The sequence below is a fragment of the Pituophis catenifer genome, unplaced genomic scaffold (genome assembly GCF_029215685.1).
Source record: "Pituophis catenifer annectens isolate HBS135680 unplaced genomic scaffold, rPitCat1.0.hap2 SCAF_1, whole genome shotgun sequence".
Classification (NCBI taxonomy): Eukaryota; Metazoa; Chordata; class Lepidosauria; order Squamata; family Colubridae; genus Pituophis; species Pituophis catenifer.
Window position 1 is genome coordinate 32269631 of NW_027256881.1, and position 120525 is coordinate 32390155.

The following is a 120525-nucleotide window of genomic DNA, read 5'->3' on the forward strand; positions in this document are numbered from 1 at the left end:
AGTCTAAAACAATTCAAAAGTCCAGATTGGTGGATTCCCCTTTCCCTTCTCATCTATGATCACCTGCGAATAGGGAAAACAGTCATCAACCACTTTTATAACTTGCAAAAGGGATGGCGCCTTTAGTAGAGTTTAAATTTGTCTGAATGCGAAGCTATACTGCTGTTATGTTACACGGGTTATTTCTGAACATAAATCTAAGCGCCTTAACAGCCTTAAACTGATGTCTTTCCAAAGTTGCTTGGCTGAAGATAGCATAGACTCGGATGTGGACTGAAGCATGAAAGAGTTCTGGGAGCTTTTTCCAAATTCATCCCATGTTTGTTTGCTGCTACATGCGTGACTTGTCAGCAAGGCTGTTTTTGGACACAGATTTAGCACCGTTCTGGAAGAGCACTGAAGTCCTCCAAGATCCCTTGGAATTCTATGATTCCATGAATTGGATCTCTCATTGATTCCATCTGTTACTTCTTGTCCTGCTCCCAGATGCTTTGGAGAATAGGTCAACCCCCTCTTCTCTGTGACAGCCCCTCAGATATTGAAAGATTGCTGAGGGGGTTGACCTATTCTCCAAAGCACCTGAGGGCGGACAAGAAGTAATGGATGGAAACTTATCAAAGATAGATCCAACCTAAAATTTAAAAAAAATCCTGACAGATAAATTAATCAGAACAGCTTTTCTCCAGAAGTTGTGGATGTTCCATCATGGAAGGTTTTTGGAAAGAAATTGGACGCCCATTTGTCTAGTTTGGTATATTGTCTCCTGCTTGAGCAGGGGGTTGGACTAGAAGACCTCCAAGTTCCCTTCCAACTCTTATTCTGTTACTTTACCTTGGAGTTGGAATGTAAACCTGGCTCTGGAAAACAACAAGGAATGAGCAAACTTAAAAGAGGAAGAGGCCTAGAAAACATTACTCAATCCCGAGAAAGAAAAAATTAGCAAACCACCCAAATCTCCTCCAAACTACGAAAATAACCTCATCTTGTTTTGCTTGTTATACAATGTAGAGAGACTTCCCAACAGCCTCAAGATTCTATTATAATACCTTAACAACCATAAACAGCATTCTTAAAATACAGCATGACATTATTTTTTGTTGATATCTATAAGAGCTGACATGGTTGTATACATAATTACGGTAATTTCAAGACAAACTTTTAAAAGTGAAATAAATTATTAACATAAATGTATTCTGACAAAGAACTCTATTGTGCATTCCATGTAGTTGCCGAAGATTTGTAAATGTTTTTTTCTAGACTATTGGCATAATTTTCCATATGGTGTTTTCATCCTGAGAAGAGTTTTTGCCTTCCTGTCTAGTTTTCTCTTAATTAAGGCAATTCAACAGCAGTGGTACAACTTTTAAATGCTGTGCTTAAGCAGATTATATCATGCTTACACACATTTTCTAAACAAAAAAGTTAGATTTCAAACATACAAATATATCGATAGAAGAGAATATTTGTTGTTTGGTGTTGAACTGTGGGGTCCCTGGTGCTCTCTGAGCTTGTTGGTTTCCTTGCAGATGTTTCATTACCAAACTAGGTAACATCATCAGTGCTAAAAGGGAGTGAAGTTTGCTATTATTTTTATATATTTGTGGCAGATTATGTTATCTAATTTTTTATTTTATTATTATTTATTATTTAAATTTGTATACCGCCCTTCTCCCGAAGGACTCAGGGCGGTGCACAGCCAAAATTAAAATACATACAATACAAAATTTAAAATAATTTAAAAGCAGAATTAAATCGAATTGGCTTCCCAAAACATTAAAACCCATTACCTTTAAAATAACCCATTAAAATTTTAAGCCAGCCCAGCTTGCTGAAATAGGAAGGTCTTCAAAGCTCGACGGAAGGTCCAGAGGTCCGGGATTAGTCGTATTCCTGGGGGTAACTCGTTCCAGAGGGCGAGTGCCTCCACAGAGAAGGCTCTCCCCCTGGGGGTCATCAGTCGACATTGCTTGACCGATTGCACCCTAAGGAGGCCCTCTCTGTGGGACCGAGTTGGCCGGTGAGAGGTTATCGGTGGCAGAAGGCGGAGAAGTAATTTTGTGATGAAACTTCTGTAAGAAAACCACCAAGCTCTCAGAGCACCAAGGATCCTACAATATGGGGAAGATAATTTGCAGACCCTGTCAGCTGAAGAACAGCCCAGATGTAGGAAGAGAGTCTTCTCTGCCATTGCCCCCATTCTATGAAATATTGTTTGCCCCAGAGGTGGGAAGGGCTCTGACTTTCCTGGTCTTCTGAAAAAGGGTTAAAACATGGCTTTGCAGTCTTGCATGGGGAGCTCAAAGAAGCATGCAATTGTAGCATGAGAGCCCTCCTTTTATCTTTCTCAGCTAATTTTTAACAGGGTTTAATTATTTTTGCTTCCTTAAAAATTGTTATAACTTTTTACATTTTTAATTCTAAAATTTAACTTTTAACATTTTAATGTTTATGTACTATTTTATATTTTGATGTTTTACTATATACCACCCAGAGTTCTTCTTTAGAAATGTGATCTTACCTTGCAGAATGGAGTAAATGAACCCAATTACAGTTGGCTAGAAATCTCTAATTTCTTCAGGGAAAGAGATTAAAATTGAGAAACACAAGGAAATGGGCAAATAATTGAGAAAATACCATCTCAACATTCCCTATTGTTTTCTGTTTGTTGCATGGAGCAAAAGTAAATGTGTTTTATGTTCCCTGATGCTATTTTGAAATGGGCAATAAGGAGTTGCACAAATACAAATATACAAACACAACCTTCTTCCCTGAATATAGTAGCAGGTATAAGTTGATTTCAAAACAAGAGCATAGTAAAATAACAGATATGAAAGGAATCCAGGAAACATAATGCTAATAATGCATATCTGGTAGAAAAATAAATGTGACTATTTCCTAGGGACCAAAGGTCTCAAGACATGTGCATACCTCCACAAATTCCCAAAGACATCTAGTATGCCCACAAGAAGTTTGCCTCCAAGATGGAAATTAAGTGTTATAAATTTTGCACACCTTGACTCAATGGCAGAACATTATTAAAGGAGAAAATTAATTTTTATTCTGGTACACAAGGTGGCAACCTAAGATTGTTTCCGTTTTAGGCTGTGGATCAACTAAAACCAATGCTGTGTGGTTAAGAGAGAAGATTAGGATCACCAGGCATTATGGCAATTAAGTTAAAACCTCTGTAAAGAAAATTACTGGATTCCTGTTTTGTAATACAAACAGACACACAAAGAATTTTAATTCTGTTCTATTCTGTTTAGGTCAAGCTGCATCTAGACTTTTGTGTCCATATGTGGGCTGTTCACTTTGTTTTAGGAGGGATATTAATTCTGTTCATGGGATTGACTTTGAAATCTCCTTAGAAATTGCATTAGGTACAAAATGCAGCATCCCATTTATAGGCTGATGAGAGTATTATTTGCATGTTAGTTCAGTGCAGCAGGTACTGCTTTGGTTCTGGATATAGTTTAAAGTGTTGGTATTGACCTCGTCTTCACTTAATGGTGGCAATTGGGATTAAAATTTCCATCACTAAGTGGGTGGATTCCACATCACCATGCCACCATGCCTCTAAGTGACAGATTCCACATCACCATACCATCTTAGAAATTCCAGCACTTCCAGTTCCATATTAAATGAAACAACATGGGCTGTTAAGTAAGGTTGTCACATGGTCACATATGCAACCTCCTACCAGCTTTCCCATTAATTTTACTTACAGGAAGCCAGCAAAGGTCACAAATGGCAATCACATGACTGCAGGATGCTGGAACGTACGTATCTATTTATTTATTATTCAAACTTCTATACCGCCCTTCTCCTTTCGGACTCAGGGCGGTGAACAGCCAAAATATAAACATTTATACATAAAGTTAAAAATAAATTTAAAATAATTAAACAAATTTGGCCCATAATTTAAAACTTATCAATTTAAAATCCGTATCAAATTTTAAAACCAACCATAAAATCAGGACAGACCGGCTCTATGGGACTGGTTGTAACTATCACTTGTTCAGGGTTGTAAGTTTGAATGGTCACTGAACAAATGTTTAAGTGACTACATATATATATAATTTGCTGCCAAGTACATGCAGGATTATCTGTTTGAAACAGAATTTACTCATCAATTTTCCTAACATACTAGGAAAATATACTGAGAATTTCCCCTGTAACAGATTTGGAAGGAACAGAAATCAGTACTTTTTTGTGACTTCTAAAACATATTTCTGCCACAGATAACCTTATGCTGCCCTCCCTCCCAATAATTAGGAAAATAGTGAAATGCAAATTGTCCAAGAAAACTTATAATAATTAGATATCCTTTATTTTATAATATATGTTACATTGTATGCTTGAGGGATTTGTTGGGAATATGGCAATGCATAAATTAGAGCATGTCCAAATGAATATACATGACAAGAAAATAGATATTAAGGGGACAAAATCTCACCTGTAAGAGTCATTCAACAATGGAACAGTTGGGACTTCCAGTTTGACGCCGTGGCGATTTAGTCGGGGAAATAGCGGGGCTCTGATGAGGCACGCAAAAACCCCAACTGTCAAACCGCCGCCGACAGGTCTGCAGACCGAACCTGTCCTGTAGGGACGGGAAAGAGAGGGACACCTTGGACGGCTGAGAGGAATAGGCAAGTTCCTCGGAGGCCGGAGGAAACCCTCTGAGTCAGCAGCGGGGGTGCGGCAGCCATGGCGGCTGCCTCGAAGCTGGGGCAAACCAGAGAAGCACTGTGCAGGAGGAAGAAAGAAGAAAAAGAGCGAAGTGTTCGGAAGCCTGGTGAGTGATACCAACCCAGGCGGGAACGTTAGAACATCGACTTTTACAAGTAACCCCCTGGCCTCAAATAGCGGCTATGGATCTGTGGGGCAAGAAGATTTAGTAAAAGAATTTGCAGGAGGAAAAGACCCATTAAGGAGCTTATTTTATTACAGACTGATTTGGAATAATCTGTCTATTGAAACAAGTTAGAAAATTGAGAAACTTTTTAAAATTGGAATTGATTACTCTTGGAGAAAGAAAAAAGAGATAAATAGGAACCTGATAACTTTAAAAGCTAAAAGAACAGAGACAAACGGATGACCACATAATTAACAAAATGGAGAATTGCCGTGACTAAGTAAAAGTGTGAATTGGAGATTGCTTTTGGCTTGAAAGAGAAACAATGTGTTTTGTTACCTGGATTACTTTGAAAATAACTAAGGGTTTTTGACTTTGGGAATTCCCAATTTGATTATGGATGATTTTATTGGTGGAAAGAAATAAGAAATGTAACAGAACTATTAAAATTGAAACTAGCTGGCGCAGGAACAAAAGAAAATGGCATAGCAATAAAAGAAGGGAAGCTGATGGATACAATTGGAAACAAAGACCCATTAAAGATTTTGCTTTAGTTGGAAGAATTTATTTATTTATTTATTTATTTATTTATTTATTTATTTATTTATTTATTTATTTATTTATTTATTAAATTTTTATACCGCCCCCTCTCCCGAAGGACTCGGGGCGGTGAACAGCCAAGATTAAAAAACATATAATATAAACATTAAAATACATTTAAAAGAGCCTTGGTAGTACAAGGGTTTAAGGCACCCTGTTATTAAGCTGGTTATTAAGACCAGCTGCCTGCAATTACTGCAGGGTTCGAATCTCGCCAAGGCTCAAGGTTGACTCAGCCTTCCATCCTTTCTAAGGTAGGTGAAATGAGGACCCAGTTGTGGGGGCAATAAGCTGACTTTGTATAAATATACAAAAGGATGAAGGCTATTGCTGAGCACATTGTAAGCCGCCCTGAGTCTTCGGAGAAGGGCGGCATATAAATCAAATTTAAAAAAAAAGAAAAAAAAGAAAAATTAAATCCAAAATGGCTCCCCAATTTAAAACGCCTTACCCATAACCCTATAATTAAAACAAATTTAAAATTTCCACATTTAAAAGGGGGAAGATTTAGGCCAGGCCGGCTTGATAAAATAGAAGAGTCTTAAGCGCGCGGCGGAAGGTGCGCAGATCCGGGATCCTCCGTATCTCCGGGGGGAGCTCGTTCCAGATTGTAGGTGCCCCCACAGAGAAGGCTCTCCCTCTAGGGGCCAACAGCCGACATTGTTTGGCCGACGGCACCTGGAGGAGCCCCTCTCTATGGGAGCGTACTGGCCGGTGGGAGGCTATTGGTGGTAGCAGGCGGTCCCGTAAATAACCAGGTCCTAAGCCATGGAGCGCTTTAAAGGTGATAACCAGAACCTTGAAGCACGCCCGGAAGACCACCGGGAGCCAGTGCAGCTCGCACAGGAGAGGTGTTACATGGGAACTCCACGTCGCTCCCATAACTACCTGTGCGGCCACACTCTGCGCCAGTTGGAGCCTCCGAGTGCACCTCAAGGGGAGCCCCATGTAGAGAGAATTGCAATAGTCCAGCCGAGAGGTAATGAGGGCATGAGTGACTGTGCGTAGGGAGTCCCGATCTACGGGACGCAACTGGCGGATCAGGCGAACCTGATGAAAAATCCTCCCGGTCACGGCCGTCAAATGCTCTTCTAAAGACAGCCGTGAATCCAGAATTGACTTCTAACAAAGTAGAAAATTGGATTCTCTCTTTTTTTTTTAATTGGAATGGATTTGAGAAGCGTTATTTTGGGATTTAACACCTTTGGGAAGTTAAAGAAGAGAGACAAAAGGATGGTTACATAATAGCTATAAAATGGGGATTGCTGTGACTAAGCGGAATGTGGATTGTAGAGATCCTCCTGGTTGGAAAAGAAATACTTTGAATTGCTATCTACTTTGTTAATTACTTTGAAATTAACTATAGACTTTTGGATTTTGGAGATTCCTATTCTGTCTTTGGGTGATTTTACAAAGAAAGAAGAAATACACTGGATTTATTAAAATTGAAACTAACTGGCTTAGCAACAAAAGATGTGGCGCAGGAATAAAAGAAAGGAAGATAATGGACTTTACATGAAGCAGATGTTACAAAAGAATTAAAGTGATATATGGAGTTTCTAATATGGAAATATGGATTTTGAAGTGGAACATTTATGGACAGATAGAGAAACGAAGAAATAAAGCAGATAAAATTAAAATGTAATGTTTAAAAGCTAAATGTATAAATGATCTTTAGATAAAAACAGGAGGGCTTCTGAAGTAACAAAGGGAAATAAAAGAAGGTAATCAAAATAGAGGATTGATATATAGGTGGTTAAAAATGATATTTTTATAAAAAACATAAGAGTATATACCAATATGAGATAAATCCAATAAAATTTATTGTTTGATGTAACATGTTTTAATTATAATTGTAAACAAATTTGAGAAGGTAAATATGACTGAATAATGTATAACTGGATGAAAATATAAGATACACAGACTTAAGTAATGAATTGTGATTGAACTCAATGTATGCTGGAAATGATTAATATTATGAAATGTGTTGAGAATTAATTTGGAAGAGTATACTGGGAAATAGCTAAATAATAGACAAATATACTGCAAGGAAAAAGGTAAAGTGATAAAGTCTAAGATTTAAAGATTTGATGAAATTGGCCTAGAGATTAAGAAATCTGGATAGAATTTTGTTCTAAAAATGGAAACAAAAATAGAGTTGTACTTAATTTGAAAATAAGATTTGTGGTGATAAAATTGTAAGGTAAATAATTAGATTAAGAGGTTAGAATATTTTTTAAGACTAATGTTTTGATATTGATGCTAAAAGACGTATTGAAGGGGTCTTGGGAAAGAACTAGATATAATTTGGATTTATAAATGGCTATAAAAATGAATTAAGTTTATTTGGAAATTAATTTGTGGTGATATAATAGAATGGTTTAGATTAAGATGCTAGAATTCATGTTAAAAAAATGTTATGTTCTGATTTTTAATTTTAAAAGATGTAATGGGAAATTGTGAGTGGAGCCTGTTAAAGAAATATAAGCGATTGTACCTATCTATGACCGGATCGAGGCTTCGTTCTTGAAAGATATATTTTATGTTTATGTTTGAAAGTTTTTTTAAAAATTTTTTTTAAAAAAACCAATGGAACAGTCAGCTTCTAAAAGTCTATCTTGCAAAGATGTTCTGGGATTCTCATTTTCCCAAGGATATTCCACAGATTGACATGGTTGACACTGTCAAAGACTTTTCTAGATGCAATAAAGCTCATTTTGACCTCCTTTTCGTATTCTTTGACGTTCAATTATCCAGCACACATCAGCAGTAATTTTTTTTTATTTTTGCTAAAGCCAGCTTGAACATCTGGCACCTTTTTTCATGTAGAGCTCTAATCTGCAATGGATGATCTTTAGCATTATTTTACTAGCATGTAAAATGAAGGATTTCCTATAATCTTATAGCTTGGTAATTACCAGAGTGTTGATCTAACTTCATTTTATCTTCTTGTTGTGCAAGTTCTTATAAATAAGGTATCTTGGATGTTGTCATTTTTACTATATAGAATTTCAATATATTGCATATTTGTTTGATATTGGAATCAATTATCTGTCCTTTGGCTTCTCTTATATTTTTGGCAATTTCCACCATCTGTTCTGACATCCAGTTTGATTTCCTCAGTCTTTTCTAAAACCAGCTTCAACATCTGGCATCTCTTTTTCCATGCTACTATGGAAATCTAATCTATGATGGATGATATACTAAGCATTATGTTGGATCTAATCTATGTTGGATGATACTAAACATTATTTTGCTAGCATGCAAAATTAAGGATATTGTACAATAGTTTGCACACACTATTGCACTCCTTTCTTTGCTATTGATATGAAGAGATTTCTTCCAAACTTTCAAACTTTTAGCTACTGTGTCATTTCCAGATTTGCAGGTATACTTTCTTTATAATCTTTACTGATGTGTATTCTGTTGCTTGTCATACAGTATTTATATGGCTTTAAACCAGCCATCTCCTCCATGCTCTAACTGCACATCTGCTATATATAGATAATTCTAATGACCTGGATTACTGAGATAATGCATGCAAAGTGCTTTAAACTAAATTTGCACTATGCCAGTTTTCTCCAAACTAATGGCCTCTATTTGATTACAATTTCTGCTATCCCTGATCATTTGGTACTAATGATGATGACAGCTGTAGTACATATAAATTGACATAGGTTGAAAAAGGCTGCATTTTGTAATATTAAACCTTATAGGCATATAAATTTGGAAAACTCCAAGATATTTTCAAAGCATATTGATTTCAATTGAAAATATTTGTTTTCAATTACTGTAAAGAGAAAAATTAGATTTGTTAGGCTACATTTAGCAATAACAATAGCACTTAGACTTATATACCGCTTCATAGTGCTTTTACAGCCCTCTCTAAGCAGTTTGTAAACTGCTTAGAGAGGGCTGTAAAAGCACTATGAAGATATTGTCAGCATATTGCCCCCAACAATCTGGGTCCTCAGTATATACTGCTGTATAGTATATATAAATATATTAAATATAGTATATATATTTACAGTATATACTGCTGCTTTGGAAATAATGAATTTTAGATTAGATATATATGTATAGGATTATACTATATGTAAAAGTTCCACATGGATTTTTATTACTGAATTACAGTATATATTATTCAAAGCAAGAAAAATAAATTACAGATTAAGTGTATTCATAATCAAAATTTAAAGAACCAGATTGCATCCTTGCATAAGCAATATTTCTTCTTTCTTATAACTGTCAAAAAATCATTTCTTTTGTAATGTCTTATTATGTTATTGTGGTTGGCCTCTGAGTTTATAACCTCCAAAACCTCCAATCACTTCCAAACTGATCTCTGGAGTGCCATATTTCAGACAGAAAAAAAGCTGATTACTCTAAAATGCAGCTGTTTAATGATGAGAAGATAAATAAAAACCTCTTAACCTTTATTTAATTAGTTGAGGAAGAAGACTTTGAAGACTCTCAATAAATGCTTTCAGATACTATGTTTAACCCAAGGGACAAATAGGCATCTGGATTGCTAAAGCTTGAGGCCACAAGTGAAAAGGCAGGTTACATCTGACAGATCCAGATGAATTAAATCAAGTCAGGTACAGCAGGCTGAATCAATAAAGCACTCTAACTTAGGTCCAGCCAAATAAAAAAGAGTCTTCAAAGGAATTACACTAGTGCAATGACTGTAATAATAATAGCTGTTTCCCCTCTCCATTATGAACCATTATGATCGGTTAGGAGATCATCTTAAACAGTGAAGAGGATAATATGTGACCTAGAAAGATACAGAAAATTGTTAAATCTCCCTATTTTTCACCCAAGGAATAGTCCTTAGTGGAAAAAATCCAAAAGTGTTAATACCTACAATCTATTCTGACTTTATTATCTTAACCTGTTTTAATTCATATTGCTGTATTTTATTTCATTTATTTTGCTCTTCTTTTTAATCCATTTTGTTATGGTATACTAAATCCGTTCCAGTTGGGTTTCAGGCCTGGGTACAGCACGGAAACGGCATTGGTCGCGTTGGTTGATGATCTCTGGAGGGCTCGGGACAGGGGTTGCTCCTCTGTCTTGGTCCTGTTAGATCTCTCAGCGGCTTTTGATACCATCGACCATGGTATCATGCTGCACCGGTTGGAAGAGTTGGGGGTGGGAGGCACCGTATTACGGTGGTTCTCCTCCTTTCTCTCCGACCGGTCGCAGTCTGTGTTGACGGGGGGCAGAGATCGACCCCGAGGCCCCTCATATGTGGGGTGCCGCAGGGATCGGTCCTCTCGCCCCTTTTGTTCAACATTTATGTAAAGCCGCTGGGCGAGATCATCCAGGCTCAACCCATCCAAGACTGAGTGGCTGTGGTTTCCGACGTCCCGATATAGTCAGCTGGCGCCATCGCTGACTATTGGCGGCGAATCATTGGCCCCCACAGAAAGGGCTCGCAACTTGGGCATCCTCCTGGATTCACGGCTGTCTCTAGAAGAGCACTTGACGGCCGTGACCGGGAGGATTTTTCATCAGGTTCGCCTGATTCGCCAGTTGCGTCCCTTTCTAGATCGGGACTCCCTACACACGGTCACTCATGCCCTCGTCACCTCTCGTCTGGACTATTGTAACGCTCTCTACATGGGGCTCCCCTTGAGGTGCACTTGGAGGCTCCAACTGGCGCAGGGTGCGGCCGCGCGGGTGGTTATGGGATCAACGTGGAGCTCCCATGTAACACCTCTCCTGTGCGAGCTGCACTGGCTCCCGGTGGTGTTCCGAGTGCGCTTCAAGGTTCTGGTTATCACCTTTAAAGCGCTCCATGGCTTAGGACCTGGTTATCTACGAGACCGCCTGCTACCACCAATAGCCTCCCACCGGCCAGTACGCTCCCATAGAGAGGGGCTCCTCCGGGTGCAGTCGGCCAAACAATGGATTTGCGCACCTTCCGCCGCGCGCTTAAAACATTTTTATTTCATCAAGCTGGCCTGGCCTAAATCTTCTCCTTTTTAAAATTTTTAAACTTAAATTTTAAACACTAATTTTAATTTGTTTAATTATGGGATATTTTAAAATTGAGCCAAATTGTTTAATCTGTTTTAATCTATTTTAAATTTTGTATTTCTGTGTTTTATCTTTTGGCTGTTCACCGCCCTGAGTCCTTCGGGAGAAGGGCGGTATAGAAATCTAATAAAATAAAATAAATAAAATAAAATAAATAAAACTTATATTGTAACAACAATGGTAATGACAGCAATGATGATGAGAAAATAGAAGAAATACTGGTACCCATTTAACTTCATATTTGAACTGGATATCTTAATATATTAAATTTACAGTTTCCAGTGCAATTATTTAAATATTTATACAAAAATATTACATTAACATCAATGTCACTTATTCTCATTTCTCATCTCCTTCTGACTGTGATAACATCAAATTGGCCTCTGGCTATTGGCCATGGACTATCACCTCCCTTTGATGTTCAGATGTACTCGGTGAATGACCTTCGTGCCCTGCGAGATTCCCCCCTCTCGCAGGTCTGGCCCTCTTCGTTATCGAGGGCCTATCTTGATGACGGGCGTTGGAGCCCCGAGAGATGGCATGCGGCAAAGAAGAGTTTGAGGGGTTTTTTAAGTGGGTTTTTTAGTGGGTTTTTAACAAAAATTTTAAGGGGTTCGGGGGGATTAGGGTGGGTTCTGGGGGAAATCCACCGGGTTCAAGACCAGCCTCAGCGAAGGGCTACGACACTAGGGACGTAGAACCGGAGGTCGGGGAGGGGGTTGGAGTTCGATTTAAAGAGGGCTGTTCCATCAGTATAGTGAGTGGGAGGGGCAGATATGGCGGAAGCTGGGGACCACATCATGTTCAGGGAATGCGCACTCGCTATCTTGGAGCGATTGCACACTCCGGTCCCCAATGCTTTTCTCGTTCCCCAGGTTGTCCTCTCAGGGCCAGAGCCTTCGGCTGATGTTATGCAATGCCAGGTCCGTTGTTAATAAAGCCCCCCTCATTCACGATCTTATTCAGGAGGGGGAGGCAGACCTGGCGGGCATTACGGAGACCTGGTTGGGCCAGGAGGGGGGAGTCCCCCTCGTGGATATATGCCCACCAGGCTTCCGTGCATTTCATCAGCCGAGAGCTCAGGGCAGGGGCGGGGGGGGTGGCGGTTATTATAAAGGAAGGTCTGGATCCAAGCGAGACCACTGTTCCACAGATAGCCGGATGTGAGTCCCTCTTTGTGAAGTGGGGTCGTGGAGTACAGATGGGCTTGTTGGTCACGTACCTGGCTCCCTGCCACGTGGCAACGGCCCTTCCCGAGCTGCTTAACGTTATAGCTGAGGTGGCGGTGGACACCCCCAGACTTATCATCATGGGGGATTTCAACCTGCCATCTATCGGTGAAACATCTGAAGTGGCTCAAGAGTTCATGGCTTCCATGACGGCCATGGACCTTACTCAGTTAATTCATGACCCCACTCACACAGGGGGACACACTCTGGACTTAGTTTTTGTCTCTGGTCAGTGGTTGAGTGGCCTTGATATAGGGGATATAGCCATCGAACCCTTGTCATGGTCTGACCACTCGCTCCTTCGACTGGACTTTCTAACCGCTGCACCCCGCCGCAGGGAGGCGGGACCGACCAGGTGGTTCCGCCCCAGGCGCCTGATGGACCCTGATAGGTTCCAGATGGAGCTTGGGCCATTTCCTGAGATTCTGGCTCATGACTCGGCTGAAGACCTGGTGGCCGCCTGGGATAGTGCGGCTGCCGGGGCCTTGGACCGAGTCGTGCCTTTGTGGCCTCTGACCCGGCACCGAACTCACCTAGCTCCTTGGTTCTCTGAGGAGCTTAGGGAGATGAAGCACCGGAAAAGACGCCTGGAGAGTAGTTGGAGGACCAGCCGCTCCGAATCTGACCGAACACTGGTGAGGTCTCATATTAAGACCTACCTAGTGGCGATAAAAGTGGCGAAAACTAGCTATTTTGCCGCCCTTATTGCATCATCAGATAATCGCCCGGCCGCCCTGTTTAGGGTGACCCGCTCCCTCCTCCATCTGGAAGTGCGGGATGACCCCTTGCAGGGCCAAGCTGAGGATTTTGTGCAGTATCTCTATGACAAAATTGCTCAGATTCGGGAAGGGCTGGCCTCTGACTGGGTATGTCCGGATGGGATGACTGAGGCAGGTCTTGAGAGTGTTATCTGGGGGGAGTTCGATCCTGTGGCTCCCAAGGACATGGACAGGGTCCTGGGACGGCTGAACGCGACCACATGTTTATTGGATCCGTGTCCCTCCTGGTTGGTACTGGCTTCCCGGGAGGTGACACAAGGCTGGCTCCAGAAGATTGTTAGCGCTTCTTTGAGTGAGGGGGTCCTGCTGGCTGCTTTGAAAGAAGCGGTTGTGAGGCCCCTCCTCAAGAAGCCCTCTCTGGAAACGGCTGTTTTGGCTAACTATCATCCAGTCTCCAACCTTCGCTTCGTTGCGAAGGTTGTTGAGAGTGTGGTGGCGCAACAGCTTCCCCGGTTCCTGGATGAAGCTGTCTATCTAGACCCGCTCCAGTCCGGCTTCCGGCCTGGGCACAGCACGGAAACGGCACTGGTCGCATTGGTGGATGATCTCTGGAGGGCCCGGGATAGGGGTTGCTCCTCTATCCTGGTCCTGTTAGACCTCTCAGCGGCTTTTGATACCATCGACCATGGTATCATGTTGCACCGGTTGGCAGGGTTGGGGGTGGGAGGCACCGTTCTGCGGTTGTTCTCCTCCTACCTCTCTGACCGGTCGCAATCTGTGTTGACAGGGGGGCAGCGGTCGACCCCGAGGCACCTTGCTTGTGGGGTGCCACAAGGGTCGGTCCTCTCGCCCCTTCTGTTCAACATTTATGTAAAGCCGCTGGGTGAGATCATCCGTGGCTTCGGGGTGGAGTTCCACCAGTACGCTGATGACACCCAGCTGTACATCTCCACCCCAGGCCACCCCAATGATGCCCTTGAAGTGATGTCCCAGTGCCTGGAGGCCGTGCGGGCCTGGATGGGGAGAAACAGGCTCCGACTCAACCCCTCCAAGACCGAGTGGCTGTGGCTTCCGGCGTCCCGATATAGCCAGCTGATGCCATCGCTGGCTATTGGGGGTGAATCACTCGCCCCCACGGAGAGGGCTCGTAACTTGGGCATCCTCCTGGACGCACGGCTGTCTTTAGAAGATCATTTGACGGCCGTGGCCAGGGGGGCTTTTTATCAGGTTCGCCTGATACGCCAGTTGCACCCCTTTCTAGATCGGGACTCCCTACGCACAGTCACTCAGGCACTCGTCGCTTCCCGCCTGGACTACTGCAACGCTCTCTACATGGGGCTCCCCCTGGGGTGCACCCGGAGGCTCCAGCTGGTCCAGAACGCAGCCGCGCGGGGGATTATTGGGGCGATGAGGCGCTCCCATGTGACACCTCTCCTGCGCGAGCTGCACTGGCTCCCGGTGGTCTTTCGGGTGCACTTCAAGGTGTTGGTGACCACCTTTAAAGCGCTCCATGGCTCAGGGCCGGGGTATTTACGAGACCGCCTTCTGCCACCAATAGCCTCCCACCGGCCAGTACGCTCACACAGAGTGGGCCTCCTCCAGACAATGTCGGCTGGCGACCCCCAGGGGGAGAGCCTTTTCTGTGGCGGCGCCCACCCTCTGGAACAACCTCCCCCCAGAGATACGTACAATAACAGACCTCCGGATTTTTCGTCGGGCCCTGAAAACCTATTTATTTCAACTAGCTGGGCTGGCTTGAGTCAAATTTTAAACTGATTTTAAATTGGAATTGTTTTAATTATGGCCAAAATATTTAATTATTTTAAACAGTTTTTAGATTTTGTATGTCTTGTTTTTACTTTGGCTGTTCACCGCCCTGAGTCCTATATTGGAGAAGGGCGGTATAGAAAATTAAACAAACAAATAAATAAATAAATAAATAAAATAAATTTTAAACCACTTTCTAAGTACTGACTTATCTATGTAGTCAGAATAAGAGAAATGGAAGGGATATTAAGAGTTTATTTAGTCCAGGTGTTGGCAACTAGCGGCTCGAGCCTGGCAGCTCTTTGGGCCCGCTGCTGCGGCTCCCTGTCCCTCACTGGCTGGCCTCGCCCCTCACCCTCCCCTTCCAGTCACTCCTCGCCTGGCCTGAGAAAGTAAGGGCAACAGTGGGGGGTGGCCAGGGCTTATTCTCCAGCACCTCACTCTTGCTGGAACTTCTTCCAGCCCTTGTTGGTGCTGGCCGTGCCTCAATCGCTTGGGGAGATGTGCATCCTGTTTTCCACCCTGAGACACTGCCCCGACCCAGCCCTAACCTACGCCGGCCTCGCTAACACGAGGGCTGCAGGGTGGAAATGGGATCTGGGAGGAGGGAAAGACAGAAAGGGGTATGGCCCCAAAGCCACCCAGCCGTGGCTTTAAGAAGCTCAGGGCAGCGGGAAAAGGGGGCTGGCCCTGCTGAACCTTGCACGCCCACCCTGGGGATCAGAAAAGCCGAGGCTGGGCCTAGCTCATGAGCTCTCCTTGGGGCTCTTCACTACAGCTTTTCTTTCTTCTTTTTGGAAATCTGGCCTGGCTGAGGAACGAGCACGAAGCACAACAGAGGCTTCCCTTCGGGCAACCCTCCTCTTCCTTCTCCTCTCATGACCCCCTGGCCAGCTGTAGCAGGGCCAGGAGTGTGCACACAAGGAGACCCTCCTCAAGCGAGAGGCCACCCGCCCAGCATGCGGCTTTGCTGTGCTTTGGCCGAGCCCACTGGCTCGCTTGAGCCCACACCCTGCCATAGCCAGCCAGGGGGTCGCAAGAGGAGGAGGAGGAGGGTCACCCGAAGGGAAGCCTCCACTGCACTTCACGCTCATTCCTCAGAATGAGAAAGAAAGAAGGAAAAGCAGTAGCGAAGAGCCCCAATGAGAGCTCACTGGACTTTCTGAGAGAGTGAGAAGAGACACAGACAAAGACACAGATACAGAGAGAGAGGTACAGAGATTCACAGAGAGAGGGAGAGAGAGAGAGAGAGAGAGATGAGAGAAACACACAGAGAGAAATGCAGAGAGACTGGGAGAGGGAGACATAAATACAGAGAGAGGGGGAAGAGAGGGAGAGAGAGATACAGAGAGTGGAGAGGGGGAGAGAGAGACAGATACAGAGAGAGGGGGGAGAGAGAGAGGGGAGAAAGAGAGGGAGAGGGAGAGAGACAGAGATACAGGGAGGGGGAGAGAGGGGGAAGATAGAGCGGGTGAGGGCAAGAGAGATACAGAGAGATACAGGGAGAGGGGGAGAGGGAGACATCGAGAGATACAGAGGGAGAGGGGCAGAGGTGGGTTTCAGCAGGTTTACCAGTTCTGGAGAATCGGTAGTGGAAATTTTGAGTAGTTCGGAGAACCGGTAAATACCACCTCTGACTGGCCCTGCCCCCTCTATTCTCTGCCTGCCGAGTCCCAGCTGATCGGGAGGAAATGGGGATTTTGCAGTAACCTTCCCCTGGAGTGGGGTGGGAATGGAGATTTTATAGTATCCTTCCCCTGCCAAGCCCACCGTGCCATGCCCACCAAGCCACGCCCACCAAGCCATGCCATGCCAGCCCAAGCCACACCCACAGAACCGGTAGTAAAAAATTTTGAAACCTACCACTGGAGAGGGGGGAAGAGAGAGAGGGAGGGAGAGAAATACACAGAGAGATACAGAAAGGGGGGAGAGAGGGGGAAGAGAGGGAGGAGGAGAGATACACAGAGGGGGAAGAGTGGGAAGAGAGAGAGACAGATACAGAGAGAAGGGGAAAGAGAGATACAGAGAGAAGGGTTTTGTAGTTCCTGGTTTGTCTGGGATGGTGTAAGAACTCCTGCGTTAGGAAGGAGGTTGGATTAGAAGCAAAGTTACCTTTTGCAATTGACTGATGCTGATTTTATCAATGTCCATGATGTTCATTTGGTACCCCAATTGTTTTGGGTTTGCACCCTTTTACTATTGGTACTATCTTTGTTTTCTTTTGCCACTGACCATGATGATGATGATTACATTTAGGTAACACTACAACAGCCTATTGAAATACTCTTATCCTGCTTTTAGGAATGCTGTTTCATAATTTTTCCTGTTTTTGTATTTACTGGCTGATTGCTTTTGTTCCCCTCCCAGCATTATCCAGTTATAGCATGTTATGAGTATAGAATGCTGTACTTGTCTTTGCGGAAACAGCTGCACAGAGATTTTTTTTCCTTGTTGTCAGTTTGTTTTTATGGCACAACTCTCAAGCTTGACCTGAAGGAATGTAATAGCAGTTGATTTCATAAGCAATACATAATAGAATGTTAAATATAGCTAAAAAGTGCTACAGAATATCTTGGAAAAAGCTGCTTAGAATCCTAACCATTAGACCACAGGGAGGGAAGATTCAAGATTGGCGTATTAATTTAATTCATTTTAATATATAAATGCAGTTTAGGTGATTCAGATCTCACTCATTTCAGGCACATAACTTTATTTAGGACTCCTTTCCACCCTTCCTGTGTAGAAGGAAATTTCGCAGATTGTCTTTTCAAACACTACCCATGGATATCTCCTGCTAAACTTGTTTCCTCATTAAAAAAATATTTGCCAATTTAGAGTTTAATCAACAGAATTTGCATCCTTTGGTATTATTTGTCAGGCTATTAAATAAAACCAAATTTGATCCACATTTATACTGTTTGACCTGAGTTTCATTGTATATGCATTTATCCTAAAAATAAAAGAAGTTATTTTCTTCAGTTTGTTTTTGGTTTACTTTGATCCTCTTTTGTATTATTTATGTTTATATTTTGTTGTTCTCTTATAGATGAAAAGCAATAAAAATAAAATGAAATGGAAAAAACTCATCATGCAAATAAGTGTCAGCTATTAGATAAAAATGATCTGAAGATTTAAAAACATGTAGGGCAATTTACAGTGTGATTATTCTGAATTGTCCCAAAAAAAGGTTCAAAGATCTTGGTGGCTAGCACTTATGATTTTTTTAAAAAAGAGTTCTCCTCCTTATAGTATGTTATTTTTAGCTGAGCATTCCAATGGCAGGACAGTATATCTTTATTGCTTTGGAGATATATTTTGGGCAGTGACTGCATTTCTACCTCAAGGATGGGGAGGAACAGGCTCAGGCTCAACCCTTCCAAGACTGAGTGGCTGTGGCTCCCGGCATCCCGATATAGTCAGTTGACTCCATCACTGACTATTGGGGGCGAGTCGTTGGCCCCCACAGAGAGGGCTCGCAATCTGGGAGTCCTCCTGGATAGGCAGCTGTCCTTGGAGGAACATCTGACGGCTGTAACCAGGGGGACCTTTTGTCAGGTTTGCCTGATCCGCCAGTTGCGGCCCTTTCTTGATCGGGATTCCCTGTGCACAGTCACTCATGCCCTCGTCACCTCTCGCCTTGACTACTGCAACGCTCTCTACATGGGGCTCCCCTTGAGGAGCACCCGGAGGCTCCAACTGGTCCAGAATGCAGCAGCGCGGGTAGTGACGGGAGCAGCCTGGCGCTCCCATGTAACACCGCTCCTGCGCGAGCTGCACTGGCTCCCGGTGGTCTTCCGGGTGCGCTTCAAGGTGTTGGTTATCACCTTTAAAGCACTCCATGGCATAGGGCCTAGCTATCTTCGAGACCGCCTGCTGCCACCGACGATCTCCCATCGACCCGTGCGCTCCCACAGAGAGGGCCTCCTCGGGGTGCCATCAGCCAAACAGTGCAGGCTGGTGACCCCCAGGGGGAGGGCCTTCTCTGTGGGGGCACCTACCCTCTGGAATCAATTGCCTCCAGAGATAAGGAGAATCCAAGACCTCGGTGTCTTCCGCCGTGCCCTTAAAACCTTCCTTTTCCAGCAAGCCGGGCTGGCCTAATTTTTTAAGTGTTTTTAAGTGTTTTGTTTATTGTTTTTAATTAATGGGGCCAAATTTATATATGTATATTTTAACTGTATTTTAATATTTGTACTTGATGTTTTTACTTGGCTGTTCACCGCCCTGAGTCCTCAGGGAGAAGGGCGGTATACAAATTCAAAATAAAATAAATAAAATAAAATAAAAAGGATTCCCCCCACCACCACCCCAATACTCTGTATAAGTTTCCATTAATTTCACATAAGTTGCATTTTCTGCTAATAAATTCTAACTTCAATTGAATATTAATTGTAATAAATCAATTGCAAAAGGCAGCTTTATTCGGAACAGCTTACATCCTGCAATGATATTTTTAACACATCCACATCGGTCTATCCTAGATCTTTGGGAAGTACTCGATAGGTGGACAAAAATGTCATACACAGTCTGAATATCTGGCTGATTGTGCAAGAAACTAAAGTAGCAATAATAATAATAGTAATTTTTGCCAGGAAAACTACATGAGCAGATTCACTTCAAGCTAATATTTTTACTAGGGAAAAAGAGTGATTCCAGTTGTTAGACTTTTACTGTTTTTTTAGAAAAACAAAATCATCTAGCCAGCTATCCCTTATTTCTCCTATTTTTTCCCCATTTTAAAAAATTATTTAACATCATTTATCAACGTTGCCCCAATGAACTGAAGCTGTGGACTGATCCCTCCTTCCTTTGATTAATGTATTTTTTGGAGTTGTTACTTTCTTCAACCCCCTTACAACTAGCAGCTCTTTTTTTAGGAGTTTGATATAATGTTCCCACCTTGATATTTGTTTTAGGCTTAGTTCTAGGACCAAAGGAAGTGTTGCATATAGTTGGTAGGAGTTGGGAGAAGAACGGAAGCAAGCTTTACATATTCAGGGCGCAAATGGAAAGGGTGTTTACCAAGAACTGAGTATAGGACAGGATGTTACAGGAACTTTTACAAAGGCTGAGAAATCACCATGGAGCCACCCTTTTATCAACTGTTAAATTTACCAAAAAAAAAAAAAATCACACTTTTATAATTGTAAACATACATTGAAAATGGAGCAGAAATCTGAGCTGCTTTGTGTTCTCCTTGACAGAATCCATGATTTTACTGCTCCTATCTTCTCTACGCAAAAGTCATCCACCACACTACGTTACCCATCCATGACACTATGTTAAAATACTATAGCAACTCCAACTCTCACTGAGAAGCTATCTTTGTAGTCTGAGTGACTAAAATGAAATGGTAAAGATGTACCTTCATTTCACAATACAATTTTGAAGTTGTTGTTTAATTTAATAAATGTATGTTTAATGATATATCACTTTCTTCATTTTTAACTCACTAGAGTTTTACCTCAATTATTTAACTAGGCCACCTATGGCCTATGTAAAATAATTTGAATTTAAGGTTGTTGGAAACACTAGATTAGGGACAGCTAAATTAGGACTTTATTCATGGACATCCAGAGGAGCTTACTGCTTTTGTCAAAAAGAGGTGGGATTCACATTACAATCTTGTGGGACTGCTTTCATTATTGTGCCCCCTGGCTCCCCTCTTGTAGAGGCCCCTTGTAGAGACACCAGGACAAAATCTTTACTGAAGCTCAAATTAGATGCTTCCTTAAATGCATGTTTGTTGCCAAAAATTATACTGTAATTTTCTTTGGTCTTACTTTGATGTCTGAAAAACCTTGTCATAGAGCATCATCATATTGAACATCCCATGTCTTCCATGGTAGCCAATTATATGCAGCAAGGTAAAATAAAAAAGCAACATGAGCTACCACAGTTGCTTAAGATGGGCGACCATATAAATCTTTTAAATAACTAAAATAAACAAACATGGAGACCTCACATCACAAGTTTTCTTAATTATATAAAGAAAAAGAGGGACAAAATGTCCAAAGACTATTTTCAACAAATACATATTTAAGATACCTTCCAGTTTGAGTCTGAAGTAGAAAACCACACATGTTCTCTCATCAGGGGCTAGTAGTTTTTTTTCTTTTAACATTCAAAGCTATTTGGAAATGAAAATATATGTAATTTAATTAAAAGTAAAAAAGAATATATAAGAAAAAGCCCTTTATTGTACTACCATGTACGAATTAGCAAGTTTCATTCAGAATTAAATTTAATGCAGGTAAAATTACATTTAATCTAATCTAATTATGCTGAAATCAGCACCTTTATGCCCTTTTAAGAAATACTTTGAAAATTTTGATCACTTGATCACAGGGATGCTGTGACAGTCGTATGAAAATCAGTCATAAGTCACATTTTTCAGTGCTGTTGTAACTTCGAACAGTCATAAACAGTTACATAACAGTTACAACTGTAACTGTTACAAAACAGTTGTTAAATTGAGGACTACCTGTATTTTACAAAGAAGAAGAAACCTAAGGATATTTATTGCAATGTTGAGGTATGATATAATTTTTTGAAATATAAGCACATAAAACAAAACCAAAATGTCACAAGCCTAGAGAACTATTATTTCAGGCAGAAATTAAAATGCGGCCCTCTAAAATTTAAAACAGTTTTTAAATGCGCAGGACAAAACGAGTCTGAATAAAAATAGCTGAGAATGCAAACATTTGCAGAGTGATTAGAGTGGATTATATGTTTTATCTGGATTGCCCATCATGACCTGTATTTTTTTTTTTAAACAGCTCTAATCTGGGTTGAAAATGATGCTCTGCATTGCTTTTTCTGGGATTCTCTTCTTACTGCCTTTTCCTCTTTTACAACATTTAAAAAAATACATTGTCCTTCCAATATTTTTTCTCATACATCCCAGTAACTATGTTATCTCAGTTTCAATCTATTTATGAATATAAGTCATAATCAGGACAACTCTCCATGTTTTTAACAAGTTAGAGCTATTGAGGAAGGATAAATTCTTGACTTGGGTGCAATGCCAGGAATTCATGTAATATTTCTAAATTTTCAAATGTAATTATTCTTATTATTTCAAATGTATTTATTAATTATTTATAGAGAAATATGTAGGTCTGTATATATAGGAGTTGTGCCCTTACCTAAATCGTGAGACCCTGCACATGGTCACTTATGCCCTAGCATACCCATTTCTCAGCTGGATTACTGCAACACTCTCTACATGGGCTACTCTTGAAGAGTACAGGTAATCCTCGACTTACAACGGTTTATTTAATGACTGTTCAAAAGTTACAGTGGCACTGATAAATCTGACTGATGACCATTTTTCGCAGTTACAATCTTTGCAGCATCCCCATGGTCATGTAATCAAAATTCAGACCCTTGGCAACTGTATAAAACACAGCGGCATGCATAGCGTTGGGAGCCCTTAGGACTGCACATGTAACACCATTACTGTGCAAGCTGCATTGGTTACCAGTTTGCTTCCAGATCTAATTCAAGGTTTTGGTTGTTACCTTTAAAGCCCTACATGGCATGGGTCCAAGGTATCTGAGGAGCCTTGTCTCCCCAATGGGACTAGCCATTGGGGAGACAAGATCCTATCTACAAAGGATCCCGTCTCCTAAGGAATTCCAACAAGCGGGTTCAAGGAGAAGAGGCTTTTCCACTGTGGCCCCATCCCTTTGGAATGCTCTCCCAAGAGAAGTGAGAACTGCTTCCATTCTTTTGGCCATCTGGAAGGGTATTAAAACTTGACTGCTACTTGGCCTGGGGCTTCGAGGGGGGCGCTCACTGCTGGAGCTGATTGACAGGGTAAGAAGACCTCATTCTTGTCCCGTCCATCTCAGAGTTCTACTTTCAGTATAGTTTTTAAAATTTTAATCCATGTAGTTTTACTGTTTGAATATTTTCATTATTTTTCTGCCTGTTTTATAACTTGTAAGCTGTCCAGATTCACCTTAATGGGGAGATGGGTCACATAAAAATGTAATACATATATAATAAATTGTTAGGTTTGTTTTATATTATGCTATCATGGTTAGTAAGAAATATTTCCTGTCTGCTCAAATCTAAAGGAGTAAGGAAAAATAAAATTCCTGAAATAATTTTAGAAATATATATATTTTAAAAAATGAATAAATTAAAAATTTTAAAATATGGTAGATAGATCAGCATAGCAACCAAAGAGTAATTTGTGCTAAAATATTCCTTGAAGTTCTTGGATGACATTCAATCCAGGAAAATAAAAGTTAAATCTGACAGGAACCTTTTGGGGATGATGGGATTAGTCCAACACTTCTAGAGATCACTCAACTGTAGAAGTCTGATTTAAAGCCTAGGTAAGAGATTCCAGTCCTTTACTCAAATTACATCTTGAAAACAAAAGTAAAGAAGGTTTCACAATCTTCCTGTGGCAAACTAGAGTTACATTTAAGTAATTTCAGTTAAAATACTAATCCCTTGTTTGAATTTAGTTTCATTTCTGCTTTTCTTGTCCTCAGTGGCCTAGAAAAGTTACCTTCCCGGCAGTTTATACATCACAGTATTTTAAAATGTTGATATGAATTAAAGAGTTTGCAATCTAAAATCTGACACTGAGAACTGAGAGAGCTGACAGGACTTTGCCAGTTCCCATTCAGCATAGGATTTTATTTTATTTTACTTTTATTTATTTTATTTTGTCAAGTATACTTATATATATTATCTAATATATATATTAGATAATATATTTAAGTATAAGCATGAATTGAATACATAAAATGAATACAATTAAAGGGAACATTAGGACAGGGACGGTAGACATGCTGGTGCTCTTATGCACGCCCCTTACAGACCTCTTAGGAATGGGGTGAGGTCAACAGTAGACAGTTTTAGGTTAAAGTTTAGGGGGTTTTGGGATGAGACCACAGAGTCTGGTAATGCATTCCAAGCATTAACAACTCTGTTACTAAAGTCTTATTTTCTGCAATCAAGTTTGGACCGGTTCACTTTAAGTTTTTATCTATTGTGTGCTCATGTATTGTTGTGGTTGAAGCTGAAGTACTCATTGATAGGTAGGACATTGTAACAGATAATTTTATGAGCTATGCTTAGGTCATACCGAAGGTGGTGTAGTTCTAAATTTTCTAAACCCAGAATTTCAAGTCCAGCCTATTTCATGTATTAATACTGAAAATACCGGTAATTTAATGTTGGTTACAAAGAACAAACCATATTTAAATTTGTGTATTTGGGTTTTTTTCTAAGCCAAAGAATAATGATAATTTGATTTTAAATTTATAGAAAAAATAAGATTTTACTCAAAACTTTCAATATATATATATATGCTTTCCAGACTATAGATTGTATAGTCTTGTTATACAGTAGGTTATAGGCTATATAATCCTTTGCCAACCTGGAGCTATTTGGTTTCACCAAGCTCTATCTGTTCTGTTCTGTCAATTCTTGATCTTTAGATAAGTTCCTCATGAAGACAATGAGATGTTTTGGGATTCCTATTTTTCTGAGTATATCCCACAGTTTGGCGTCACTGACACTATCAAAGATCTTTCTACAGTCAATGAAGTACATAGTGCCTTCTTTTTGGTATTGTTTAGTTTTCTCAATTATCTACTGTGCATCCTTCAGTAATCTCTCATGCTGCTTGGCTTTGTCTAAAGCCAGTTTGAACATCTGGCATCTTTTTTTCTGTGAACAGCTCAATCTGCATTGGATAATCTTAAATATCATTTTATTAATAGGTAGAATTAAGGATTATTATATGTTAATTTGCATTTTTTGTTCTGTCTCGTTTAGGTATTGGAATATAGATTGACTTCTTCCAAGCTGCTCACCACTGAGTTCTCAAGATTTGTTGGCATAGTTTGCTTAAAATGTTTACTAATTCTTCTTCTGTTGATTGCCATAATTCATTGAGTATTTCTGTAGCCTTTTGACTTGGTAAAGACCAGAGTGGTGATCTAACTTGATCTTCAAGTACTAGAGGTTCTTGTTTGTAGAGTATCTAAAGTATTTTGGATAGTGTAATCTCTACTGTTTAGTGTTTCAGTACACTCCTACCATCTTAGTTTGATCTCTTCTGAATCTGTTACTATCTGCCTATTGGCATCCTTTAAGCATACCAATTTCAGGTTGAAACTTCCTTCTGAGTTCAGATATCTTTTGAAAGACTTGTATGAATTTATGCCTTTGGCATTATCACTAAATAATAGTCTGTCTCCAGCATCTTTCTATATCACTGCTGCCCAATATAGATGCCTGATTGTCTTAGAAGGGCAGTTTAAATGACCTTCACACCAGGGGTGAAATTCAGCAGGTTCTTACAGATTCTGTGGAACCGGTAGTGGAAATTTTGAGTAGTTCAGAAAACTGGCAAATACCACCTCTGGCTGGCCCCAGAGTGGGGTGGGAATGGAGATTTTGCAATAGCCTTCCCCCAGGAGTGGGGAGGGAATTGAGATTTTGCAAGTCACGCCCACGGAACCGGTAGTAAAAAAATTTGAATTCCACCACTGCTTCATACCTTGAGGGACTTTGTTAAGGAATATATACTCTTGGCATAAGCCCCTGCTAGTCTTCACTCATCCTTCTAGAAACAAACACTCTGCCACCCCCAGCCCCATGAGGCACCATGGCAGAATTTGGGATATATAATATTGCTATTATACTTTACATAATATTTCACTAGACACCTACTTTCACATTTGGTGTCTTCGTTTAAAAATGCCTCTGCTAGCCAATCAGCTCGGAAGGTTGGTTGAGAAAAATGTAATCTTCCTATTAGTTGTTTTAATAAAAATCTGATTTGCTGAATTTTTCTTTATTGCTATCACTTTATGGGTGGTGCTGATTAATTCTGATCTTTAATTTGGAAAATATACCTCCTCATGGGTCCTGAAATCATTATATAGATAACTATAATTGATCTATGACTATAAATATTGTTATTATTTAACATGCAGTATTTTTTTGTTTTTTTCTTCAGAAACAATATGGTAAACATAGCATTCCCACCTCCAGTTTCTTCCTACAACGTGAAATATATTAGACTGAGACCTTAGTCCTAAACTATTTTATATGAAATCTGCCCATCTAGTGAAATCCAAGAGAGAGAGAGCTTGCAGCTGGTTATGTTCACAGAATGTCCAACATAAGGCATTATAAGGTGATCTTTCTTGGTGATTGCCCGATTGCTAAAGCAACTTACTCCCGAATACAAAGATAGCTTTAGCTGTATTAGTATTTCAAGAAGCTGTGAATATCTGACTTCCAGTAGAAATGGAAGTTTGATTAGTCTGCTGAAAAAATGGTATTGTGGATTAATGAGGATGTCATACTGTGCTTCCCAGTAGTGGGTTTCAATTTTCTTTGCTACCCATTTGCTATTGGGAGTGCGCAGGCACGCACTTTGTGAGCGTGCGGTGCTTTGTGAGCGTGCGGTGCTTTGTGAGCGCGTGGTGCTTCTGCGCATGCGCAGAGCATTTTATATGACGTCTGGGTGGACGGAGCCTCCCACCACCACTGTTACCGGTTTGCCCGAACTGGGGTAAACCGGTAGCAACCCCCCATAGGTGTTTCCAAACCTAGGCACTCAGAGTGGAGCTACATAGATGACTTTGTAATAAATAAAATCAAGTAAAGTTTTTTAATAATTAATATATAAATATAACCAGTAGGCCAACCTTAACTAGGTTTGGTAAATGAGCAGGGATGGGCTTGTTAGTTTTTGGATAGAAGGCCTTCAGGAAATATCAGGTGGTAGGATAAAGTGAGAAATAAAAGAAAGTCATTCCAAAATAAGACAAAGGCAATGGCAAACCAATTATGTATTGCTGCCAGGAAAATTGTAGAGATGTGTTCATGAAATTACTAGGAATTGAATTTGACTTGAATAAGGCTTCAATTACCTTCAATCTACAGCTTTAAATAATTTCCCATGTGCCTGATGCTGCCCTGCTTATCTTGTTAAATTGATTGATTAATTTTAAGTTTCCCTCTTTTTAAGGCACACTAAAGATTCCTTAGAATAAAACATGTGTACCATATGTATCTTAATCCAATTTTTAAAATTCTTGTTATTTCATATTGTACAGAACACTACAGTTGTATATGTGCCCATACCCGTCATCTGTTCCTTTATTATCCCTGCAGGCATACTATTCCTGGCTTTGTTTGCTTCCTTTGTCCTGCTAGATCTAGGCTATATATTTTGTCTTCCAATACTGAAAATAAATGTTCTGATTTTTTTGCATACAAGAAGATAGGAAATTGTGGTTTTTCTAACTTCTTCTTTTTTGAACTTTTTAACAATTCTGCTTATGGATAGGGAGAAAATTAATTGAAAGTTTAAACAGAATTGGCCCTGTTCATGCTTGCTGTTCCTCAGTCAGTGTTGCCTTTGAAATATGAATTCATGGATCTTTTTAATTGCATTATTCTATGTTTTAAATAACAATTATAACTAGTCCAACTAAACAGCAACTTTCATATTTGCTCGGAATAGGGGTTGGAGATAATATTGTTACCAAACTTCAGTAAGGGAAAGAACAGCTCTTTTCTGTTTGCTTTGGTGAGATCAGCAGACTTTTTCCATAGTAACATCACATGTTTTTTTGTCTGCCAAAACTAATTTTTAAAAAATGGTGACAGCTGGTGTACAAAGTTTTTCAGAGCAAAATGTCAACAACATTTGATATATGGTCACTTGAAAATTAACTTTTTGTCAATTTATAGCAAATTTGAGCACAACTGAATATATCTACAATTCAGGCCAAAACAGTAAATTGTTTTATATGAAATCTTCCAGCAGATTAATACACTTAAAAAGCAGAAAATCATATATAGAAAATCTTCATTGCGGCTTCTCTGAAAATGGCACCAACTTCCTGGACAGAGCCATGCAGCCTAGCCACACCAAGGAACAGAGTAATTTGTCCTTTTCTCATAATGCAAGCTCTGGAGATGTACAATACTGAAGGTAAGTAAGTAATCAAAGGGTATGGAGGAGGGTGAAGGTGTAAGTCATTTATCTTATCTCTATAGAGCTCTGGAGCTCACGTTGGGAAAGGAGGGAGCAGGCTTCTCCACCTCTCAGCATCCCCAGGTCTCATGGCTGCTTCCTGGAGGGAATGAGACAATTTGCCACAGCCAACTTGCTATGGCCAACTCAACATGGCCATCTTGCCACAGCCAACTCATTGCAGCCAACTCATTACCGCCAACTTGCTGCAGGACAACTCCCCATGGCCAACTTGCCACGGCATAACTCGCTGTGGGACTATGTAACAATTAATTTTTTTAAATTGTTTAATTGTTTAATTGTTTTTAAATTGGCTGTACACCGCCCTGAGTCCTTCAGGAGAAGGGCGGTATAGAAATAAAATTATTATTATTATTATTATTATTATTATTATTATTATTATTATTGTTATTATTATTATTATTATTATTATTTAAAATAAATTTAAAATATTTTAATTTTTGCCATTCATATTTTATTCTGTTCTCCCTTTTGCATTCTTTCTTTAATGATTCTATTCCATCATTTCTTTGATATTAGTGTAACTCTTGTCCCGCAGTAAATTGTCCCACGGCAAGATGGCTGTAGCAAGTTGTCCTGCAGCAAGTTGGCCGTGGAGAGTTAGCTGCGTTGGCTGTGGTAAGTTGGTCATGGTGAGTTGGCTATGGCAAATTGTCATAGACCCTTCCTGGAAGTGGGCACCATTTATGGAGCAGCCACTTATCAACACAAACATATTATTAAAATTTTGCAATTATAGCTAGCAACTATATATAATTGCTAACTGTTATGGGCATAATTTCAAACCAAGTAACATGTCAAATTTATGAAATTCTGCAATATTGAGTCTAAATGAATACATATTGTATATGTTTTACTGCCATGGTTAAGGGTTAGATGATGCTTGGGAAACCATGGACAACATTTTTTTTTCAAAATGTTTGCTTCTTGAAAAACTTTTGATGATTATAGTAGATCTTTTCAAACTGAACACAAATATAATCTCAGAATCTTTGCATCACATAGGCATCTTGAGAAATATGAAATTAATATTTAATGACTATAACATACTTAATCCCATGTTTCCGACATCTGCATGAGTTCAATAGGGCTAAAAGTACTTTGCTGCTGATTTTTTTTTATACTCAATGTCTGATGCGCCTTTTTTTCCCCAGTGTCCAGCAATAGTCAGCCATCATTGATGGAATCCAGTTGCCCTGATTTCTATTTTATATTGTGGCAGTGTCCTGGTGAAAACTTTCACCATATTTGTCCCTGACTGCACCTAGATATTCGGGAAAGAAGTCAATGACTTCCAATGACAGTAAATGCAGAAAATGTATTTTCAGTGACATATTGCAGTTCACGGTCTTGTATGCTGTAATACATTCGTCAACCAGCTGAATATAGTTTGGTGCTCTGTAGTTGCCAAGAAAATATTCAATGATATACTTGAATGTTTTCCAGGTGATTTTCTCTGGCCCCACTAACAGATCTTAGAATCACTTGTCACTGATGATGTATCTGATCTGTGGACCAAACTGCAGCATCAGTTATTCTTGGAAACATCCATCTCAAATAATGAAAACCTTCACTTTCCTTGCTCACTGTTTTCACAAATTTTTTTCATCAATCTGGTTTTATGTGAAGTGGGCACAAAAATATCTTTGTCAGGTGAGCTAGTGGTTCTTGTACCACATTTTTATGTGCTGGAACCAAATTTTTTCAGAGAGGCCATTTCTCTTTAATGTAATGCAACTCTCTTGCATGACTGTCCCATTCACATAACAACAGTACTTGGTATATCCAAGATGCATTCCAAGCAGCAGAGCCACTACTTTTAGATATCCAGATATTCCAGGTGTACTTGGTGTACTGAATGTGCTTCAACCACTGTTCCATGTTTTCATGTTTCTTTCATGTGTGCAGCATAGCCAACAGATATTGAAGGAGTACATTCCCATTGTGTAAAAACGGATTTCTATAAAATGGTATGTGGTAGGTTAAATTACAGGTTATTTTCATGATTAGCAGCCCAAAATCTGTAAGATACACCCAAACATGTTCAGGATGCAAAATCTTTGTTGTCCAATGAAATCTAGGTTTTAGCTCACCCTCAGCATGGAAGGTCACTGGGTGATTTTGATCCAACCATTCTCCTTCAACCCAACAAATTCCAGAGATGCTCTGGAGGAAAAAAATGCAAAATAACACATGCTGCTCGGGAAGAAAGAATGTAAACCAAACATACAAATATGTATTGATGTACTATATTGAAACTAGAGAATAGGGATGTATTGCCTCTTCTATGAGAAAATGGGTTATGAACAATTTTGATTTTGATTTCAAGGTGGTACTCAGTGGTGATTGAATATTAGTGACTATTAATTAATGTTGTGAGGGACAGACATTATTTCTTCTAGAGGCTATCAGAATAAACTGATGAAGTTGATGATTTAAATCGCTACTGCAATCTTGGTATGGGTGTTATATAGTGTTATAGTTACTGTGAGATAGCCCAGTAGGAGAGGTCTATTGTGCTGTGGTACCAGGAGACAGATCTCAGCCTGATTATTGAGATGATCTATGATATGGATTTTGACTGCAGCTTTGGCTTAAAATTTCTATTTGCAAGAGTTGAATGAGAGGTTCAATGCCCAGATGTTTTAGGAAGTGTGGTGGAATGGGTGAAACTGCAAAGCATGATTTTTGGCTTCTAAGGCCTATTGGCTGTCCAACAGAAAATGTCCTGAAACATAGTGAGAGATGTCTGGGTAGTGGGTGCTGGGCTAGGAGAAAGGACACAGATGTTATTATTTGAATCTTGTGGCCACTAGTCATAATTTTTTGGTAACTATGACTGCGGATGAACATGTAGCTGGGTCCACGCAATGGTGACTTCCCCTCTGAGGGTGGGATTGGTTTTGCATGCCTTGAAGGTGTTGGTGTTGTGTCCCTTCCTCGTGAAACTATTGTAGGAATCAACAGTCCTGGACAACTTTTACCCAGTCCCCAACCTCCTTTTTCTGGAGAAAGTTCTGAAAAGGTAATCAGGCCACAGTCTCAGAAGATGCTGGAGTAAACAGATTACCTGGTCTATTTTCAGTTGAATTTCAGGCTGGGGCACAATATTGGGATGACACTTGATTATACTTGCTGATGACCTCTGGCCTGGATAGAAGTAGTGCAACTGTCCTGACTGTCTTTGATGTCTCAGTAGCCTTTCATACTACTGAGCATATCCTTGTAGGCAGATTATGAGGATTAAGAATTGGGGAGGTAATGGTATTTTCTTCATTGTCAATTCCATTTTGATTAAAGGAGCAGAACAGTTGCAGAAACAACATTTTTTTTTATTTAAAAAGAGGTTTGGGTTTACCAGATTTGAAATTGTACTTTGCAGCTTGTTCTTTGGTTTGGATCAGGGGTGGATCAGGGGTGAATTCTACTTACCTTTATTACCAGTTCACAACGGGAGCGGACGCAAAAGCTTCTGTGCATGCGCAGATCGTCACTTATGACGAACCAGACAGAACTGGGAACAACCGACCACTGGTTTGGATTAAAGAATGGGTGTTGCTGAAAAACGTGCAATAGCAACAGACTTAGAAGGTCACAACTGAGGCTTGGATATTTATGTTATGTTAAAGTTAAAGTGATTTTAAAATCACTTTATAGACATTTCATATTGAGAATATGGAATAGATATGACTGAGATTCATATCTCTATGAATCTCAGCACAAGAAGCATCTTTTCTTTTTATGTACACTGAGAGCATATACACCAAAGAAAAATTCCTTGTGTGTCCAATCACGCTTAGCCAATAAAGAATTCTATTCTATAAATAATTCTATTTTATTTTACAGAAGTGAAACAAAGACAAATGGCTAACTACCAGAAATTATTGAAGAATTATCATTTAATGTAATCAATTAAATATAAAATCAAATCAAAAGAGCAACCAATGGCAGTAGGATATAGGTATTTACATTCATCAGAAAAAAATTAAATGGTTAAAAAAATCTTATGATATGGAGCAAAGTAAGAATTTGAAGTGCAATTGTGTATTAATGATGAACATGTAATTGCTAAAATGTATAAACTTTTGTTGAATTTGAAATAGAAGAAAAGGTTAAAGAATATATGGTAAAGTAGTCTAGAAATTTTGGATATAAAAATTATGGATGGATCAATGGGAAAATATATAGTCAAAAAGGCAGGAATTTACATTGTTATAAACTTAAAAGAGATTTTTTTTACAAAATGACGTATTGTTACATGACACCAGACAACTTATCTAGAACACATGTGTCTTAGAAATGTGAACAAAATGAAAGGACATTCTATTAGGCTTGGTGGACATGTAAAAAAGCTTTAAAAAATGGTTTCAAATATATACATTGATATAGAGGACTTTAAAGATTAACAATTGAAGCCATAACTTTTTCTTTCAGGACTGATGGATACAGTTAGAAGAGTCATGAAAGATTGTTTTAATACATGATTAAAAGATATGCAAAAGATATGCAAAAGGTAGGAAGATTCTGTACCATGGAGGAATGATTGCTGAAATTGACAGAACTTGCTGAAATGGTGAAATTGACTTCTTTGATTAGAGAAAGATAGCTATTGATAATCATCAATGACTGGAAACCTTTTATGGATTTTTGAATTAAAAATATTTTGTGACTTTTGGCTTTGATAATTAGAGAGAATAGGTTATAAAAAGAATGAAATTAAGATGTAATATTAGAGAGTTTGATTAGAATTGTATATATAATGCCAAGAAGATTGGAAGCCATACCTTTATATTTATTCTCATGTTTTCTGTCTTTCTACATCATTTTTTCTGCTTCTTCTTTTCCATTTTTCTCTTTCAAATTTATTATATCTTTTTTTGGAATGTATTTCTTATTATGAATTTAAAATCTTTTAATAAAAACTATTTTTTTTAAAAAATGCTCTCACCTAGGTTATAATTTTTAATGTGACAGGAGTGGAAAATCCTTCAGAACATGAGGAATAACCATACCAACTATTTCATTAGTTTATGTTAATAGAATATAAGTATACAAAATACTTTAAAAAGTAAGTAATACATAGTTTTTGTCTGTGTCTTGGCCCTGGTTACTTTTAGAAGCATGACTTTTGGTGTGGGAAAGGTAAAAGGCCTTTATTTAACCCCCTGCCAAAAGTTGGTCACATTTGCTTTAAAATAACAAAATCTGCTAATCATCCCCACATCTTGTTGCACAATATCCTGAGACTGATGAATTAGAAGTTCCTTTTTTTCCTCTGTGTCTAGCTTTTCTTTTACCTAGCAGGACTAAAGCTTATACCACAAGTCAAAGGCTGCTGCTGCTAAATTTCCCTAGTTTTAAGGATTTAAATATTGCTAATGACAACACTTTAAAATAAAATCTTACTATTTAAATACGGGTATATGAACTGCTTAATTTTATTGTGTGCTTTTTAAGATGAGATTTTAATATTTTTCTGTATGCAAGTAAATAGCCTTATAAAGTGGGTTGTGTAAATCTCTGGAAAAAATATCATACTGTACAAGCAAAGTGATGGTAAATTAAGTACAGGCTAGATCTAATTATCATATTATTTTTTTTCCATTACACCTTTACCTTTACAGAGGCATATTTACGTAAATGTCTGCCCCTTCATGTACAATACATATATGTTAGCATGATGCTTCATGCATCTGATAAATTCATCTATAAATTCATGAAAACTTTTGCTATAATAAATTTGTTAGTACCTAAAGTGCCATAAAACACAGTGGCTTTTTTTCGGTCTTGAAACTAGCAGCAATTACTTTAATTGGATGACACCTTTGGTAAGACATATCTGCCAGTAGTTATCTCTGTTCTTCTGTGTCCTAGATTACAATGAGAGTTATTGATTACTCTGCCAACTCTCATCTGACTTGCCTTTTTTTCTTTTGCATATACCTTCTCAGTATGGTAGACCAAGGAATGTCCTAAGAAAGAGCTGAATGAGTCAAAGTTCTTATACTGTACTATAAGCCTTTTTGTTTTATTATTTTAAAATATTTCAGAGTGATAGAAATGTTGTGCTTGTTTTATTACATTAAATGTGAGTCTTTTCTATAATATTTTTATGTATGTTCTTCCTAGTTTGGTAAACTTTTAAACAGATATTAATCAACTCACCCAATATTGGAGAATTGCATGACACAAGGGAATGGTGACACAAAGGAATGGTGGAGTAATGGCTTCTCAGAATGACAACTCAGAGACCAGAAAAAAATGGCCCCTCTTTACAAGAGCCATCACTGGGACTTGAAAGACACCAATTGGATCATAATGGTAATATTGGAACTAAAATATTTCACTCTAGAACAGGGGTGGGTTCTACTTACCTTTACTACCGGTTCGCATTGTGCCCACGTATGCGCGCTTGCTTTGCCCGTGCGTTCTTCTGTGCATGCGCAGATCGCCTATGACGTCTGGGTCAGTGGGCGGAGCCTCCCACCGGTTTTACTACCGGTTCTTGTGAACCGGTCCGAACCGGGGGCAACCCACCACTACTCTGAAAATAGCGTAAGACACTTAAAACTGAAATGTCCTCTAACAGAAAGGCAGCCAGAGATCTGATACAGTAAACTAAGGAATAGATTGAGAGCCACAAAGTGGAATGAAAACCCTCCAACAGAATGATAGCCATGGGATATATAATCATGGAGCCCATCAACATCCATGCAATGCAGACAGGAAAAGAACTGTTACAGTGTACTAATTTTGCTTGGTGGGTATGATGGAAGTAGAATTAGTCCCTTCTAATATGGACAAAAATATATTTAATCTTTCCAGCCTTCTCCACATGAGGAATTCACACACAATTTTTTTTAATGTCATAAAGATCTACATATAACATGTTATTGATCTTCACCCATCTTTTTCTAAGGTGTAAATGAAGCAAAAACAGTCATACACTACATAATTACCCAAGCCACAGAGTTCCTGGCTGGGTGGTATGTCATGTAGGGGGAAAAAAATCGGACTACCGCTTTACCATGCTACCCTCTTTTCCCAAGCATACTAGTATTTTTCTTCTATCTCCATTATAAACTGCTCGGCGCGCGCCCTTCGCTGGGTCTGCAGCGGCGGCCGACCCGGGTGCGCTCCGCGCGCGCGCCCTGCAGCGGTTTTTCTGCCTTCCTCAACGCTCGTCCCTCCCCTTCCCTTAATTCCAACATCAGTCAGTCCAGCGGCGGAGGAATAAAGTCGAAACCTACAGATTGCAAAAAAGAAGAAAAAAGTCAAACCCCCCCTTTCCCCTGCTTTGCGGAGGGATCTCTCTCTCCTCTTCCTTACAGAAGCGAAAGGAAGGGGAGTGCGCGTGTGAGCCATGCGAATCTGTTGAAGATCGGTGGCCGTTACTTCAGGGAGACGGCAGTGGGTGTGCACCCGCAAGCGGAAAATTAGTCCCTAGAAGGGAAGGGAAGGGTGGTAGACTGGGGGGAGTGGCTGGAAGGACCGCTCCTGGAACTGATCTACGAGAAAGGGGGGGATTAAAACGGGGGTGGGGGTAGAGGAGGAGCGAATAATAAAGGCTTAAGGGGGCGACGAAGTCGGCTGTTGTGGGGTGGGAGTGAGTGAGGGGGCCGAGGTTGTGGAAGAAGCCGTGGAAGGGAGAGGCTGGAGCTGCCGGTAGCCTTGGAACCGAGCGGGAGGGAGCGATCAATTGCGAGAGCTGAGGGACTTGGCGAGGGGGTGGGGCTCTGCTTCATTTTTGATGGGTGTTGCTCAGTTACCCATAAAGTAAGGAAGGTTGCGGGAACGAGGCGAGAAATAGAGGTGGCACAGAAAGCGGCAGTGCGAGGCTCTTGGGTGGGGTGAGCGCAGGAACCGGCGGGCGTCCTATTTGCCTGGGAAGGGGGGAACGTACGTGTGTGTCTGTGTGTGTTGGGGGGGGGGAGAGATCTTGGGTAGGAAAAAGGGCGATCTCTTCTCAGCGTCAATCTAAGAGACTTCTCGAGTGGTTGGGAAGGAGAATGCGATTTCTGCCTTTCCTGTCATAGGTAGGGTTTTTTTTGTTTTTTTTGCTAGCTGGGGATTAAAATTAGCTGTCGGGGCGAGTTTCCTTGAAATTTGCTCCCGTTCGCATGCCTGCGGCTTGCCTGCTTGTGGTGGTGCAGCCTAGAGAGACGGGGGTGGGGGGGATAGTTTGTGGCTGATGTAGGATCGTCGTCGGGTTTCTCCTTTCTCCTTCCCCCTTCAGCGCGGAAAGAGGAGGAAGAAAGAGTCAATCGGAGCCGTAGGCGAAAAACCCCCAAGAACGTCCATGGCCTCCCGATCGCTCCGTTTTTGGACGAGCTGGATAATGAAATCTTTGTTGCCACAGCTCTGACTACTTTTGAATTTTATTTGGGAACTAGCCAGGGTATATTCTTCCTGAAGACGTTGGGCATTTCACGGAATTACTGCAAAGAAGAGACTTTTCTCATCTAACCTTTTATAATTCAGATATTTTGTTAAAACATGGAAAATGAGATATTCACACCTCTTTTGGAGGTCTTCATATCCAGCCCACTTGTTACCTGGGTAAGCATTTGTTGATCAGTAATGGAATTTATATAAATGATTTCTTGCCAAGTACAGGCAGAATTCATGTCATGGTGATGATAAATACGTTCTGTGTTCTAGGTTAAGACATTTGGATCCTTAGCTGGACAAAATGCAACCAACCTGGAAGAATATGTTGCACTTCTTGATGGAGTTTTCTTAAATGAAGTTATGCTGCAAATGTAAGTTGTTCTGTGTTTTCATTGCTTTTTAATGTTTTGCTTTAAGAATTCCTCCAAGAAGGTAGCTCACTCTGTGACCTTATTTTCTTTCAGATTATGTAGGAACAGAATAGTGTCTTACCATATTCTCATTTTATACCTTGTTATTTGATTTTATAATCTAGACGCATGCTGCTTTTCTCTGCTATTATATTTTTGATGTCTTACAAATCTCTGATGATTTCAGTGGGGGGAAAAGGGGGGGGCAAGAAGAGATAATCAGGCAGAAATAAAGGGTTAAGCACTGCACCTTGCCTGTGCATAATAATAACCTGCCTGTTATTTGTGGCCCATCCCTGCATCTGTAGAGAGCATATGGAATAGCAAATGCCTGATTTTAATCAGTTGTTTATTAAAATGTAGCATGATTTATCTATATCCTGATTCTAAAAGTATTTGTTTGGAACTAAATTTCATTGATTAGGCTAACTAGAGCTTTAATATATTTATTCTGGGCTATAATATATATTGAAAGACAGAACAAAAGTATGGAGGATTTAGCATGCTCCAATTAAGGACTATATATTTTCATTTTGATACATGTATTTTGCAATAAGTATTATGAAGTCTAATTAGTTCTCCAGTTGATTCACTTAGTAAAACAATCACGTTAGACTTTTTAGGTGATTTTTAAAATTTGTTTTATTATATTCACTGAAAAATAAAAGTTTGTTAGTGTACAAAACATGCTTTATGAAATAAATGGAAGAGAATGATTCCATGGGGTTGTATTTTATTCAGTAATACAGTTAAAATACATATTTGGTGGGATGAATATTACTTACCTATAATAGGATCTACTATTCAAAGGGCTTAGATTTGTGACTAAGACCCAATTTTACATAGAAGCTATACATTTAGGTTTAGATGAGATTTCCCCAACTTGGCCATATTAGTTGGATTAATGAATATTGATAAGTCAATACTTCCTTGGAATATTAGGTTGAAGAAGGCTGATTTAGATACACTAGCTCCTTGTGCTGTATGTTTGCCCAAGAGCATCGTTCAGAAACTAGTGATTCAACATGTGGGAATCATCATACATGAATCATTATTCTGGATATATATGACACAAGAATTTACTAAATCTTTTTGACCTAAATAAAGTCTTCACAAGTAAGCACAATTATAGTTAGCAATGGAAAAGTGAGAAATTTGTCAAATTTTACTGATTCAGTAAATTCAGTGCTGCAAACCAAATTGAGGAAGCTAGAATAACAGGCATTTTTTTAAAAAAATTGTAAATAGAAGTGTATTACTGTAATGTTTCTGACAATATTTTTTTAGTTGGGGTCAGCAACTTTTTTTGCCCCCTGGACATTTTGTGAATTGGTACATGATGATAAGGGGCACAAAAGAAGATATGATAGTATGTGAGACCTTGGATAACATTTCAGTGATTTCTAATGATATATTAATTTGGAGACCAAGGAGCATAGCCGGAAGTCTGATTTGAATCCAGGAGCATTTCACTGCCAATGCTTGTAAAATTTATTGGGCTCCTGGCAGAAAGACAGGTAGTACTCTAACAGATAATAATTAAATAAAGTTATCAGTCTGCTTTTAAATATGAATTATTATAATAATAAATTGGCATGGTGATACAGTGGTTAGAATGTAGTATTGGAGGCTGACTCTGCTCACTGCCAGGAGTTAGATCCTGACTGGCTCAAAGTTGACTCAGCTTTCCATCCTTCCGAGGTCAGTAAAATGAGGACCCACATTGTTGGGGGCAATATGTTGACTCTGTAAACCGCTTAGAGAGTTCTGAAAGCACTATTGCTGAATTGTTATTTTTTTCTTGTTAATGTTGAGTATATATACTCTAAGGCAGGTGGGGGAAATCTGAATCTTATAAAAAATTTTGCTTTCCTTAAACTTCCATAGAAGTATTTATAATGCAAGACATATTTCAACTGCTTTGATATCAAATCATGACTACTATGAATATTTAATGTTGAACATGCGATTGGAAGGATGATAAACGTTACATTGAGTTCATACTTGACATTTTTTTTAACCTCGTTGGCCTTAAAGGTGTTTGATTATGGTAGTGGGAAGAGAAGAAAACTTATGCTTAATTTTGGTATCAATTGATTGATGCATTGATCTGTGATTACCTGACATTTATAAGAGAATTTAGTGACCTTGGATTTCAATAAAGAAAAACAACGTCGAGTCTGGTTGGGCGTCTTTTGAGGGGTTGGGAACAAAACTAAACTTTCCAGTTTTCTGGAGAACTTTCAGGTACCATCCACTGACACAGTGACATCAACAGAAAGGGCCTGGTTGACATTTGGAAAGATTGCAAGGTTAAGAGTAAGCATATGAATCGGAGATCTCTGTCAGACAACCAATAGCAATTTAATCCTTGAGTCTTGCCCAGACTCAAAACATGACACAAGATTTTGTTGCTAAAATTCATTTGGGAGGTGCATGTCGGGTGTGGATTATCCACCATTTTGTAAATAATAACAGCAGTGATAATAGAAGCTGGCACTTCACAACATTCCAACTTCCATTAAAAAAAAGATTAAGGAACATAAAGAAAAAATGAAGTATAGAGAGACAGAAACCCTTGCATACTGGATCCTATGAATATCAGATTGTCTGCCTTCTCTAAAGCCAACTGAAACATTATGCAGAATTTGTAGTTTGGTCACTTCCACCATGTCAGTAGTGTTGGCTGCACTGTTGGACCCCTCATTTGATTTGCAGTGTCAGACTCCTGAAAGCTGGGAGGGGAGGGAATAGAGATTATGTTCTTTCTTGGTAGAGGAGGCCATTGCTATCTCTTATGGCTGAGAAGGCACATCCTCCAGCGAAGTGGAATTCAACTTCTGTTTTCTGGACTGCCATGTATCATGACAAAAAGAGGTTATCAAGAGTTGGCAGGGACTATTTACTCCATCAAATCCAATCCTAAACTGGATTCCAGATTGAAGTGTTCCTGGCACAAATTATCCTTCGTTTGCTTAAACACTTCCAATAAAGGAGAGCTCTATTTGCTGCTTCCTTGGTAATTTGATCTGAAGGACCATGTTGTTTTTTATGTTAGAGATGAAATGAAAATTAAATCAGCTCATTCAAATAGAATAGTGGCTAGAAAACATTTCTCATTGTTTACTCTTTGATTATAAATGAGGTGTAAATGTTGAACAGCAAAGGAAGGTATAAAAATAATTCTGTGTATGGCTATCCATTTGGAAACTTGCACTATAGAAATAGTACTAACAAATATTCTACTACAATTTACCGAGTTTTTTTATATAAAGCTGTTAATATCTTCTTGATTTATATTCAAAATAATAATAGAGACATATAAAATGTTCATTGACATATTTTTCAAAAATTGTTTGCTTATAGGACTATAAAATGCTCCTCAGTATTCTTACTAATTTCTGCGTTCCTATTTGTTGCTCCTGTTCTACAATTTTTAATATCCCAAGTATGTAATCTCCACTAATCAAGACCTTGATCTCTCAAAACTACAGTAAATGATAAATGAGATACGGCTGAGAAGAGGTCTGAACCAGAAAAGACAGAGAAGCCCATTCACCGAAGCCCATAGTCTTTTAAAGAGGGAATTGATTATATGTCATCAAATTGTGTCAACACTTAGTGACCACATGGATTTTCTCCATGACTATCTGTCATAGAGGCCTTATAGGTGATTACCAGTGCTTGCATTACTCTTAGAAACCTACCAGCAGCCCATGCAGCTAATAAAGTAGCGGCAGTACATGGACACGTTGTGGTATGTACATAACTATCTGAGTATTCTGCAGGGAGAATTCCAGATAGAGGGCATTGCCAGAATCCAGGCAGGAAGTGACCAAAGCATGACTAACTTTGAGTATAAATTGATGTAATTGGTGAACAAAATGGATTTGTTGAAATATCCTCCTAGGCTTGGTTGCCACCTGCTGTTTGAGTAAAAGACAGTAATCTAGGGAGATGGTGATGATGATGATGATGATGTTGTTTTTATCCCAGTTTTTAAATATATAACTCAAGGTAGCAAACATATGTAGAACTCCAACCTCTTATCCACAAAAACATTGTGAGGTGGGTTGGACTAAGACAGAGTGACTAGCTGAAAATCTCCCAGCTGACTTTCATCCCTAAAGCAGGGCTAGAACTCACAGTCTCCTGTTTTCCAGGGGCAGCGTCTTAACCAAACTGACTCTGGATAATTTTCCTCAATAAATTAATGAACAAGTACATTTTTGACTCATTTGTTTAATTGGATCTCTTTATCTAGTTTTATAATTTGTATGCAGAACTGATCGTGTTTTTTGGTCATGTTTTTTTATTGTTTGTATCCTGCATTTATTATTTTTACAAATAACTCAAGGTGGAGAACATATCCAATACACCTTCCTCCTCCTATTTACCCCATAACAACAACCCTGTGAGGTGGGGTGGAAATATTATGCAGAAATATCAACAATTTAAAAGGGTTCACAATCTTTTAAGCACTGCTGTATGTTTATCTATATCTACTTTTGAATATACTTTCAAGCAAGTGGCCTTACGTTTGTATCAATCAACACAATGTACAACGTAGTCATTTTTGCTCAATGCAGAATCTTTTTATTTATTTATTTATTTAATTTACATGCTGCCCTTCTCCGGAGACTCAGGGCGGCTTACAATGCGTTAAGCAATAGCCTTCATACTTTTGTATATTTTTATACAAAGTCAACTTATTGCCTCCACAATCTGGGTCCTCATTTTACCTACCTTAGAAAGGATGGAAGGCTGAGTCAACCTTGAGCCTGGTGAGATTTGAACTTGCAGTAATTGCAGGCAGCTGATGTTAATAACTGTTAATAACAGTGCTTTAGTCTGCCGCGCCACCAGGCTCGCTTAACAATCTTAATCTTAACAAAATAAGCTGGATAAATATTTCATTTTAATCTGATTTTAACATCCAGAGAGATCACATGAGAAATAAGTATAAATACACTGGCAAAAACTGCCCTGCTACTGAAAATTGTTCATGCACTTGGACTCTAGAACATAAATCAAACCACAGTATTAAATTACTCAGACCACTAATGCCTTTGAAAATTCCGCCTTTCAATATCTTTAGGTATGTTTAATTTAGTTTTAGTCAAAGACTCCCCTGATGATTATACTGTATGCTGCTTTTTTTCTTCTTCCAAAAGTGGTAATATTGTAATATAATTCTTTCATGATCTCAAATAATGCATGTGACCTTAAAGTATATGCATTTACATAGCTAATGAAAACAGAAAGAAGCTACTAATATATCCAATGAAATTGTTTAATTGATTTTAGTATCTTATATATGTATAAAACAATGATATTATGTTTGTAGACATTCTGTGAAGTTGTGTTCAAATATATTTAAAAACCAAAATAGAGACTACTTTGGGATCTATTTTACTTGGAATATTTGAGGAATCGGTTGTTTGTATGTAGGTCTAACAGATATGAATGATAGAACAGTTTCTGTTATTCATATAAAATAGATTTCTTTAGGTATACAAATAATTTTTCAAAAGTTCATATGGTAAAGTAGCATGTCTTATTATTAAATATCTTCAATGAACAGAATGGGGTCTGTTTAGATTTAGAAATCTGGTAGTGTAATGGCTACATACCTATTTGTGATATTTTGCTGAATGAAAATATAACTAATCCCCGATTATGTGATGGTTGAATCTATCTTATAATTCTGATAGATTTTGAGAAATGACAGACTTTCATCTATTTCCTGTACTTTTTCTTTTTTAACAAACAACATTCTGGGTGTTCTTGCCTGTTTTCTCCCCAATTGAAATTAATGTAACTTGTCATATGTAGGTTGCTTTTAAAAGTATAGTAGCTTAAGGCTAGCTTTTACAGTTGCGCTAATTACTGACTTCTAGACAAATCTGCCCTATTTTGCTATGCTATTCTCTGCTTTAAAGGATGAATTATTGAACTATGTAGGAATCATTGCCTTAAAATACTTATCTATTTTGACTATTGAATTTGCTGTTCAGAAATTATTTCATCCATATTGCTGTTTAAATACAATGCAGAAATAAGGGATTTATGTTGGTATTTAAAATATTTTCAAAGCAGTTTTATTGTTCACTTTTTTAGAATATTAGTAGTATGTTATCCAATGTTGTTTTAGTTGTGTTCTTTTAACTTTATATACTGGATATAGTAAGTCACCCAGAGTCTTCTTTGCAGTTGGAAGGCCCTGACAAATATATACCTATATACCTATACCTATACATCTATATGAGAGAGAGACGGAGAGGGAGAGAAAGAGGGAGAGGGGGAGAGAGAAGTTACATTTCATAGAAAAATATATCTGCTATCCAAAGTAAATTTTAAAGATTTTTTTTTACATTAAATCACTGACTTATTTGGTTCTGCACTGTTTAACATCCATGGAGTAGTTTTGTATGGTTTCAGATATGAGTTATCTTCTACTTTTATTACTCTAATAATTTTATTCAGTTTTTTTTACAAATAATAAATGCTGTGTTATTATGATAGATGTATACTATATACATGTGTTGATGCATTGCTAAAACTCAGGCAGCAACAAGTAAAAATTAAGTGAGATGTAGCACAATATTGCATATTTAAAAAATATTTTTCCATAATCTTGCAGAAATTAAATTAATGTCAATTTGTATTTAAATTATAATCTTGTATATTAATTATCCTTGGCATTCATTTGCTACTAATGTTGAGTAAAATTTAATGTCAATGAGTTAAATTTTGCTCATCTAGTATCTTTTCCCTCTCTCTGCTCCTCTGTTTTAAGAGATATGGGGTACAAAGGGCTGAGGATATAATAACTTTCTTTCTGCTAATGGAACTCATTCCATTGATAAGAAGGATGTCATTTTTTAAATAAATGTACAGGTAGTCCCTAACGTACAACCACAATTGGACCAGAACTTCCATTGCTAAGCAATGTGGTTGTTAAGTTTTCATGTTCGATTATATTACCTTTTTGCCATGGCCATTAAGTGAATCACCATGATCATTAAGCAAATCTGGCTTCCTCCATTTGCTTGTGGAGGTCTCCTGGAAAGGTTGTGTAGGATGGTCATGTGATCCTTGGATGCTGTTAGTTTAAGGCTTATGAATGATTTCCCAAATGACTATTTTTTAATTCATGTACATAAAATGAGACTGAAGTCTGAAGCTCAAACACAGTGAGAGAAAAACCTGTAGAGTATTAACATCTGTAGTAATTGTCACACCACGATTTTAAAACTATGCTGTTGTATTTTGAAAAAAACATCAGAATAACATTTTTCAAAACAGCTAAGTTTTGCTTATGTTATAAACAAAGCAGTTGTATTTTGATGGAAATTATGTAGTACATTAATGAAAAACATATGAAGTATACTCTTGAGCCTGCTATCATTTATATGGACAGTATACCAAAGAACTTGAAATGAAAAACTTACTACTTAATAATGATTTAAAGAACAATCTCATCCTAGGTATATTTTGGAGAAAGTAGCGGCTGCTCATCTCTAGATGCTTTTGCAGAAAATGGATCACTGAGAAGGAATATGATCATGCTCATTACACAAAGCAAAGCTTATCATTAACATAAGTAAGGGACCTACCATGTTGCAGACTGAAGATAATTTAGCAATTACCAGTTCTTTTCCTCCTAGCTGGAGCTCTGGTCACATTTGTTGTGGCTAGCTGGTATTTCCATAAATAAAAACCTCTAAATCAAAATCAGAGCCACCAGAAAAGCTAATTTTTGCAGCTATTATTCTTGAAAAGAATCCAGGAATTCTAATTTAATTTCCTATTAAATTTACTATCGAACTAGCTTTAACAATATAGAAAACTATGGTATATCAGGCAGATAATTCCAAAAGTAATTAATGTTAAGATTAAGGAAGGCATTTTTTTGGTCCAAAGATCAGATACTGCATCAGCGACACGCAATTTAAAGATCTGTTAGTGGATCCAGAGAAAATTGCCTGGAAGGCATTCAAGGATGTCATTGAGAATTTTCTTGGCAACTACAGAGCACCAAACTACATTCAGCTGGTTGACAAGCATCTTATAGCACATAAGACCATGAACTACAACATGTCCGTGAAGATACATTTTCTGCATTCATGCTTGGACTTCTTTCCTGAAAATCTATGTGCAGTCAGTGGTGAACATGGTGAAATGTTGCACCAGGACACAATGGAAAAATGGACACTAGTGAGATGTATCAGATGTTCCATAAAACAGGTCTTACAGCAGAAAAGCCCCATCTCCTGGGTCCCTCAAATAACTCACCCTTTGCCATGAAGAGCTTTAAAGTTGATAGGACATAGAATAAATGGGTTGGAAGGGACCTTGGAGGTTTTCTAGCGCAAGCCCCTGCTCAAGCAGGAAATCATTCCGGATAAATGGCTGTACAGTCTCTTTTTGAAAACTGCCAGTGATGGAGTTTTGTCGAAGCCACAACAGCCGGCGAGAAACTATGGACGAAGTGAGGGCCCGGGAAGCAAACTTCGCTGCACCAAGTGAAGCATCAGCCAAAAATTCGGCTGCAGCAATCAGTTTAGTTATGTCTTGTTGTATTCTGGCCTCCTCAGGGGACAATCTGTCTCTTAATTGGCGAAGCCAGATGAGGGATGCCCTATTAAAAAATGAGGCAGCCGTAGCAGCTCGAATTGCCCAAGCCGACGCTTGATGTCTTTTCCGACACGACATCTCCGCTCGTTTGTCCTCCATTCGTAGACCGTCTCCAACATTTCCAGCCAAAACAGATGAGAGACTAGACTAGCTACAGGTTCATCTACCGAAGGTAGTTGCAGCAAAGACTCCAGGTCTGGAGCAGCACAATACATTCGTTTACCAAGGCCAGAGGGGCCAGAAAGAGAACCTGGGCGTTCCCAAGGTCGTTGAATCACCTGAGAAAATAAATCCGGGAACGGAATAAAATCGTGCTCATGTTGAGGCATTTTAAATAAGGAATCAGACATATTAGGTTGTTCCTGTGAAGAAGAAAGTGGGTCAATAACCTTTCCCATATTAGTGGCAGCCTTAGCCTTATGTAGCAAGGAAGAAAAAAGAGCAGGTCTGAATAATCCCGGAAAAGCAGGCTTGTCAGCCAAGGTCTCATCATCCTCAGACATATCAAAGTCATCAAAATAGTCGTCCTCATGTTCAGAACCTTCCACGCCGTGGTGGGTAGTAGTAGACTTAGACGTAGAAGGATTAGCTACTGAGGCAGAATGCATTGTCTTCGCTGGTGGCACGGTTAAGGAAGGCATTGTAGAATGATGTAAAGTAGACTGCAAAAAACTGGCAAATGCTTGAGAAAGCATAGCTTGAAAGTCAATCACCTGAGCAGGGTTAGTTGTACCTATTACTTGAGGTTGCGAAGCAGAGGCAGCAGAGTTAGAATCTGATGCAGCAGATGGCATTTGCCCAAGTAGAGGTGTATGGTGAATATGATCACCTTGACTACAGAGCAGATTGTGGCCCTGAGGTACAAGAATAATGTCACCCTGTGGCCAAGCTACAAGGTTGGGCTCTTGAGGATTAGAAACAGGGGGCACAGGAGACTGGGCCACATCATCCTCAGCATTTAAAATAGTAGGCTCATCAGGTTGTAAATTAGCCTGAGCCTTGTTAAACTGCTTCTCCAGAGCATTGTGGGATCTGGCAGCGTGTTTGTCCATAATACACTCTGCTGGAGCAGGCTTAGCAATTTTTTTGGCAACACTCTGGTTTTGGCCTTTCGTTTCCCTGCAGGTTTAGGAGAAGGAGCCCTACGAGGGGAAATCTCCCGTTCAATATCCGAGGAGAGAGGGGAATCTGCCATAACTCAGATAGTAATACTGTTGCTGTTGTTGTTGTTGTTGTTGTTATTATTTTTAAATTCAACAATTAATCAATAAAAAAGAACAAACTAGAAACACTTCCCTTCACTCAATCGATAATCTGGCAATCTGAGAGATGAGACTGATAGCTGCAGCACTTTGTCAGCAGGCCACGCTTCATCAATATTAGGAGCTGTCAAGGAAAAGCCCTCATCAAAATGGCGACTGGAGCAAGACTCTGGAAAAAAGGTCAGCTATGCCACACTTCAGGAAGGGAAAAGAAACACAAACTGCAATTATAATACTGTCAGAGGCGAAATAAATATCAGGCAGGTAAGAAAAAAGCAATTATTGCCCTTAAATTCAAACTGTAACCTGAAATGGCAGTTGATTCAAAAATGGCGGGAAAAACTTCAACCGCCACGAAGCCTACGTATATCTTCAGGATATGCCTCTGACAGGCAGGGATCCTGGAGCCGCCATTAAAAAGGAGAAGCTGCGTAGGTGGGGGCAGATAAATGGCGAACCAAACCAGCTCCATCACCTGCGGCTTTTAATTGGGACAAAGGGACGCATCTCTCAGCTGGGCGAAAATAACCCATATGCCTCCAGCTGTACTCACGGTTAACAGAAAAGAATCGGCTTGGCAAGAGAAGCCTCCCCCGAAGCCGACGCTCCGCTCTCTTTTACAAGCTCCCTGTGCGCCGTCCCCTCAGCCAGGCGAAATTTGAATAGCGCCTCTCAGCTGTCTGTCGGAGTCAAATGAAGGCAGGCTGGATCGGCAGTTTAACTACTAGCCAAAATCGCCGCTCACGCCTCAAACTGACAGGCAGGGAGGAGAAAATGGCGGATCAGCACTTTAAATCTAGCGCCGAAACCGCCCCTCCGAAAGGACTCCAAATCTTTCTATTGCAGCTCTCCGAAATGAATACCAATTATAATTAGGTCACAATATAACGTAAAATCACACAAAAACCCAAAATACTCAAGAGAAAAGGCACTCAGGTGTACTCCTATCAACTGAGTGAAAAAGACTGATGAGGGGCGGAGCCAAGGCTGCAGAAAAAATTATAGGCACTCAGTTTCATCCAATCAACGTACAACATCCCAGGAGTAGGATTGGCGGCGAGCGAGTCAGGAAAAAGGAAATTTCTACCTAGAACAAAGGAAAAATTTCTTGGCAGGGAGAACGATTAATCAATGGAACACATTGTTTTCCAGAGTTGTGGGTTCTCCATCACTAGAGATTTTCAAGAATAGAACATAGACAAACATTTGTCTGGGATGTATATATGGTTTCCTGCCTTTTTTAAAAAAAAATTTGATTTATATGCCGCCCTTCTCCAGAGACTCAGGGCAGCTTACAATGCGTTAAGCAATAGCCTTCATACTTTTGTATATTTATACAAAGACATCTTATTGCCCCCACAAACTGGGTCCTCAATTTACCTACCTTAGAAAGGATGGAAGGCTGAGTCAACCTTGAGCCTGGTGAGATTCGAACTTACAGTAATTGCAGACAGCTGGTGTTAATCACAATGCTATCAGTCTGCTGAGCCACCAGGCCCTTGAGTAGGAGGTTTGAGTAGATGACTTCCAAGATCCCTTCCCACCCTATAATTCTATGAGTTTACTATGTTAGAAGGTTTTGCTTTTGTTGAATTTCCTCTGAAGACCAATAGCAAGAATCCAAGCATGTTTCCCCCAAATGGTAGTATAAAATCTTCCAGGTCTCAGTAAGAAATCTAAAGGCACAGAAACAAATATATGTCGTGACTATCTGAGAGAAAGTGGTATTAAGGTTGGATTGTACATTGTATTTGTTGAAGGCAAATAACCAGTACATTTGAGTGTCTCAGGTGTAATTACATTCCCAGATGGGCCTGTTCATCTATTTGAAGCATAATACTTTTAGTTGAGCCTAACTATCTATTTTTGCTGTTGGGTGTTCTTAATAAAGTCCAAATACCATTTTATACAAATATTCTGGTAGTAAATTGTGTCTTGACTCAGAAATTCTCTCCAAATGGACAAGATAATGGGATGAAGATGTTCTTTTGTTCTTCACTCTGTTAAAAGAAAGGAGAAAGCATTTTGCTTCTTTGGGCTTTGTGAGCTTGAGAGAAAAAAAGAAAGCAACAGCAGCAAGTCCTAAAAGAAGGCAGTCACTGCTATATTTTTGCAGGTTGTCCTAGTTGGATCAGGCAGGGCTGGTGGTAGAGAGCGCCAATAGACAGATCATTCTCACATTCTTTCTAATATTAGAGTGACATTTTATCCTGGAAGAAATAAAGGATAAACCTGAAAAGAAGACAAATCTGAGAAATTCACAAGGATAACAAATGTGTTTATATTTATAACTTTCATTTACGAAGAAAATTCAAAAGCAAACCCAAGAAAATAATTAAATAAATCTAAAGGAGAGCTTTCTGAAATAAAGGATATATATTATACTTCTACAGTATACCTATAAAACTATACTATGTGTCCCATGATAAAGGACATATGGTCACTATAGGTAACTGTAGGTACATGTGAGAGATGGAGTTTGCATCTTTGGAATAGAACCATTATATAAAAATGGGCCTGCTGTAAATAGCTAAGTACTATAGTGAGAAACAGCTGTATAGTACAAAAATGACAGGAGAAAAAAAGCTCAGGGTTTAAGCCCTGGAGCAGCACTTATAGAGATATATATAGAAGGAAATAAAACTGTAGAAACCATTCTTTATCTTACTAAGATTGGGGGTATCTGCCATAAAGAATCTGTTCTACTTGCCAAATCTCTTTAATTTTCTCTATAACCATTCAGATGTTTTCTCAAACCTTAGTTACTGTATTTGCTAATATGATTTGCTAATTATAGTTTGAATATTTTAGATTATATTATACAATCATGTGAAAAAGAAATTATACCCTATTCTATTCTATGGTTTTATATATCAGGACATAGTGAAAATCATCTGGTCCTTAGCAGTTCTTAAAAGTAGGTAAGTACAACCTCAGATGAACAACAACACATGACATATTACACCATGTCATCATTTATTTTACAAAAAGAAAGCCAAAGTGGAGAATCAATGTGTGAAAAATTAAGTAGTACATCTTATGATTCAATAGCTTGTTGAACCACATTTAGCAGCATTAACTTGAAGTAATCACTTTCTGTATGACTTTTATCAGTTTCTCACATTGTTTTGGAGGAATTTTGGCGCAGTCTTCTTCACAACATAGCTTCAGTTCATTGAGGTTTGTGGGCATTTGTTCATGCATAGCTCTCTTGAGGTCCCATCACAGCATTTCAGTCAGGTTGAGGTCTGGACTTCGACTGGACCATTGCAACACCTTGATTCTTTTCTTTTTCAGTCATTTTGTTGTAGATTTGCTGGTGTGCTTGGGATCATTGTCCTGTGCATAACCCAATGTTGGTCAAGCTTTAACTGTCAGACAGATGGTTTCACATTTGACTCTAGAATACTTTGGTATACAGAGGAGTTTATGGTTGACTCATTGACTGCAAGGTGCCCAGGTCCTGTGGCTGCAAAAGAAGCCCCAAATCATCACCCCTCCATCACTGTGCTTGACAGTTGGTATGAGATGTTTGTGCTGATACATTGTTTTTAGTTTTCATCAAATTTAACATTGTGCATTATGGCCAAACATTTTCACTTTGGTCTTATCTGTCCAAAGGACAGTGTTCCAGAAGTCTTGCGATTTGTTCAGATGCAACTTTGCAAACCTAAACTGTGCTGCCATATTCTTTTTAGAGAGAAGAGACTTTCTCCTGGCAACCCTTCCAAACAAACCATACTTATACAGTCTTTCTCTAATTATACTGTCAGGAACATTAACATTTAACATACTAACTGAGGTCCATAGAGTCTGAGATATACATAACTCTTACAGTTTTCCTGAGAATTCCATGTTCTGACCTTGGGTGAATTTGCTGGGACATCCATTCCTGGGTAGGTTGGCAACTGTCTTGAATATTTTCCACTTGTGAATAATATTCCTCACTGTAGAATGGTGGATTTTAAATTGTTTGAAAATATAACTGTCCCAGACTGATAAGCAGCAACAGTTGTTTCTTTAAGATCATTGTTGATGTCTACATTTTGACTTTCTTTTTGTAAAATAAATGATGTAATATGTCATGTGTTGTTGTTCATCTGAGATTGTATTTACCTATTTTTAAGAATTGCTACGTACCAGATGATTTTTATTATGTCCTGCTACATAAAACCATAAAACTCAAAGACAGTGTACTTTCTTTTTCACATGACTGTATACAGATAGTCCACAACTTACAACAGTTCATTTAGTGACCGTTCGAAGTTACAACAGCACTGAAAAAAGTGACTTATGACCATTTTTCACACTTATGACCGTTGTAGCATCCCCATGATCATGTGGTTCACATTTGGATGCTTGACAACTGACTCACATTTATGATGATTGCAGTGTCCCGGAATCATGTGATCCCCTTTTGCGATCTTCTGAGAAGCAAAATCAATGGGGAAACTAGATTCACTTAACCACCATGTTACTCTAATTTAACAATTACAGTGATTCACTTAACAAATGTGGCAAGAAAAGTCGTAAAAAGGGGCAAAACTTACTTAACAAATTTCTCACTTAACAAATTTTGGGCTCAATTGTGGTCGTAAGTTGAGAACTACCTGTATTTGTGGTTTCCCCAATTCTGGAAAATTGTCCTTATTTATTTATTTATTGGTTCGATTTATATGCCGCCCTTTTCCGGAGACTCAGGGTGGCTTACAATGCGTAAGTAAGTAATAGCCTTCATACTTTTGTATATACCTGCTTAGTAGGGCTTTTTGGCCCCCCCTAAACCGTGTTCTATTTTATACAAAGTCAGCTTATTGCCCCCACAAACCGGGTCCTTATTTTACCTACCTCAAAAGGATGAAAGGCTGAGTCAACCTTGAGCCTGGTGAGATTTGAACTTGCAGTAATTGCAGGCAGCTGGTGTTACTTAACAGTGCTTTAGTCTGCTGCGCCACCAAGGCTCTTATATACAAGGTCCTTACATCTGTATACATTTGTATATTTATTCACAGCAGGAAAGAGCACAAATGTAACATAGCAGTTAAATGGTCTTAGTATCAAGTTTATTTCTTTAAATTGCTTCTCTTAGCCTATGTTTTGTTTCATATATTATGGGCATTCAACTGTAGTAGAAATCATGTTAAGCTTCTTCTTCTGTAACTTACTTAAAAAAATGAAACTCAGAGCAACAAAAGACTTGATCTATGCAGTAATACATAACATCTGTACTGTAAACAATACTTAATGTGCCTGCTGTGTAGTTCCAACATTATGTAAAGTATAAATTAAGTTCCCTAAGTATTTTAGGATTTATTGTTTGCTGATCTGTACATTTTTCTTTGTGAAATTCAAATAAATTGACAGCACTTATTTATTTCAATTTTTTTCAGAAATCCTAAAGCAGCTAGTCAAAGAATAAATAAGAAGGTCAACAATGATGCATCACTTCGAATTCAAAATTTGTCTATTTTAATAAGACAAATTAAATCATATTATCAGGTGTGTGATTTATTTCCTTTTAAACATGTTTAAATCCACTTATCTATCCTGGAAGAAGGGACAATGACTGGACAGCTAAAGCTTGTCATAGTATAAATTGTTAATAATCTATTTATATTTTTGCTTTGGCAATTCAAAGAAACATTAATTATATTGATTATAACATTGAAGTCATTTTTGAAAATTTCAGGGATAGAGGGCCAATCAAATATATCATTAAGAATGTTTCCCCTCACTCTCAACTCCATCTTTTCTGTTACTTGTTTTAGATTGTATGCCTGTAAAAAAGATTATTTTTTTACTGCTTTTTACTCAGTCCCATGTTGAATTCTTTTATGAACTGAAGAGTAGCATGAAATATAATTTTTTGTTCTTTAATCCATTTATTTTATTTTTTCAATTTATATGATCATGCAATTCAAAATGGCATTTAACAAATTTAAAAACAAAGATAAAAGCATCAAACAAAATACGTGCTAATTATGACTAACTTTCATCTCTATGAAACATCTTTCAAAGCTGGACTCAGTATCTTGGCTCAGTACCTTCATGAACAGCCATGCCTTCAGTGCCTATATTATATCATCTATAGCTATGCCAGACATAATTGAGTGTGTATTCAAATCTTAAAATATAACAACATAATATGTTGCGATACAGACAAATAGTGTTTACAGTACCTATATGTGTACTAAAACTGATTCTCTTGCAGACTTCCAGTACATTACATGGTGGTGGACATTAAACGAACATGGCAATCATTAAGCAAACACCATGGTTGCTAAATGAACCCGTTGTTCATTATGGGCTGGGTTTTGTTGGAAACCAGAAGTAAACACCAGTTTCTGACAAAAGTATAAATTACAGTCACATGACAACAAAACGCTGCAAACGGCTATAAATTGGGTGTGTTGCCAAGTGCCCAAAATGCAGTCACATGACTGTGGAAGAACTGAAATTAGAACTTCAAAGTCAGGTTGCAAGTAACTTTTTTGAGGGGTCCATCAGAACTTTGACTGGTCATAAATTGAGAACTATTTGTATTCTTGTCTCTCAGATCTGTATATTCATGAGTATTTTTTTTTATCTTATTTAGCCAGATGTTGAGAGAATGCATGCCAACTTTAAAGAATTAGAATTTTTTTTCCTGATAAGAACTATTAGTGTCTACCAGTGGTATAATTTATTAGGGCAACCTTCAGGAAATAATTTGCAGAATAGATTGTTGCCTTTTTAAAGGAGATTTGGCAGTTCTCAGAAATGATACTATCTAAGTTGCAGCCCACTTTTACTCAATTTCAGTCTTGAATAACGTAGTACAACATGTCAGCTTCACAGGTTTTTACATTCTCATAGTCAGTGTAGGAAATTATTTTACAGCCATAGTAAAATGGTTTAAAATATAAGATGTAGTTCTCTATGTAAGGAAAATGAAATTGAAAAAGTGCCTGTTCTTACTTTTTGTGGACAGCCAGTATTCCTAATATACATAACAAGTTTAATTAGTCTTCTTTCTTAAGTTAAGAAATTTCACAACATTGAGATAAATTAATATACTTGCACATAACCATCTAATTTAATGCATCTTAGGAATCTACATATAGGAGAGAAACTTAAATCACCTATACACCCTGAAGTCTTAGGTTATATATGGTTTTAATTCATTACAATTAATTTATTTAATTTACTTGAATTTAAATTAAATTAGCTATGAGAATCTGGGTATTTATCATTCTCTCAAATAATTATTTAATATCAATATGCTTGAAATAAGTTATAAATATTAATACATGAATACCTGTTAATAAACAAGTATCTCTAGTAATACAAAAAAATGACAATTAGAAATTGTTTTCACCTCATTTCCAGTATCATTGCTCTGTACAAATAAAAAAAAATATTTCTAAAGTCCTTAAAGAGGAACTTATTTCTAATATTGCTCATTTAAATTTCTGTTTTGAATATGTATGTTCCATAACATTAACTTTCCTTAACATTCCTTAATAGGTTTTCTAGATTTTTTTGTTTAACATTAATTTTATATGAGGCATAAACAATAATATGATCATAAAAGTGTCCAAAACAAGCAATAAATCAAAGAATATCAATTTATAAGAAAAATATTTGCAGAACAAAATGGATAAGCAAAATATTCTAGGCCTTTCAACTTTTACAAAAAGTGAAACCTGATCCATTTACCGTAAATACCATGAAGCAAAGTTATGGTTTTTTGGAGTTAATACAATATTACACTTGTAAATAAGGGATAATTTTACTGCTTATTTTAATATATCAATTAAGGTCAGATGTTGCCAGAAACATACAGAAAGTTCAGCCTCTGTATAAGTTTTATAAAAATTATAAAAGTTACAAAAGTTAAATCTGCTTCCACAGGAGACATTGCAGCAATTGATCATGATGCCTTTGCCAAATGTTTTAATAATTGGAAAAAATCCCTTTTCAGGTAAGCATTGCAGCTGGTTTAAAATAGGCATACTGTAATATTTAATAGTTATTTGTTGAAGTTGGCAAGGAAATAATAGTTATTCTCAGGTTAGGGAGGAATATTATGTAAATAGATCATTGATTTTTTATCACCTTTAAACAATAGCTAATTATGCTTTGATTCAGAAAAACAGGAAAAGCTTTGAATATAAATCCTGTAATATATACCTATATATAGGGTTCTATTGCCCTGCTTTGGAGAAGCTGTGTTTTATTATTGTTTGTAGTAAATTTATAATATTATATCTGTGATCTTATAAACAGGTTTCTGGTATAAACAGGTAAACAGGTTTCTGAATATGGAATTAAATATTTAGTCAAGATTTATTTCTGTGGCTGCCCTGAATCTGGCAATCACAAATATTTATTAATAATGTTGTATAATACTGTCAAATGTTTTTTGACTTTACATGCATTGTATATTTGTACAGATAGTCCTCGCTTAACAACCATTTGTTCAGCAACTATTCAAAATTATGATGGTGCTGAACAAAAGGATTTATGACCCATACCCAAACTTAGGGCTGTTGCAGCACTCCCATGGTCAAGGGATTGCAATCTGGGTACTTGGCAACCCGTTCATACTTAACACAGGTTGCTAAGTGCCCCGCAAACATGTGATTGCCATGCTCACTCTTCCCAGATGACTTCCCTAGAAAGTCAATGGAGAAGCAGGGAATATCGCAAGCTGCTGCCACCTGCTGAAAAGACTTCCTCTGGTTTTTGGGAGCTGGCTGAAAAAGAGCCATCATGAAATCCAAGCAGGAAATCCTGCTTTAATTTTTGGAGGGACTTTCATACTAATAGCCGCCTTGAGAGGAAAAGCACTGCTTGGCAGAGAGACTCCGCCTCACATGGAACAAAATCAATCTGTCAGACAGTTCTTTCATTCTCAGTGTGGCTGGGTGAATAAAGTTCCCCAAAAAGGTCCTCACAAAACATTTCTCTTGTATTTAATGTGGAACTGAATTTGGGCAAGAATTAACTATTCATGGATTACAAAATAGTGTGCAGAGCAACTCTAGAAATAATATTTTTATTATTTATTATAAATAGTAAATATAGTATAGTAAATATAGAAAACTGGAATATTTATTTTATACAGATAATCCTCAATTTACCACAATTCATTTAGTCACTGAAGTTTACAACGCCACTGAAAAAAGTGAATTATTGTTGCAAGATCCCCATGGCTATGTGATCCAAATTCAGACACTTGGCAACTGACTCATATTTATGACAGTTGTAGTGTCCTGAGGTAACCTTTTGTGACCTTCTGGCAAGTAAAGTCAATGGGGAAGCCAGATTCATTTAACAATCATGTTACTAACTTAATAACTGCAGTGATTCACTTAACAGTGGCAAAAAGGTTGTAAAATGGGTAAAATTCACTTAACTGTCTCACTTAGCAACAGAAATTTTGAGCTCTGTTGTGGTTGTAGGTTGAGGATTACCTGTATTCTGCCCATTGACTGTGGATATAGAGTTAAATGAATTTCTTAAGACTAAATAAATAATTATATAGTTAAAAATTATATATAACAGTTACAGAGAAAACAGTTCTGTTTTTATTCAATATTGAGGAAGGAGTAGCTTATCCTCCAACTTCTCTCACATCGAATTGCAATAGCAGCTATATGTCTTAATATGGTACAAACTCAAAAACGTATAGTGCGGGAAAGGGAAACAGAATATGTTCATTATTACTGAAAATGTAAACCAGTATATTATTTTAAAATATTTAAAAAAATATTTCCAGAACAAGGCACTGAAGAAGTAAAAAAACTCCTTCTACTTCTGCTTGGTTGTGCTGTTCAGGTAAGGTCTGCTAATTTTTTGAAGTACTTATGTTTATTTGAGTGACACTTAACAATGTTATCTTCCTAGTCTTATATATAATTAAACATTGGTAACATTTTTTCTGCTAAGATTATTTTTTCTCTTGAATGTTTATGGTGCAGAAATTCACCAAATAACATTACGTGTTTAAATCCCCTAGATTGGGAAATACCCAAGAACTCTATACAATAAAAACAAGAAATGGATATCCTAATCCATGTAGGTGGTTGTAAGGCTCCAATAATACTGTTAACAAGGCAAAAAGACACAAGCGCTTGTTAGAGCTTCAATGGATAGTGCTATTCCAAAGGTCTGTTTTCAGGGAGTTAGTGTATATTATAAGGAAGGTAGTCTTGTCATGTTGCAACCATGCCTGAGCAAAGGGACTAAAGCATTTTTGATAGCCAATCTCAATAAAAATAGTTTAGCATTTCTGTGGCATTGATTTCCTCATATGAAAGGGATTGACATAGCCTCTAAATCAGGGATAGAAAATGTGTATCATTCAGCAGAACCAGCCAGTATTGTCAGTAAGCAGAGAATGTGAAAGTTATAATTTAGCAACACCTTAATGGTCTCACATTTCCCACCCCTGTTCTAAATAAAGGTCTTCAAGTAAATTAAAGATAGACTCTTCAATAAAAGACGTACAAATGGGGTTTTTAGAATCAAAGCTTAATAAAATGAGATTATAACTATTCAGTTTCTACTGTACTGCAGTACAGTAGAAACTTTTAAAATAGATCTTTTGATCACTGTTTTAATCTAGCAGACAGCCATGATGGCTGGTGCTTATTGGGAGTAGGAAGGCAATATGCAAAACTTAAAGAAGTTGAAAAGGTACAATGCTTGATCAAAGATAAATAAATCACAAATCTTTCTGTAAATATTCATTTTATGCTGATGTGTGTTTATTAGGTATTTCAGGTGTACTACATTACTAAGAAAAAGCTGGAGGAATGTTATTGTATTTTGTTTAGCTATCTATAAAGTAAATACTAATTAAAATTTTTATTTAGTGCCAGAAGAAAGAAGAATTCATTGAAAGAATACAGAGTTTAGATTTTGATGTAAGAGCAGCTGTTGCTGCCCATATACAAGAGGTAAATATCTTGTTTATTATTACAAAATCCTAATTTATTAAAAATATTTTAAAGGCAGTCAAATGTCTTGATAATAATTTATTCTGCAGAATGTTTATTGTATTTGAAAAAATTATATAGGCACTTTCTTATTAAATAAAAAAGATCAGCCATTTCTTCTCATAGGATTGATGAGCTTATGCAAGGAGCCAAAGACATGAAGCCATGGAGAAGCCATTGAAAAGTTGTTAAGGCAACAACTGTAGAAATATGCATTAAGCTCAGTGACTTGTTTTAGAAAGAGATCAAACTGGCTTGCCTCTGACTTTCACAGGTATAAATGGAGAGAGGGGAAAACATAGGCAGACTTACAAGATTCTGTTACTTTGGCCTATCTCAATAAAGTATAGTTATAGCCTTCTTCTGGAGCTCCTGCCTCATATGATTGGTGCATTATTAGAACAATCTATCTCCTGGATCTGATTGTTTACTGAAGTTTTTGTGGAATTTTCCTGTTGATTTGGAGGTCATCCTGTTATTTCAGCAGTTGATTTATGGAAATCACAGATTACATATCCATAAAACTGTACCTGGATGTCATATTCTCAGAAAGCCAAATTGATTCTTTCTTGGAAATTAAATGTTGAAAATTGTACATTACTTGAATTCTTAGTATGAAACCCACTAGGTTTACTTGGTTTGCGTGTATCTTGAAATATTAAATATGTTAGATCAAGTCTGAGAAGTTGGAGTTAATTATAATAAGGTATTGAGTAGCACTGCTTCAGTCTTATTTGATAACAAGGTATCACCAGGAATAATCTTGTCTGTGTATTGTTAAACTTGAACAAGAAAGAATGATGATTAGAGGCTTAAGCGACAGAATTAACAGTGGTCCATTTAACTGAGGAAAGATGAAAGAAGCTAGATAAGTTTTCACCTGAAGAGAAGATTGAAAGAGGTGAATTAACAATATTTTATTTATTTTAAAGTTCTGTGAACAAGGATGTTAATTGAAACAATTTCTTAAAAGGATTAAATGTAAACAAAGCATATCTGCCTTGGCCATTATAAATTTCATTCAAAACAAATGAAAATTCAGTTTCTATGGTAACTCAATAGTGATTTCACAAAAATAAGCAATTATATAATTAAAACTAAATCCCATTGAATTCAATAGGACAGCAATTCTATGAGGCAACAAATCAATTTAGGAATTACTTTTTCTGGCCATGAATATGGTCCTGTTTGAAATTCAGTTAGCTAAGATTAAGAGAAGCCTATATAATTCTATTATATAAATTAGAAAATACATTAAAAGAAGAAAGATTGAAAGGAATAGACAACATTCTTTACAGTCTCCAGAAAAAAAGCCTTTCCGTAAGGCCCTGAAGATGTTTTTATTTCAGCAAGCCGGCCTGGCCTGAATAGGTTTTATGGGTTAGTTTTTAATTGTATAGCTAGGGGTTTTAAATTGGGGTGGCTGTTTAATTTAATTTATTTTTAATTATTTTAACTTTTATATTGTATGTTATTTTAATTCTCGGCTGTTCACCGCCCTGAGTCCCTTCGGGGAGAAGGGTGGGATATAAATTTAATAAATAAAAAATAAATAATTTTTTTTTAAAAAGCCAATTTAATCTAGTGGTTAAGGCACTAGGCTAGAAACCAGGAGACTGAGTTCTAGTCCTGCCTGAGGCATAAAAACTGGCTGGGTGACTTTGAGCCTGTCCCTCTCTCAGCCAACCAACCAACTTCAAAGGGTTGTTGTGATGGGGAAAATAGGGAGGGGAAGGATTAAAGTATGTTCACCACTTTAAGCTATTTATAAAAAAAAACAAAAAGAAAATGAGGTGGCTGGATGGAGTAACTGAAGCAGTAGGTGTGAGCTTAAATGGACTCCAGAGGATGGTAGAGCACAGGAAGGCCTGGAGGAACATTGTCCATAGGGTCGCAATGGTTCAGACACAACTTCGCAACTAACAACAAAAAAACAACAAAGCCGGGATAAAAATAAATAAATAGATTAATGATGTATGTGCTAGTTGTGGCTGCATGGAAGATAAGAAAACGTAGTGCAAAGACAACACTTTATTTCTTCTCTAGTTGATGGTAGGTGTGTGTTCATTAGATTAAACAAGAATAACTTTATCCCTTACTGGAATATGTCCTTTCTGATTTTGCACAGAGGTAAGGAAGATAGCACACCAAGAATGAGCTCTTTGCAGGAAATATGAAAATAAAAATGTATATATTTTAGTAGTATATTAAAAATTCAGCATAGTCCAAACAGAAATAGAGCAGTCTATAATAATTGAAAACATTAATTATTAAAAATAATTATCCAGTGCTCATTGTAAAGCGGCAAAATTTAATTATTTTTCCGCTCTTATTGCGTCATCAGATAATTGCCCAGCTGCCCTGTTTAGGGTGACCCACTCCTTGCTCCATCTGGGAGCGCGGGAAGATCCCTTGGAGGGTTGGGCCGAGGACTTTGTACAGTATCTGTATGACAAAATCGCTCAAATTCGGGAAGACTTGGACTCTGACTGGGTAGATCCGGGAGGGGTGATGGAGGCAGGTTTTGAGAATGTTATCTGGGAGGAGTTTGATCTTGTGACTCCCGAAGACATGGACAGGATTCTGGGTAGACTTAGCGCGGCCACATGTTTATTGGACCCGTGTCCCTCCTGGTTGGTACTGGCTTCTCGGGAGGTTACACGAGGCTGGCTCCAGGGGATTATTAATGCTTCATTGAGTGAGAGTGACTTTCCCGCTGCCTTGAAAGAGGTGGTGGTGAGGCCTCTCCTTAAGAAGCCTTCCCTGGACCCAGCAGTGTTAGTAAATTATTGTCCAGTCTCCAACCTTCGCTTTGTGGCGAAGGTTGTTGAGAGTGTGATGGCGCGACAGCTTCCCCAGTACCTGGATGAAACTGTTTATCTAGATCTGTTCCAGTCGGGTTTCAGGCCTGGATACAGCACGGAAACGGCATTGGTCACGTTGGTTGATGATCTCTGGAGGGCTTGGGACAGGGGCTGCTCCTCTGTCCTGGTCCTATTAGATCACTCAGAGGCTTTTGACCATGGTATCATGCTGCGCCGGTTGGAAGAGTTGTGGGTGGGGGGCACCGTGCTGCGGTGATTCTCCTCCTTTCTGACCGGTCGCAGTCGGTGTTGGCAGGGGGGCAGAGATTGACCCCGAGGCGCCTTGTGTGTGTGGTGCCACAAAGGCCGGTTCTCTCGCCCCTTCTGTTCAACATCTATATGAAGCCACTGGGTGAGATCATCCGTGGTTTCGGGGTGAAGTACCATCAGTACGCTGATGACACTCAGTTGTACATCTCCACCCCGGGCCACCCCAGTGATGCCCTTGAAGTGATGTCCCGGTGCCTGGAGGCCGTGCGGATCTGGATGGGGAGAAACAGACTGAGGATCAACCTGTCCAAGACCAAGTGGCTGTGGTTTCCGGTGTCCCAATATAGCCAGTTGGTGCCATCACTGACTATTGGGGGCGAGTCGTTGGCCCCCACAGAGAGGGCTCGCAACTTGGGTGTCCTCCTGGACACACGGCTGTCTTTAGAAGAACATCTGACGGCTGTGGCCAGGGGGAGTTTTTATCAGGTTTGCCTGATTCACCAGTTGCGTCCCTTTCTGGATCGGGACTCCTTATGCACAGTCACTCACGCCCTCGTCACTTCCCGCCTGGACTACTGCAATGCTCTCTACATGGGGCTCCCCTTGAGGAGCACCCGGAGGCTCCAACTGGTCCAGAATGCGGCCACATGGGTGGTTATGGGAGCGACATGGCGTTCCGATGTAACATCTCTCTTGCGTGAGCTGCACTGGCTCCCGGTGGTCTTCCGGGTACGCTTCAAGGTATTGGTTACCACCTTTAGAGCGCTCCATGGCTCAGGACCTGGATATCTACGAGACCGCCTTCTGCCACCGGTAGCCTCTCATCAGCCAGTACGTTCCCACAGAGAGGGGCTCCTCAGGGTGCCATCGGACAAACAGTGTCGACTGGCGGCCCCCAGCGGGAGAGCCTTCTCTGTGGGGGCACCTGCCCTTTGGAACGAACTCCCCCCAGAGATATGGAGATTTACGCACCTTCCGCCGCGCCCTCAAAACTTTTTTATTCCAACAAGGTGGGCTGGCCTAACTCTTTTAATTGGTTAATTTTAATTTGTTTTTAAAAATAGGGGGGTTTTAATTAGTATGGGCCAAATTTATTTAATACATTTTAAATTGTTTTTTAAATTTTATATTGTACGTGTTTTATCTTGGCTGTTCACCGCCCTGAGTCCTTCGGGAGTAGGGCGGTATATAAATCTAATGAATGAATGAATGAATGAATGAATGAATGAATGAATGAATGAATGAATGAATAAATAAATAAAAATTGTTTGCATTTTAATGTCTACAGGATTAAGATATGACTTCAAATGTATAGGCTCTTTTTCCCTGGCAAAGTGAGTTGGAAAAGAAATTAGAAAAATCACTAGTAGATGAGATTTAATTTCTAATTAGAGAAAAGGCAAGCAAAAAATACAATTTTAGAAAGAGAAATGATAATCTTCAAAGGTCAATTGCAGAATATTTCTAAAAATAGATTAAAATGTACATAATTTGTTCATTAAAACAAGCTTGAACTCCATTTTTTTCACATTTAGTTACACTTAATTAGTCCAAATTTAGCAATTTAATTATTTAAATACAATAGTTTTACATCATTGTTATTTATTCTTTGTAGGTAACCCATAATCAGGAAAACGTGTTTGATCTCCAGTGGATGGATGACAGTGCTCTAGCACAAGATTATATGGAACCTCTCCTTAAAAACATGGCATTGCATTTAAAACGACTTATAGATGAGCGAGATGAGCATTCTGAGGTATTAACAGCGTTTTTTACATTTTATTATTTAGGATTTTGTTGATTAGCAATGAAATGAAGAAATAAAATAGCTAACTAACAATTTGCAAAATCTGAAGGGTTCTACTTCCATATATTTAATTGATTTTTTTTTAATGTCATAGACTATCATAGAGCTTTCTGAAGAACGAGACTCTCTTCATTTTCTACCTCATGCATCAGCAGCACAATCACCTTGTGGATCTCCAGGAATGAAATGCACTGAAAGCAGACAACACTTATCAGTGGAATTAGCAGATGCCAAAGCAAAGATTAGAAGGCTTAGACAAGAGCTGTAAGTACATAATAAAGAATAATTATTAGAACTGATAAACACCAGGACTCTCCAAGGGCAATTGCCCTCCTGCAAGGAAGCATTTGTTCCTTGGACCTTGCAAGGAGGTTTTCTCCAGTTTGGATTGGCAGGAATCATTTATTAATTTATTATTAGAGTTTATTTTGCCTTTATTTTGTAATAGCTAAATATTTTTAAGGTCTTAACAAAACGGTCAAGCTGCAGCAGATGAATTTTTTCCTTTAGAAACAGAATTAGTATTCTTGGCTTTTTGCACCTTCTACTTTTGTAATAGTTGCAATATATCATTTAGCCTGAAATAAGATTTAAGATATTAGGAACTGGGTACAGGTAGTCCTCTATTTACAACCATAATTGAGTCTAGAATAAATCATTGTAGTCACAACTCCAGCTTGATTTTACCACTGCTTTTACAGTGGTCTGTGGTTGCAAGTCAGAATTCAGTTTATCCAGTGGATGTGTTTTGTTGGAAGAAGGCAAAAGAGTTGCAAAATGCGATCACATTGACCAAAGGTCATTGCAACTAGTCAATTGCCAAGTGCCCAAGATGAAATCACATGATTGTGGTGGTGGTGTAACTTAAGACATGTAATAATCATAACTTTGAACAGACATTAAGGATGGACATAAATTGTGGGCTGTCTATAAATCGTCGTTGACATGAGTACATTCATTGCCTTAGGAACTTTTTTTAAAAATAAAAACACAGGGGATTATTATTAAACGTTACCAAACTGAAGTAGTCTTAAATGCATGTTTTGTAAACAATTTGCTCATAATCTTACTCATGTATAATTTTTCAATATATCTGTTAATTTTAATTGGAAGCACTATAGCTGAACATTTTTAAAAAGACTTAAAATGTAAGTATTCTGTGGAATGAATAAAATTAAGAATAAAAGTAATGAAATTATATGGAAAGAGGCTGAAAGAAGATAATGCCAGAAGGATTATTTTAATATTTGTTTGGAAAAGATACAGTTGCAAGAAAAAGTATGTGAACCCCTTGGGATTACGTGGAGTTTTGCGTGAATTGGTCATAAAATGTGCTCTGAACTTCATCTAAGTCACAACAATAGAAAAACACAGTCTGCTTAAAATAATACTACAATTCCTTTCCAAGAAAAGGAAAAGCATTTATTACTGTGAGAATGTTAAAAAATAGTAAGACTATGGGTGTTGAAGAAGATGTGACCAGAGAAATGTTAAAATGTTGTTTGCTTATGAAATAGTTCCGTGATTTTTTTAAACATGTCTTCTGTGCTAAATAGGTAGAAGATATATTATTCTTTATTGAGATAATTTGCAAATAAAGAATATAAAAATATAAATAATAATAGCTAATGAGAACAGAAATAACAGATACAAAAATATAAGGCTGGGATTTAGAGAGCAACTATGTAGAATAAAGTATAAATGCTGGAATAAGAAACAAAATAATGGAAATAGACAGAAGAGAGAGGAGATAGAACTTAGCTCTAATGATAATTAGAAAAGCCATAACAACATTAATAAAAATAAATTCTTTTTTGTAAAATAAAACTTCCCCACAAAAGGGTCTGTGTCTTTGATAAAAATACATATGACAATAAGGATGTGTGATTTCTCTTGATATGCCTATGTTAGAGGTGTGTTAACTGGGAATATGAATAATGTGTGTATTTTTATATGCAGTTGATGCTGTGCTGTTTGCTGAGATTCCAGATGATTTGCAATGAACAATAAATATATGGTGCAGTTTGGAATATTGATTTGAAAATTAGCATGTTGAACACCAAGATAGTCAGATTTGATATGGAAAATGAAGTGGACAATTCTAAATTGTACATAAATGGTTAAAAAACAGAACATGTAATTGAATTAATGCACTTTGTGTGGGCTCTCTTGCTAGTTAGTAACTGTTTTAGATTAAGCAAATGCCTATAAGCAAGAAGAGGCCTACCACCCAAGTATGTGTATGTTTGTTGTAAAATACATATGTGCACATTCCCTTTTAGAGATTTTTGATTTCTTGTGAATTACTGCTGTATAAGCATGCATTTAATCTCAAAAGGTTAAAATAGTTTAGAAGTAAATCTGAGGGAACAGATTTTAAAAGCATTTGTATTATAAATGTAAAGTAAAAATAGCTATAATTTCCCTGTTCTTCTTCTACCTATAACTGAACATATATGCACATCCAGTACTTTCTGTTTGTCTGCTTATTAGGTGGTACTCCTGGTTGTGGGTATAGGCAAAAAAACTGTGTAAATTCTCATCAGCAAACTCAGATTTAGAATATTTCAGAAAGCTAAACTTTACAAGTAAAATGAGACAGCTGTTTAATATCACATGTAGTTAAAATAGTATTGTGTTTTGCTGATGGAATTATTTATAAATACATGCCAGTTAGCGGAAAATGTTGCAGCTCTTGTTGGGGATACCTACTCAGTCTTCTGCATGACTCTGTATAATTTTTTTTTTTTAATTTGATTTATATGCCTCCCTTCTCCGGAGACTCAGGGCGGCTTACAATGCGTTAAGCAATAGCCTTCATACTTTTGTATATTTATACAAAGTCAGTTTATTGCCCCCACAAACTGGGTTCCTCATTTTACCTACCTTAGAAAGGATGGAAGGCTGAGTCAACCTTGAGCCTGGTGAGATTCGAACTTACAGTAATTGCAGACAGCTGGTGTTAATCACAATGCTTTTAGTCTGCTGAGCCACCAGACTCAGGGTCTTTTTACGACCCTGTAATCCGTTTTATCAGGGTGGTGTTAGGGTGACTGAAGGGAGCTGGGCATTTACTGGCCAGATGCCCTTCCTGACATTATGCGGAGTTTGCAGCAGATATTTTCTCTTTGCGCCCTGGTAGAGAAACATCTGTCCGTGCCTAGGATTGAACTCTCAACCTTTCCAAATGGAAGGCGAGCTTCTTTATCTCTAGGCCACCTTGCCACTCAATGGCTTTGTATACATGTAACAATATTTTTGTATACTATCAAAACACCGTACTTTTTTAAAAAAAGTTTTGGAAAAAAATAAATATATAGTATATAACTTGATAAGAAGGTATTTATGCTTTTGATCAATTTTAACCTGAGTTGAGCCACAGCTGTGCTACAATTATATAGTTTCCAGCTTTCTTTTCCCATGAGTTCCATGTGCTACAGACATGTTTGCCATTAACAGTGGGAGAGTGTGCCTTTGTACCAGTGCCTAAAGTTACTCAGTGATTATAAATGGTGCTAATGTCCATATTAGTAAAATTCCTGAAGAGTCTGCAATTCACACAAATACTTGTTTGTACAATAACTTTTTTAATATAATCCAAGACTATATAAATTTCATGATTATCAAAGTTGTATCCTAACTTTGATTTGATAATGCAATGTATATTGAGGGTTATAAATCTGTGGCAAATTATTTACACAGTGATGTGAAATAGGAGTTTAACATACAAGTTTCAGAATCATTGTTAAATTCAGTCTAGCAATGAAACGAGTTTAAGATTGCCACCTGTTCTCTGCCTGAAGGGCCTGCTTCTAATCCTTAGCTGCAATTGTGCATGTGAAATGCTTTAAGCATTAGATAAATGCTGCAAAGTTTATGGCCAATTAAGCCATTATGGTGCTTGCTGAATGAATAATACAGCAGGGGTGAAGAGTCTTAACGTATGCTTGTCCTCTAATACTAAGGTGAAATTTTCTATATTTGTTCTGGACACAGAATGGCATAGTAATTTATGGTAATAAGGTTTTTCTGTTGTAACTTCCTGTCAAAATTTGATGCTGAGAAACATTTCTAGACCCCTCAAAATTGCAAAGCGCTTCCTTCGGTACATTTTATTATTTCACTTTGGATATTATTTGACATGTTTCATTATTAGAATTGTATTGAACTGCAGTATGGTAGGCCGGGCTTCAGATACTGTTTTGAGAGAGAGAGGAGCATGAAATGGGAACATTTATATGTAGAGCCAGCGCCTCCATCCCTTACCCCCCTAGACACACATAAAAACAAAGACCAATAGACTATTACAAGAGAATTTTAACTGGATCATCTAAAATGGGCAAAGTATATTATTATGTCTATTTAATTACTTTTTTATTTGAACAGAATATAATTTTTTTAAAAAATTAGTCATGATGAATAGAAAAATAGAAAAAAGAGATACCATTTTTGATGACTCAGATATTAGGTGTCTGTTGAAATGAGCCTAGCCGAGATATTCTATAAACAGCTGCACTAGGGAAGTTAATGCAAATTGCTGTTATTAATTTGACTGACATGTAATAGCCTAAATAGTGAACATTGGTGTAGAATGTATAATTAAAAACAATACCATTACACTTAACTGAATAGCTCATTGGAAGTGTATATATTTCTGAGAATATTTTTATATTTTACCAATATGTTTGTTTATTTACAAATAACATTTTTACCTATAAAATGCTAATATCTTTTAATGATTGTCAGTATCATCCGATGTGCTGGTATGCTAAAGTAATTCCCATTAGTTCTGTACATTTTAAATAACATTGCACTTAAATTGGATACAAAGCATGGTGGTTGAGTAAATATTTATGAGAAGCTGTGGTTTGACATAAGAACTGTCATTATTTAAAACAGGCCCTACATTGAAAAGTTCATTAACTCCAGCTTTGATATTAAGTATAAATGCTGTGCAATAGATGTATACATATAAAATGGTTGAATATTTTTATGTTTGGAATTTATATTTTTGTAATTTGAAAATGAAAGAAACATTTTTGATTGCACATTTCTATAATTTCTGATTTAAATAGGTTATCTTGCAGATAAACATGTTTGCTGTTATGAACATATTTCAATTAACTTGATGAAAAGCAAACACATATTCTAATTCAGTTTTAATAATCTGATTCCTTTGGGGATGACAGTGAAGAATAATTCCACTGCCCAGTTTAAGCTTCTCAGAAAGAAAAATCTGAGTGATAAAATAATATTCTCTTGGGAAAAAAATTAGTTTCCCTTAACCTGAAGTTTGTACTATAGGTTTCTGTTTTATTTTTATTTTTTTTATTTTTTTTTAATTTGATTTATATGCCGCCCTTCTCCGGAGACTCAGGGCGGCTTACAGTGCGTTAAGCAATAGCCTTCATACTTTTGTATATTTATACAAAGTCAGCTTCTTGCCCCCACAAACTGGGTCCTCATTTAACCTACCTTAGAAAGGATGGAAGGCTGAGTCAACCTTGAGCCTTGGAGAGATTCGAACCAGCAGTAAATTGCAGGCAGCTGTGTTAATAACAGGGTGCTTTAAACCACTGTAGTACCAAGGCTCTTTAGAGAAATAACACAAATTCTTATCCATCTGTTGTCTGTTCTGCACTCTACATTCACATATGCAATACTGCTGTTTGTGCCGTATTATATTCTTTCTGGAAAAATTCTCAGTCAGATGATTTTGTGGGGAGGATTGAAGTGGATTACTTGATAATAATCAGATGTCTTGGTTTATATGAAAAAATTGTTTTCCAATATAATATATCTGTTGTATTCAGGTACTATTCAATAAATATTAAAATCTATGCCTATTTAATCTCTTTGCTGACAGATTAAACTCACACTGGAAATAAAAAAGAAATCTCTCCATAGATATTAAGAGATTCAGTTTTGAGATTTTGCCTTTCAGTGATAGGTCTGATGTTATGCACTCCAGTACTTGCTTGTTGGTCACCTTTCTCACTTCAGTACTTGCTTGTTAGTTACCAAGAAATATGCGGGAACCTTCTCCAGCACTACAGCTCAAATGAGTTGATTGAACTGTCTTGCTTTTTTAAGGTCCAATTTTCACAGCCATAGCTAACTACGAGGAACACAGTAAAGCGGACTAACCTACATTTGGTTGTTGATGTCCTTGCTTTTCCATATTCAGCTACATTTATCATTGCTATATGACCCAGTGCAATCTGACATTTTATTTTGGGATTGTATTCACTGCTTTGAGCGATCTGCAATCCTAGGAAAGTGAATTCTTCCATGCATTTTATCTCTTCACCGTCAGTTTCTATTTTCATGTTTCCATTCCTTGCCGTGGTCATCAGCTTGGTCTTCTTGATGTTCAGAAAGAGACTAAAATTCTCATTTTCTTCTTTGATTTTTCTTGATCAGATGTTCTAGGCCTTTGATTTCTGAGAGGAGAGTTGTATCATGAGCATATTGAACATTGTTGATGTTTCTTCCACAACTTGTATCCTGGTTTTTGATTCTTCAAGATCTAGCTTCCTCATTTTGGCACACAGGTTGAATAAGAAAGGGAGAGAATGCAACCTTGATGCATCACTTTCTCTATCATAAACCATTCAGTGTTTTCATATGGTATTCACATAGTGGCTTCCTGATTTGAATATAGTGAGTGCATTGATACCAGATGTACTGGTATCAAGTCCTGTAGGGCTCTCCATGGCTTTTCATGATCAACACAATCGAAGGCTTTCTTGTAATTGATGAAGCATGTAAATGATCTTTTGATATTCACAAGATTTCTTCTGTGATCTGCAAATCTTCTATTGTGCAGATTTGCAATACGACTGCGAGTGCCATGACCCTTTGGAAGCCAGCTTGGAAATATGGCAATTCCCTTTTTGATGGTTCATACTAGATCTTGTTCTATTTTAAACAAAATCTTGCTGATGTGAAGGATGAGAGCAATTATGCAATAATTGAAACAATCTTTGGAGTCACCCTTTTTTCAGCAATAGAATAAATACTGAGAATTTCCAATCCTGTGGCCATGTGTTGATATCCCAAATTTTCTGGCACAGGTGTCTAATGACTGAATGATACAGGGATGGTGTCAACAACTGGAGTCTTGTGGTTTGGCAGTTGGCTCCTTGCCCATATGATCTCTTCCTCAGTGATGGGCGGTTCTATTTCAACTTCTCTTTCCTCATCATAATAAAGTACAAAGGGGATTTCTGAACCCTCCACAACTGTTCACAATCACTCTTTCTGAAATTTCTTTTAAGGAGCCTTAAATGAAAGGCCCAAGGAGTTTGCACAAACTTTATATGTTTATATCATTTATTTCCCCCATCCCCCATATCAGAACTTTGCTGATTCACTTCAAGCTTTCTGAGGGAAAATGGAAAGCTTTAGAAGAGAGGGGTTGAGGAAAATCTATTGCATGAGCAGCTTTTTTCAAGGTACTACTAGTGTCCTCTGTTTTATCTAATTTACTATTAGATAAAACATTTATCTAATTTTTAGATAAAAATTTATCTAAAATTTATCAAACATTTATCTAAAATTTATCTAATCTAATTTAGATTCTTCTAATGCTTCACTGATATCAAACAATGATAATAAATGGTTATTATAAAATATTTTCTATTTTGATATTAATGTTTCAAAACTGAATCTATGTATATATTATTTTAAATCTTATATGCCATAATCATTTTAGAATATGTGACCTCTCTGGTACTGAATTGTGGAATTAGGAATATGCAAAAGTTGTCCATTATCAAACTACTTCCAAGTCTTGCTTTTCTGGAAACTGCCAAATCCCAGTAAAAGCATAGAAGAGGAAGAAGTGCAGGATAGTCTAGACTAGAGCAGGAGTCCCCAACCTCCAGTTCGTGGACCGTCACTGGACCATGCCATGCCAGAAACCAGGTCACACAAACAAGCAAAGCCCCATCTGCGGGATGCAGGCAGCACACAAAACTATGTGCCCTCCGGTCCACGGAAAAACCTCTCTCCACGGACTAGAGTGAAATGAAATATCTCAGAGTTCTCCAGAGCAGTTCATTTCCACATTAATTAATTTTGCACACTCCTTGTTGAATATTTAATCTAATTTTTATTAAATACAGGAGTAAATGTGAAACTGGATCCAACAATAATATTAAATTGCCACAAGATTTGTAAGCTAATATTAACTATTACTGTATAATTGGAAGGGGAAGGAGAATGTCTTAATATGGAGAAAATATTGCTTTTGAAGGACTCAAAAATTACTTATCTATCTATCTATCTATCTATCTATCTATCTATCTATCTATCTATCTATCTATCTTATCTATCAAATTAATCAAAGCCAGAATCTATAATGAAGTTTTATATAACTGGTTTTTCGAAGGGAAAACATTGACTCATTAGAGCTGTACATCTGCAGGGAGGATAGACTGAGGAGCTGTTAGAGAATAATGAAGTATGTGAATAATGTATATAAATCTTCTCAACCTGTGGTATTAATTAGGGATTCAACTGTTAATGAGCAAGTACACATGTTTCACTATTACTTAAAATAAGTAAGAAATTTTTTTTAAAGGCAGCTTCAGGAGAAAGCAATAATCAGGAACAGAGATTTAGAGAATCCAGAATTTATACACTTTCTTTGTCTTGTGTGTTTGCTGTCAAGCTCTTTTTCAGATTTGAAGTACTTTGATGTAACGGGATGAAATCAGGAGAGCAGAGGGAAGGAATTTAGCAATATTTCAATCCATTCTTGATCACTGCTTTATTTTTATCATTTTAGTGAACTTATTATGACTTGCTGGTGCAGTTTCCTTTAATTATTAACTGGAATGTAATATTTTATTTGTAAATAAAATATTTCTGTTTTGTTTTTAGTGAGGAAAAGACTGAACAGTTGCTGGATTGTAAGCAAGAATTTGAACAGAATGAAACTGAATTAAAGAGGCTTCAACAAGAGGTTTGTGAACCATGGGTTAGACTGTTTTGTTGAATTGAAAAGTACTTGCTTGTGTTTATCAGTTCTATTAATGATACATGTTTCAAGCAGTGGGTCTTAATTAAGCAGATTTCAACTAAATAATGGCCATAGGATCTTAAACTTAAAATCATAACATTACTGGTATTGACCAGTGTATTTGTTATTTTCTGGTTTTGTTTTTTGTTTTAGAAATCTTTCATTTAAAGATTTAAAACTTAGCAAATCAATTTAACTTCAGGAAGGAGGCGTCTATTGAATGCAGCTTCCATCCGCTTTTATTTATTCCTTTGGAAGAGTTTAGAAAAGAGTGACCTGACATTGTTCTATACACATTCTTTTTGTCTATAAGATCATTTTCTATGTTATATTTTTCCTCATTATCACAACTAATATAATATTTTAAGAATAAACATATTTGAACTCTAAAAGAAAACATTCTAATTTATTAGATATTTGAATTGCCCAATTCAAGGAACAGATAATATAGCTAAATGAATAATACATTAAGGAAAACATAATTTTCAACATTATATAAGTAATTTATATTTAATAACTACCAATATTTTTCATCATGTATGAATTTTTATTTATTTATTTGTCATATTTAAGAACCACCCATCTCCTTTACAGAGAGGCTGTGGGAATTAAGGTTCCTAGTTATAGGGTTTCTATGAAATTTATTCTATAAGAATAAAATCAATGTTCAACATATCAATATTAATGATTTTGAAAAGATGGTTACAAAAATGAATGCAATGATGTTGTTGTTAGAAAGAAAAATGCTTATACAAATCCACATATATTGTGCTACTTATTGATTTTGTATTCTGAATAAATGCTAATGTTTACTAGTTTTCCTTTTCCATGCACACTAATATCTGTGTGATTTTCATGTTAATAGATAATATTATTCTTGTCTTCTGCACAATAATTTTTTTCATAAACACTAACATATATTTTGACTTATTTGCTAGAATATGAGTTTACTATCGGATGCCCGATCTGCCAGAGTGTATCGGGATGAACTTGATGTTCTCAGAGAGAAGGCAATCCGGGTTGACAAGCTTGAAAGTGAACTCAGCCGATATAAAGAAAGGCTACATGATATTGAATTCTACAAGGCTAGAATAGAGGTAATTAGAAATTTTTGGTTATATGTATGTTTATTTTTTTTACTGATTTATGTTTCTTACATGAATCAAGGTATTATTTGATTAGAATTCTGTGTTTGTGCTGATCTTGTTTTATGTTACAGGTCTAAAAAAATATGCAACCTCCTATTAGTAAAGAAAGGAGGAAGGGAAAAAGGAAAAAATGTAAAAAAAAAAAAGAAGAAGAAAAGCAGAAAAAATGTAGGAAAAAATAGCTTCTCCCTTCATTAAGACAAGTACAAGCATTTTCAGTAACTGAACATCTCTAATATTTCAGTCAAAAGTCTAATTCTATATCTCTTCTTTTATCTATGAGCAAATAGATCTTTGTCATTCAACTTTAATCAGAAAAAGTTCATTTTAACAGTGGAGTATCAGAAATAACAATGCATATATTTTAACTTTTTAAAATTTTTCATATTTTCTTTCTTTACACAGTACCTTGAATTTTCTCAAAAAATACAAAGCAAAAAATTCTTCTTGCCATGTCTTATTTGTCTATGTCTATAAACAAATCTTTTAAAACCTCATCATTTAATCAAGAAAAACTCCATTGGGAGCTACCAGATGAAACATATTAAAACATTCTAAAATTGACATTCTAATCACCCCTTTGCTGCTTATTCCAAATAAAAAAGCTTTTCTTTAAGTTTTAAATTTACATAAAACATCTTTCACTGCAGAATGAAGGAAAATCACCGGTGTAATGAAACTTGTCCTTATGAAAGGTTTTAATATCCCAAAAGCAATTTACAAGCCATTTCTAGTAAAGGTGATTAAGACAGGAAGTGGGTAAATCTAGCATCCTTTTGAAGGCTCCAAACCACCACGTGAACAAAGTTGACTGTCCTGGCTTCCAAAGCTCTAAAACCTGCTGAAGACCATAGTTTTACAGTCTTACCACAAGGAGCACCTATAAGGAGCATTCTGGGCAATCCCAAATTTTCCCATTAATCTGGAGAGGAGTTCAGGAAGTCAATTCATTCACTCCCTCCACTTTCTGCCATAGTCATCAACTTTACTAAAAGTGTAGTGGTTTTCAGTCTTATCATTATTTCCCCAGGGTCAACTATAAATCAGATTTCAGAGGATACTGTTAATGTACCATGCATTTAAAGCAGGGAGTATGTTTGTTCTATAGTTATTATCAATTACTTTTCACATTTCCTTATTTATTTATTTTACTTGTGGGAATTTTGGAGTTCAATTTTTAAATATGGTTCTCTAAAATCAAAGAAGTATTGGATTAGTTTTGCCTCTAGATTTAGAATTATGTGCTTAGTACCGTATTTTTCGGAGTATAAGACGCACTGGAGTATAAGATGCACCTACCTTTTTTGGTGAGGAAAAGAAGAAAAAGAAATCTCACTCTGCCTCTGAGCAATTTTGCCTCGTTACAGCAAACAGCCTGCTTTACTTTCATTTTCGTTTTCAGAATAGCTTGATTAGCACAAGGAAAAAAAAAACTGCTCCAGCAATTTACCTCTTTGCAGCAAACAGCAGAGCCCTGCGCAAAACAGCTGAGAGCAAATCAGCTGAGAGTCGGGAGGCCGATCCAATCAACTTGTGCTAATTAGGCTGGGCTGAAGCTGAAAGGAGCTGTTTTTTCTTGCTGTTTGCTTGCAAGGAGGTAACTGCTGCGAGGCAGAGGCCAAAGGGTGGGGGCCAGTGGGTGGGCGGGGCTACATTTGGTGTATAAGACACACCTAAATTTTGACCCCCTTTTAGGGGGGGAAAGGTGCGTCTTATACACTGAAAAATACGGTATTTTATTCTGTCACATGTATTTTTTCTTAAATAGTTACGTTAATTTATGTAAAATATAACAAGTAGTTCTTACATTTTGTTTGGTGTGTGCCATTTTAATTTTTTTTACTACTTTATTTCTTATTTGATTGTCAGTTTCATATTTCTCACATTACTGTAGGAACTAAAAGAAGATAATCAAGTATTACTGGAAACAAAAACAATGTTGGAAGATCAGTTAGAGGGAACCCGAGCCCGTTCTGATAAATTGCATGAATTGGAAAAGGAGAATCTGCAATTAAAAGCTAAACTCCACGATATGGAGATGGTGAGCATACAGGATGGGATAGAAAAAGTCATTTTTTAAGAACAAAATTACAGCTAGTCTTTAATTGCCAATGGTAATTGGGACTGGGAACTCCATCACTAAGCAATGGGGTCATAAGGCATGCCATCACTGACTGCACCAATTTATGACAGCAGTTCCCATAGTTTGGGTTGTTATTGTTAGGCTAATCTTGTGCAGTTGCAGCATTCCATGGTCCTGTTACTTCCTGCTGGCTTCCCCATTGACTTTCCTTGTGGGAACCAGAAGTGTAAGTTACAAATGGTGATCACAAGACTGCAATATGCTGTGATTTTGTAATTGTGACCTAGTTGTCAACCACCTGAGTGGCAATCAATGACTGCAGGAATGCTGCAACAGCCACAACTATAAGGATTTGTTGTAGGTCCGCTTTGTTCAGTGCCATTGTAACTTCAAAAATATCCTGAATGAGTGGGTATTACCCAAAGAAATTCACATATTCACTTACTGAACGAATGGACATATTATGAATCTGCTTATTTTGCCTGCTCATAGCTTTTTTGGTGTGTTTTTATCTTAAATAAATGACACATTGTAACCTGCTTGATTATTTAATGTTTATATAATTAAAATTAAAGAATATTTGTGTTTAAAAGTATAACCATCAAAGAAGGAAAATGATCATTCATATGTCTTTTATCTTTTATTTTATCTTTTATCTTTTGGCTGTTCACCGCCCTGAGTCCTTCGGGAGAAGGGCGGTATAGAAATTTAATAAAATAAAATAAATAAAATAAATAAAATGTCTTCATTTATTTGCAGTAATTTATATATCAAATATTAATGTTTTTATTGTTAGTTTTGTAGCTGTAACTTTCAGAGAAATCATTTTTTTAAAAAAATGCCAACCTTTGTTAGATGAAAATATGATATAGATAGTTCTGAGGTTGCAATCATTCATTCAGCAACCAAAGTTACAGTGCCACTGAATGAGAGGGATATGTGACTAGTTTTCAGAGTTCCAGCTGTCACATCCCTCATAGTCATTCAATCATTCATGATCCAGTCACTCAGTATCGGTAACCTGATTGTGATTTCTGATACTTCCTGACATTTGCTAGAGTTTTTTCCCCACTTTTTGTCCGCTTGTGCTTCAGAGACCCTGCACCCAGCACAATCCCACAGCACTTTTGCCCCTGCCCCTGCTGTAGAGCCCAGCCCATTTGCATTGCCCTGCCACACTCTTAGCTTCAGCTCTTATCCGCTGGCCTGATTACTTGGGACTCTCGCCTCTTCCTGCTGAAGAACTAACACCACACGGTCCTGGGGTTACAATGGCAATTGGGACTACTGGATTGCAGTTGCTAAGTAATGCAGTCGTGAGATGTCACACTTTATGACTGAATCAGTTAATGATGGATGTTTGGTCCAATTGCTGTCAGAACCTGAGGACTGCCTGCAGAAAAAAATAAAATAAAATGGCATTTAATGACTTAAAGACTAAAAGAATTGATGGAGAAAATAACCTTTATGGCTTCTTTCAAAATAATTTTTCTTTTCAAATAGCAAATAGAAAGTGATTTAAAAACCACCCTTTTAATGTTGCACAGGTAGTTCTCAACTTACAATCACAACTGAGTCCAAAATTTATGTTGCTGAGCAAGACAGTTGTTAGTTAATTTTGCCCCATTTTATGACCTTTCTTGCCACAGTGTTAAGTGAATCATGGCAGTTTTTAAATGAGTGAATCTAACTTAAAATTTGTTAAGTGAATCTTTCTTCCCCATTAACTTAGCTTGTCAGCAGGTTGCAAAAGTTGATCAGATGACATGACTCCAGGACACTGCTACTATCATAGATACATGCCAATTGTGCCAAGTGTCTGAATTTTGATCAAATTGCATGCTGCAATGGTCATAAATGTGAAAAACAATCAAGTTACTTTTTTTACTTCATTGAAACTTTGAACGGTCACTAAACAAATGTTGTAAATTGAGGACTACCTATAATATTATGAGTGGCTGAAGCTGACCTGAACTTCAGATTATGATTTTTTTCCATCTCTACCAAACTGGAAATACAACAGTGACCTGTTTGATTGAACTACGTAACATTTTATAAATACTAATATTTAAACCATTTAAATAGTTTTGTAATGTTTAGGGTGTTTTCCTAATGTCATAATTCCTTATATTTTACAGGTAGTCCTCAACTTGCAACAATTAATTTAGTGATCATTCAATGTTACAACGGCACTTAGGACAGCTTTTCATTTACAACCTTTACAGCATCCCCATAATCATGTGATCAAAATTCAGACACTTGGCAACTGTTTCATATTAATGACTTTTGCTGTATCCCAAGGTCATGTGATCACCTTTTGTGACCTTCTGACAAGCAAAGTTAATTGGGAAATCATATTTACTTAACAAACGTGCTACTAAGTTAACAACTGCAGTGATTCACTTAACAACTGTGGCAAGAAAAGTCATTAAATGGGGCAAAACTCACTTAACAAATGTCTCACTTAACAACAGAAATTTTGGTTTCCATTATGGTCTGAAGTTGAGGACTATCTGTAGAAACATTGTATGTATGCATTAGATTTACTTATGTTGTTTTTGTGCTGCCGATAACTTGTAGTTTCACTAATAAAAGTAGAAGATTCAGGTAGTAGCATTAGGCTAAAATTTGGTTACTGAAACATGTGGTTGCCTTTCAAGAGGAGGTTTTAAAGAAAGTTTATATGAAACTATTTTTTAAGGAACGTGATATGGATCGGAAGAAAATTGAGGAACTTATGGAGGAAAATATGTCACTAGAAATGGCTCAGAAGCAAAGTATGGATGAATCACTACATTTGGGCTGGGAACTTGAACAGATAAACAGATCATCAGAAATTTCTGAAGGTAGCTAAAGTTATACTTATTTGTTGTACAGATAGTATATGAGCAGTTTTAACATTCAGATTCTTTAAAGACTGGTTCAAATATTGGTCAATTTTCTTTCAGGGGACTCAAATACATAGCTATTTGAAAAAAGTAATATCCAGACTGGTTCGTTCAGAGGAATATTTGCTGCCTGCTAGTTTTGGTTGTTATTAGCATTTTTTATTTTATTTATTATTATTATTATTTTCAATTTTTATATCTGCCCATCTTGAACAAATGCCTCTAAACAATATTTTTTCAAATGTGAAATGCAATGGAATCCAAGAAAGTGAATGCAGGCAATCTCACAGCAAATTAAATGAAGTTTCCAATTGTACATTATTGATCTTGTTTAGCTTGTAAAGCTATTTCTGAAAATGCTTTACGGAGGGTTTATTAAGTAGAAGTAGTGCATTATCCAAAAAAGAGAAATGTCTCAATCTATTTTAATTTTCACTGTATATATATTGACCTCCATGTTGTCACGTCTGAAGAGTAATTTGTATATTTTACTCCACAGAATTAAGCAAAATTCTGCACATTCTTGATTTTGTATAAACTTGCAGCTTCAGACTATCAATAGATAGTCTCATATTAATATTTGTCATTCAGGATAATCTTCATAATTATATTTTTATTAATAAAAAGTTGTGATGCTTGGTCCATACTTTTGAGGTTCAATTTCAGGTTGGGAAAAACATTTATTAAAGTAATTATTTAGGTTTAGTATTTATATTTGTTTTTGAAAAAAGAAAACAGTAGCTGAAGCTCTGTTCTTTTCTTTATACAGTTCTGCCCTTTCTAATTTTATATGAGTAGTAGTTTAGATAACAAAAGGGCAATTTATTCTTTTTATCTTCCATTTTAACTCAACAGTGCCACAGAAATCACTTGGTCATGAAGTGAATGAACTAACATCAAGTAGATTATTGAAACTAGAAATGGAAAATCAAACGTTATTAAAAACAGTAGAAGAATTACAACATGCAATGAGTTCCGTAGAAGGCAATAACTCAAAACTAATGAAAATGGAAAGAGAAAATCAAAGGCTAAATAAAAAGGTATCAGTTATTTTATGATTCTGTTAGAAAGTTGTTACATACAAGTGATATTCTATAAATTTAGCTTTTGTCAAATATATCCAAAGAACAATGCTGCTACCATACTGCCTCTGCCCATTTCTGTTTATTCTATTGTATATAACAATACTCTAGTCAGTAGAAATCTGGTCAATTTTATTGGATGTCTTAGTGGAATAATATTTCATTTTTGCGAGGGAGGAATTTTAGTACTGATTCTTTTGTAAGTAAATGACATTCATTAGGACTTTCCATTAATATATAATTTTGGAGAGAAAATAGAGAAGAGAACACATGAGGTGTACAGGTGAATGAATGGAAGTGAAGGTAAGTAACAGAATCTGTAAATATTTGTTGTGATAGAGGCTTATAAGAACTGAATACAAAGAAGGTCCCAAAGTGAATGAGAGAGAAATTAAAAGTGAGATATGGATAAATAGAGCCCCAGTCAGTTTTTAATACTTGTGGGCATTGTAATCCTGGTCCTGTTATCCTGATCTCTCTCTTTAAAATTCTCTTTTTAATCTAATTTAATCTAATCTTTTTGCTACATCTTATGGAAAGAAGTATAATTTTTAAGCAGAAAAATATAAGTATGTTTGCTTTTTTCCTATATCAAATTTTAATGTGATAATAAAAATACAAAAGATTTTATGTAAAGCAATCCTTTATGTTTTTGTTTTTTTAAGTAGTGTATATTGAAACGTTTGACAGTTTCTGTTGGAAGACTCCTTGAGGACCTTTTCTTAATGAAGGAATAACCTATGGCACAAAATCTTGGATGCAATTTTTCTTCTATTAATATTTCATTTCTGATAGACTTTTGATATAGGAAAATATTATTTAATCTGTCCCTTCAAAAAGCTATATGCTTTCATTTAAAAATTTCACTTCATAATTTAAATTTGATTAATTTCTCTACAGCTGGAAGGACTGAAGAATGAATTTATTGAAGAGAAACAGAGTCATCAGAGTAGTCAGAATCTTTGCAAAGATCTCATGAAAGAGAAAGCACAGCTTGAAAAAACAATTGAAACTTTGAGAGAAAATTCAGAGAGACAGGTACATAATATACACAGATATTTGTTTTATTGAGGTTTGTGCATTTAAATAATAAGGATTATATTCTCTGGTATTTTTATAAAATATACTTAATCTAACAGAAACTGTCATAAGTAGAAGAGAATGATTTTTGTACAACTTCTTGTCTCTATAATATCAGCGATCAACAACATTCTATATTTTCAGAATTCAAGAACAAAAACAAATATTGTTCCCTAAACCTCACAATATTGCAAAATCTTCTAAGATTGTGGCAAACTCATTCTGAAATGTCATGAATGATTACAATTCTTCCTTGAGATTTCTTTCATGTTTTTAAAAAATTAAATAAATCCTTAAAATAATTTGAGAGAGTTTTGGATTATAAATACCACTAGTTGTTGCAATCCTGTATGCTATAGTTTCAAGAAATCAGCAGATATTTCATTGGTCTTAGATTTCTATCAGCAATATTAATCATATATTTTAGAAAATTATATAAAATAAGTGAATATTGATCTAGTTTTCCTACTGTGGTTTTTATATGAATAGTTTTGATTTCTTTTTATTATTTATATGTCTTTGTGTTTAAATCTCAAATTGTCAGTTTCCTGAGAACTAGCCTTTTCCATATAGTACACAAGAAGGCAAGAGATAGAAACCATATGCATTAATGATTAGCCTTTCTATGAGCTGGCAACCCTTCTCTTTGATATCAGATTAACTAGAATACATGTATATTCTTTGAAGAAACAAATGATTTAATTTGTTCTAAAGTGGGAGGCAATCTGTCCAGAAAATTTGCTTACTATACCTAAAGAGTGTGACTATTGGGTTTTTCTTCAAACAGAATAGTTCAAGCCTTTTTTCTTAACTAATTTACGAAATAATTTGAGTTGATGATATAATTAACTTTATTTGCCTAATGTTTTTATCCAGATTTTTTCTTTTTTTCTTTTTTTGCAAAATGTAAAGAGTTAAAGAGTAAGCCAAACTCTTATAATTTTTGATAAAAAAAAGTCCTCTTTCCAATATTTTAGCTCTCTGACATTCATTCTTTATGAAAGAGAAACCTTCCTGTTGATTAAACTGATAAAATGCTTAAGGAAAAACTCCACTGGTTTCTTGAAATGCCTGCCCTCTACAGATTTGAAAATGAAATGTTTGAATTGAAATAGGTATAGGGTAATAAAATAATATATTTACCTCACTGCAGGTCAAAACTTAGTTTTATAATTTAGACTGTAAAAGGCATCCTTTCAAATCTTAACTCTTAGAACTCTTATATTAACTAAATACAAAATACCCATAGCTGATTTAAACTGTTTTTTTCATTTCAATGAATTAGATTAAAATCCTGGAACAGGAAATTGATCACTTGAATCAAACTGTAACTTCACTTCGACAGCGTTCACAAATCAGTGCTGAAGCAAGAGTAAAAGATATTGAAAAGGAGAATAAAATTCTCCATGAATCTATCAAGGAGACAAGCAGCAAACTGAGTAAAATAGAATTTGAAAAGAAGCAAATGAAAAAAGAGTTAGAACATTATAAAGAAAGGGGAGAAAGAGTGGATGAGCTGGAGAAAGAAGTTCATCATCTTGAAAAAGAAAATGAACTATTACAGAAAAGAATTACTAATTTAAAAATTACATGTGAAAAAATTGATTCTTTAGAACAAGAGAATTCCAGTCTAGATGTTGAAAACAGAAAGCTGAAAAAGACTTTAGATAGTCTGAAAAATCTCAGCTTTCAATTAGAGTCCTTGGAGAAAGAGAATGCACAACTTGATGAAGAAAACTTAGAACTCAGAAGATCTGTTGAATCTTTGAAGAGTACCAACATTAAGATGGCTCAGTTAGAACTAGAAAATAAAGAACTGGAAAGTGAGAAAGGCCAGCTACAGAAGAGCCTGGATCTTATGAAAACATCCTTTAAAAAGACAGAACGTTTAGAAGTGAGTTATCAAGGCTTGGATACAGAAAATCAAAGGTTGCAGAAAACCCTAGAAAACAATAACAAAAAGATTCAACATCTAGAAAGTGAATTACAAGAACTGGAGTCAGAAAATCAAACCCTGCAAAAAAATCTTGAGGAACTCAAAATCTCCAGTAAACGTTTAGAAAAATTAGAAAAAGAGAATAAACTTTTGGAGCAAGAGACAACCCAGCTAGAAAAAGATAAGAAACAGCTGGAGAAAGAGAATAAAAGGCTCAGGCAACAAGCAGATGTTATGGATAGCACACTAGAAGAAAATAATATGAAAATAGGTCACCTGGAAAAAGAGAACAAGTCACTCTTTAAAGAAATTGGTTTATGTAAAGAAGCATCTATTCGTCTAAAAGAAGTGGAAAAGGAAAATAAAGAGCTTGTAAAAAGAGCTACCATTGACAAAAAAACACTCGTCACATTACGTGAGGTAATGTTCATTATTTCATGATATGCTCTCAGAAAGAGGAACGTAGCTGTAATGTGTTAGTTATATATGATGTTATTTCCACAATAATTTACTAATCAGAAATTATTTGTATTTTAATTTATTTAGACTGTTAAAAGCTCTTTATAAACTCAGATTCAGAAATATTGTTTAAATCTTTTGAGACTCTAAGTTTGTACTATTTTATGGGTTTCCATATATTATATAAATATTTTTTCTTTAATTAGATGTGTCAATTCTCTGAGTACTTGTACTTTGGTTCTTTCCACACCATAGCTACTTATTGCTATTAGGCATTTCTTGAAAGGATTTTTTTAATGGAATAAATTGACACCTAACTATATTTCTTTCATATAGCAATCACTTTCTCCAAGACTCTTTTGTGACATATATATGTTGTCTCCCTTCAAAATTAATAGCTTCCTCCAAGCTTTTTCAGGTTTCTTATTGCTTCCTAACATTGTGCACTTAGTTAATTGACAAAGAGGGTATGCAACTTTGTTTTATCCTGAAGTCATAGCTATTTTGCTATAAAACAATAATAGAAACAGTGAAAATTATATTGTAATCTATTCTGATCGACATTACAAAAAAGCTACTTAATTGTGAGACCAATTAATCAAACATCATCCTGCTGTGCTTAATAAAAAGAAATAATGGAGTTAGTTTTTTTAAACAATATATTGAATTAAAACACAGTGGCATTAGAAAACCATACTGGTGATTTTTTTGTCCGTAGTGAACAGGATTTTTGTTGTTGTTGTTCAGTTGCTAAATTGAGCCAGATTCTTTACGACCCTATGGACCATAACATGCCACCCCCAATCCCCATTGTCTCCCGATGTTTGCCCAAATTCATATTAATTGCTTCAGTGACACTATCTAATCATCTCATCCTCCGCGATTCTCTTCTTCTTTTGCCTACAATCTTTCCCAATATCAGGGTCTTTTCCAATAAGTCCTTGTTTCTCCTTAGGTGGCCAAAATAATTGAGCTTCAGCTTCAGTAACTGTCCTTCCAAAGTGAAAAGGATAGTACTGCAATATCCTTGATTTCATTTGAAATAAATTATTTTTTAAAGTTAGTTCTATCTAATATAAACTGAATTCATTTGGAATTCTCCATGTATAAAGAAGTTTGGGTTATTTTGAAAACATGAACTAGGTTTTTATTTTAAAGGAACATATAGGAATACAGTACAAGGAAAACTAGAAAACAACGATTTAGCATAGGCATAGTTTAGATTAGCAGTCCCCAACCTTAGCAGCTTAGTGGCTTAGCAGCCCAGCTGGGAGGGAGGAGAGGGGAACTCAACTTGCAAAAGCAACGGGCTGGCGTGCATGCACACAAGTGCTTGCTGGCAGGCTGCTCACACAATTTGAGCTCCATGCGCGCACTCTGACCAGCCACTTGTGCGGCCCAATTCCAAATAGGCCATGGCCCAGGGGTTGGGAACTCCTGATCTATTAGATCTCAATGTTGTACTGTAATAGGAGAGAGAGGGAGGGAGAGGGAGAGGGAGAGGGAGAGAGAAATGAAGGTGATTTGAAAGACTCTTTTCTGTATCCATCTCCAAATTTGACAGATTTTGTACTGTTTAAACTCCTGTGAGTTGTACAGGAGCCTTTCTAGGAATCACTTTCTGAAAAACTGTGCCTCTTTTGTTATAACTTGTAACAAATAGTCAGTCCATTCTTTTGTTTTAAGGATTTGGTGAATGAAAAACTGAAGACACAGCAGATGAATAATGACTTAGAAAAACTTACACATGAACTTGAAAAGATAGGTTTAAACAAGGAACGTCTCTTACATGACGAGCAGAGTACTGATGACAGGTATGAATATGTAAAAGACATTCTGGATTAGATTGATGGAAACTCTCCATGATATTTCTACCCTGTTGTTTTTTTAAGGTTCTATTGCTCACATATCTTGCTGAGAAAATAGGCACTTCTTTCAGTCACCTTCTTATATTTTTATCATAAGAACTGCTGCACGTTAATAAAGAAATGAAGTTGCTCTGTGGTGTTTGTGCAGGGTAATGAAAAATGTATCACATTTTTTAAAATGGTGATGGTTTTAGAAATTTAGATTCTGGAGCTTAGTAATAAGAAAATTGTTTTCAGATAATATCTTTCAGGCAGAAGAAGCACAACCTCTGAAAATAATTTTGATTATCCTTAGCTTGCAATATCTGCAAATGTAATACCAGTGGCGTACAAACATTTGTATGTATATCCTTTACTTGAAAGATATACCTGTGAAAATAGGGAAAAGGTTATTAAGAAAGGCAGAATTTCAGCTTCTGACTAGCTCTTCTGTCAATTGAGAGTAATAATTGGTCCTATAGTCGGTTATTAGCAGTGATTAACATAATGATCATGGGAGATTTAGTATATTTTATCTCTAAGTTAAACAGCTTTATATTTTATATCTTGCAACAACTTTCAATATGGAGCTTTAAAGAAAATACCAGTGGTTTTCCTATTTTAAAATATATCTTCTGTTATTTGTTCCATCCATAGCTCTTAACAACTGTAGAATTAGGTCAGAGAGAAGTGTGGGGAAAGCAAATTTAGTGATTGGATCAGAAGACAAATAAAGTGGAATGAGGAAATTTATTTAAGACTGAATGGTTTATATTGTCAGGTTAAATAGGATCCATGCTAATATGAAATTTTAAGCATTTTTCCTCCAAGTGTAATTACAGTGTATTGTTTAGGAGAATAGAAGACAATTTACTAACATTTAAATAGTAGATTTATATAGTAATTTATGGTAGATAAGACATTTGTACCATGGTTGCATTTTTTACAATGTATCAATTTTATTTCTGGTATAAATATCTACAAATACATGTATTCTATTACTTATATACAGCAATGCTCTCTCCAAAGCCATGATTCACAGTTTATAACTGTCAGATGCAAAACAATCAAACAAAATGTTAGACATCATAAAGCAATTGTTGCCTTGAAAACAAACAAAATACAGTAATCAAACTGTAATATATAGTACAAAAAAAGGCCAACAATATTAAAACCAGAACAGATTAAAAGCAGCACCACTGTGGAATATGAAATATGAAAATAGGTATTCATATTTCTATAATACTGGGACTGTGACTAAAAAAATTATTGGCCCTACTAGATTCAGGTCTAGCTTTGAACACATGCATACTCTTGACATCTGGGAACAATGTTTTTTTTCACACAGATAAATGTTCCAAAACTGTCAGGTTAGCATTTTCAAATTCATTAAGTTGGCATAAAGGTTATGAATTATTTAAAGTGAATTACTGATAATGAGAACTTCATTAAAATTGTTTCATTAAACAGTAAGTACAAACTTTTGGAGTCAAGGTTAGAGTCCACATTGAAGAAATCACTTGAAATAAAAGAAGAAAAAATTGCTGCTTTGGAAGCTCGATTAGAAGAATCAACAAATCTCAATCGACAGCTGCGCCAAGAGCTTAAGATAGTAAGTTAAAACATGTTCCCATCTGTCTTGCGATATAACAGCAACTTATTTTTAAATTCATAAAAAGTTTACACTTATTAAACTGCAAATTCATAAATTAAAAATGTCTCCTATTTACAAACACTGCTAATTTGAAAGCAAAAGAGTTGTTAAAATACAGTTTTCACAACCTGTACTTTTCCACTGTTAAACTGTTCCTTTTTTTCAGAATAGGAAAGAGGGAGAATAGCTGTTAAGTCTTAGCTCACTAAAATGCCTTTCACTATACTCTTTCTGCCTCTCTTGCAAGGGTTTCACTCTACTTGATTGACTCTGCCAATTACTCTAAAAATGATGGATAGTATTAATTTTTGCATCATACTATTTCTATTTGTATTAATATTAATTCTTGAATTTTATAGATCATTTAAAATATAGTTTAAAAGTTATTGAGTCATAAGAATATTTAAATGTATAGTTCTTTTGTGTGCTTGGAAGCCAAATTCTATCTTTGTTCAGTAGGGCTTACTCCAAATAGTGGGTATAGGATTGTAGTCTGAACATGCTTTGATCTGTATGGTACTTGATGAATCATAAATGAAATAATGGAATAATTAACAATGCAATCATTAGAAAAAATATTGATATGGGCTAAGGAAATTCTAAATATTTGCATGCAGTATTTTCTACAACAAGAAGTAGTGACAAGAAGTGTTTAATCTTATTCTCAGCATTTCTATAATAATGTGACAGATCTCCAGATCAGGTTGTTATTTGCATTTTTATCCTGTTTATTTTTGCAGTTCACAGCAAAGATGCTGTTATAGAAATAAAGACAATTAATAATTTTCCTGCTGCCTTAATACTGATCAGATTATTGGACTAGAACTGGGGAGACCTAGGTTCAAGTCTCCATTCAATCAGTTTACCCTGACTTCAGTAGTGGGTTTCAATTTTGGTCGGTACCAGTTCGGTTGCAGGCATGTGTGATGCTTTGTGCATGCGCAGAGACGTGCGGGTGGGTGGAGCCTCCCACTGCTGCCGTTACTGGTTCACCCAATCCAGGGCAAACTGGTAGAACCCACCACTGCCTGACTTACAACCTAACCTTCAACTGGTTTTTATGAAGTTAAAAGTATATAGTTTTTTGAGGGAAAATATAGTAGAAATGTAATAAATAAATAATGAAATCCTATATTAAAATTTGAACTAATTTATCTTTAGGTGAAAAAGAATTATGAAGCCCTCAAGCAAAGACAAGAGGAGGAGAAAATGGTACAGAGTTATTCTTCAAAACTTGATGAAGAAAGTCAGCCTGTCACTAAATGGGAAAGAGATAATCAGGAAACTACTAGAGAACTTTTGAAGGTTAAAGATAGATTAATTGAAGTTGAAAGAAATGTAAGTAAATCATTTGCTTTACTAGAAACTGTTAAACATTTCATGGTTTTTGTGGATCTTACACAGGTGATATGTTTGTACAGACTACATATTAAAATCTTCTAGAGCTGTGTGGGCTTTGTTTAATTTGTTTTTAATTAGATGCAGGCCTACAGTGTGCATGCCCCAAGCATAGTTCCCTCCTATTCTTCCACTTCTCTTTTGACTACTGCATAAGCGGTATGCGTTCCTCTGAATTTTTCTTCCAAATTCACCAGTCTTTCCTCTATATTACAGCCTTTCACATTTCTCAAACATTCTTTGTAAATTCTCAGGTGTTATCCCAGCAGATTGGTCAATCAACAATTCTTTCTTTCCCTTCTTTAGCTAGTAGTAGCCATCTTTATCATAGTTTATAGTCCAAAATGAAGAAACATAAAAAAGAAGAAATTTATATTTTCTTCTTTCTTCAGTATTCTGCAGTCCATGTCCTTTCACAATCATCCTTTTTTGTCCTTAAAAGAGTCCATCAATCAGAACCCTAGCAAAACACTTCCCCATGGAAGTATGTAGTATTTAATTAATTTAAAGGAAATTTATATAAAGAAAATCCATTAAAACACTTCTGATCCCTTTGTCCATTAAAAAAATAAAATAATCCCAACTCTTAATTTTGCTTTATGCTGCAAATTAATTTTTAAATTCTTGTAGTTTTCCTTTTTTTTTAATTTCCCCTGTTAGTTGCATCACTGGCCATACGAATGTTCACCGGGTGGTTCAGTGCTTCAGTGCTTCAAAGATCACTTAATAGTCTTTAAATAATTATAGTCCAAAATTTTTAGAAAGTGGGATTTGGTCAGACTCGGTGTCAATTAAGGGCTCTACTGAGCTTCAGGCATGATGTTCCTTTCCTAATCTCCCAACACTCTTTACTCATCAGGTTGCTGCAGAGTTCGTCTGGGTCCTGCAGGCCTCCTAGTGAGAAGCAGCCTTATGGAGCATACAATTTCTTCATCTTGTTCTGCTCCAGAGAAGCTGGCCAGAAAAAAAGACTGCGGAACTGTTGCTAAGATTGGAACAGGCTGGTTGCAGTTCCAGCCTTGGCAACATTTCTGCACTTTTTTTCCTTCTAGAATAACAGAGTTGGAAGGGACCTTGGAGGTCTTCTAGTCCAACTCCCTGCTCAAGCAAGAGACCCTACACCATTTCAGACAAAAATGATTGTCCAATCTCTTTTTAAAAACCTCCAGTGTTGGAGCACTCACAACTTCTGGAGGCAAGTCATTCCACTGATTGATTATTTATTCTAATTATCAAGAAATTTCTCCTTAGTTCTAGGTTGGTTCTCTCCTTGATTAGTTTCCATGCATTCAATTGAATCTGATTTTCAGAGACTGCCCAGACAAGTCCCTGCAGTTTTGTGGCAAGGTTTTTCAGACGTGGTTTGCCATTCCTTTCCTTCCTAGAGTTAAGAGAAAGTGAATCACTCAAGGTCAGCCCAACTGGTTTTGTACCTAAGCTGGGAATAGAACTCATGATTTCCCAGTTTCTACCCTGATTCCTTAATCATTGGCTCTCAATTATATATTGTGTTGTTTAAATATGCCTCTATAGTTATAGATAGAAATGCGGGTTTTAACTTAAATATTATCTGTTTTTAAGTTATGCTTATATTTTGTGATTTTAACTTACTAATTTTGAAAATTCACCCATTTTGGAATATTTGATACAGAACTTTAAAAATGGTGATTTTTTGTTGTTGCTGTTTTACTGAAAAGGTACATGTATTTAATATGGTTTTTTTTTTTCATTCCTAAAGAATGCAACTCTGCAGGCAGAGAAGCAAGCCCTGAAAACGCAGCTAAAGCAACTTGAGACGCAGAATAATAATTTGCAAGCTCAGATAACAGCACTTCAAAGACAGACTGTTTCCTTACAGGAGCAAAATACAACCCTGCAAACTCAAAATGCGAAACTTCAGGTTCTGTTTTCATATATAAATATTTTGTCCATTCACAATCTACAGGTAGTCCTTGCTTACAGACTACTCGTTTAGTGACCAAAGTTACAATGGTGCTGAAAAAAATAACCTTACAGCCTGTTTTACTCTTTTACACATTAAAAGCAATGCAATCACATCAGCAGTGTAGGACTAGGAGCTGTGGGCATGCCATGCAAACGGATTACAGTACTTTCTTGAAATTTCTCTCCAATCTTTCTGATGTGCAGGCCTGCAGCTCCTAAACCCATGCTGCAGTGACATCCCATTGCTTTCAATACATACAGAGCAATAAGTAGGCATCTCAGTATTCCAAAGCATGGTTAGGAGACAAACAAAAGTTGAGCTGTGATTAGTTTTGTCTCTTTCCATCTAAAGCATAATCCTAATCACTTGATTTCCTACTTAGCAATTGTTTTGCTTTGTGGCAGAGTTGCAATCCCAATTAGAGTCATTAAGCAAAGACTATTTGCACACTTAATAGCGACAACCTTGCTTTTAACATAAGACATTTGATTGTATGTTTTTTTCTGTAAGTTCCATGTTATGCCAATGCAATTCTTTCTCCTTACTAATGATCTTTCCTGACCACAGAGTGGCTCTGCTCATTGAAATCTGACTTTATACTTCCATTCCACAGAATATGACATAGTCGTACTGTTTTCAGATCCTGTATGTCACCAGTCTTGTAATGGTTTGATAGGGTATTAATCTATCTAGGGTGTAAGATTCCAGATGCTGTTAGATACCTTTCCCCCCTAACTTCCTAATTTTCTGCAAGATATCTACTTATCTAACTTTTTTGTGTCTACTTGAGAGCAGTAGGAAGGCTGCTACATTTACCTGATGGTTTAAGTCCAGTTAAACAGACTTTTTCAATGATTTTTTCCTCCTTCCTTTCCAAAAATCTTCCCAGATGAGGAACATGTTTGGTCAGAATGGCTCTGTGGGCAGTGGAATGTAGAATCCAGAAGTTCTGCAAATGGTCTTCTTTTGCAGCCCTCTTCCTGTCTTTAAGAATTCTTCCAACAGAGTAATTGGAGGAAATAAGCTTGTGGGGTTGAGAAGACTTCTGCTATATTTGTTGACTTTGGCTTCTCTTCCTTTCTATAAATCATTTCTGTAAAGCAAATTAGATGTGAAATTGTTCTGTTGGCGAAATTCAGTCTTCTCAAATTTGGATCCATGATAGCTGAATATAGTAAGATTGATAGGCCAAAATAGCTGAAAAAAGATGGCAACGAAAAACATATTTTTCATACATTAAAAGGAGTCTGTTATACATTAACTAATTACATGTTTTTATACATTAACTAATTACACGTTTTTTCATTATAGGTGGAGAATTCAGCAATTAATTCCCAAAGCACATCACTTATGAACCAGAATGCACAGCTATTGATTCAACAATCAACCTTAGAAAATGAAAATGAATCCATAATAAAGGAACGGGAAGACTTGAGATCATTTTATGATTCTCTAATCAAAGATCATGAAAAATTGGAACAACTTCATGAGCGGCAAGCAGCTGAATATGAATCTCTCATTTCTAAACATGGAAATCTTAAATCTGTACATAAGAATCTTGAAGTAGAACATAAGGATTTAGAAGACAGGTAATTACATTGTGCTAAATATAGCTAAAGTTGGAAAACCATAGAATTGCTTACATTGATTTAGAAAATAAAATAAAATTTAATTTACTTTCTTAATTACAATTTTATATTTGAGAATAGTTATAATTTTATATTCACTTGACAGATACAGTCAATTACTTCAGCAAAAAGTACAATTAGAGGAATTGGAAAAAGGCCTCAAAGTGGAGCAAGAAAAGATGCTTCAGCAAAACAAGAAACATGAAATGGTAGCAGTGGAATATAAAAAACTTTGTGAAGAAAATGATAGGTGAGAAAGCAATACTAATGAATTACAAATAGTCCTTGACTTATAACTGCAATTGGGACCAGATTTTCAGTTGTAAAAGACGGGCCTAATTTTACAATCTTTTTTGTGGCGATTGTTAAGGCAACCCCTGTGCTCATTAAGTGAACGCCACTGTCATAAGGGCAAGCCCATTATTCTGAATGAACATTTATTGGCAAAAACTGGCAAAAATGCCAGAAATCAGAAAAAAAGTTGCAAATCACAATCATATGATCATAGGACACTGCAAGCAGTCATAAACGTGAGCCATTTGCAAGGTACCTGAAACGTGATCGCATGATTGGGGAATGGTGGCAAACATTCTACAACAGTCCCAAATGCTTTTACAAGTTGCTCCAGGTCCACTGTAATTTCAAACAATTGTTAAGGAACTGGTTAGCCAGTAAGTAAAAGACTACCTTAGACTCTGTGTATACAGTATATTGTATTATAGAGATTGAAATTGACCGTGATCATAACTGAAATACAGTGAAGTCTTCAGTTGATGTAATTGCTTCCATTGTTAAAACCAGTAGAAAGATAACTTTTCCTTGCCTTGAAATCAAGTTTATATATCAAAAATTGTTCTGAAGTTATTAAAATCAGTGAAGGAGATTTTGAGGAATAAAGGGGAATGGGAGAGGAGAAAAAAACAGGACATTTCCATTAGTACAGTATTGAATTTTACTTAGCACAGTGCAAAAGCATTGTTAAAACCTGAACATTGCAATCCATCTATAATATATATTCATAGAAATTCATCTTAGATATGAGGAAAATATTGTATATATAGAAAAAGGTTGTAGCATTAGTAATCATGCTTTGTTTTTGTTGTTTAGAACAATACTACATGCATACCTCATAGGGTTGTTTTATGGGAAAAATAGGAAGTAATATTAGGTATACTTGCTACCTTGAATTATTTATAAAAATAATAAATTTAAGATATATATAAACACCAATGTTTACAGACTCTTTGTGAAAGTAAATTTTATTGTAATATTATTTCATTTTTACCATTATTAATTACAGATTAAATCATACATATATACAACTTTTGAAAGAGAATGAAGTTCTTCAGGTTGATCACAAGAATTTAAAAACTTTACTAAACAGTTCTAAATTAGAGCAAACACGACTGGAGGCTGAATTTTCTAAACTTAAAGAACAATATCAACAACTGGATATTACTCATACAAAATTAAATAATCAGTGCGAGGTAATCAGTTTATATTATCCCTATCATGCTTTATTATAGTGAAATTAAATATATGGTATGTTTATATGGATTTGTGAGTAAATTAGAATTACAAATTTCATAATTTAATATTTTTAAATGATTTCTATGCTTCTTGGCTTTCATTTATTCTGTTTTAGGACTTCATGAGGACATTTGTGGGAGGACATAGTTTGAAACTTAATTAGGGACTGAATTTAGACTTTGATTCTGTTGGTAAAAGATTATTTTTGATGGTTGTTTTTTAATATTTTATCTGATCTTTGCTCTGAAGGCTTGGGAGCAAGTTAGAATAGAATGTGCTGGTGGTCTATCTGGATGGAATAGCAAAACTTGCCCACTCACCCCAGCATCAAAGATAGGACTTATTTGTAAAAGAGACTTCTAGTCCCAGAATCTACCTCATGGTGCCCTTATAATTTTTAAAAAAACCAAAAATTGATCTTGTGCATTTTTTACAAGATATTAAAAACTATAAAGAGCTTTAATACATTTTCCCTTATTGAATCAAATATTGAATTTATGTTTTACATAAAGAGTTAAGATTCCAACATTTGAAAATGCGTCTAATGCTGAATTTGTTAATTCATTCATCCCAGGAAAGTTGCAGATAATTTGATATTAAAACTTTAACTCGGTGTAGTGGTCTCTTGCCATTTCCCCCTCTTTTCTGTCTTTTGTCTTTCTCTTCAGCTTTCTGCATTTCTTCCTGTGTTTAAGGGCATAAAATGGATGTCACGATAGGTATAGCCAGAAAACAAGCAATGTTTGATAAACAAAAACAAAGAACATGTATTCTCTGATTCTTCTTCCATCTAAGTTGCAAGAGGGTGAATATAATTACACTAATCCTCTCTCTGACAGGAACATCTGTCTAGCAGGAGATTGTTAGTGGTGTGTGAAGAAACACTCAGTAAATAATTAAAATTAAGGCTAAAAAAAATAAAAGTGAAAGTTTGAATCCACAACTGTTGTAACAAGAACAGAGGAGAAGTGGAGAGTGTTAAACAGGGATTACTGAAAGAGATCATTGGTGGCTGCTTGGTGCAAGCAGCTCTTGGTGCTCAGGAAACAATTCCCTTGAGGGAAAGATAGTTCTACTAGAATAGAGGGAGAGAGAGATATACAGGTGAAGGGATCAGAGATGTAATAGCAATCTCATTCACAAGGTGACAGCTGCTTGGCTGTTTCAGAGAACAAGGGTCCTGGGGAAGGAGGACATCAGTCTAAGGAAGAGGGAAGCCTCCCAGAGTCTCTTGGGAGTTGGGCAGCATAGAAATGCGACAAAATAAATAAACAAACAAACAAACAAACAAACAAACAAACAAATCTCTCCCTTAGAAGAAACACAAAGTCCGAACAGGTTTCCTCTTGCATTGAAAATTCTCCCAGGATAATGGGAGATTTCTGGTGGTAGATTATTTGATCATTAGGAATTTAGATAGCTGTGTGTCTGGTGGTGACTACCTGGTGTCTGCTGCTGACTGCATGGTGATTTGTCTGCCTGTAGGAAGGTTGCAGGTACTATGCACTGTCTAGATAGGCTGCTAGATATTGCTGGAGAGGAGGCCGTTGTTGTGGGCACTAATGACATTCTTATAATATAGTTGGAAGTCCTGGAAACTAAATTTAGATGGCTAAGGTAGAAGCCAGAACCACCAGAGAAGCTGTCTCTGAAATGCTACCTCTTCCATGCACAGTACCAATTAGACAGGTAGAATTGGAATTCTCAATGTACAGATGAAATGTTGCTGCAGAAGGAGGATTTCCTCTTTATTAGGTATTGGATAAAGTTTTGGGAAAAGCCAGATCTGTATAGGAAGGACAGGTTCCATTTGAACAAATGGGACCAAAATGGCACAACAGGTGTTAAATAAATCTCTTAGGGAAGGAAATGAAAAGAATTATATCTGCCCTAAAGAGGAAATAACAGAAATAGGAGAGGATAAAAAGGAGAAAAACATCCTTTTCCCAGTTTTCCTTGGTCCTTTATTAAACAGATATCTGTTGATCGCTATATGGATATAATTAATTGTAAATGAAGATCTAATTTCTCAGTTTATTCAATTTGCAATCTATTCTTTCTAGGACAACAAAATGTGTTAGCATTGTTGGATTCTTCTGTTATCCCTAACAATAAGAAATCTTCATGACAAATAACCATTGTTTCATTCTGAGTGTAAGAGAAAGCTGAAAACCTGAGACATTCCCTAAAATATTCCAAAAAGAAATTTGCTATATACCATTCCCACTGGATATAATTTTAGATATATTTACTGATAGCCAGAAATTGAATAAAAGCTAAACAGAACCAGTAGAGTGTTTTTGATTAAAAGAAATGCAACTGAAAATAATGTATTTTCTAGAGCAAACTTTTAGTATTTGATTAGTTGTCTTAGTTAACTGCACTGTGTAAATAGAATTGGCTCAATATTGGCACTAATTGTTGTGTTTGGACATTTTGACAGTTGCTTAGCCAACTAAAAGGGAACTTGGAAGAAGAAAACAGACATCTACTGGACCAAATACAGACTTTAATGTTACAAAACAGAACACTTTTGGAACAGAATATGGAAAGCAAAGATCTCTTCCATGTTGAGCAAAGGCAATATATGTGGGTATCAATACAGGAAAGCCAGCTACAAAATCATAATTGCTGTTGAACTGTCAAATAAAAATAATGAAAATGTTATTGGGACATTTTGTTAAGAACTAATGAAAAATGTCTAACTAACACCCAATCAGATTTTAGTCACTCATGTTTACTATGAAAGCATATTCAGTATTGAATTAATTTGAATGAGTCTTACTCAGATTCTGTGTAAGCAATTAAAGAAATTGACAGATTTCTTATGACAAGTTGTAAGCAATCTGTTTCTTCCCCTGATGTTTGTATTTTTATAATGAATGATAAGATTGTTTAAAATACATCTTTTGAATTGAATTGACTAAAGATATGAAAGATATAAAATGACTATTTAAAAAAATACATTATACTTAATGTATGCATATACCATTAAAATGTAATCTGAATCTTGCTGTGAGTACTTAATGACTACTGTATTCCAGTAATTGCATAATAAAATACTTCTGGATTAGGGAGAATTTTAATGCCAACCCAATTCATTATTAGCATGATTTCATCTATCATCCATGACTGGAGATGCAGTTTTTCTGCAAAAGGGAATTGTAGTCGAAGGTGTCATTTTAGTCAATCTAAGATATGCCCTTTGATACTGAAGAGAGAAATACACAAACTAAATCAAGAACCATGGGGAAAAGTGCATGAATTATGAGATACACATATATTTACTTTGAAAAAGAGTAATCCTAATTTTTGAAATTTACAATATTTTCAAAGGGAACTAATCAATGTAAAACATGGTAATCTCAATTTTTGAACAATATATGTTTTAAAAATTACATTTCAAAAAGTGATTTGGGGGGCTGAGTTACTGTTTTGTTAAAACACAGACATAAAACTCTCATACAGTTGAAATAGGGGAAATCCATGTTCTATACTGGGGATATTTTCACAGAACATATTGTGGGCTCATTATTTTTAGATTTAGATATTTTTTATATCCTGTCATTATTTTTATAAATAATGTGACAAACCTACCATATATTATTTTCTTTTCCTATTTTCCACATAACAAGAACGTAAGTTAAGTAAGTTGGCCTGTGAGAGAATGACTGGCCGAAAGTCATTCAGCTGACTTTCATGTCAAAAGTGGGACTAGTTTGCTTGTCTGTCTGTCAGCGTTCTACCGCACCCATCTCAATTAGCGATTCTGTGTGATTTACAATAAAAACATAAAAGGTAATATAAAAGCCCCTGACTACAATTCCCTTTTCCAGGAGTATATTTCTAGAATGCAAAATCTACAAGGAAGTAATCTGGATCAACCACGTATTGTGTAAAAAACAATTTCACATTTATTTATAAAGTGAGACCTGTAATGAAAAGGTACTAAGATATTTAGATACAAAATTAAAAAGGAAAGCAATTTTGTAAAAATATGTCCTTCTGAAATGTATTCTTTTATAGTGACAAGTTGAATGAACTGAGAAGACAAAAAGAAAAGTTAGAAGAAAAGATTATGGATCAGTATAAATTCTATGAACCATCTCCTCCTAGAAGGTAATGTGTCCACTAAGTTAAAGGATATCATTTTCATTCTGTTGGGAATTGTTTAAATTGTATTCACATGACCAGAGAAAAGGTCTATTTATTTTTGAAGGATAACAAATTCTAAATTTAGCATTCTCTCTCATCAGTCGGTCAACCAATTTATTTTAGTTATTTATCAATTCAGAAAAGATCACAAACTGTGAGACAGCAAATAAAAATTGTAATAAAAATAAAGAGTTACAACGATGTGGTTAAAGTACAATGTATGTCAAGTACAATGGAAAATTATAAAATGCCTCATTCAAAATCAGAAATAAAATGATATTGATTTGAACAATATTAATGTAGTTACAAATATAACAATGGAGAGTTACTATCTGTAACAGTAAACTTTGTAAAAAAGGCAATATAACAAAGCATAGTTTAATACTTCTGTAGCTTCCTCACCATGAAGGCAAAAGTCTTTGTTCAAGAAATTTCTCTTCAAGAATAGTTCTTGGAAGAAGTTAATGTTGTCAAAGTTAGGATTTTTCTGAATTTGGAAACATTATTTGGCTTAAATACCTTGCCAACTTCCAAAAAAAAAGGAAGTTACTGCAATGTTAAATAGGTCAGTCAGAGTTAATTGGCTTTCCAAAACTATAGCACACTACTTAAGGACTATGTTCATGTCCCAACTTCAGAATTTCAACAGATGAAGAGCATTTCAGTTTAAGTTGACTGGTTTCTCTTTAGATTATATAAACCTTTAACATTCTTTTTCATTTTTTTTTCAAAAGGAGAGGCAATTGGATTACTCTGAAAATGAGGAAATTGATAAAATCAAAGAAAGATGTCAACCGAGAACGTCTCAAATCTCTGACTCTGACACCAACCCGATCAGAATCTAGTGAAGGATTTCTTCAGCTGCCACAACAAGATAGTCAAGATAGTTCCTCTGTGGGCTCAAATTCACTTGAAGATGGCCAGACAGTGGGGACTAAAAAAAGCAGCAGTGAGTAATTGTTTAAAATTTAAATAGGGAGTAGTATCTGCTGTAATGTTTCCAGTTTAAAATGTATTGGGGGGAGGAAACTAGATTTAAAGAACTTTAATATTTTTATTATATAGCTGATAGTGAAAAAGCAACCTCTACAGCAGAATATACTCCTAAATGTTTTGCAGGGGTTCATTATTTAAAATGAAATTAACAAATGGGTTAGAGTTGGCTAATGAAATTTGTACCTCCTTTACCCGAATTCTTTTTTTTTAAATATTATTTTTCTCATTCACTCATGACATTTTTATCATATGATTTTCCTGTAAAATGCTTCCTTATGAACAACTTTTATATAGTTATAGAGTTGATCCTATTCGTTTGCATGTCCATTACCAACCTGCCATCTGATGAAGTTAATAAAGTGCAGCCCTGCCTCCAACATTGCATGGAAGAGATGATGTTTTGGTTCACATATATTATATGTAAAGCTCAGCTGCATATTGATGAGGAATTTATTTATATACCTATTACACATATATACCATCTTTCATTCAGGAGCTCATGGCAATGTATATAATGGTGCCATCTCTTTTTTTTCCATACAACCACCCTGTGAGGAGGTAGTTGGACTGAGAAAGAGTAATTGGTCCAAAGGTTCTCCTGGCCTTGGGTAGACTACAACTTGGCTCTTCCAATTTCTAGTCCAATATGTTAACCGCTACACCATTCTACCTTTCAAGTTAAGAATAGCCATCATCTGTGTTTATTATATAAACTTAGGGAAACAAACAATTGGATTCATTTTGCTTATAGATTTTTAATTGTGCTCTGCCATCAAAACAACAATATGCTCAATAGAAACACTGGCTGATTTTGATTGATCTTAGAAGTTAAGTTATATTGGTAGCAAATGGGATCTGTTTAATACACAAACCTCAAAGGAAGGGAATTCAGACTTAGCAATGCTAAGACCTTTAAATATTAAACTCAGTGGGATGTAAAAAATTGCAGAATGAGGCACATTGCTTAAGTTGTTTATTTTCACAACCCAGTTTATGACCATTACATTTTGATGGTCACTGTTCAGAATTCTCAAGCTATTTGAATTGTACCAAAGCAGTTCAAATATTCCATTGTTGGAATGCATGAGTTTTTAATATTTCTTTGTGGATTTAATTCACAAAAGCAGTTTTTTCATCAATAAAATAAGAAAAATACAATATATATTTCATAAGACAAATAGTTTAAAGTTTTTAATCTACTGCCAAAAGTTCTAAATGTAGCGACTCTACCTTTTAATTTTTATATTTCTATACAAACATTTTAAGTAATGTTTTGTTTTAAAATGAACAGAAAATGTTCTTAAGTTTTATAGTTTTATATTAATGACAATTTGGTATTATTTTAAGTGTTTCAGATAACAAATACTGAAGCTTCTCTTCACTCTATGTGCATCTCAGCAAAACTGAAATAATATTTGTCCTTATAATAGGTTTATAGTAGTTATCTTGTGATTTATAGTTACATTCTGATCTGCTTTTTTGTGTATTGCTTGATTGAATGTACTCTCTATGAAGTACAATATATTTATAATACAGATTTGAGTGACTTTTTTGACTTTTTACCTCTCCTTCCTTGATATCATTTGTAGAATGGATGAGATGGGCTTCTTGTCAGCTTCACCATTATAGATTATCAGTTTTTACTGCTGTATAGCAGCTGAATTGTGATTTCCAGTTCCTAGAAGCAGTACAAATTCCATCTTTTCTGCACTGAATCACACTTCGTTTTCTCCCATTCTGTTTCATACACCTTGGAGAACTGCAATCCAAACAAGTTGGCTGAATGTTATCAGCATGTTTATGGCATCTAGTTCCAAACCATACATGTTTCTTCTCACTGCTTCATATTAAATAAGATGGTGAGAAGGTAGAACTTTGTGGTACCATAAAGGATAATTCGAAAAAGGTCAAGCAAAGTCTCATAGATTCACTTTCTGATAGCATCTGGGAAAACAGGAATGGAACCACTACTAAATTTTATGTCCAATTTTAGCTCTCACATATTTCAACAAGATGCTGTACTTAATGCTGTCAAAAGCTGACAAGACATCCAGAACTATCAGCAAGGTAGCTTTTTCCCACCTATTTCCCAGAACTGAATTCACCAGAAAAATCAAGATGGTCTGCTTGTCAAATCCAAGTGTAAATCCAGACTGTTAGAATGGATAGATGGAAATAATAACTGGAAGTAGTCCTGGTTTTCTTTAGATGAGAGGCAGTTAGAGTTGGAATTGGTAAACGGGAAAGATTTGTACTTAACTCCTGGCAATTTTTTCTACTCTTTACACCAGCAAAATCCTTCAGTGAAAAATGCAGTGCATATGAAAATAGATAACAATAGGTCATAAATAAAGATTAAATTTTCTAAGATTGTGATATCATATATAATTTCTTGGAAGATAATGTTATTGAACATCATTTTGATTTTTCTCATTATTTTTCCGAGATTAATAATTTACATATATGCTTTGTGTTTGGACTCGAATAAACCCATACTGAAAAAAAATATTTTCTAGTTACCAGGTCCTTTTGCATAGGATTTCAAGTCTGGAATAAGAGATCCATGTAAAATCCTTCTGTGACACTGAATTTAAAATTGTTTTTGTATGTACTCTCTGCTTGATTCTAACATCACTTCACTGTCATATTTTTCTTGGGGTTTTTTGTTGTTGTTATGGTATCAATTTTCTGAATGATAGCATCCCTGTCCCAATATGCAAGTGTTATTATTTAAGATGACAGTCTATTGGATTTTTACAATTTTTTGAACTTCCTTTCTTGATTGGATAGTATATGGTGGTCATGCTTAGCTTGTTTTAACTGTGACTAATAGAAAAAGATGGACATATTAAAGGCTGTTTTGCAGATGAACATAGTAATCTTGACTCATTTGGCCAATTCCTAATTTTTCCCCTCCTATTTATATTGGTCCATGTCTTGTGTCCATGTGGAATGGATACTTGATAGGACACAAAGAAAATTGGGACTAAGCCAGGAAATTATATGGTATATATTCACATTTTTTCATTATTATCAGATGCAGTTGTTGAGTTTATACAACATGCTATGTCAAAGTTTGTTAACCATGATTTACGGGTAAAAAAATCACATTAAGCTATTTTTTTTTTACTTGTGAGCCACCCAGGGTCACTGAGAATCAGTAACATACTTATTTAATAATAAATAAGTAAGCAAACAGATAAATAAATAATAAGTAATAAACTACAATAAATTCATAATGCCATAATAAAATCATGTTGCACTTAACATAATGAATGTAAGCCAACAGCAAGTTTCAAACAATTGACTGTCCAGGAATAAAATATATTTTATTTTTTGACCCTGCTTCATGCATTAATTAAGGCAAAAACAGAGAAGATTATAGTGCAATGTGTGAACCTTGACATTATATTAAAAAGGGAACCTTGCCACTGGTATACACAACAATTTACTGAAATAAAATAGGCTCAAACTAACAATTAAATAATTTTTAAAAACTACAGCCACAATTTAATAGCAAGTAAGGGCAAAGCTCAAACATTTTTAATAAACCAAATTAGCATTTAAAAAACATTTTTCAAACTCCAAAAACCTACGTGGTGATTTCTAACTTTCTTTCCGTCTCAAAGTTAGTGTTTCGTTTGGGTTTTGTTAGATTGGTTTTTGAGACATTTAATAATCCTGAACAATGGAAATTCTTTTTGTTCCTCACACAGGATTTCCAGGGTTTCTGGATATTTTAGAAGTTTCACTATGGAGGTTACATATTTCATTGTCATTCGGCAACATGAAATTAATAGCTGTTAGTAAATTGCACCTAGTGGAAACTCAAACATTCATTTCTGTCCTTAGTTTCAACATTTAACTTCCATTTGTTCTTCTCCCCTTTTTCTTTCATTTACCGTTTCTGTTTTTCCTTATGCTATGACATAAAAGTGGTTGCACTGAAAAGACTGCCCTTTTTGAGGAACAGACCGAAGGAAAAAGACAAAATGAAGGCCTTCTACCGTCGCTCCATGTGTAAGACTTTATGAAAGTTCAGCTTCTTTTTAAATGGCTACACTGGCATCTATTACTAACTTTCCTAACCCTTCCCTGGACTGCACTGTTTTTTTCTATTCTGCAGAGTGCAAGTCCTGCTTTATACAAGGAGCTGAAGCAATGTTTCTAAATACTGACACCGAATATACATAATTATTGGGCTTTATAAATAACACAAAATTGAAGATACATTTATATGCTCACGTTATGGAAATTACAGATAGTCCCCCATTAGCTATGATAATTGGGACTGGAATTTCCATCATTAAGTAATATGGCCATAAAGCACAATGTCACATGACCATGCCACTTAGTGATGCAGTTCCTGCACTTCTGATTATCTTTGTTAAGCAAGCCCAGTGTCCAGGTTAAATAAATGTCACATGCTGGCCATTTGCAACTTCCTGCCAGCTTCCCCATGCTTGTTGGAACCTGGCAATGAGGGATAGCAAATGACAATCACATGACCTCAGTTGCTAGATGCCCAGAGGATAGTGTGATGACTAGAACTTTGAGGACTGGCCATTAGTACCACTTATTCAACACCATTGAAACTTTGAAAGTTCACTGAATGAGTGTTTAAGCAAGGAACACCTCTATGTGCATTCGAACATATGTGCATTAGATACATATGGATAACTAGGTACCAGGCACACATTTGCAAAGTGAGTGTCATTTTTAAAATTAGTTATAAGTCTTAGAAAGACAGGTATCATTTTCTTTCTTTTTTAAAACTAAAACAGGTCTAAACATAAATAGTAGCCTGCTTAACTTTTACTAGTTTCTAAAAGTAGGGAACAGGGAGGCAAGTTTTTGCCAGTGTATTATTTTATTTCCAAGTTAAGGATTCAGTATGAAGACAGCTGTTACAGAGCACATTTGATTTAGAACCTTATTTCTAGTGTTATGCACAATTATCTATCCCTATAGAAGCCTGCACAATAAAGGGCCCCTTATCATTGCCAGCACTGACTTTATATAAGCACTTGTGCTCATCTTACCCTGTTCATTACATTTATCATTACAAACATCAGAGCTCCTAATGTATATTTATGTAGCATTCCAGCACAAGCATGGCAGTTAAAAACATTTACAATCATCTGCACAAGAAAGCCTTGCTTTTTAACATTTTTCATTCATTCAGCCAAATGCATGTTATAACATATATGAACATGGAATTTAGCTTTCAGTATGATGATTAGAGATAAATGTGAAGCATTTTACAATGCAAAAAAATCATTGAATCATGCTGATTCATTTGCTTTCATTTGCATCCCAGCAATGAATGACCTGATGCAGTCCATGGTCTTAGCAGGAGGACAATGGATAGGTAGTTCTGAGCATCTGGAAGGTCCTGATGATATATCCACGGGTAAAAGGAGAAAAGAATTGGGATCTATGGCCTTCTCTACTACATCCATCAACTTTGCAACTGTCAACTCTGCTGCAGGCTTGAGATCCAAGCAGTTGCTTAATAATAAAGGTATAGGTAGAATCTTTTCAGTGTGGTGTGGCTGTGTTAGCAACACTAGTGGTATTGGAATCTATTCATGCTTGATATTTCATATGATTTTTCAGCAAATATTTAAAATAACAGATTTATGTGGTGGGGAAAAGGTCTATATTTCTGACTTATTATTTGTGAGAACATGAATTTATTGGAGCAAAAACTTCTTCATAACATTTTCTAGATGATAAACTAATATTAAGGTTTTGATGTTTGTTTTCTACCTAGATACAACATCTTTTGAAGATGTAAGTCCACAAGGAATTAGTGACGATTCTAGTACAGGTTCAAGAATTCAAGGTAAGATTTGTACTTTAAATGAGTGCTGGTTATGGGAACATTTATGAAGTTTAACCAAAAACAGTTTTGCAAATGAGCATTTGTCAGTTTTTGACTGTTTTTCTCTCTTTTTTCAACTTTGCATCTCATCTCATCTCATCTTTTTTTCCATTTAATCTAATAGAATTCTTCCCCATTTCCCTAATGCAGTTTTTTAAGTAAAATGAACAGTTGAGTGCAAGGTTCATTTTTTTCTGTTCTCCTTCAATTCTAAATGTCAGAGTTTAGTGTTGAGAATTAGTTAGGCAATCTGTCTCTCAAAATATGTTCACTTATACATTAATTTGTTTTCTTAATCAAATTTCAATTTAGATATAACCAGAGAGTGCTGAAACAGAAGCTACAGCTATAAAATTTAATTGATCATTCAAAATTGATTTAACTCAAAATAATGCATTATTCTGAACTATATTAATACTGTCTCTATATTTATATTGTTTAAGAGTACATGCTGTTAATGTAGGAGTGTTTTTCTTCTATTGATGGCATTTCTGCATAGATCATATCCATGTTGAATCTATTGTAAATGTCTTAAAATTAATTCTGCATGTTTACATGCTATTTTTAACCATTTTTTTCAATTCTAAACACACATTCTATTTTTTCTTGTTTCATATCTTTTTACTGCTGTAGAGCAGGGATACCCAACTCCCAGACTGCAGCCTAGTACTGGGCCGTGGCCGTTTGGAACCAGACAGTGGAAGTGGCACATGTGTGCAAGTAGCTCCATTTGTGTGAGTGACGGGCTTGTGTGCCGCTACTCATACAAATGGAGCTGCATATATGCGCTCACCCACCTCTCATGCAGAACTATCCCCTCTCCCCTTGCCTGCCGGTTTGGAAAGTCGGAAAGGTTCGGGACCACTTCTGTAGGGCATTTTTTAAAAGTTGCCTATAAACATCTTTTTCTGTTTTAGGGATATTCATATTTCTACAGTACATGGTAAATTATTGCACTTTTTCAGTGTTTGTGCAATTTTGGAGATTTTAATATCAACACACATCTGCCACCAATTTGATAAAAATTGGGGGAGGCCTTTGCAAGGAGATGATTATTCAAGATGGTGGTGTATTCCCAGACAGTGGATATAAATACTTAACATTTTTGACATATGAACTTTGTGCATTGCTTTTTTATATGAATTCCTAAAGTGAAATCTCATATACTAACTTCTTAACGGGTATTGTAAATATTGTAAGTGATTACTTCCATGTTGAAATTAACAACACTTTCTCACAGTGCTAACTTTGGCTTGTGTCTCCCAGAATCTTCTTCAAGAAGTTTTGTTAATTTTGCACCCACTGATTTCTGTCCTTAGGCATTTGGTCCTCTGGATTGTTAATTATAGATTCTCATGTCTTGCCTGTACATCTCCAACATTTCTCTCCCCACTGCTATTTAATTTCAATGTGAGACCACTAAGTGACCTGATGTATTGCCATAGGGTTAGATACTGTCAATATGTTGATGATACCCAATTATATATCTGAATCCTGGCCCCTCCAGGATTCAGGCCCCTTGAAGTTATGTTATGGTATTGGGGGATGGAGGAGTCTAAATGAAGGGAAATAGTCTTAGATTTAACCTTATAAGACAAAGTGGCTATGGATTGCAAGATCCCCTAAGTCCAGGGACTTTCCATTTTTTATTCTAAATGAAGTTGCATTGACCTGGTGCACAATTTGGAGGTCCTTCTAGACATGTGATTCAGAGAGCCTTTGCACATATCCATTTTGTGTGTCAGTTCCACCCACTCCTGGATTGGGAGGCCTTATTTACAGTTACTTATACATTAGCCACCTTATGTTTGAATTGCTCAGTGCAGTCTACATGAAGTTGTCCTTGGTAACTACTTAGAAACATTACTTATCCAGAATGCAGTAACCTGGATAGGTTGCAGGTATATGTTGATATATCCATATAATACCTTTGCTCTGTGAGAAAGCAGTGGTTACCAGTATTCTTGGATGCAATTCAGACTACTAGTTCTAATTTACATAGCCTTTTAGTGACAGGGCCGAACTATTTGTGAGATCATTTATTCATTTTTGTGAATGAAATATCTTATGTACAGTATATTCTGATTTGATAGGTGTTTTGTGCTATCTGTTGTTTCTTTTTTATTTAGCTTCCAGACCAGCCAGCCTTGATAGTGGCAGAACATCAACTAGCAATAGCAATAATAATGCATCACTCCATGATGTCAAAGGTATACTTCTAGAGAAATGAACCTGTGCTTCATTCTTTATATGACAGAGATGACCGGGTGATATTCATAGCATGAGGGGATTTTTACTGTGATGATTTTAGCCATTTGGTTATTTTTTAAATAACCAATTTAATTAAAATAGATTACTTTGCTGGAAGTATGTGGCAAACAAATATAATAAATACTTGCATTTCTGTAGTCTCTATTTACTGCTCTGGTGCCCTTTATATAAGTAGAATTCAAGTACATTATAATATACTGAACATGTCACTAAGGGGGAAAGTTTTTCAAATACTCTTGATACCTCCTCCCCCCAACTAAATGTCAGGGGTAGAAAATAAAATGTGCAGTCCAGAAATTACAGATATAACTACACTGATGGCATTTGATGTCCCAATTATCATTAGCAATATAGTATAATTAATCATAATGCTGAAAATATTGAACTTCTAGGTGTATTGCTATTAATAGTGAGCAAACAAAAGAATTCATAGGAGTGAAGCAAAGGAAAATGCAGATTTAAGTGGATAGAGATGACGGAGAAGGAAAGGAAAGATATCTCATTAGGAGAACAAAAGGTTCAGAAAAGGAATGTCTATGGAGATTCTGAACCATCCAGGTCATGGTTGTCCCCAAGGTGCTTTTCCAAAAGGCAACTGAACTTCCTTGTTTTTTTTCTTTGAAAAATGTTTCACTTCTCATCCAAGAAACTTTTACAGTTCTGATTGTCAGAACTGAAGAAGCTTCTTGGATGAGAAGCAAAATGTTTTCAAAGAAAAAAACCAAGAAAATCCAGTTGCCTTTTGGAAAAGCATCTTTGGGTTCAGAAAAGAAAGCATACAAATATTTAGATATTTCTATAGTGGAATTTATGCAAATAAGAAAGATAACATGAGAAAGAAAAAAAAGAAAAACGAGTGAAACAAAAGAAAAAATGCAGATATAAGGGGATAGAGAAGATTAAAAAAGAAAGGAAAGATATCTCATAAGGAGAAAAAAAATGAGAGTATAAAGATGCTTAGATATATCTAGAGTGAGATTTATACAAATAAGGGTAAAAAAAGGCAAAGGAAAGAGGTCTTCTATTCAAAGCTCCAGAAGTACATTAGGCTGGCTACTTAGCTTGTTTTTTGTAAAAAAAAAATCTATGTTTAAAGCAGATCAATTACAACCAACTCTCATTGCCTCAATGAATTCTTTTCATCAGTTTTACTGGATTTTGCATCTTTTTGAGAATTTGTGGTTTTTCCAATATAAATTATTCCCTCCAGAAATACTATGTCAGCTAAGTATGCTTGTGTTCTAAAATTACATATTGCTTAGGAGTTTTTTAAACTGTTTTTCAGAGTATTGCAGAGAATAGTTTCAACTGCTTTGGACTGAAGAAATGCCAAAATGAGAAACTGGCATTTCTTCAGTTATTTTGTGCACAATGTGATGTTCCTTCTTCAAATCATATTCACAGGAATTGAGACTTTATATAAAGAGCAATGTATTTTTACATAAATCTTCTCAGCAAAATATTTCTTGATTAACTTGAAACTATTTTTTCATGCTTCAATTTTTGTTTACTTTTATAACACATTATAAAAGATAGATGGTAATATTTATTACTATGACTTTATGATCCGGGTTGCTGAAAAGATTTGTGTGGTGTGTGTGTGTGTGTGTGTGTGTGTGTGTGTGTGTGTGTGTGTGTGTGTGTAGAGAGAGAAAATTGGAAACTGATATTTTTAAAAGACAGCTGAAGTTAAAAATTTTCACATTAGATGTCATAATGAAGAGCCATAACGGGTAAAATGAAGGAAATACATTTTATTATACAAATTTTTAATAGGTGTTTAAGCACGTTACTGTACAGCAATTGACAGATCAATGATTTTAAAACATCTAGCAATATATTGTACTTCATTTCAAATGTATTTGTTAAAATGTTTGTAATTTATTTTACCTAAGAAAAATATCAGTGCTGTTTACTCTAAAGCAGGTGCAAGTAACAACCAAAGCAGGCCTCAAAGCCACAGTAGTGGAGAATTTAGTCTACTTCATGAGCATGAAGCATGGTCCAGCAGTAGCAGCAGCCCCATACAATATTTGAAAAGTCACACTAAGTCTAGTCTCCTGCTTCATCATACAATGTCAGAAAAAATAGATAAACAAGGAATACGGAGAATTAAAACTGAATCCCCTGGAAGTGAAATGGTTACTCTGCAGCAATTTCTGGAAGAAAGCAGTAAAGTTACTTCAGCTGAGGTATGTTAAAAAGTACTTAATTTTAAGAGACATAACTTAAGCCCAAGTAAACATAGTATGAATTCAAGTAGATCATAACAATATGATTTGAAATCCAGGTAAAGAAAAATTAATTTTAAATTTCAGAACCAGCATTCATTATTTATTAAGAATTTGAAGAAGATAACTGAGTAGGAAAGTAATAGCTGAAATGCTTAGTTCAAAAAAGTACATTCTATTAATGTTCATATCTATAAAAAGAAGATAATGCCATTATCCATGGTAAGCCTACACAAAATTAACCTCAGATTTTCTACAACAGAATAGTTATTCTCAAGCCCTAAATAATGTTTTCAACAACTTTGTTACATTATAGCCTAAGTATAGGTTTGCCATAATCATTCATTGAATCTCATTCTGCTTTTTAGAAACGAGTTATTAAAGTAGAAGCTACCATAGGACTTTAAACTTCCTCCAAAACTCCTCCCAGGTCCTAGAATTTGTCTGAAAATCCTTTCACTTCTTCTTCAGCATCTTCCCTTTGTCCATTCAACCTCTTTTCAACCTCTCGGGTTCAGGCCTTAATTCTGGAGACAGATGTTCTGATAGATCTTCTCTGAAATCTTATTCTCCAAGCCCCCTGCTCAAAGAGAATGGCCAGATTAGCACCCTCCACTATTTCCATCACAAAATGGTAGTCTTAGGGATAATCCATTACCTTTTGGAAATTTCCCAGTTACTATAATTTCTGTAGCTTCTTTTTAGTTTTCAGTTTTTTCTATAACTTCTCACTACTGTTCAGTTTCTTTGGACCTTATGGCATCAACCTCATCAAATATGATCAACTGGAAATAGTCTTAAAGTAGCTTAATGCCCCTTCAAGGCATATCTTGCATCAAACACCAGCCCTGCATGGCTTTTTACTCAATGATACATCACCAGTCTAGTGTTTTCCAACCGTAGAATATTATTCATTAGTTCATTCATTTTTTTCTCTCTTTATTAAAGAGAAGTAGTCTCTTGCTTATTTTTCCTTTTACAATATAAATTAACTGCATTAACATAATTCCAAGACATTTTAAAAAATAGAGAAAATACAAAACATATATATTAGTATGTAAATAAATAAATCAAATACTGTACATTGGAACATTTATCATATATAAATTGTACACCAGATTATAATCTATTGTTATTAAGGTAAATCATAAAATCCAACCAAATTTGATAAAATTGTGATTCCTGCTTCTGAAATCTCATTACTTTATCTGTGTGTTTTTTTCCAATATGAGAATTAAAGAGGCTTTACTTATTCACAACTCAGTTTTATATTCTGTAAAGTTTTCCAGTGTTGCACAATTATTATTTTGGCTGCTATAATTAAATAGATAATCAATTCTTTATTTTTAAGCTTGTGGTTTGGTCCTGCAAAAAAAGTACAATAACATACTTTACAATTACTTAAATTTGTTTAGACGTCTATTATGAACATATAATGTTAATTTTGCCATTGCTACATATTCTCCAATTTTGTCTCCCAGTATGACATAACTTACTAGGATCCTTTTTTTCATTGTCTCAAATTTGTTTTTGCAGCTGTCCACATATATCTCAGTAAATTGTGATATTTTCATTTTGGAGAATAAATAAACTGGCAATTTAGAATTAATGTTTTATGCTATGTTTTTCAGGTTTCTTAAAGTAAAAGCTCAATAATTTTGTCAGTTTATTTACAAGCAACAATACTTTGTAATTCAGCATGAGAGAAAACATTTTTTAATAATATGCCATAGTTCTTCTGGAATTAGGTTTGCAGGTACAGGAACTAATTGGGACCTAATGTGGTTGTTAGGCAAAATACAGGGTCTACAAAAGGGGAGAGATGGGGGCTAGGCAGACAGGTTCAGCCTGTGGATCTGTATAAATTTGATGGGAAAACTGTATGTGTTTTTTATATTCATTCTCTTTTTCTATCTATTTTTTGCAGCTAAAGTCTTCAAGCAAAGATAATCTTTTGGATGAAGTAATGAAATTTTTTTCGGAAAACGCTGAATTAACAGGAAGAGAAAAACTAAGCAAACAGACATCAGGCAGTAGTGGTATTGTCAGATCGCAGAGTGTAAGAAATACAAAAGAATTATCTGATGGAAAGTTAGATAAGCAAGAGCCTCTTACAAGATTCAATTTAAACAGAACAGAAGATTCTAAAGATTTGAACTTTTTAGAGACTTACGCCGCAGATACTAAGGGAAAGGTCAGGTCTGTTAAAGAAAATGTCCAGTCACAGCGACAATCAAAAGACTGCAATCCCTATGCTACTTTACCTCGTGCAAGCAGTGTGATTTCAACAGCAGAAGGAACTACTCGGAGGACCAGTATCCATGATTTTTTATCTAAAGACACTAGGCAGCCAATATTTGTTGACCCAACTCCAACTACAGCTGAACAAAGTATTATATCATCTTCGAGTGAGTACAATCCTCAACAACAATCTTCTATTTTTTATTATGCTCCTGATTATGCAGTTACTTTTTCCGAAAATGATTTAGCTAATATTACTATACCCGATCATTTGAATATACCTGAAAGGCTTAGCCATTTCAGAACAAAGACCAAGTTTATTACTAAAACATTTTCTCTCAGTAATGTAAATAATGATAAAGTAGGCATATCATCTTCAGGCCATTTTTCCATGCCATTTTTGACACTTAATACTGAATTAGTCTGTGATGTTAGTGGATTACCTCAAACACCCATAACCAGAACAGCTAAATCACTTCATTCATTGGTGAAATTGCCACAGAAGGATCACAAACAACCTTATGAAAATCAGAAATCTGATAATGAAAAAGTAGATGTCACACAGAATAGCAATAAACTTAAAAGCCTTGTGCATACAGATCCTAATGATAGTGAATCCCCTTTATTAGCTGATGAAGATACCCAAACTATTTGGTATGAATATGGTTGTGTATGATAAGATATACAGTCAAGTAACTTCCTCTGATAAAGTATGAATGGACTTGAAACATAGAGCCTGCCTTATTAATTAGATAGAAAAGAAACTAAGATTTTTGTTTCCTTGAGTATGGATGAACAGCTCACATGTTTCTTAGCATGTGAATTCTTAGCATGAGAAGGAATGTAACATTAAAGCCATGCTAAAGTTTGCATGAAGTATTAACTGCAATGTGTGATTGCTGCATGTCTCATCAAAAATCTTAATGGAAGCTAACTGATTTTTTTATCTTCTATTTGTTTAAAAATACGTTATGGACATTACTGAATGCATGCTAGCCAGTTGCATGGTGCCATGCCAGAAACAACATTTTTAAAGAAAATTACAGTATAGCAATTATAATGATTTACAGCAATTACTAATTTTTGGACAGTTTCTCTTCTATTCAGATGCTGCAGCTTTTGTGAATTAGATTTTAGGCCCAATTCAGCTATGTTAAATTTTGACTGGTTTAAAATAAGTAGGATTGTTTGGTTGTCCAGAATTTGTTTTATCGCTTTATAATTTACAGATCAGTTGTATGTGTGCACACCCAGAAATAAGTTCCACAAAATATTTGTTTGGATCCCCCCCCCCAAATTAAGTGTGCTTAATGTTGCATTGTATTCATGTCACCTGACCTGAATTGAGCCCTTCCTGTTCTTTCCCACTCAGGCTAGTAAAAAATGTGGAAGGAAGTTTGCATTGTAGCTTTTAATTTATAATGTATTGTAAAGAAATGTCATAGTCAGAATAATTCAGTGTAACTGCCATTTTCATACTCAGTATAATATATATGGCATAAAGCCTAAATGATGACTTTGGTTTGGTTTGGTTTGGTTTTGGTTTTGTTTAACAATATATAACAGACGAAGTTGCATTGAAAGGACAAACTTGCTTCATTTCTTTGTTTTTTTCTGTTCTTTTCCATTCCATGCTTGAAGCACTTATGTACCCCTGTGTTGTGTTGTCTGTAGGCCTACATCAGAATTTTTATTATATAGCGTTAATTTTGACACTATGTTAAAATAAAAAATAAAATGGAACAGCACTATCTTTTTTTCTTCTTATTGAATACAATAGCTAATTAGAAAGTGTTATCAAAATCTTTTAAATTTGCCTCAGCAGATTGTTTTAGTTGTGCTCAAATTCTTAGTTTATTTGCTTTTCATTGTTTAATTAAATCATATATTGTATCTCAAGCTACATCCAATAAGCTATACATTTTTAATATGGTATAAAATAAGGATTTCAGGAAATTTTTGTGTATGGCTACTATTGTCTCTACATCTGGAAAAAAATCCTGTCAAAGATACTGTAAAGTTTCTGCTTAGAACTATGCACTGACATATATGAGGTGGATAGCCTAATGGCCTTCCTTAGTGTAACGTAGCCTGTGTTATGCTATTTAAGAATCACAGGCTTTAAAAAGTCTTGCAGAATTACTTGAAACCTATAAGATTAAAGAATGTAAAAATTTCTGTACAACCTTAATAATTGTACAAGTTACCCATTTTAATAATAATAATAATAATAATAATAATAATAATAATAATAATAATAATAATAATAATAATAATAATAATAATAATAATTTTATTTCTATACCGCCCTTCTCCCGAAGGACTCAGGGCGGTGTACAGCCTATTAAAAACACAAAACAACATCAGTTAAAATAGTTTAAAATTATTAAATAAATTCGGCTAAATTTTAAAACCCCAGAAATTTAAAATTTAAAATTTTGCACATGTCATTATAATTGGCTCTCATTTCTTTTTTTCTTTTGGCCCCTTCCAGTCAGTATTGATTCTTGGTGACAGCCTGGACTAATCCTTGCAGTTTTCTTGGCAAGGATTTTTGGAAGTGGTTTGCTATTGCCTCTTTTCTAGGGCTAAGAAAGATTGACTGTTCCAAAGTCATCCAGCTGGCTTTTTCTAAGGCAGGATTCACAGTCTTTCAGCTTCTAGCCTGATGCCTTAACTGCTACAACAAATTAAATCTCTATTGCCTTACTTTAAAAGGATCTCATTTTTTTGTGCATCTTTAGAGAACCAAAGTGTCAGATACATTGTTACAGGTTGCATGGGGCCCTGGACAGCTAGTAATGCAACTCCACAAGATCATAAACTTTTAACGTTATTAACAATTCCTCTTCACTCGGTGCAGCCCAGGCAAGCCAAAAGGTTGGACCACCATAATTACCGTATTTTTCAGAGTATAAGACGCTCTGCACTATAAGACGCACCTACCTTTTTTGGTGAGGAAAATAAGAAAAAGAAATCTACCTCTGCCTCCCAGCAATTTTGCCTCGTTGCAGCAAACAGCCTGCTTTACTTTCATTTTCGTTTTCAGCATAGCTTGATTAGCACAAGAAAAAAAAATCTGCTCCCAGCAATTTACTTCCTTGCAGCAAGCAGCAGAGGCCCACGCAACAATAGGCAATGGCAATCCCTGCAGCCTGAAACAGCTGAGAGTCGGGAGGCTGATGCAACGGACAATCAACTTGTGCTAATTAGGCTGTGCTGAAGCTGAAATGGTCTGTTTTTCTTGCTGCTTGCTACAAGGAGGTAAATTGCTGGGAGGCAGAGGCCAAAGGATGGGGGCCAGTGAGTGGGCTACATTCAGTGTATAAGACGCACCCAAATTTTCACCCCCTTTTAGGGGGGAAAAAGGTGCGTCTTATACTCCGAAAAATACAGTAACAAGCTGACATAGCCTCCATAGGATAACAAAGTTAAACACAACTTCTTTCTGAAAATTGGAATGCATAGTTAACTATTTATATATAGTTATTTACAAATTCAAAAGAAGAAAACAGTGGATGCAGTTTAAGCATCCTTCTGTTTAGTACTTTGTAATATCTTTGGCACAATTTACAGCTATAAGTTCCTATATCCCTGATAAGAGTCTAACCCAAATCCTAACCCTACTCTTCCTTGCAGAGATCTTATAGCCTATAAGTATTTTTCAGTATCTTTATATGAAACTTGACAATCTGTGCAATTGAAATTTCCCAACAGTTTTCAATAATACCCTGCATGTAGAGAGTAAATATGCATTGAAATAGCAGTAAAATATGCTTATCTGTGTACAACATAGAGTTTATGTTGTCTTCTCTACACTTGAGATTTGGTGGAATGTACAGTTTGACTGGGTGGAGGGGATCCCTATACTTTTGTATACAACTGTATCACAAAAATGCTTGAGTGCTCTTCACTTGATTATATGATTCCATATAATCACTTCCATGATTCTCTTACATTTCAGCAAAATTAAAAATGAGATTTTCAGTGTGAGACGGCATTACGTTTTCTAAAAATGGAATCTAGAATTGAATGAAAATCACAACAACATGTACTGTTGACTGCTGTTTACAACATATCTAGAAACTCTTATCTTGTCAATGACATTTTACATTATTTTCCTCTTCCTTTCAACAAATATCACCAGCCAGTGAGAACCAGCAATTAGTCTCCATAATTTAGTTTGGAGATGGGACTGTCAAAGTGCTCTGGTTTGTTAATAGCTGATAGGCTTCTTTTGACACAGGTTTAGTACTATTCCTAAAGAACACTATGTTCCATGTTCAGAAGTACCCCAAACAACAATTGACAGGAGCAAATAAAGCTGTGTTATAAAACAGCAGGGAGAGAGACAGTTATCTGTATCCAGCTTCACTGTTCATTTCTCCTGTCATCGTCATGGGTCAAGCTTCGTTTCAAGCTGATCCTCATATGGAACCCCTTAACTTAGTAGATAAAGGGGAAAACCTTGGCTTGAAAGAACAGGATTTCTCTACTATCCAAAGTGGAATGGCCCTGGAATGGCACTTAGTGTTATTACCTGCTTAAAAAGGCAGGTACTGTTCAGTATTGGAATGGCTAAAATGATTTTAAGCTGCAACAGATATTGAAAATGAGATAAAAGCAACATGAAGCCTATGGAAGGATGAGGGTAGGATATATCATCTCAGCAATGACTGGTGGGTGGAGATGGCAAATAGCGGCAGGGCACTCTTGGAGTTGTGATTGAGAGGGTCAACCTACCATGTATTACTGACACCTGGCTTGGGGGTGGGGTGTCCCCTTTTTGAGATGTGCCCAGCTGGATTTTGGATGTGGAAGTGAGATTAAGCAGTTAAAAAGATGGCTGAAGCACCACTGGAAGACAAAGAGCAAACCTCATCAAACACAGGCCTACCTTGTGGCAGAAAGGATAGCAAAATATATTTCTCTGCCCTTATTGCATCTGCAGAGTTCTCTGATGGCCCTATTTGGGGTAATCCAGTCCCTCCTTGGAAGGAGTAATTCTGTATTTAAAGGTTTGCTGTGAAGAATATGCTAGGAATCTGACAGATAAAGTTGCTCAGATTCTCTCTGTGGTAGACTCTGCCTTGAAGCAGAGCCAGTGGTGGTTATGGGGGCTTAGTTTTGTACAGTTATCTGTTGAGCCTGAGGAAGTGGGTGGGGTTCTTGCCTGTATTAGATCCATGCCCTTTTGGCTGGTCAAGGCTGTCAAGGGGATGTGTGATTGGGTTCTGGTGGTGGTTAATTATTTCTTGAGAGAAAGGAGTTCCATAAACTCTTAATGGTCCATTGCTCAACCCAACCAGTCTGGATACTTTTCATCTGATTTCCAACCTTCCCTTTTTAGGGAAAATTGTTGAGAAGATGGTTGAAGTGCAGTTTCGATGGGCTCTGGATGAAACAGGTTATCAAGACCTTGGCCTAGGCTCAATTAGGATTTAGTCTGGGGTATGGGATGGAAACAGCGGGAATGGCATAGTGGCCTAGGGGTGAAGATGCTCACCTTCCACTCAGAAGATTGAGAGTTCAATCCGAAGCAGGGGCAGATGTTTCTTTATTAGGATGCAAAGAGAAAATATATCCTATGAACTCTGCATAGGTGTCAGAAAAGGCATCTGGACAGTAAATGCTCAGGCCCATTCAGTTGCCCCGACTTCCCCTTAATAAAGGGATTAAAGGGTTGTAAAAAGAAAAAATGGGATGGAAACAGTATTAGTCACGTCATGGACTCGACTGTCATGAAGTCATGAAATCTGGCAAGAGTGGGATGAGGATAGTGCATCCATTGTTGATCTTTCTTGACTTCTCAGCAGCTTTTGATCATGGTATCCTTTTGAACCAGTTCTGAGAATTGGATGTGAGTGGCACAGTGTTGTGCTGATTCTTCTTCCTCTGGGCTGATTCCAGTTGCTGTCAATGGGAGAGGGATCCAGCATATAGCCCTTATTTTGTGGAGAGCCACACAGCTCAATCCTTTCTCCTGTCTTGTTTAATGTATACATGAGGCCCCTAGGTGAGTAGCCATCTGACGGTTTGGTTTACTGATACCATGGATACCCTTTCCCAGTGTCTGGAAGCTGTGAGGACCTATATGAGGTACAGCAGGCTTCGACTCAATCCAAACAAGACTTGAGTGATGTTGGGTGTTTGGATTTTCTGGTGCCAGGAGACTTCTATCACTGATCTTGGATGGGACGGCACTGCCACAGAAACACTCTATGTAATCTGGGGATCCTTCTGGACTCATGGCTCCTGCTCAAAGAGTAGGTAACAACTGTAGCTATGAAGACCTTTGCACATCTTCAAGTTGTATGCTAGCTGCATCCATTCCTGGACAAAAGGTGCTTACTTGTCATTATGCCCTCATGATCTCTTGTCAGGACTACTATAATGCACTGAACATAGGTGTGCCCTTGAGGAGCATTCAAAAAACTTCAACTGGTGCAGAATGAAGCAGTACGGATAGTAAATGGTACCAGTTAATTGGCACTTGTAACACAACTACTCCATGAGGTGCATTGATTGCCAGGCTGCTTCCAGATACAATTCTGGGTGCTGGTTGTCACCTTTAAAGGATAGGGTTACTTGAGGGACCATCTCCCCAGCTGTTTTCACCTGACTGATCAGGTCCTGTCAGCCAAAGAATGTCAGCTGGTAGGGCTTACTAGACATTCCTTTTCTGCGGTAGTACCCTGCTTATGAAATATTCTTCCTCTGGAGAATGGCCCCCCTTTCATAAGGTCCTGAAGATCTGGTTCTAGGCCTGGACCTGGGACCCCAAAGGTGTGCAGGGATCCACTACTTGGTTATGCTAGTGATTGTTCAGCTGCTATGTATTTTAACTTTTGTCACGTTAATAATTGTTTGTATTTTATTTTAACTGTTCTCCACACAGTCATTTGTTGAGATGGGCAGCTATATAAATTGGATAAATAGTAACAAATAAAATACCATGAGGGTATGGCAGAAAAAAAGATTGCCAGGCAAGTTCATCTTGTGGTTAGATACACAGGGAAAAAATCCTTTTGAAAAGCTAGCTAATTTGCAAGAGAAATTGTGGTGCAAAAATGATTGTGCTGCAACAATTCACATTTGAAACAAGAATGTGTGATTAACTTTCAATAGATCCATATTATTATTTATTTATTTCAGCACTTACATATAAGTATTCATTTCATGATGTGGGGAAGCTTACAAAAATGTAATCAAAATAACATTAAAAGATATAACGAATAGAAACATTAAAATGTTTAAAAGCCCAAGTAAATAAATTTCAATCTCCCTTCTAAATTGTAACAAGATAGGAATATATTTTTAATTTAGCTAGTGTTCACTGGGTGTTGGTGGGGTAGAGGGCAGGGTGACAATTGATATATGGAACTGATGAGACAGCAGGCAAAGATAAATAATTTCGAATGTGTCCCAGTCTTCCTCCAAGGTAAATTATTTTGTATGTGTATGTGCCTCTGCAGTTTTCACGACTTTTTTTTTTTTTTTTTTTGGAAGTAGCTTGCCACTACCTTTTCCTAGAGCTGGGAAAATGTAACTGACCCATAGTCACCCAGCTGGCTTTATGCGTAAGGTTGGACTAGAGCTCTGATTTACCAATTTCTAATCCAACATCTTAATTACACCCAACTAACTCTCTATAGGATGTATCACATTTACTTATTTTCTAATCCCTTTCTCTTCTCTGGGCAAACAATTAGACCTATAAGTCAACTAAAAACAATCACAATCTAAGATCAAACACATTAAAAAACAGCGTACAATACAATGTAATAATTATAAAAAGAAAATTGCAAGAACATCTTAAAGCAATTAGCAGCTAACAATTAATAGCATGAGGGAGGAACCAGCCACCTAGAGTCACATAAAATGAGATGGGCAGCAGAGGTGGTATTCAACCGGTGCAAACCGCTTCAGGCAAACCGATAAGGGAAATTTAAAGTGGTTCGGCGAACCGGCAAATACCACCTCTGGCTGGCTCTGCCCCCGGTCGCCTCGCCTTGGCCGGCCACCTCACCCAGCCGCCCTAGATATGTTGCCTTCACCATGCGGCCCAGCTAATAGCCTCGTCTCTGCGCCTCTCCCACTCTGCTTACCAAAGGTAACCATGCCGCCCGCTCGTCCTTTGCCTTGGGTCGGACTCGGGGCCTAGGGACGTTCCATTCTCTGATGCCCTGGAGCCTCTGCCCGGGTCAGGGAACCTGCCATTCCCTGGCTCCATCCTTGCTCCAGAGGTCCCACCCGCCATTCACCTCGGTTGGGTCGGGGAACGTGTCATTCCCCAGCTCTTCCCTTTCCTGGAGCCTCCACCCGCATGCCACCCACCCCGCTCACCCTCTGCCTCTCTCACCTCCATTCTCACCTTGGGACTGGCGAGGCTTGGCCGGTGAGTCTCCAGCCACTGGTAGTTTTCAGCTGCCTTCCGAACAGCTCTGCTGCCACGCCATCCCTCTGGCGCAGCAGGCTGTTCTCCTGGTTGGGTCTGGTCATGAGCGGCACCTGCAGGCAATGGGGTGCGGGTGCGCAGCCGGCACAAAGAACAGAGCGATGGCGAGAGTACTTCAGGCCTCTTTTTCGGCCTGTAGTTTTTGGCGCAAGAAGCCTGAAGCCGTCGCCTCTTTTTCAGCACGAGAAGCCTCCAGTCACCACTGCTTCTTGTCTGTGAACAAAGTATTAAATTAACCCCGCATCTTTTTGATTACTCCTTTTCTCATCAGTCACTAAAACAGAAATTTCTTATTGAATATATAACAGAGTTGGAAGGGACCTTGCAGATCTTGTAGTCCAATCCCCTGCACAAGCAAGAAACCCTATACCATTTCAAATAAATGGTTGTCAAATCTCTTCTTAAAAACTTCCAGTGTTGGAGCACCCACAATTTCTGGACACAAGTCATCCCATTGATTAATTGTTCTGAAAATAGCAGATTCTCTTTTACTTCAACAGCTAAAGGCATTTTCTTTACTGAGATTTGTAGCTTGATTTTCTTCTATTGTTAAATAACGCAGAAATGAAACTGAAACTTTGTTCTTCATCGCTTGTAACAATTGTAAAGGTTTAGAATGGGAGGATGATCTAGGATTTGGTCTAAGGAAGATCCAGACTGAGAAAAATAATAGTAAAAATAAAGTTCTTCAGAGATGGTAATAAGTAGCCTAGGACTAGTTTCAGTTTGAATGGGGAAAAACCCAATAACTTTATCACCACAGACTTCATTTGCCTTAATACCAATTGGAGCTTATACTAAAAGCATCCACTTGTTGCTTTGAAAAGCAGCTACTGATATGCTGAGAAAGAGGATAATTGTCTTACTTATAGTGCAATACTTGATTGCAATGTTGCTTTTCTAAGTAAAGAACTAATTTCAGATAACTGAGTTTTGCATGTTCCATTATCACTGCATGCAAGGATGATTTTCAGCTTTATACTTGATAAAATAAACAAATCCTATATATATATATATATATTTGCTGATGGACATAATTCCATAAATGTTCTTGATATTCCACTGAAGAATTATATTTAGAACTGTTCTTTTCCAAGTGATAAATTCTCAGTTCTAATTGCAAGAAAAAGTATTAACAGAATAAAACTGTAAATATATCAACTGTGTTCCTTATTTTCCTTTCCCCCCCCTTTTTTTAACTTCTCTCCTTAATTTTTGTAAATGTACAAATGAAACTTGCCAATGTTATTACAATGTGAGAACATTTTATTTTAACTGTTAAACAAGTAACACAAAATGCTTTTCTTCTGCAGATGTGGAAGCAAAACCAGAAAACAGACATTCAAAAAGCAGTTGTAGGGGGCAAGAAAGCTCCTAATTCAGTTGCCCCTACAACATGAGATGTGGGCCACGTGGTGAGTTTTTTGCCCAGTGTGTAAATGAGATCATTTTCATTTACCGAGAAAGGGAAGAAATTAATATTAATAAATAAGATCACATGCACACTGCATTAACCATTGCCAGTAGTGCTTAGATTAAGTGACTCGCTATCTTGCCTACTGCTCAAGCCAAATGAGAGTGGCACATTTAATTTTTACCTGCCAGGCAAGGAATATCCACTCTTAAGTTTATCTTCTTTTTCCTGTTAAAAAGTAAAATGTTTCTCCAAAATTCTATTATATAGTACCTAATCATTAACTGAACTTTGATTTATTGTTGTGTTTTCTGTATTGCATTGG

The 120525-nt window shown here is 36.5% G+C and overlaps 1 protein-coding gene across 1 annotated transcript; it reads left to right on the top strand.

The window, feature by feature from the left end:
- Nucleotides 1-36191: 36191 nt before the first annotated feature.
- On the top strand, nucleotides 36192-111062 carry CCDC88A (coiled-coil domain containing 88A). The gene is made up of 31 exons (XM_070932234.1): nucleotides 36192-36831; nucleotides 36934-37034; nucleotides 52366-52474; nucleotides 54869-54938; nucleotides 56739-56797; nucleotides 57838-57921; nucleotides 62650-62790; nucleotides 62936-63105; nucleotides 71731-71812; nucleotides 72808-72966; nucleotides 74912-75058; nucleotides 77802-77946; nucleotides 78844-79028; nucleotides 79971-80108; nucleotides 81436-82506; nucleotides 84232-84359; nucleotides 85863-86004; nucleotides 87208-87384; nucleotides 89183-89344; nucleotides 90701-90978; nucleotides 91124-91267; nucleotides 92318-92504; nucleotides 94991-95136; nucleotides 96574-96666; nucleotides 97437-97651; nucleotides 101635-101718; nucleotides 103019-103222; nucleotides 103475-103546; nucleotides 105715-105795; nucleotides 107780-108048; nucleotides 110015-111062. The coding sequence occupies exons 1-31, from the start codon at nucleotides 36769-36771 to the stop codon at nucleotides 111002-111004; spliced, it is 6096 nt and encodes a 2031-aa protein (XP_070788335.1). The 5' UTR covers nucleotides 36192-36768; the 3' UTR covers nucleotides 111005-111062.
- Nucleotides 111063-120525: the final 9463 nt, after the last annotated feature.

Excerpts from the sequence above, each read along its gene's own strand:
- CCDC88A (XM_070932234.1), top strand. The coding sequence starts at position 36,769 with ATGGAAAATGAGATATTCACACCTCTTTTGGAGGTCTTCATATCCAGC. Across the intron at positions 56,798-57,837 it reads TGCTTGGTTGTGCTGTTCAG|TGCCAGAAGAAAGAAGAATT; the intron begins GTAAGGTCTGCT and ends ATTTTTATTTAG. Across the intron at positions 92,505-94,990 it reads AATTAAATAATCAGTGCGAG|TTGCTTAGCCAACTAAAAGG; the intron begins GTAATCAGTTTA and ends ACATTTTGACAG.